The following is a 144,179-nucleotide window of genomic DNA, read 5'->3' as shown; positions in this document are numbered from 1 at the left end:
AATTTAGGTGGCCGAGTGACACAATTCTTTCGATCGTTTTCAATCTGAGAGGCACGTAGAGAGCCGGAGCCCAGTGGACCGCAGAACCTGGACGGCTGGACCGTATGCCAGCTGTTAGTAATCAATAGCTACAGGACTGCACAACACTTAGCTTATTGAATCAGGCGGCAGCTTGCGCCACCTAGGAGGTGTAGTAGTAACCGCTAGATACACTAAAAAAATGCTCATTTACCAACTCCTGAAGCTCCTGAACTACGTACGTACTGGACCTATGACAACACATGCGTCAACACACACCAACCACGATACCGAACACTGTTACGGGCACATACATATCAACAGTACAACAAGGCACAAGCAACTGCAACACAACACCTCGGGGACTCTACTCTAACCACCCTACCGACCCGATTCGTATATAAGCCCTACCCGGTTCTGACAAGGATTAGGCAAGTGACTGCCGCTATCTAGTTGATGAATACGAAGAGTATCTGCAAGTATTATTAGTATACAGTTGTTCTGAGTATTTAGATTGGCCGGCTAGACATCTCTCTTAATTTAACGCTTTGAAAAGCAACATGATATGAAAGTAATCGGCTAAAGTAACACGACATGGCATGCTCCCGATCAGTTTCGGTTGAGATTCACGCAGTGATAAGCTTACTAATGCCATGTTGCCCCATGCTCGTTCCGCGCGTGTAATAGCAACAAAGGTTACAATAATATCTGCATTCCTAGTCAGTAATTGGCTAAAAGTAACACAATTATTAGTCTTGTGTTGTTAAATACCCCACAAAGCCCAGCGTATCATATTTGGTACGTGGAGTTTGATAACTCAAAAAGTGACAATAAATTGCGTGAAGCTGAGACCATAGAGTTACTAATGTAATAACTCTATGGCTAAGACCAAAGCCCGCAGTATCGGTTTTGATACGCTGACAGAGTTTTTCGATTTGGGTAGTTCCGCAAGGCCCCGCCAGGCTGCCGCTGGCAGCTAGAGCAAGATGGCCGCACGCTGCAGCTCGCTCGATGGCATACCGTCGGCGTCATTTTACTCAAAAAACAGTAAGCCGACCTATATTCGGCACTTTTTTTTTTTGCTCAGAAAGTGTTGCGCAACCACATTGTTCCGTTCGCTGTTGTTTTTGAGTCCCGTCCGCTTAGTAATATTGCTTCATATTTCTGCGTATCATTTTCGATACAGTAGGTCGTAATTGATGGCAGAATTTTTGTACCAATTCTGATACGTTTTCTTGGTAAAGCTTTGAATGGTACACGTTTTAACCGTTTTTTTTATTGACTTTTTCTTCTAATTTTAGGTTCTTAAGTTAGGAACATATTGAACGACATCGTCGCCGGCGAAGATGTCAGCGATTTTAGTGATCTGTCAGAAAGTGACGAAAATTAGTCCCCCCGCCGCGGCTGAGCCCTCTGAGACAAGTGATGATGAAGAAACCGTAGAAAATTCCTTCGGATCATCTGTAGCTTCGTCTTCTCGTCTATACAACAAATGGCGAAAGTAACTGCTCCAAAACAGTCATGCTGAATTTTCCAAAGATTCTCTGAGCCGGATGCCATAGATTCACCATTCTTCCTTTTCCGCCAGTTTCTAAGTACTGATATGCTCACTATGCTAGAGGAGCAAACAAATCTGTACAGTACGCAGAAATACGGCAGCTCCGTGACACAACTCTGCAAGAGCTGGAGCAATATTTTAGAATATATCTGAAAATGGGGCTTACAAAATGCCGAACGTCATGTGCTACTGGGAGAATGGAACGGTATTCTCCTATCGCTGACAAGAGGTCGAGAAATCGTTTCACGAAGCTGATGCAATGCAGGCATGTTGTAAACAACATGGAAACCACCGAAGAAGCGAAGGAGGACAAGTTGTTGAAGATTTGTTCTTGAATTTCATTATTCCAGCACAACCTCTAGAGCATTGAACAAGAAGAGTTCAATGCGGTGGATGAGATAATGGTGTTATTTACAGGAAGGAGCTCGCTAAAACAGTACGTCCCAAACCAACCGACGCCGTGGGGTTTCAAGCTTTGGGGACGGGCAGGCACAACCGGTGTCCTTTACCAGTTCGACGTATTCCAAGGCCACTCCAAAGAAAACTATATTTTTGGACTTGGGGGGTTATACTGTCCTGAGCATCTGCTCTGAAATACCTTCAAATGAAGACTTCAAAGTTGCAGCTGACAATTTTTTTAGCTCTTTGAACCTTGTTGAAGAGTTAACGAGAGGAGTACAGTACGTTGGAACTCTGAGGCCAAATCGGCTGAGAGACTGCAAACTCCAGGATGAGAAGACTCTGAGAAAAGTTGACCAAGGCTCACATGATTACAGAGTTGACAATGACAAAGGAATTGTGGTAGTTCGCTGGTTTGACAGGAAAGCTGTCACCCTAGTGTCAAACTTCGTCTCTCTTGAGTCAATTCAGCAAGTCAAACGGTATGACCGGAAGGCCGAACTCCACATTGACATCACACACCCGGTAATTGTTGATATGTACAACAGTTTTAGGGGGGGGGGGGATCGACCAGCATAATTATCAGGTGTCGCTGTACAAATACACCATTCGGTCGAGGCGCTGGTACACGTACCTCATATATCATGCTATCTTCATCTGCGTCGTGAATGCGTGGAATATTCACAGGCGCCAAAGCCATCAGCTGAAGGAGCGGCCACTCAAGCTGAGAACCTTCATTGCCAGTTTATCAGAAAGCCCGATCTCTACTGGAAAAGCGCCAAGAGGAAGGCCGGTCAGTCTGTCTTCGCCTCCGATGAAGAAGAGGAAGTTGACGCCAAGTCATCCTCAAGATGACGCTCGAAAAGACGGGGTTGGGCATCTTCCAACTGTGGCGAGCAACCGACTTCGATGCAGGAACTGTGTGCCCAGTGTGAACACAGTTAGCACAGTTGTGTGCGCGAAATGCAATGTAAATCCGAGTCTGAGCAAGCGACGCAACTGTTTCTTTGAATACCACAAGCCACGATACTGCAGCTGGCAAGGACGTAGCAGAAAAGCCCAGTGTATCATATTAAATACGTTCAATAATTTTTTACTGGTTTGAAATTTCATTGTTCTTTTTGTATGAATGTACTCACCTTAGCCATAAATAAAGGCCTACAAGTTTCTACGATTTTAATTTGGCTAAAAATATGTTTGAGCTTAAATTTCTCAAGCACTTAAATTTAGTGCTTGAGAATAGGTGACAATTGTAGCGGGCAAACGCTGGCGGCACGCTTTCCCGTGTTGATCGAGTGACCGATGAGTCACTCTACTCGCTCCACTTTAGAATCCCCTAAATTATACTCATGTGAAAAAAAGTGAAAGCCGTTTACAACTCCCTGTAACACCGAATTAGAGCGCAGCTCTTGAGGAGGAGGAGGGAAGGGTACTGGGGGGGTGAAGTGACCTGGGGGGGTCACGTGACCGGTCACGTGACGATGCCGATGATGTCATCAGTGATGTCACTGATGACGTCATCAGTGACGATGACGATGCGGACTCCGATGACGTCATCAGCGATGATGACGATGACGATGCGGATGTCGGTGACGTCATCAGTGACGTCACTGATGACGTCATCTGTGATGATGACGATGCGGATGCCCCCCGAAGTCACGTGACACCCCCAGGTCACGTGACCACCCCCAGGGTCACGTGACCCCCGCCGAGGTCACGTGACCTCCCCGATGACGTCATCGTCACTGATGACGTCACCGGCATCCGCATCGTCATCGTAATAATCACTGATGACGTCATCAGTGACGTCACTGATGACCTCACCGGCATCCGCATCGTCATCGTCACCATCACTGATGACGTCATCAGTGACGTCACCGATGACGTCACCGGCATCCGCATCGTCATCGTCATCATCACTGATGTCATCAGTGGCGTCACTGATGCCCTCACCGTCATCCGCATCGTCATCGTCATCATCACTGATGACGTCATCAGTGACGTCACTGATGACGTCATCAGTGATGATGACGATGCGGATCCGATGACGTAGTCAGTGACGATGACGTCATCGGGGTCACGTGACCTCGGCGGGGTCACGTGACCCTGGGGGTGGTCACGTGACCTGGGGGTGTCACGTGACTTTGGGCAACGGGTCACGTGACCTTGGGGGGTCACGTGACTTCAGGGGGTCACGTGACTTTGAGTGTCACGTGACCTTGGGGGTCACGTGACCCTGGGGGAGGTGTCACGTGACCTTGGGGTGACCTTAGGGGTCACGTGACCTTGGGATGACTTTGGGGGGCCACGTGACCTTGGGTTGACCTTGGTTACGCCGACGCCGACGCCGACGGCGACGCGGACGCCACTCAAGCCGGGAACGGGCCCCTAAGAGCTGCGCTCTAAAAAAAAGGATTGGGGTACCTGTAAAAGAAACAAAAACAACTAGCATAACCGAGGTTTCTTCTTGTTTTAGGTGTGTGTGTGCTGCATTCGGAGAACATGTACACCGATATCAAATTATTTTAAATCTTCCAGTTTTCTGTTGACAAAAAAAGGTTGGCACTTTTCAAGCATGGGGACACCTGATATAAGCAGTGTATCAAGCTCAAAACATTAGGGCATTACAACCAAAACTACTGTGTATATATACATAAAGTGGCTATAATGAAGACGAAGTGCTCAGGTGGCAGTTGTTTGTATTCTTGTATTTTCCAAACCTGATTATACAATTTTATATTGAAAATATTTTCCTCTAAAAAATAAATAAAACTCCTAAAACAGCCTTGTAGGTACTTTTGACACATTGTGGAAATGGTAATCTGAAAAGGAGTCTTTTCCACCACCGGACTATTGAACTATAATAGTTGTAGTAATGATACTTTCAAAAGCCAGAAACAACCCTTCGAATATGAAACAAACCAGAAAACTTACAAGGAAACAGGGAACGTTTAACCAAAAAACAATGTTATGTATGCATTACAAACATATTAAATACGGTAATCAAATTATGCAACGTCACGACCGATTCAACATTCTAAAAAAGATACCTCAAAATATGTATAACACAAAAAGGGATATGATTTACACCAAGCAAGATACTGGGCCATAAAACCAAAGTTTCAACAATAAAAAAAAGTATGAGTGGGTACCCAAAAATAAGCGAAATGAATTTCAGGAGGCCGGGCATTTGTAGTACCAGCATCCACCTCTTGCAGCACCCTTCCCAAGTTAGTTTGCCGACCGGCGTCGTCTGCTAAGGATTTAGCGGCATGTTGTGAATTTTTTCCCCAAGCGCTTCAAAATCATTCCTTGTTTTTTGCAATGTCTGACTTGAAGGACCTTCCACATCCATGAAATGATTTCCTTTCAAGACTTTTCATACAGGTGAACAGAAAAAAGTCACACGGGGTGAGGTCCTGAGAATACGGGAGGTTGAAAAGCGGTGTCATGCCAGGACAGTGTCTGCTGGGGCATTGTTGTGATGGAACTATCATTCCCCCTTTCCGTCATATCGGGGCATTTCTGCCTTACTGAGTTTTGCAAGTGTCGCAAAATTCCCCGGTAAAACACTTGATTAACAGACTCACCAAGAGGAACAAACTCGGAGTGATCAATGCCCAAATTTTTTTGTGTTATTCTTCGGTTGAGGAGGTTAAAGGTCGCCCAGAACGAGGTTGGTCATCGATCAAGAATTCACCAGTCTTAAAGCGAGAAAACCACTTGAAATTTCTTATTAGCATCTTCCTTGTAAGCTCTCTACAAAAACATTTTGAAGTGCTTGGAAAAAATATTTATAGCAGACAATGCCAGTCGGCAAACTCGCTCGGAAAGGGTGCTGCAAAGCGCTGCTAGCGGCGGAAGCTGGTACTACAAACAGCCCGCCTTTCAGAAATTCCTTCCGGTTACTTTTGCATTCAACCTGGAACAAATCACTGCACCAAAAACTTTCGATATATGCCATGTTTAAAAAAAAAGAAAAAAAAAGATGGAAACCAGTCAAAGAGGCTCAATAGATCTTATGAAAAATTGTTTGGTGATCTGACAACACTGAGAGCGTCGCCATTTTAATGTTGGCAAGCGTCGTCGGTACCAAAGCACGCTGGAGGCATCAGAGAGAGCCGTACGGGCAGTGTACGATAGCGCAGCAGCTGTTTTCCGCCTTCTGACCATGAAATGTGGACAAACAGTTTAAACAACCTACCGCAACTGTCTGATGAAGCTCTAGGAGGCCTGTGCACGCTGGCAACAACCTGGTCGAAGCAGCGGAGCAAGTCCTACGCCTTTGCTGTACAAGCTGACACACTGCGGGTTGTCGCCAGCGTGTGCACAGGCCTCCGAAAGTTTCATCAGACAGTTGCGGTAGGTTGTTTAAATTGTTCGTCCCCGTTCCATGGTCAGAAAGCGGAAAACACAGCTGCCGCGTCATCACACACTGCCCTCCACCGTGCTTCAGTACCGACAACGCTTGCTAACATTAAAACAGTGACGCTCTCAGTGTTGTCAGACTACCAAGCAATTTTGCATAAGGTTAATTGAGATGAGGCAATTTTCTCTGTACAATCAAGCAACACCGGCCACAGTGTGTGCCCAAATAATGGGAGACTTCGATAATTGGTGCTGCAGCTACCATACTCCGTTCACCTCTAAGCTGAGACTGTGGTGGAAGCTACGTCCTTCTTAGACCAGTCATACGCCTCTCTTTTGCCACATCATCACGCTCCCCGCCATACCCACCCGCAAAGTGTTGGATCAGGTGATAAAAGCAGTGATGTGGTTGGTCATAGCCATTTTGGAGCAGCGGTTTGAGCAGCCAAAAGTTCATTTTGGAGAAGCAAAAAGAGCTTTTGGAGCACAACCGCACACTTGATTTTCATTTATATCACTGCAAATGTGAGGAGAGATGGCAAATATTAGGAGAACAAACACCAGCTGTTTAGTTGCTTGTGGAAGCACCAGACACGGCAACAAGAAGACGACTGATGATGAACAGCGCAAACTGCTGTGGATGTTTATTTTAGGTACGAAATCCCACAGAAAAAATGTTAAAATACAATCATTTTGAGCACCTAGATTTTGTGTGTCCTTCAAGTTCTAAGGGTGGTGGTAACAAAACTGCAACTCCTAATTCAGACAAAAAAAAACAAAGCATAAAAAATAAACCTACAAGTCTCGCTCTGGAGGAGTACCTTTACACTTAGTAAGTGGGTGTGCTGTGGCGAAGCAAGACACGCAACATAGCGACGCCTAATTTGCAATTGTTGCTTCACTGCATTACACCATTTTGCGGTGAGAAGCGCACTCAACAAAGCTAACTAACCCACCAGAACAGACCACGAACACGAGACTTGTTGCGAAACTTCCGAGTACTGTCAGTGCTTGGTGCGAAATCAAATCGAATAGTATGTTATTTGAGACGATTATCGAAAGTCCTGGAAACCCGCACGAGCCTACACTAACGATTCGCCCCGACAGCGAGGCCTGCAGCGGTTATATTTTCAGTATTATTTAATTGAACTTAAGTTCTGGTGCAATGTTGGTGCAAATTCTTCACATTTTGATCAAATGTAGCAAGTGTAGCAGAATAAGCACTTAGGCGCAGTTTGGCACAATTGGCGCAGCAATCACATCACTGGGTGATAAGAGGGAGGCGGCTGATTGGTCTGGCAGGGTGAACGTAGTATAGCTGGTGCACACTTTTGAAAAAAGTCTATTCAAGGGTAGCTGACAAGCTGTTGGTGGCTGCAATACAAATAGCAGAAGCGCATACAGCAATGCTCACTCGTCTCCTACGATTTTTATATAGCCTTTGTTCTTTTCATGGGTAACACTGGATCCCACCGCTGCCGGCATGTCGTGGTCGTGACAGGTTAACGACGACAACTGATTCATTGCATACAATACGTGGTCCTGTGGGTTGTCGGGCTGGTGGCATCTATTACATGGTGGGCCTTGTCTGCTAACCCTCTTTCGCATCTTTTTGCTGGTGCTTGCCACATGAGGTGCTGTGTTTGGCGGTAGGCACTGGTGTTTCCCACAACAGTTCTAAATCATTATAGAAAAACAAAACAAAAAAAACAGGGTGACAAGCCTGTAACAATGTAGCAAACAGAGATGTTTGCTACAAAATCTTTTTCAACATTTTGACGTTTCAAGACAAACGGAATTCTGGAAGTTTCACGATCTAAACCAACAAGCACGCCCCCGAAGGATTGAGGATCCATTCCACCGCCTGGCCATGGTCTGACGAGCAGCTGAAATCTCGTTACATCTTGAAGTCGCAATAGCTGCAATTCCAGTCTCCTGGGTTCACGAGCAGCAACCGCTGAAATAGCAACGTGCTATTTCTGGTATGATCACTATCCAAAAATACAATTAGTTTATGCTGTATAGGCCCAAACTTTCGGAGTGATCACTTGCAACTATGCCTATGTCTTTTGCTGATGCACCTAGAACCATAAATTACAATACTAGAAAAAAATAAAGCAATCAAATTTTGTTGTCAATTAACCTTCTGACCCTGCAGTGATAATAAAATTAAACTACAAGCATATACAGATTCATTAAAAAAATATGTTTAATATCTATCTTGAGTGAATCGCTATATTTTTATTGTAAATGTCCCATTTTTGCAAGCACATCTAATGCAGTCATTGAAATGTGACAGAGACAGCTTGGGACATTTGGGATACGAGTCCCCTTACCACGGCCATTGCTAGCCTGGCTGCAAGCATGCCAGTTGACAGTGTCACCAAATACTTTACCAGGAAAAATACATTTCTCTCCATTCATTTACGCCAGCGCACCCACACTGCCAAATGTTGCTCTCCTAACGGTGTAGACACCACGCATCTGAGAGAATGCATGAGGATCACACGGTCCACACTGTACAGCAGTCATGCCGCACCAAGGGAGAGGGCTGCCATGGGCACGCCGAGATACCGGGTTTGCCGAGACAGCAGAGGCAGCTGTCTCGACTAGTGCTCCAGGTGTCCACAACCATAGACGGGAACAGTCATCTATTGTTGCCATATCAACTGTCCCAATAGGCAGATCTCACTAAGCGTTCCACGCATGCGTGATGCCGCCATAACTTTAGTTCACAGGAGGCAGTGCACGAGACGGCTCGTGTCGTCTCGTCACGTGCAAAGCTCCAGCGGGGTTCTCCCACATGCAGAAAGACTTAAGTTTCTTTGATGCATTGTGGCAGCGGCGGCTTAATGAAACTGGCTGGTGAGATTGGTCTATTCAAAGGCAAAAACCCTGAGGCTGCTGCACATCCAGTCGTTCCAAACATGCAAAGCCTCTTTGTGTCCAGGCCATTGGATTCTCATGGGGTGAGATATTTTCATAGTAAAGTATCTGGTGTCGTCATGACACACCCTGGTGGTTTTCAACACCCATGGGCTATATAATTCCTCTTCACCTTCAAAGAATTCTGTTACATCAGAAAGATGAGAGGTTGAAAACAGGGATGGAGAAGAACGTCAGAGGAAAGGAGTGGTGAAGCAGAGCGACTGACCGAATCGTCCTAGGCGAGCCAACGCAGGACACCTGTTTGTGCAGGGCGTGGGCTGGGGTGGTGTGTTGCCTAACCTGGGGGGCCTTTGAAGGAAACCTAGCCCGGGCTTGGCTCAACTGCCAAGACCCCAGTTTCATCAGACACGGGGGCACCTAGCACAGCCAGGCTTGCAGGGGGTCTGAACCCATGCTGGGCTCGGGGCTCATGGTGATTGGTGACACCACTCACCAAACACCCACAAGCGCACAAGTCTCCTGTGGCAACGCAACCATGCAAAGAGGCATTCAGTACATGAAGTAGATACTAATCAAGCCAAGCGAAAGATTCACTTCAACTGAAAAAAAAATGAAGGCTCAGCTCAGACATATAATAGATGCCCAAGCGCGGTTGTCTGTCAAAACCAATGTATTTTGCATGCTCCAAGTGAACTAATAGTTATCATAGATAAACTCGAAGCTACAAAGCAAAATGTACCCAAAATACTGAAAGCTGAGCTAAAGTATGCACAGCTTTCTTAACCGAAATACCTAAGAATGCTTTTCTTTCACTTGTCTTTCCAATTAAGTGACACCTCTTTTTCAGCTACAAATGGAATGTGCTCATGTGAAACCTATAACTTCATGCTAAATCTGGGTCATTCCTCCTCTGCAGTGTGCTGACTTGCTCAAAATAAAATCAGGTGGCCTTATCTTGGTCTCAACAAAAAACAATTTTCAAGGCTAGTGCTGCCTTAGCGAAGCTTTTTCTTGAGGCTTCCTTAGATAGACCGACTGAGTTACTTTCGAACAAACCAGACAATAAGTAGATTATGGACAAACAGAATCAAGATTACACATTCCTCTGAAACGAGCAGCCAAGTGAAATCACCAATTAGCTGAATGCTCAGGCGGTTGTAACCTGCCAACTCAGTAGCCTTCAACAAAAACTCTTTTCATTGCATCAGTTGGCAAAGTAGATGTGAAACACGTGCACGACATAGACAGGCATTGTATGATGGTTCCCACATGAATCGTAGCTGGCGTCCTATGACACTGTGACATGGCACGTCCCGATGTCGCATTGTGGGGAGCTGGCCGACGCAAGAAGAAATTGCAACCGCATATTTTGGTCATTTCACTGCAGTGTCAGGTGTATGCAGTTTGAATGTTTTCGTGTTCTGCGAAGCTACTGCAAGCACCATGAGTGACAAGGAAGGTGTTGTGATATCACCATCTCAACTACAAACAAACAAAGCATTGCAACAACGACAATGATGCCGAGAAGCGGTGCTAAAATGCTGAAAGGTAGTGCATGCTTTGGTTTTGCTGCATAATTGGTTTTGTTTTAAAGTTCAGAAGGTGAAGAGGAATTGCAACAGCCAGGGTCTTCTGGGGTAACAACCGCTACGAAGTCACATAAGCACTGTGGAAAGTGTTAGCTGTGCCAGGGCTCACGTTTCGTAATGACGCACTGTGCCTGTTGTCAGGCGCCCGTCACTATATACCTCGAGCAGTGCGAGAAAGATGTGCGTAGGTAAACAGTAACAGCCAGTCAAGCAGCACCAAAACAGGACCTGGAAGGGTACATGGGCTCATCCAGCTTTGACACGAGAGAGGCATGAGCCAAACTGGGCTTTGAGTGGAACCTCAGCAGAATCCACGAAGGAGGACCAGACAAACCTTCCTTCATGTATGTCACAAAAAAGGTGCCTACCACACACTATTAAGTATATAGGAGGTCGAATTTGGGACGCAGTCTTCCCTCAAAATAAGCTTTAGTCACTTTCCATGATCCCGGGTGTTGCCTGGGGTCTCGTGAAATGACAGCCCCGGCAAGTTCTTGCCCACAGGTACCACGAAAAATGCCAAAGCAGCACCAAGAATACAAGAACGCACGAGAGGCTTATTTTCATTCACATTTTCTGCCTTGTATAGGGAGGCGACACACCCTTGTAGTGATAGCTGGCAACTGGCAATTGAGCAGGCGTTATCAGTATACAGGAGGCTATGCTCCATGACGCCTATCCTGGGGCCCTATGTTGCGCTTTCTGGACTCCCATGGCGACTAGGGAGAAGGAAGTGACGTCAAACACGCAGGAAACGCAGATTGGATGTTGATTGGTGAGAGTTGCTGATGACGAATTTACGCAGAAGAAAACAAAGAAAAAGTGAGCTTTGTTTTCTTCTGCGGAAATTCGTCATCAGCAACTTTCACCAATCAACACTTAACCTGTGCTTGCTGCGTTGTTGACGTCACTTCCTTGTTCCTAGTCGCCGTGGAAGTCCACAAAGCGCGACATAGGGCCCCAGGCACGTCAGTTATGAAGAGCTTGGCACAAACCATCTTCTGGTACCCCGGTGTTGAGAAAAACATTTAAGACCATGTAAGAAGGTGCGAAACATGTGCCCAGTCCTGTTAAATGCCCCTGGTGCAGGTTCGGGTCAGCTGATTGGATACCAAGCAACGCTGAACATGGCTTATATTATGCCGTACAGCTGGCGAGTTACGTGATACTGATCGACACAAAGCAGATAGAAGCATCGGCCGAGACCACAGTGGAAGCCCAGTGCGACATCTTTGATCGATTTGGACAGCCAAGGACACTTGTGTTTGACGACAACGAACCCAGATTAATAGTACTGTTTTCAAACAGTTTTTACAACAGTCATGTACATCACCCCACCACCCTTTTGTATCACCCGCAGTTCATCAGCTTATCCGAGCATGTGATATGTGGAGACAAGGGGGAATTTATGAGGTTCAACCTCACAGTCTAGGAACCAGGCTTGCAAGCACTTCCCCGCTGTTGTTGAAGTTCCACTGCTGCAGAACCTCAGCAAAAGATAGGAAGTATTCTTCTTAACTGTTATTTGGCTACCACATCAGATCCCCGATTGATTTTTGTCTATATGCATTTGGACTCGTCCCCGCACATGGGAGGCAACCATCCTTTTGGTGTGGGACAGACTGTCTGGGCACGCAGTATAGGCCTATGGTGGATTCCTGAAAATTTCTGCTCACTTGATGGTATACGAATGACAACAGTAGGCACCTCAAGAGGACAGCACCAACACCAGGCAGATCAGCTCTGGACACAGCTTCCAAAACAAGTGGGCCAGCCTACCTGTAGTAGTTTTTTGACGGAGAGGCAAGAATGTTGGAGGTTCGGTGGTTCAATCATCAGGCTGCTCCTTGGCAGCAGGAGACATCCAAAAAGCGCTGGTAGAGCGGCCAGCTTATGGAGTACCCTGATCGGAGACGAGTAGTGGCGGGGTTCACAGTCAGCGCAAACCCTGCCGGCGACAAAGCAGAGGTGACTGACTTTTAGGTTTAGATTTCATTAATTATAAAGCAGAACATCAGAACTGAAGAACAAGAATTGCAAAGAGGTGCAAGCTCGGACTCGAACTTGCACTCATAATAGTGCAAATAGTGTCTGTGACGATGTAACAAACTAGTAAAAGCCAATTATTAGATTCTCCTTTCTTTATATTTTTTTAAACAAAACCCCAAGACATTAAGGGGGTACAGAATCAAAACTTGGAATATTGCCGGAGCACTTCGAAATAAGTGAAATATGATCCGCGATATCCGTAAATGATAATGGCACGCTTGTATTTTCAGCAGATGGCTATATTTTTTGTTCCAACCGACAATTTCTGGCGAGCGCTTCAAAAACAGCCATCGAGTCGGCACGTAAATCTCGGGATATTAGCGAGTTTTAGTAGACCGTGTTTTCCGCTCCGCTAAGCCCCTCCGCTACCCGGAACTCTACAGCCAAGGCCATCGGCGCGCAGGCGCAGGGGCGGTTTCTTCGTAGCGGAGGGCTAGCGGAGCGGGAAACACGGTCTACTAAAACTCCCTATTTACCCGTGCTGTTACGCTCGCAACGTCACGGGCCCATACGAGGCCAAGGGTATAGTAATTACGATCGCCGTCACTAGGTGGCGCCAGCTTTATCGTCAGCGCGTTACAATTCTGACAAGTCAGAATGCCCGAGGTACGGTGTACTAGACCTGAGACGTGCGCCAAGCGTCGCTCGCTCCCGCACGCCTCCATCGGACACGCCACACCTTGGCGTAGCTCCTGATGGGCCCGTGACGTGAGACATTCCAACAAAGCTCAGACCTCAACTACCAGGTGGTATTAGGACATTTTTTTATTCGTTTTAACATTGCTTTTCTTGCATTTATAGACGAAAGGCTGCTGTTTGTGAGCTGCTGTCATGAAGCAGACCATGTCTACACAAAGAAGGCGGCGCTAAAATGTTGCTTCCATACCCCATCAAAGCAGAACAAAAAACTACTGCTCTCCCATTTTTAAATTTTTTTAACAGTAGCTATAGGGAGACTACAATAATAAAAATACCAGAACACAACACTCATCTTCTAATACACACAAGTGGTCAATGAGAAATCATATTGGAAAAACTTCATATCTGAGGAAAGTTTGTCATATTTGAGATAGTCGCAATCAGAGGAAAATGTTGACTTAATGGCGGCTGTTGTGGTCACAGGAATTTATGATAAAAACGTTTTTTTAGAAGAGAAATCGAATGAGAAAAAATTAATTTCACAGCACTGCGATTCACCGAAAGCACCCGTCTAGAACGGAGGAGATGCTAGCTCGTCCGCGTACGGCAGCCGTCGATAAAGCTTCCTGTCGCATGCTGGTGCACGCTGGTTCTTCAGCATATGATTTCGAGCGAGGAGGCCAATGAAGACAGTGGCAGTCTTGTAAACACCAACTTCTTGGGAGGCCGGAGCTGGGTGGCCATCCTGCGCGCTGACTATATTCCATTCATCCCTAAGCTGAAACTGCGGTGAAAGCTGCGTCCTCAATGAACCAGTCATACATCCCTCTTTCGCCACGTGATCACGCTCCCGCTCATATCCACAGACCGAGGACTGGGTCAGGTGATGAAAGGGAGGTGGCTGATTAGTTCGGCGGGCAAGTAGTTCCCACTGCAGTCTCAGCTCAGAGCCGTGCTTAGAAAGTGATTGGTCAGTGCTAGGCGCAGGCAGAGCCTGGGCGTGCACCAGAACCAGAAAGTGGCAGCGAGAAACTGTTTTAATCATAGGTATATGTTGGTGTATGGTTTTAATAAGCACGTGAGTGTGAAGTGTAGTGACCCTTCATGGTTTAAAATAGGGTGCACAGGATGTTACAATCATGATCATGCAGAAAGATGTAAGAAACAAATGTGCCACTCAACTCTGTTTTGCTCGGGGAGAGTGTGACCAAACGGTAGATTCCCGGCCTTCGGCGCACGGATTATGTCGATCGTTCCGCCAGTCGCACTCTTTCACCATAATTTCGGATGACCGTGATTGAAACATCACATGCACCACATTTTCAGTCACCGAGAGTTACTCTGACGCACTTATAAATTTTGTTTCTCGCAACTACCGCCAGGGTATTATTTCCGGCTTCTGATTGGCCACATTCGAATTTGTGAAGACACCCTGGAACACGCCCAGCCTGCTTTCGGCCAATGGCACTTCCTCATTTGTCTCCTATACTTCCCAAAGAATTGCCAAACTTTCTACATATATGGCTCTGTCTCAGCTTAGGGGTGAACGGAGTATAGGGCAGCATGTCTCAACTGAATGAAATTTCGTAAAGTCCAAAACCGGTACAGCAGAGCGACCAGCCAAGGGGAAAAGATCAGAAGGTTTGAAAGGCCACGTCCTGCAAGGCAGACTGGTAAACTGAACAATCACGAGCGTTGGAACACTGTGAAGAACATCAGGGGCTTATTTACTGTCCTAAAAGAACTGAAGGAACACAAGTGTTGGAACACTGCAAAGAACCTCGGAAGCTTATATACTGCCCTAAAAAAACAAAAAAACTGAACGAGCACGAGCGCAAGAACGTTATAAAAAACCGCGGGGGCTCTTTTTGTGCCCAGAAAAGAGTTAAACAGTCGAAAAAACGGGAAGGGCCGACAGGCTCGGCCGACGCCCCAAAATATAGCGGTAGCTGACGCACCGAAATATAGTGGTAGCTGACGCACCAAAATGTAGTGATCCTCTGGTGGAGAGGCGACGATGATGGTGGTTCGACGATCCGGCTGCTACTTGGCAGCAGGAGACATCCAGGAGGGGCCGGTAGAGCGGCAGCGCTAGGGGGTGTCCTGATGGGTGACGAGGCAGAGGCGATTGACCTTTAGATTTAGGTTTAATAAATTATAGAGCAGAACATCAAACCAGAAGAACGCAAACGGTGAAAGAGGCGCAAGTTCGGGCTCAAGCTTGCGCTTGTAAAAGCACAAATAGCGTTCGTGACGACACAACAATCTAGTAAAAGCCAATTACTACGCTGCCACTGAATTTCAACCTGCTACTGAATTGGAAAGTTCCTGAACTACGTACGTACAGCCAGGAGATCACAACCACGACGGGTGCAGCTCAGAAATTCAACCAGTCCGGGATTGATGAAAACAGTACGGGCGACACAGTCACATACCTCTGAGCATGTTTACCCTGCCGATCCTCGGTCGCAGTGTTCAATGGTTCAACACGATCAGATATACAAGTAATCATTTTTTTTAATATTCTTTGCAATAAAATAGGGCAGAAAGATATCCTCACCTCATTTCGGCAAACACCCACGCCGTTTGTTGTTGTTATGATGCCACAGCTACACCCCACCACGGTCCACGGCTGTCGAGACCAGTGTTGCTGCTCGCGCTGACAAAATGTTTATTCCACCAATTTACGCGAATGGCACAACATATGTGATCTTGGCGGATCTTAAAAGATCATGAAAGCTAAGGAAGCATATCATTTATAGTCTTCCAGTAGTTATCCAAGTTACTAATATCGTTTACGACTGCCTGCACGTGAATATCGGATTCGAAAGTGACCACACCCCGGTCGTCACCTGCAGAAAGGTGGACATTCCACAGCGGTATAGGGTCGTCACTTTGCCCAAAGGCTAGTAACTCGCCTTTCGTAGTAGTCAAAGCTCCAAAGCGCCATTTGACTACCCAGGGTAGTCATTTTTTCTTATAGTGTAAGAGTAAATGCAGGCGACGCCAGCTCTACGAACTGCGTTTTCAACCAGCTGCAAGTCCTCACCACACACTTCACACACACACGTTTCGGCGACGGCACAGGACAGAAGGTCTATGTCAATCAGTGCATAACCGCAGCCACTAACACTTGCCTTGAGCTCCTCCATGCTTCCAGCCGAGTGAGACAGCTTCGACGAAGACGCACACGTGGTGGCCACTGCGTCCGACATCGGAATGCGTTGCGGGGACTCGGCGGCATGAGGAATTGACTTATGCCGATTACCCCGGAAGCGAAACTTTTGAAATGACTTCTTCGTCTTCGTCATCTGATTAACATTCAAAATCCAGTCTCAAAGAAAACGATAAATTACCTTGGCTGTGGAAGCACGCCGAAGCAGAAGAAAACGAATTCCCGCAGCGAGTGATACCGGCAGTGTCTGAGGATTTACTGGGCTAAAAACGAAAAAGCTAGCCAGCTTCTGCCGTTGCCGGCCGAGAAATAAGCATTCCTCTAAACCTATACATAAAGTGCTTTTTTTTTTTTACATTATAAGACAGGTACAGTTAATTCATATGTGTAAAACGGTGTGTGGTCGGCTTCCATCTAGGTTTCGGAAAGGGTCATTTTTCAGGTCGATAAATCGCGCACGCGTAAATAACGCATTCGCCATTGTTCAGGAAAGACGGAGTATTCCAAATCTTCAAAAAACAAAAAAAACAAATTTTTTTTCAAAATTTTGTTTTACTTTGTTTAAGCGCTTTCGAGGGAAATTCGCCAAGTGTTCACGAGAAAAACGAACACATAGAAAACGAACGCAGCAGTCACTTCTCGAAGAAAACTACTGATTCAGCTTTGCTCACGGCCACGCGAAGAAACATCAAACAATGGGATTTCATCTCACATTCTCACCTGGAGCCCAAAGAAAAGGAATTGATCTTATAAAAAAGTAAAACGTGAAAGAACTTCCTTGTCAAGCACATGTGATAATGAAATTCTCCTTTGCTGACGCAAGGAAAGAGATTGTCACGATACATTCCTTCCCATCCAGACCGTCAGATTAACACGTCAAATACACGGTGCAGCTTTGGTATATTTACTCTCGCACAGGCCAAAACATAAAGTACATACTAAATTTGTGAAATAAAAAGAAATTTCAACCGTTGGCACGCATGAAAATGGACATTTCCTATCCGCCATATTTACTAGAGCTTTTCACGCGTTTTCTGAATAACTACCGGCAAGTAAGTATACGATTTCTTAAAATACTGAAATGAAACACCAAGGTAATTGGTCGGCGTTGGCAAAAATGTTTTATCTTGATAGACGTCTAGTTTCCTGGCCCATGTTCGATCATAAAAGCCGCATCACTTTTACCAGTTAGCTGCCAGTTCACAATAAGACTTGACTTCACTTACCACTGCTTCATTACTGTTTTTGTCTTTGCAAATTAAAAGCCATATTTTTACGCGCGTTGTCGAGCGCGCGCGTGCGTGGCCGAATGGTTACCGTGCTTGACTGTTGAGTCGAGGCTCCAGGCTGCTCTTACGTCGCCATCGACGCCTGCGACGCTAGCCTCCTACTGTTTTGTTTCGGGCACAAGTTCGCCCCATCAAACGTTTAGTTTCCTTCAGTTATCCGTCGCCTCATTAATTGTCTCTCAACAATAGCGTAAGGACGACGGAAGGAAGAACGAGAAGATAGGAAATGGCGTTAGCATTAATTGTCATTAGTGATATTTTGATGAAAGTGCTGGGTACCGCATTCTATGCCCGCGAAGCGTACCCCTCTGAAGACATCCCGGCCAAGTGAGGTGTTCAGTTCCGGAGAGCTACCCTTGCCAGAAGACGCTGACGCCCGAACAAGCCGCCGTACTAAAGGAAGGCCAACTCCTGGAATTCGAACCCCTGCCTTAGAAGCCAAAGAGAAGACCGCGCCGATGACTATCCTACCCGTCGTAATCGATCCTATCACAACTTTGCACTCCAACGCCCTTTCACGGCGAGGCCCTCGAGGATGTAGAGAACTGACTGCTGCATTAGGAACGTGTTGCCCGAGGCAATGGATGGACGGCTCAGCAGCGCTTTCAAAACCTCTACATCTCGCATGAAGGCACCGCCGGGCACTGGTTTGAGAACCACGAAACCTCCTTTACTTCGTGGGAGTCATGCGCCGCCGAATTGAAGCGGATGTTTCTGAACCACCACCGTTGGCAGCGAGCGAAGGAGCTTCTTGAAACAAGGGTGCAGGGACCCAACGAAAACGTGACAAGCTTTGTCGATGTCCTGCGCCTAAGTGCCCGAGCCGATGTGGCGGTCTCCAAGGAGAAGAAACTTTCGCCCTCATGCCTGGCGTGAAAAGTTACATTTTCGGGGGCCTGGTACGCAATCCCTGGACGACTGTCGATGGTTTTCTAACCGAAGCCATCAATATCGAGCGTGCACTGACGGCCCAAGCAAGCCACTGCCACCGAGTCGCCGGCGAGCCTACTGCTCCAACCGTCGCAGCTTTCCCGCTGGACCTGAATACCAGCGGTGTCGACAGCCTTCGGTAGCTCGTCCGGGATGTCGTCCGGGAAGACCTCCGCAAGATCGTACCTGCTGCAGATCACCCATTCTCACTCTCACTCGCCAAGGTCGTCCGAGAAGTGGTGCACCGCGCCTTCAAACCTGGAAACTCCCGTCACCGTAGCAGCACAGAAGGAGCCTGTTCTAAGCTACGACGCAATGGTCCGACAAGCACCACCAGCCCCCGCGTCCATACATGCCGCCCCCCCTCCCCCCCCTCCCCCCTCCGACGTGAACCGTCAGCGCCGCAGTATTCCCGACGCCAAGAAGATCCGGCGCAGGTTCGCCCAGAACAAGCTGCGGCAAGAAAGACCGACCTATGGTAGCACAGCGGCCGACAGGCGACCACTGTGCTACCACTGCGGTGAGGTTGACCGCGTCTACCGGAGGTGCCCATACCGCCAAACGGGCCTACGAGAGTTTTCGCAGTACGACCCTCGCCCAAGGTACGACGAACGCCCTCGCGACATCGAGTAATACCCGTCGCCCCTCGTCACTAGCGCTGACAAGTGGGAACACAACAAGGTTCCCGTTCTCCAACTCCCCGACGTTCCGCATCGCCTTTCCGTCGGTAGCGCTGTGAAAGTCTGTCTCCCATTTCCCGACAGGAAATGGGAGACATTTCGAGTGTATGCTTCAGGGCATGCTAAAGAAAGAGTTGTGCATTAACCAATCCGGCATATGGTTTATACAATCCAGCAAACAGTTTTTGAATATGAGTAAAAATGACGGTCTTCTGTACGACACGTTTATGTTATTAAGCTTGTGTAGCATCTGGAAGTCGCGCATGGCTGTTTTTCATGCCGACCCTAATCCGAAGGAAGTACAGTGTTATTTTTTCAGCTTCGTTTAGCAGGTGGAAAGTGTTTTTGTAACCCGAATCACAAACCCAAATAGCTGGATTTCGGCAAGCCACTTAATTATATAGGAGGCTTTTAATGGGCTCTGCAGAAGACTTGGAGAGTGTTTTGATGTGTTTTCACTGATTACGCTTTCATTGTTGCAATAAAAGAAAAAAAAAAAAACCTTGTGGCGCTGAGCAAAAAAGAAAAAAGAAGGACCACGGATCTTTAGTTTCAGGGTTCGATTCTCTCTGAGCCCCTTGGTGAATCTCGCTTGTTGCTATTAATTGTGATTAGTTATATTCGGTGATAAATTTTTGTGGCTACGTATGTCTTTTATATGCTCTCGATGCTCGTGTATTGCCTGCTGTGGGCTCTACATGTGTTATGTTGCTGTTGCTTTGGTCTGCGTGTAGCGCTTTTTCGTTGAACACGAGCTTTACATTCTTTGTACAAAATCGAGCCTATAAACACGTACTTTTATTTAATATTATCGTAGATGTACGGAGTTCCGGTCATTTTCGAACTTTCTACGAGTTTCCGGACTAGAGTCAACATCTTCGAGCAAAAACCATTGTTCTTGAAAGTCATGTTCACTTTCATCGTTGCACAATGCAAGTAAACAAAAACTTGAATATCGCATGTACAGAATTGTTGACAGAATAATACGCTTTGTTATAGGAAAGGAAATTCTTAAAATAGCTGGATCGAAAGGCACCCCGTAATCTTTCCGCGACATTTAGAAAGGTCCGTATTTTGCAAACGCTATATCGCCATAGTTATGGCCAAAAATCTGGAATCACCGCCACTTAATATACCCTATAACAAATTTTATTTCACCAACAAAACCTTATTTGAACACTTAATAATATGACGCTTTCTTTACACTTCAGATCTGGTCCCCGCTAGAACTAAAACAATGGAGGTAGGAAGAGGAGAAGGCAACGTACAAGTAGAGGGCGCAGTTGGTGGGAACGCCACCAAAGGTGACCAAAAAAGCTGTTGGCGCCAAATCCACTCTCCTTTCCATCCAATAGTGTCTCCTAGTTTCGTTCTTGGTCACCGTTGGGGGCGTGCCCCTCCAAACGGGAAGTCTCCTCCGGCGTCACCTTTGGTGGCATCATGTAGCGTTAAGAAGCTTCGTACGTCCATGACTAAAACTATATATGAAACTCGCCCTTGTGTCAGCCGTTTTCTTCAAACAAAATTCTGGATTGGTGTGGAACATAAAAATTAAATTAAAGAAGTACGCTTTTTTAATACGAAATGAACGTTCACACTTCAATTCTTTTAATTATGTTGAAGCACTCTTTTGTCTCACCAGAGCTCAAGCATCCGAACTGAAGTTCATCAGCCTGAGAGTCTATTCGAACAAGAAAGAATTCGGTTCAACACCCTGTGGTCCGACATCGGCCAAATGAGATCGAGAGCGTTCTCTGCTGCTAATTGCACGTGGCACCACAGCTTGTGCAAAATGAACTAATGAGGCATTTTTTACCTGTTAACGAGCTCACAATCGGACAATAATTGGTGAAAACGTCCCACCAGCATGAAAAATTGCAAGAGAGGTGTCGCGGCCGCTTTTGTGCTCGTCCTTAGCGCTCTTTCATTTACAGGTCGATGTCAGCTTGTGTACAACAGATCACCTTGAGATCTGCGAACGAAGCGCGCGTTGTCAATGGCTTTCAAAGTAAACTTGCAGGCCATCAAATTTCAGCCTTCTTTCGATCTCACTCCTCAGCGGCGCTCAGTTCGTAGCACACGATCAACTTTTTTCCGATCAGTTAAATGACATATATATATATTTATCTCGCAAGCAAGCGGTTTCTCTGAGGACTCCATACGCACGACGTCGTATGCTCCCGCCTGAAGCTGCTATACGCTCGACGCGGAGAGCTCATGCCGGACAGAGCGTGTATCACTGGGGGCTGTGTTAAGCCACCCCCCCCCCCCCCGCCTGCGCTCACGCCGCTTCGCAACGACAGTGTGTGGCTGCTAATTACAAAACTATTAACCCACTTGCCTACCCCCCCCCCCCCCCCCCCCCATTACAAGCCGCTTCGCGGCGTTCAGCCGGCAACCCAAGCCCCGCTGTCCCCCATGGCCCTCCGGAAAGGTTGTCCCATACCATTTAGTTAAGCAAAGCTTTACCAAAACCATTTTTTTTTATCGTAAAAAGAAATTAGAAAATTTAAATATCGCCAAATGTCTCATCAAAACAAAATATTCGAGAAAAAAAAAAAGTAGTCCCACACTGGGGATCGAACCGGGTATTTCAGGATTTTGTACGGGTGTTTTACGATGCGGTGATAAAGGCGGACTTATTTCTTTACGTTGCTGTCAACCTTCCAGTAGTGCTCGAACCGCTCAACATACGAGTTGGAGTCCTCGTCACCGCCTTACACATAGGTGTTGAATTCCCAAAATTTCGACATATCCCCGAAGCTTTGTAGCTTTGTCGACCTTTCACTGTCGATGGCAGCTATCTGTTTGCCTCCATCTTTGTCACCAAATGCAGTGCTATGAGATATGCAGTCAGCCAAGTGCCAGGGAACGGAATGTGTTTACTCTCCGAGTGCCGCACGTACATAGGTTTTCCAGAGGCGTACGACAGCGGCACGTGCGATAGCGGCGCGTTGCGGCAGCATGACGTACCTTCTGTTATGTTGTTAATCTTTTTTTTTAACGTACAACACCTTTTTATAAATTATTACACAAGCTAAGATATTTATTATTTTTCTCAACTTTTTCCAGTTTGCTACCTATAAGCCATCATTGAGCTGGAAATCCTGGTAAAACACCTTACGCTTTGGGGACGAAAATATCCAAGGCAGAAATCTTTCTAAAAATCAGTGTTCATTTGTAGCTAAATTGGAAAATTATGTTTCAAAAAGACATTACTTTGTCGTCGCTATTATTTTTGGCTGATTTGAAATTGACAAAAAGACCAACATTCATTTGATCTGCCGCTCTGAGATGTCACTGGTCAAATAAATTAGAATCATTAAAATATTTCATGTTTGTTGTCTGATAGGGTAATGCAAACATAATTAAATAACTTTCCTTTTATTTTACCTGACATCGAATGTATTACAAATGAATATATTTGACAAAATAAAATGGTCTATCAATGTTGCCTATATTGGAGAAAACTGATAACTCAATAGCTACATGGGAGAATATGGTTTGTGATTAGTTCACACTATTGGAAATGCTGGAATATATTTGATTAATATTATTGCACTAAAATGGCACATCATTGGATACCAATATAAAAATCGTTGAATAATATTGGAAACCGTCGCATAATATTGAATACCAATATGGAAAATCCTGGCGTAATAATTGTTACCTATCTTGGTACTTATTTGGATATATCGAAATGCAAATATTGGAATAATATTGCAAGGAACCCTGGATCGTCATTGGCACAATATCGAAAATATCGTTGGTCGAGATTTGAAGCGGATCGCGCTCCAATATTGGGTTGAATATTATAATCTAATCAATTCAATATTGTGCCAACGTTGAGTCAACATTGGTGTGCTGCCTGGAATTACTTTAATAAAATATATTATCTCACATGTACGCAGCTTTTGTCGCCCTCGACCTTTCTACAAAGTTGCGAACAAGGGTTTACATCCTCGAGCAAGTGCCACTGCTTTTGAAATTGTTGTTTGCTTGCATCAGGCTGCACACACGTACACAATAACTGATAGAACAATACGCTGTTTAAAGCGCAGCTCTTAGGCGCTCGTTTCCGGCTTGAGCGGCGTCGGCGTCGGTGTCTGCGTCGGCGTAACCAAGGTCACGTGACCCCCCAAGGTCACCCAAGGTCACGTGACCCCCCAGGTCATGTGACCCCCAAGATCACGTGACCCCTCCCAAGGTCACCCCAAGGTCACGTGACCCCCAAGGTGACCCCACGTGACCCCCACGGTCACGTGACCCCCCTCCCCCGAGGTCAGGTGACCCCCCCTGGAGCATATTAAAGAATGAGGGGAGGAGGAGGAGGAGGAGGGGTCTACCCCCCCCAGTACCCTTCCCTCCTCCTCCTCAAGAGCTGCGCTCCAATTCGGCGTTACAGGGAGTTATAAACGGCTTTTTAATCGTCACATAGTCGCTTAAATAACTGAATCAAAAGGACACACGTAAACTTTCGGTTACATCTAGAAAAAAACGCATTTTGCACACGTTATGTCTTAATGCCGATGACGACGAAGCTGGCGTTCCGTCACTTGATGTACCATATGACGCACTTTATATTAAAAACGCAACCTAATTTGAACAGTTAGTATGACGCTTTCTTCACAGTTACAGTTCTGATCACCACTAAAACTAAATCTAAAACTCAGCCTTCTGGCAGCAGTTTTTTTAATAAATTACTTCCTTGGTGTAAAAATGCAAATTAAATTAAATAAACATGGCGTTATCCACTACGAAGAAAATATTTAAACTTCAGTTGTTTTAATTAATTTGAGCCACTATCGTCTCTCACCAGAGCTGAACCAACAGCCTGAAACCCTATCCGAACAAATGGAAATTCGGTTCTACGCCCTGGAGTCTGATCTAAGTCAAGCTGGAAGCGAGAACGTTCTCGGCAACTGATTTGACCTGGCGCCACATCTTGCGCGTAATCAACCAATTCGAGTTTTTTTTTCATGTTAACGAGTTCACAATTGGACAATATTTTGGAGAAAACGTTTCACCAACACACAGATTGCGAGAAACGTAGCGCGGCCTCCGCTGTCGTTGTCTGCAGTACTTCTTCGTTGACCGGTCGACGTCAGCTTGTGTACATCAACAGATCAACTGAGATCATAAAACATAGCGCGGGTTGTCATTGGCTTTTAATATCAACTTGCAGACGATTACAATGTCAGGCTCGTTCCGATCTCACTTACCGCCGCGGTCGGTTTGTAGCAGACTATCAACTTTTACTTCCGGTCTGTTAACCGACGATGTACGGCGTTTTCTTGTTTCATTTCTGTCAGCGAACGTCACTCAGTAGCAGACGAACCTTCTAGAAACGCTATTGGCGTTCACTCCGTTCGAGTAAATTAGATTTCGCTCTCACTCTCGTGGGGACCAAAATTGAAACCCCGGCTGCAAAGTAACTAATCAGGCGAGCTAAACCATACGTCCTAACCAGCCATCCCTCCACGTCTTTACTAAGAACTGTACCAGCAGTTACCAAATAGTATGGAGCAAATTACCAACAAGAACATAAAAAACGCTTCGAATCGAATTGTCGCATTTATGAGATTGCACAAACGTATTATTACATACTTACGTATTACATATTACGTATTATTATATAGAGACACGTGCCTGCCTGTTTGTCGACAATGTAGTCACAAGTAGCAATATGCGGAGCGCACGTTCATCTGCATTTTGCAGGCGTTGAGATGATGTCAGAACTTCGAGCTCTTAATTGAAAAATTTGGTGGATAGACCTTAAGGCGTCTAGCATTCAGGTCTACCCACTATACTTTCAATCAAAGCCAATCAAACCTCGGCGTCGTTCTAATGCCACTGCAAATACTGTGCTACAAACAGACGGCTTTCTCTCCGCATAGACGTAGATATTGAGAAAAAAAAGTGAAGTTTGGAAGCTAGATACGCGGAGCGCGTTGTTGAAAATACACAAAGAAAGAGTAAGGCATTTAAGCAGGACTAACACGGACATTCAGCACTATTTCAAAGATCAACGACATTTACTGATATCATTACACAGAAAATTCACGTAGAGCAACGGATTCACCTGTAGCCAGCTGGGACACCAAATTACTGAAACTTACATAATCGATAAGTCTCTCAACAATGCGCCTATGCCTTCACTTTCGATTTCCATGACACAGTACTGTTAAAACATTGTTTAAATACCGTACCCATCCCAGCTAACCCTTGTTCCTACCAACAATAATTCCTCAGTACGGGACATGTTGTGGAAACAAAGGCAGCATGCTTGTGTCCTTTACACCACTATGATAGTACAAGTGCTGTTTGCTGCTAGCTAAGAGAGGTGTGCCATTATGTTCAAAAACACCACGCACTCTGATGGAAACGAGGAAAATACATATGTATTTTTATATTCGACTGCACACTCACCTTTTTGTACAACGTGTCCCCTTAAATATGATTTTTGTTACTGCGAAAATACACTATGCATTGCCGAACGCTCAATCTGCACCCAAATTTAGCACAAGCAGTCTATACCAAATGAAAAAAGTTTCAGGGTTTGTCGTTTTTCATTTCAAACCTTTTAAGTGATATTTGGAATGTTTTTATTGTAGAGAAAGGGCTGCCCACCAATACTGGGAGATAAATGGCATGAGCTTAAAGGAACGGGCCTTACTTCTCCCCTGAAACATTTTGCAAATCACTCATAAGTTATACGCGATTTTATTTATGAAAATATTGTTATTAGTGATTTTATAACTGAAAAGCATGTTAGAGCTTAACATCTTATTAGAATGTTGAAAGTTATAGCATTCTAATAAAGTGGGAAGTTCTGGAACATTGGCATTTTGTCCCGACTGCTAGCCCTAAATTTGACTGAAGACTGCGTTTACCAATGCATAGATTTTTTTAGCTTTTGCAGTGAAAAAAAACATTGTAACGGTTTTTATGGGACTCGCTGTATTATTGGACAAATTTCGCAAGTTCACTTCTGCAAATGTGCCATTTCATGACGGCATTTGAATGCTTCTGCTGTGTCACACATATATGCACACATATCTGGTGAAGCCTAAGTTCCTCATGGTGCGGACGCCATATCTTTTTCGCAAGGAACTTCGATGGTTACCTGGAATATGAGCACATACCAAGAGGAAATGTTATTCTAAACTTATAAATACTAGACGAAATGTGAAATATACATTCTTGGGTCATGGTTGTATTAAACCATGGCAGTGAACACATTTTGAAGACAAGCCAATTGCTTATTGTCTCAAACTTCTTCACATGTAGTACCAATATGAACAGTACCACCTGACTAGATAGAATGATTTGTTATCCACTTACAGCTTACCTTCGAAAATAGACTGGGAAAAAAATCAATCATAATTATTGAACAAAAAAGGCGTCTTGGCTGTGGGGATAAGTAGTGTTGATAAAAAAGTGGAATAGATAAATTACCGAAAATCTAAATTCTACTCTTTCACAGGCTAATAAAGCGGCTCAAAGCTCTCTGCTCACCATGATCAGTAGTATGTCCCTTTCCACTTGTCTCCTCTCCAGAGTTCGCTCCGGTTAATTGGAAATAGTGGAGGGCTTTCGAGAAGGAGCTCTTCCCGCGTTTCTTGTGTTGCAACAAACTATTGTGCTAAACTCTCCTGCCACTTCTTAAAATTCAAAAGTTCTTAAAGATGGGTTTAGTTACAGAAAAACGCATAAACTCTTAACTTTCTCGTCATTATCCAGTGGAACACTAGCTAAAGACGTTTATCTGAATAAACCTAAAGTTTTTATTTTTACTTATTTTTTATTTATTTATTTCGTACTTGTCCAAGTATTGCAAACATATTCTTTTGTATTAGTCTCTTACATGCTCTGATAATGAATCCCCTGTATCCCCCGATGTCCCCCGACAGTGAATCCCCCGACATCAAAAACCACGAAAATTCCAGCATCTCTTTAATATCATTTTATTTATTCGATTTATTTTCCTTGATGACCCGTTGCCGGGTTCTGCGCTGTTTAGACGACACTGTTTAAACACAAAAGTGAAAGTCACAAGATGACAAGAAAAAGAAATAAAAACATGGTACACATGTAAAATGGCGATAACAAGTTAACAAATAACTGTAAATTTTTATAATTCGTTTATTTGATCTAACAAAACGCTGAGAAGTTCACAAAACTTAGAGGTGTTAATTTCTAGTACAATGTCGTTGGGTAATGAATTCAAACCGTCAAAAGCAAAAGGTAGCATTAAATTTGCGAAAAACTAGTGTGAAGTGTGGATGAATTTGATTTTACACACATTGTCAACCCTAGCGGAAATTCGATCTGGGGAGCAGAGAAAGGCCATTTTTATCGGCGGATTGTTATAATATATTTTATGAGGAAGGGCAAGTCGGAAAATCCTTCGACGAAAAGAAAGTGTTTATATACCAGCCCGATTACGAAGTGAACTGACTCTGGTATATGTAGAGTAGTCGGAGTGAATGTTTCTTGGTGCTCTGTTTTTAATTTTTTGTAGTTCGTCAATGAAATAATTTAGAAATGGTGACCAAATCGATCATGCGCATTTTACTTGGGACTGAACCAGGGTTGTCTAAGCTAGCCTTCAGATTTCGGGCGCACAGAGTCTGAGGTTACGTTTAAAGTATCAAAGTGTGCAGTTAGCTTCTAAGACAACTTCCTTAACGTGGTTGTTCATGCAAGATTGCTGGTGAGGCGAAGTCCTAGGTACTTGTATATTGTGCAGTGACCAATGTTGTAAGATTTAGGTACTGTTGTAACGTTGGTAAGAAAAATTAGACAAGGTGGTACGACGCGTGAATGTTAGTAACTCACACTTTTCCATGTTTAAGCTCATCTGTCAATTGTTACACCATGGTTCAGATATAGCGAGGTCATCTCGAAGTGTTTCATGGTCATCTGGTATTTTTATCGCTCTGTAAATGACGTAGTCGCCTACGAAGAGACGCACAGAGGATGACAGAAGTTTTGTTAAGTCGTTGATCTATGTTAAGAATATTAATGGGCCTAGAACGGTTCCCTGTGCGACACCTGAGGTGGCAAAGGACCTGCATGATATTTTGCTATTGGTGACTGTATAATGCGTGCAATTCCTGAGGAACTCTCAGATCCTCTCTGTTATGTACGGAGAAAGTTTAAGGGAAGGTAGATTTTTATTAAGGCATTGATGAGGTACCTTATCAAATGCTTTTGAGAATTCGATGAATATGGTGTCAGTTTGGAGTTTGTTATCTAGGTCAGAAAAAAGGTCAGGAGTAAAATGTAACAACTGGGTTTCACAAAAAAAAAGTAAGAAACGTTTCGCGGAACTTATGCTGGTTCGAGCATAGCAAGTTATTATATTCCGAGTAGTAAATTACGTTTGAATATATGATATGCTCGAAAAGCTTGTAAGGAACAGTGGTGATTGATATAGGGCGATAGTTTGCTATTTGGTTTTGGTCTCCTGTTTTTTGAATGGGCCGTATTTTTTTCTATTTAACGGTCGTCCGGTAGCCTTCCCGAATTTAATGATTGTTTAAAGAAATTGGGCAAGTAATGCGCTACTCTATGTTCTGTATTTTCAGAATCTTTGAGTTTACCAAACCCGTCACAAGCGCTAGATTTTTTGTTTTCAATTGCTTTCACTATGCCGGGATATAAAATATCGATCGGGTTTATTGGCGCATGGTCTAACGTGTTCAGGTCACGGATTTTGAAGTAGGCCATTGTCAATCGTCTTGAAGTAGGTTAATGCCAATGAGTAGGGACATAGAATATATATTGTGACCACTATACCTCAGAACTCAAACACCACTCTAAGTCAGACCGAGTCCATACCATAAACTGAACTAGTTCGAGCTTTTACTACGGTAACGTTTTTCGTGGAAGTTGTAGTCAACCTCACGAATCCGCGTAATCATGTTTAAGATATAATTTTTTCAAGCTTAAAATCTTCCCTTTCTGGTGGCCTTGATCAATATTTTGTGGTAAAGTTTTTAGTGGTACGATTGGATTGAATCGTTTTAAAGCACCTTTAGTCAAAACCAGAAGTTCCTTTTGGAGCAGTAAAAAATGCATTTGTAGCGCAAGCTTATATTTAATTCTAACCCGTTTGCACTGCATAAACTAGGGTAAGAGTAACTATTCTGCTAAAAGGTTAAAAGTCAATACCTTTCTAGCTTTTCCACTCCTCTGAAATCTTTCATTAGTTTTCATTGCATGTCAGAGTATAAATGCCCCAAAAAGTCAACTTGTCGTTAAGTCATGCTTCAAGGCGCAAGCACAACAAGAAGAATGTTGTAATAAGCAACATTTTACTCGCCACGTTTCGTTGTCTTTTTTTGTTTTGCTCTAGAGCGTGCTAAAGAGCATCTCGGAGCACGACCTTTCGGCATAGACAGCGGACGTCATTTCGTTTTTAGCTTTTCCCGCTCAAAATTATCCAAATAACTTTTATCATCCGAGCGCCCCTGAAGTTAACCAGCTATACTGCCATTTAATTTATGTAGTCATCTATTTAACCCGAGCACAAATTAATTTAATCAAAGTTGTTACCAATATTATCACAACGCCATCCATTTTAATCGAAGAGCCACTGATTTTTATTCGTTTATATCTGTGAATGAACAGTCTGCTGCTCATATGTCAGAACTGTTTTAAGGGCCTGAGATGCTTGCGAGATACGAATGAATTTTGAATATATATGCTGGTTTCATGACTTCTTTCTTATATTCTAAAACAACGCCTTCGCGACACGCTTTCGCCGCGCCGCGGTTTCATCACTGGGCGTTGACTGCTCCTTTAAATCGTCTCCAAGAACTTGGCGGCATGCTCGCACCGTGGCATGGTTGCCAACGTCGCATGTTGACTAATTAATATTACGATGAAACGTCATTCGACGACACGACATTGCACAAGGACGGCTTCGAAAGACGAGGCATATGCAAAAAAGCTAGTCGGGTTGTTCTCAGGCTGCACTGATGATGTCTCCCGTTTAGGAGAAGAAACGTCTACTTATAAATTGTTGGTATTGTTATACAAGTCGGAGGTATTTTTTTTAAGCAAAAAGGTTTTCGTGTGAAGATACCGCTAGGCCAGAGCTCACGGAATTCTAGCCAGGGCGGATTCACGCGCGCCACGTCATCAGCATGGTCGCATGCTACAATAATCCAAAGGGCACACCACCAGTGAGGTCAACGCGTTTTAGAACCTGAGGCGACAGGACGCGCAGATCCCCGGCCTTCCTGCACTTTCGTCAAACAAGTTCAAACTGCCAAGCTTTGATCATTGCGACCTGAACAACAAACGACCAGACTCAGTAGTTATCTCAACAGGCTTATCAAGCATCCAGAACGTTCTGTTCTGGATGCTTGGATGCTTCACACAAAGAAAAGGATCTGGATGATGTGCCAGGTGTCATATCTGAGATACCCTTTTTGTGTGGCCTTTGCTATATCGGCCAAACTAAGCGTTGTAGAAATGAACGGTTGACGGAACATAAGCACTGTATAAAGATAAAGGACCCGCAACCTAACGTTTCAAAACATCTGGCCGAATGTAACAATTGTATGCTGTTGTGGAATTCGACATCGCTAGAAGAACGGGAGAAAGATGACCACAAACGTTTGATAAAGGAATCACTCACAATACTAAGTCACGGAAACGCTGTCAATAAGCCTTCGTATGGTTTGGACCACGAACTTCGGTGGTTTCTTGGCAGAACGTAAGGGCGCAAGTGAGCTGGTGTATTTCAAACATTTTAGTAAAAAAACCCGAGACTGAGGTATTGACAGACGACGACAAGGAAGAGAAGGGGAACGTCTCAAACACAGCTCGGTGGGCAGAAGATATCTTAGGCTTTGAAAAGTTGTGCCCTTGAAGTTTCTACAACTTTACGAAAGGTGAAGCTTTTTTTTTTTGGGGGGGGGGGGGGGGGGGGTGTGGGGGACATTGTTTAAAAATAAGAAAGGAGGAAGATGTCGCGGAGGCCGTCATTGTCCGATTAACTGGTTGGATTGTACATTTGTGGAAAGAGGTGTTCTTGGGTTCTTTTTCCCCTTTTCGTGCGTTTTTTCCCTATTTAACCAGGTTCTGGAAAATAATATTTCAGCTTTGTTTGAGACCTTTGACTGTTACCTCCAGTCTGGGGGTTTTTGAATCATGTTTATTATACGCGAGCTCGTTGGCACCCTGACGCTTATTGGACTGGTTTTCACTGATTCTGAACACTGAAAAACTTAATATTTTCCCAAACGACTTTAGCACCCTTTGTACTGAAACAACATTGAGTGCGCAAGCTAGCTGGTGGACGTTGATCATGATGTAGAATACCAGAGACTGTGGTAAAAGATGTCTTTTTCTTCGACTTAGTTTTCCAGATTTTACCCCATTCTCGGGTATTCTACGTCATGACCCTTTGTACGTTGACTGTTGTGTGACGATACGTGGATAGGTGCAGAAACAACATACTTACCATTCACAATTGAGGGAAACCAAGAAGGTGACTCTTGCAACAACTTTAGTTAATGTTCTGATGTCAAAATATAAACAATATAATCTTTTCTACGTGCACCTGCTCTCACAATATTTTTAAGAAGTGCTAGAACCTAATAACATGCTTTAGATGAATAACACAGGCTGAATAGCTATCATACCTCGGTGAAGTCCAGCTTATCTTGTTAGTCTGTAAGCGCATTATCGAGAAGTTCCGTATCCATGCGTAAATATTTTTATTGTACTTCAGTTGTCGTACGTCGTTCACACAAAATATTACAGATGTCGCGCGAGTTAATGGCTGGTGCGGCTAAAGGCGGGCAGAATATATTGTATAATCTTAGCTGCGGTGCCCACCAGTACAATCTTTTTTGGTTTAATACATGACAATTGATGTAATAAAAAAACGAACAGAGCACACGCTCAGCATTTTTCTTCGTTTTTCCAGTGAAGCGACTTTTTTTTTTCGAAAAGCTGAGAATAAATTTGATCAAGCTGTGTATTTACTGAATGTTGTACCTTATATAATTATATTTAGGAAATGCAAGGATAGACGTGACGATTCTTCAGGTCCCGATAATCCTCAGGAGCCCCCTTTACGTGAGTGAACCATTTATTCTTTACATAATGCTTTACGAGTCCATTAAAATATGTACTTCTACATAAGATACCTTTGCCACCATTTATGTCTAGTTGATACAATGCACCTTCCGCAAATTATGGAAGATTTATATTCGTTTGCTTAAGTACCTTTTATGTTGGAGTTATGATAACTTCTCTTTTGTTCAATTATCATTTTGTGGTTTCCCGTGTGTTTCTGAAAGTGTTACACGTATTCTATTCCCTGTTTTCTGCACAAGTCGTCGCCCTTTCTAACGCACAACGCGAGAAACCGGCGCTATACGTTTTCAATAGGAACACGGGCCTTGGAGTCGTCAAACACAAAGTTGGGGCCGAAGTTTACGGAGCGCGCTGATTGGATTCTGTCAGGATCACGCAGTGCTTTCATCGCCGAAGTCCATTCAGCGCGCTGCACTAACTTTCAATTCCAATGTAATGTTTGACGAGTCTAAAGCCTCAGGAGGGTAACTGAGGCGTCGGATTGTACCGACTTGAATAGTCAGTTTTGACTTAGCATCATCATGAAACTGATAAAATAATATTGCGATCTGAGACAAGCTGAAGAACAGAAATAAACACGTATTTGGTTCTGTGAACCTATATTGTATATATGTGTTTCTATCTCAATAAAAGGACGGTTTTGAAGTATGTGTTTCCATCTGCCGCACAAGTGCACGGCCCCCGTCTCACTGTACACTCTAAAAAATTCCTGCGTGTCTACTTATACTCAAAGCATTCGAAGAGCCAATCTCTGCAATCTACGAAATCAGCTCAGCGAATGATGAGGTCTCTCAAAATTACGTCTGCGCTGTGGCATTACGCTATGCAAGCATGACGCTTTGCACTGCGTTATGCCACAGCGCAGACTTCATTTTGAGGTATAAACCGATGTTCCGCCTCATCATTCGCTGAGCTGATTTCGTAGATCACAGAGAGTGGCTCTTCGAGCGTTTCGCGGGAAAGTAGACGCGCAAACGTTCCTTGAAGTGTAAACGCACAGAATGATTGTGATCATTTGACCAGCCCAACGAAGCAAACAATTTTTTTCGAAGGGGACGGCCGCCCGGCCATCAACTTCGTCAACACGGGAACGGCTGTACGAAGCTTCCCGACGGAGCCCAGCTTCGCCTACTCAACAGTGGCCTTAGCCGTCAATATCTCGGGCCCGTGTACCGTCCTTATTCGTATACACTAGTACGACGTACTGCCGCGGCGCAGCGCTGCTCTCAAGGGCTCAATGAGGACAGGGCACTCCAACCAAGCTTCTGGTTTATTCGTTAGGCGAAATTTGTAAATCGTTTAATTCCTTTAAAAATATCTTTTTCCGTATTTTCCAGCCAACAACAGGTGTTTTCGAGACCTTTGAATTCGATAGGTCCTATTTAGGTAAATAAATAGGCGCTTTAATTTCGTTTTCGCGCCGCTTTAACAACCTATCTGAGAGAACAGCTTAAGAAATGTAGGGCCTGGCAACTCCAGAAAAACTTATTCCAGATGTTCAGCCAATCATATTCCGACATTAACCAATGAGAACGCCGAAGAACCAATCACCAAGCAAGGAACGTAAACATAATCGCCACACCGAGTTTTTTTTTTTTTTTTTATCAGGTTATTTTGAATTTGTAATTAACATAACAATAAACAAAATTAAAACTTTCCGTTTTTTGAGCCCATTTTGTTGTTTTAGCTGATTTTTATTGTTTGCTCCCTACGTTAGACGTATCTGTTAATTTTTTTTACGCCGTGGTTTAGCCCGTGCTAGTAAGAGCAGTCCTCGCGAAAGCCTTCTTTCCATATTCTGATAAGGCTTAACTATTTCAGCCCAACCACCCGCAACCCCGAGTTATCCTGAAGTGCCAGTCCCGCCACCAGAACCGCCCACTGACCCCGAACAGCCAGAAGTTCCCCCACCAGCACCGCCCACACCTGGACCTCAGCCTCCACCAGGACCTCCACCTCCAGTTGGACCTCCGTCTCCACCAGAAACTCCGGCGACAACAACTACGGAGGCTCCAGTTCCCGATTACTGCTAGAAACGAGCCTCATAATAACCCGGTGCATTTTAATGGCACGAGTCTTTGTTGCACGAGGTTCGTACGCCCGTGATACGCTTTAAACTTGTTTTTAATAAATACATTTTTACTGCAAGCTCGAACTTCCTGTATTTTTTCTGATGTCCGATATGAAATGTTAGTAACCTATTTTTAACCATTCAGTAACACTAACGAGACAGTCCAGATACATTATTTCTCCTAATTAGCGACAATACTCCTTTTCAGCTCAAGAACCGTGGTAACAAAAGTGGGGCTCAACGCGGAGCGTTACTAATTTTCCCCTTTATGTTCAGAATTAAAATATTGTCACGAATGACGGGTGATGAGGCGATAATAACTGAAGAAACTAAACATTTAATGGGGCGAACTTGTGCCCAAAAATAAGAAGGGAACAGAAGAAAGTAGAGCTTCGCGGGCGTCGAGTCAGCGTGACAGCAGAGTCGAACGCTGGGGCGAAACTGAAGGCAGATCGCCAAGCGGAGCCCCTTATGTACACCTGTGGGGTTCTGGAATAATCGGCGTAGAAGGTGCGGCGTGTAGAACATTCTGACCTCGAACAAGCAACATGGTTTTTGAACTTACCAAAACATTACTTTACCGACTCAACAAAAATGCGCCTCCGCGGCCAGGAATCGAACTCTGGCTTTCAGCGTGGAAAGCACGCGCGATAACCGTTAGACCACGAGCGCGCTGCCTTCTTGGTCAGCTGCGCTCGCGGCAATATATGCAGGTGCATTTTAGATTCCGGTCGATTTGTCTACTGCGATTTTTCTTGCTCTAACGCTGATTGGAGCGTTTTTTGTGTCTACGCGCCGAATCGCGAAGGTGAACGTATTTTTTTTTTTTTTTATAGTCTGAGGTTGCATTTTAATTGCGAGCGATTCATTTTTTTTTGTGCTTTTAACTGCGTTTGTAGGCCACAGGATCGAGCGCGTCATGCTCCTGTTTGAGACTCAGGTTCCTTTTATTTGAATAACCTTGTTTCGGGGCATTTCTTAGAGGACGTCGCGGCCTGTATGAATCAGGGAAATGTACAGTTTACGCATTTTCAAGGCCGGAGTCACGCGAGACTGGATACAATACAATACAATTTATTTTTCTATTTTGAATACATTTCGCTCTGTACCCACGTAAGTCAAGAAGGCTTGTGTGTGGGACGCGCACGTGACTAACAACCATAATTTTTACAGTTTTAACTCATTCTATGAGTTTAAACAAACCAAACAAATTATAAGAAAAGAAGCGGCTCATATATACACGTGCACTATAACCGGTGGAACAGGCCTCTATTAGGCGCATATTGCTATCTAGTAATATATCTCAAAGCATTGTTTTAATAGTCAATATAATTCATACAGTGGTTACAGTCGTATGTTGGCACTTTTTATTAATTCGCACTTTGTTTAATTTTTCTGTTCATTGATTCATATTCTTGCCATTTTTTTCATTGCTTGTGGATTTTTGCACCCAACCAGCTCCTCAGGTAGTTCGTTAAAAAGTTTAGGCACATATTTTCTGGTAGACCCTCCATACTTTGTCTTCATTAATGTGTGTTTGTGTGTGTGTTCTCATAGGTATACGAGGGAGTCAACTTACACTCTACATTTCACCCTCATTTTTCTTTTAAAACATTTTGGGTTACGGCCCTGTGTACAAATTTGGTATATAAGTGCGTGTGCGTGTGTTTTTTTTTCAGATCCTGGGTGGCGGGCTGGCAGGCGCACTCGCGTACGGGTGTTAACCTTTCTACACAGCCGTGCACGCCACTCAGGATCAGATTTTTGTATGCACATAAATATTATTATTATTATTATTATTATTATTTCCTGTTTGGTCGTAATGTTCTTTCTTTAACAATTTCTCTTGTTGTGGTTGTTGATTAAAAAGAATTTTGTGATTATGTCATATTTCAATTGATCACTAAAATAAAATGCGCCTATTTCTTTAGGTATGTCATCTATTAAATCGCTTCTCTTTTTGATTTGGCAACCGATTCTTTTGAATATCCGTTTTTGGAGAGTTTCAACTTTTCTTTGTAGGTATTTGGCACAGTGCCCATAAACAGTTATTCCATATTGAACTACAGATTTTCCTAACCAGTTATAAATCATTTTAAGTACAGAATGGGGGACCATATCTTGAATGTGAAGCATATAGGCCATCAGTGTCCTTAATTTTTTGCAAACTTGCTCTATGTGTGAGTCCCATTTAAGATGTTGGTCTATATACATTCCAAGGTATTTTACATTTTTTACATACTCAATTGGTAGGCATGAACGGTTATTGCAGTTTTTATTGTGCATTTTAATGGGTAATTCAGTTAATAGTATTTTGGGGGGATCTCTAAAGCACATTACTTGAGTTTTTGAAGTATTTACGATAATCTGATTTCTACATCCCCACCAGGGTATATGTCTCGCTTGATCTTTTACCTCTTTGTAGCGATTATTCTGTTAAGCACGTGTCTTTCAGTGATCATGCGTTAGTCATGTTTACTCTTGGTAATAAGGAAAAATCACCAAAATGGGACTGGGCACTATGGAAACTCAACAGTAGTATTCTTAATCATGAGCCTTTTAGAGCAAATGTGAGAAAACTTTCAGACATTTTATACGGTAACGATCATACACTGTGGGCTGTGCGTTGGAATCTTTTTAAGGAAGAAGTAAAAATGGCTGCAATCGAGAGAAGCAACACCCTTAGCTATCAGAAAAAGAAAGAAGATGTTTCACGGCGTCAGTCATATGGTTTTTAACCCTAGAAAGCGTGAATCCCGGTGAATTCATGCGCCACAAGGATTGTAAAAGTAAACTGGAGCTGATCGATGTGGAGAAAGACAGAGGAGCAATAGTAAGGGCTCGAAGCGACAAGCTGTGGATGGGTGAAGCTACGACGAAGCGCACGCTAAGCGACGAAAAAAGTTATGCGCAACGTAACGATATCAAGGAAATCTGTTACGGAACTACGGTGACGCGTGACGAGGCGGTTATGGAAAGGGCTTTTGTGGACCATTATCGAAATCTGTTTGGGCGTATCGCGTCAGTAGATGATGGGTTCAAGGAGGAATTTTGGTTTCTGATGCCCCAGCTAGAACAGCAGGTGTGCGATAGCCTAGAGTTTCCTATCACCGTGCGGGAAGTCGAAGCGGCTATCGATGAGCTGACGAGTGGAAAGACGCCAGGACCGGACGGCCTTGGTGCTGATTTTATAAATCTTCTAAGAATTAGGTGGCGCCTGTGCTGTATGAGTGACTGACCGAGGCCTATGAGAAGCAGATGTTTCCCCTATCTTTTCTTAGGACGCACACAGTGCTTATCCTTAAGTACAATGATTCGGTAAAACTCTTGTCTGTGGGATATTGTCACGGGTGGTGGCCAATAAACAATAAATGAACAGAAAGAAATAAACGTTTAATGTGGCGAACTTGTGCCAAGAAACAAAAGGGTACAAACGATAATAACGAAGCGTCGCGGGCGTCGAAATCGGCGTAGCAGCAGAGTCGAACGCTGGGCGAAAACTGACTGCAGATCAGCACGCGGAGTCCCTTATGTACGCGCGTTGGGTTCTGGAACAAACCGCCCAGATTGTTCGGCGACTGGAACATTCAGAACTCGATCTGACGAGAATGTTCTCGAACTCACGAGAACGCAATGAAAGAACAAATAAAAGAGCATTCCACTGACTGGAATCGAACCCAGACTCTTTGCACGACAGTCAAGCACGGTAAACACCCGGCCACGCGCGCGGTCGCTCGCTGACGAGCGTGGCATTACTCCCCCCTTTAAAAAGGCATCGTCTCGATGCCACGTAAAAGGCAACAAAACAGAGCGAAACAAACAAAAAAAAATGGGAACCTACGGAGGCTCGCAAAACACAATCCTATCAAGCGGTGCACAAGATCACAGTTCGCAGTCTTATCGCGCGTAGTACGGCTTGAGGCGCACGACGTGGACGACTTCCGGTCGTGGAGCGCGGCGTGATGAAGTCCGTGTTCCGTCGGGCATCACCTCGTAGTTCAGATCCCCGAGTCGACGAAGTACTTTGTAGGGTCCGAAGTAGCGCTTTAGGAGTTTCTCACTGAGACCACGGCGGCGGATCGGTGTCCACACCCACACCCTGTCTCCGGGCTGGAAGTGGACGTCCCGACGACGAAGGTTGTAGCGGCCAGTGTCGACACGTTGTTGGGCTTGAATACGGTGTCTGGCGAGCTGGCGGACTTCTTCTGCCCGTTGGGCAACCACCTGGGCGTCGTCGCTTCCGTCGAGAGCCGGTTCGTGGGGTAACATCGCGTCCAGCATTGTCGTTACTTTACGACCATGAACCAGTTGGAAGGGTGTCACCCCGGTGGTCTCTTGCACGGCCGTGTTGTATGCAAATGTGACGTACGGCAACACCTCGTCCCATGTCTTGTGCTCCACGTCGACGTACATGGAGATCATGTCGGCGATGGTCTTGTTGAGTCTCTCCGTCAGCCCGTTGGTCTGCGGGTGGTACGCCGTTGTGCGCCGATGGCTGGTGTGGCTGAGATGAAGGATTTCTTGCGTCAGCTGAGCCATGAACAATGATCCACGGTCAGAGATCATAACTTCGGGAGCGCCGTGCCGGAGGACGATGGATTCGATAAAGAACTTGGCGACTTCCACAACAGTCCCTACAGGAAGGGCTTTCGTTTCGGCATACCGTGTGAGATAATCTGTGGCGACAATAATCCATCTGTTTCCTTGCGTCGATGGTGGAAAAGGACCAAGTAGATCCATTCCGATCTGCTGGAACGGTACGGTCGGGGGAGCGATCGGATGCAGGAGACCTGCCGGCTTCGTCGGCGGTTTCTTGCGTCGCTGGCACTCGTGGCAGGACCGTGTGTAGAAGTGAACGGTCTTTGGCAGCTTGGGCCAGTACTACCTTTCACGAATTCGGGCCAGCGTACGGCTGTAACCAAGGTGTCCGGACGTCGGGTCGTCGTGACAGGCTTGGAAGATCTCCGCTCTAAGGTCGGTGGGGATTACCAGCAGCCATGGTGTGCTGTTGTCTCCGAAGTTCTCCTTGTAAAGTACACCTTGTCGGAGGACGAAAGTCGGCAGGGCTCTCGAGGAGACACGGGGGACAGTACCCCCTTGTCCTTCGAGGTGCTCGATTAGCGCGCGCAACTCAGGATCGTCTCTTTGACGTCGTGACATGTCGTCGGTGTTCAGTGCACCTAGGAAGCACTCGTCGTCTTCGTCGTTGCTGCTGCCCGAAGGTGTTTCGATGGGGGCTCTGGACAGGCAGTCGGCGTCGCTGTGCTTGCGGCCTGACTTGTAGACCACAGTCATGTTGAACTGTTGTAGTCGTAGACTCCATCGAGCGAGGCGTCCTGACGGGTCCTTGAGGTTCGCAAGCCAGCAGAGCGAGTGGTGGTCCGTGACTACACGGAACGGGCTCCCGTACAAATACGGACGAAACTTCGTGATTGCCCAGACGACAGCAAGGCATTCTTTCTCAGTCGTGGAGTAATTTTTCTCTGCCTTGGACAGTGTCCGACTTGCGTAGGCGATAACTCGCTCGGTGCCGTCTTGCACTTGCTCCTGGATCACCTCCCTTTCTTTAACGGAGACTCTGTACGGCGATCGATGCACAGGGCGCGCGTCGTCCTCGGTAACGATGCGGTGTTTCGCAATGGTGGTTTGGCACACCCTCGACGACGTCGCGAAGCAGTCACTGTATTCGGCGAGAAGGTCACTTAGCTGCCGTCGTTTCGGGCCTGGAAGCTTGCGGTCAATGTCGAGCTGTGCTGGCGCCGTAATGTGTAGCTGAGGTGGGAATGATTCTTCAGCAATCGCGGCGATTTCGGCGGAGTTCCGAATTTCCTCGACGTTGCCTACAGCGGCACCTTTCGTGAGGTGTTGCACTTCTTGTCGAAAGTTTGTCACAAAGACCACGGTGCGCCCATCCTGAAGTTCAGCCACTCCTCTTGCGACGCCTATTCCTCGTTCTAGGAGTAATTGAAGGTTGCCTTCAAGAACAACTTCGCCGCAGGTAGCTTCATCGGCCACTACGGGTACGACAACACTTGATCGCGGCGGCAGGTTCACGTGGTCGGCAGCGACTCGGACGGCGGCTGACGCTGTTTGAGGTTTCTCTGAAGACGGAACGGGCTTGCGCAGCGTCAATCTGTTCTCACCAAGGTCGATGACGGCGCCGTATTCACACAGAAAGTCCATGCCGAGAATAACGTCTCTGGAACAGTCTTGTAGAACGATGAACTTCACAGGGCACGTTTCACCGCGGATCTCGACGCGAGCAGTGCATCTCCCGATGGGTGTGATGAGGTGCCCTCCGGCGGTTCGTATTTGAGGTCCATCCCACGGCGTCGTGACTTTTCGAAGGCGGCGGGAGAGCCTCCCACTCAAGACAGAGTAGTCTGCTCCGGTGTCCACGAGTGCAGATGCGTCGTGGCCGTCGATGATGACGTTTAGGCTATTGGACCCCACTGCAGCGGCGTCGTTTTGGTCTCTGGTAGCGTTCGAGTGGGGACCTCCCGACGTTCGTGGAGGATCTTGGCGTCGGTCGTCTTCGGCAACTCCACCTCCAGGGGTTGCCGCGCCTAGTTTCCCCGGCGAGGAGCGAGGGGGGACAGGCTTTCCCGTCGTGGTTGGTGCATCGGCGAAGCTGGACGTCGCGGTGACGGCGACCGGAACTCTCGGCGGAACGCAGGCTCGGGGGACTGAGGTCGTCGCAGGTACTCGTCTATCTCGACAGGGCGTTCACCATGACGGGGGCGCGGGTCGTTCGGGTGGAACCCGCGTAGCCCGAGTCGTCGGTATGGGCATCGGCGGTAGGTGTGGTCCGCTTCCCCGCAATGGAAGCACAGAGGGCGTCGGTCGGGCGTTCGCCACACGTCGGTCTTGCGGGGTGCGCGAGGCTCCGGGCAGGCGTACTGGACCTGGTCGTCGTGGCGTCGGTCGTGCTGCGGTGCAGGAGACTGACGTCGGGGCGGCGTGACATAGTTGCGACGAGGAGGCGGTGGCCGTCGGGCCACTGCGGCGTAACTCAACGTCGGTGGTTCCGGAGCGGTGCTGACGAGAACCTCAGGCTGCAGCGCTTGCTGGACTTCTTCCCCGACAATCTCGGCGATTGAGGGCGAAGCTGGGCTTGCGGCGGCAGGTAGAAGTCTCTTGATCTCTTCCCGGACGACGTCTCGGATCATCTCGCGGATGTCCGTGGTGTTGCAGCCGGAAGGCGAAAAGGAACCGACGCCGGGAACTCGGTGATAGTGAATGGCTCGTGCTTGAAGGGCACATTCGATGTTGGTGGCCTCCGTCATGAAGCCTTCGACGGTGGTAGGCGGGCTCCGCACAAGACCACCGAAAATGTTTTCCTTGACGCCACGCATCAAGACTCTGAGCTTCTTTGCTTCGGATGCTTCGGGATCGGCGCGGTTGCTCAGTCGCAGGACATCTTCCACGAAGCTAACGACGCTCTCGTTAGGGCCTTGAATCCTCGCTTGAAGAAGCTCTTCCGCGCGTTCTCTTCGTTGTAGGTTCGTGAACGTTCTTAGCAACTCAGCCTTGAGTTGCTCCCATGAAGTGATCGAAGCTTCGTGGTACTCGAACCAGTTCCGGGCGGTGGCTTCCAAGGCGAAGTAAGCGTTTTGCAGACACTGTTCCGGTGTCCACCCGTTATGACGGGCCACTCGTTCGTACTGTTGGACACAGTCGTCGATGTCTTCGTGGCTTTCGCCGTGGAAGGAAGCCGGTGTCCGGGGAGCGACGGGTAGGTAGACGACGGCAGGAGCGGCGGGGGCCTGCGACTGGTTGTCCATCGTCGTCTTCTTCGGCTTGGGTTTGTCCAGGAGCAAACCGTACTCCGGATCCTCTCCCTTGGTGCGACGGCTGGTCCGAGTTTCAGGTTCCGCGCTGAGTGGTCTTCTCAGCGAACTTGGAGTCGGGCTTGCACTGCGGGTCCTGGGAGGGGAACGCTGCACGGGCATGCGGTACCCCGCACCTCCACCAAAATGTCACGGGTGGTGGCCAATAAACAATAAATGAACAGAAAGAAATAAACGTTTAATGTGGCGAACTTGTGCCCAAAAACAAAAGGGTACAAACGATAATAACGAAGCGTCGCGGGCGTCGAAATCGGCGTAGCAGCAGAGTCGAACGCTGGGCGAAAACTGACTGCAGATCAGCACGCGGAGTCCCTTATGTACGCGCGTTGGGTTCTGGAACAATCCGCCTAGATTGTTCGGCGACTGGAACATTCAGAACTCGATCTGACGAGAATGTTCTCGAACTCACGAGAACGCAATGAAAGAACAAATAAAAGAGCATTCCACTGACTGGAATCGAACCCAGACTCTTTGCACGACAGTCAAGCACGGTAAACACTCGGCCACGCGCGCGGTCGCTCGCTGACGAGCGTGGCAATATTACAGGCCGATTACTTTAACAAACGTTGATTATAAAATTTACATGATTTTAGCAAAAAGCTACAAAGGGTTATTAAAGTAGTCGTAGGACCGCATCAGACGTGCGGCATAAAAGGCCGTACGATTTGCACTAATATACATGTAGCTAAAAGCTTTTTAAAATGCTGCGACGCCTTTCAAGGCCGAGTTGCAATGTTGGAACTCGACTTTGAGAAAACGTACGATCGTGTTTCGCACCGAGTACTTTTTCGTATATTGGAACAAGCCAATGTAGGGTCCATTCTTTTATAAGGTTTTAATATTGGCTTATAAAAATTGCATTACGAGTTTAGTTACAAATAAGAGTGTTACAGAAAGCATTGAGATACGTTGTTCAGTTAGGCAAGGTTGCCCACTTTCGCCTTTGCTTTTTTTCTATGTCTTTTTTTAGAACCGTTTTGTTTGAGACTTTTTCGGAACGATAACATACGTGGTTTTAAGCTAAACACGAGTGAAATAAAAGTCCCGTCATATGCGGACGATCTGGTGGTTTTTTGCGCGGATCAAGACAGTATTCGCGAAATTGTCAATGTTGGCTCTTCCTTTTGCGCGAAAACCGGGAGTGTCATTATTGGGACAAAACGGTAGGGTTTTGGCACGGTGATTGGCATAGTAAACCAAATGTTTTTATGAATGTTAGGTGGGAGAGTTTACCCTCCAAGTATCTAGGTGTGCGGTTAGTGCATTATCGCGACAGTACTTCATACTGGAATGAAGAGACTGAGAACGTTAGAACAAAGGCGGAAGGGTGGAGGGAAAAGAATTTGTCTATTCTCGCGTGTTCCGCTGTGTGTAACTTTTTTTTTTTATATCGAAGGTTTGGTTTGTCTTACAGGTGCTCTATTTGTCTTGTGCCAATGTGCAGACGTTCCACAGAGTTGTTGCTGTTTTCATATGGAACTCGAATTGCAAGCGCTGTGCCCGCACACATTTTTTTTCGTCCAGGGCGAAGTGGCGGACCAGGGCTACCTCATTTATTTACAAGGCAAATTGCTTCTAGATTTACGTTTCTTGGCAATAAAAACGACCTTTTTTTTTACGCACTGTAATTTAAGTTCGCCTGCAAAGTTTTCTGCCTCAATTTGTTGCGTCATCCGGTGTTGTAATAGGCGCAGGTACATGAGAGAAGTTTTATTGTCTTTCCGCATGTTCTAAGTTCGTTTTTCTATGGAATATTTGGCTACAGTTTCAAAGAAAAAATTGTATAAAGATTTAATCAATATTTTGTTTTCTATACCATTGTATTGATCGTTTAGACGTACTAAAAAGAGTGAAAAGAACGCCGGTCAAACCAAGTGTTAAAAACCTTTTTCTTTCAATTGTGGCTCTCTTCCGGTGAAAACTTGGCTGGAGGAAAAAAAAGTCTTTTCGTCCCTTGGTCCACAATTTTTTTATTATGTAAAGGAGCCGAAACTGTAGAACACGAGTTTATCGAATGTTGGGACGCTGTATTCCATTGGGACATCCTCCAGTGTACCCCCAAAACAGATCCCAATCGTACTTAGAAAGCGGCATAGAAATGACAACGACGTCACAATACCAGCGAATTACCCGAGCGCCGAGCTGCTGCCGCTATGACCTCGGATTTGTTTGGCACGGAGCGGGGGCCAGAACTCCTTCAAATTTTCAAGGAGCGTGCTGGGACCGAGCGCCCTGCACTTACCTCAATGTTTTGCTAGGCTGTTAGGGCGTAAACAAACCAGATTGGTCGGGAATCGCCGCCAACGTAGGCAGCTTCCCACAGGAATCTGCGTGAACGGTGAATTATCGCTAGAGTGATATTCCGTAACATTTTTGTGTTTGCGAAGCTTTCGTACCTGCCACAGGTCATACATTGTACGCGAGTAAATGTTATCTTCTCCCTCCAGCGTGTATTTCGTCTCTCGCATTTGTTTAAAAAGCGGCCGGTTTCACATCTCTTTTTTTTTTCTGCGAGACCAAGAGCATCCTTTCAATAGAGCAGCAGTGACACTTCATCAGCCAACGTCCTTTTAAGAACGGCGAGTTGGGCTAGTTGGTTGTACATGCTTGAAGTGAGGCGCCAAAACAACGAGGACACAAGGAGCCTCGTCCTGTCTGCTTCTCTCCTTGTGTCCTCGTTGTTTTGGCGCCTCACTTCAAGCATGTCCTTTTAAGATTTCGTCCCATGGCGGCAAACGAAAACAAATATATTAGTAGGACATCGTAAGGATGCGGTTGACGTAGTTTTGTTTTTATCTGCCCATTTTTCTTTTGAATATAGTATGTTCTCAGCAAGAAACGCTTAAATGCGATTTGTTGCGTGATTAGTTTATTTCCAATATTCCCTTCCATGTATAAAAGTGTAGCTTCTAGCGATGTCGAGGACGTACTCAAGCGAATAAAAAGTATGTGTATACCCCATGGAGTAAGATTTTTTTTTCTTTTAATTGAATTAGAGTACGTTCCTTGTTAAAGTGTGGCTTTAAACCAAGAGTATTTATGTGCCATGAAAATCTAGACTGTTTAACATGTATTTATATTTTGCTGGATTACATTATTCTGGGGGGTATGCTTTAGGGCATTCTAATGAAAGAGTTGTGCATTATCCAATCGGGCATGCGGTTTAACCAATCCGGCAAGCCGTTTTTACATATGAGTAATAATGACGGTGTTCTGTACGACACGTTTATGTTATTAAGCTTGTGTAGCATCTGGAAGCCGGGCATGGCTGTTCGTCATGCTGACCCTAATCCGAAGGAAGTACGGCATTTTTTTTTTCAGCCTCGTTAAACAGGTGGAACGTATTTTTTTTTAACCGGAATTACAAACCCAATTGGCTCAACTTTTGCAAACCACTTAAATATTTATTTATTTATTTATTTATTTATTCATATTACCCCTAAAGGCCCTCGTGAGAGGGTATTACATAGGGGGGGGGGTACATAAATCGTTCCAATAGGAACTAGTGCACATTGAACAACATATGAGAATACTAGAAAACAATCAATGCACTTAATAATAAAAAGAAAATAAAGGATACACTCAAAAACGAATAAAAAACATACACTCACTCATCACACTGCAATAAAGCTGAGTAAAGGTAAAAACAAAATAGTACACATTTGCTCTGCACGTTCCGGAAAAGAGGAAACAACAATGTAAAACAGCGAAAGTTAGATGGCATCAGTATTTTGAATTTGTTCTTGAAACTTCGTGGTGTCTTTTTTCTGAGGCAATGTACGATGGTAGTTTATTCCAATCGATTGTGGTACGTGGAATGAATGACCGGAAAAAAGCAGATGACTTACAGGTTACGCGTTTAACTTTGTAGGGGTGATCGCGGCGTGGAAAAATAACGGCAGGTGGCTCGAAGAAATCACCGTGAAGTGACGCGTGGTGGTAAAGTTTATGGAAAAGGGGTAGGCGTGAAAGTTTGCGACGATGGAGTAGTTCGGGTAGCTCTGCTCGGCGTTTATATAGGAGACTTTTAATGTGCTTTGCAAAAAAAAAAAAACTTGGAGGGTTGTTTTGATGTGTTTTCACTGATTACGGCTCCATTATTGCAATAAAAGAAAAAATATCTCCTTGTGGCGCTGAGCAAAAAACAAAAAAAAAAAAGGACCATGCATCTCATGATTCAGGGGTTCGATTCTCGCTGAGCCCCTTGGTGAATCTCGCTGGTTGCTATTAATTGTGATTAGTTATATTTGGTGATAAATTATTGTGACTACGTATGTCTTTCGTATGCTCTAGATGCTCTACATGTCTTATGTTTCTTTGGTCTGCGTTTTTCGTTAAACTCCAGCTTCACACTTTCCGTACAAAATCCAGCCCATAAACACACACTTTTATTTAATATTATCTTAGATGTACGCAGTTCCGGTCACTTTCGACCTTTCTACGAGCTTGCATACTAGAGTAAACATCTTCGAGCAAATACCATCGCTCTTGAAATTCATGTTCACTCCCATCGTTGCACAGTGCAAGTAAACAACAACTTGATCATCGCGTGTACAGAATCATTGACAGGATAATACGCTTTGTTAACGGCAAGGAAATGTTTAAAACAGCTGGATCGAAAGAACACCGCGTAATCTTTCCGCGACATTTAGGAAGATCCGCGTTTTGCAAACGCTATATCGCCATAGTAATGGCCAAAAATCTGGCATACCACCACTTAATATACGATATAACACATTTTATTTCACCAACGAAACCTTATTTGAACACTTAATATTATGACGCTTGCTTTACACTTCGGATCTGGTCCCCACTAAAACTGAAATAATCGAAGTAGGAAGAAGAGGAGGCAAAGTACCTTCTCAAGTTAGTCAAGCGAGCAAACCCCAAGTGAAGCAAGTAGAGGGCGCAGTCTGTGTGAACGCCCCCAAAGGTGACCAACAAATCTGTTGGCGCCAAATCAGCTCTCCTTTCCGTGCAATAGCGTCTTTTGGTTTTGTCCTTGTTCATCGTTGGGGGGCTTGCCCCTCCAAACTGCTAGTCTCTCCCGCCTTCACCCTCCGGTGGAATTATGGAGTGTCCAGAACCTTCCTGCGTCCACGACTAAAACTATATCTGAAGCTCGCCCTTGTGTCAGCCGTTTTATTTAAAAAAATGTTTTGATTTCTGTGAAACATAAACATTCTATTAAGTAAGCACGTTTTCTTTAGCACGAAATAAAGGTTCACACTTCAGTTTTTTTAATCGAGTTGAACAACTCTTTCCCCTCACCAGAGCTTAAACATCTGAACTGAAGTCCATTAGCCTGAGAGCCTATCCGAACAAATAAAAATTCGGTTCGACACCCTGTGGCCCAACATCGCTCAAGATGAGATCGAGAGCGTTATCTGCTGATAATTGCACTTGGCACCACCCATTGTGCGAAATGAACCAATAAGGCATTTTTCACCTGTTAACGAGCTCACAATCGGGCAATAATTGGTGATAACGTCTCACCAACCTAAAATTGCGAGAGAGGTGTCGTGGCCCTTGTTGTGCTCGTCATTAGCGCACTTTAATCTACAGGTCAATGTCAGCTAGTGTACAGTCACAGATCACGCTGAGACCAGCGAACGAAGCGTGCGTTGTCAATGGCTTTCAAAGTAAGCTTGCAGGCCATCACAATTTCAGTCTGCTTTCGATCTCGCTGGTCAGCGACGCTCAGTTCGTAGCATACGATCAGCTTTTTTTCCTTTCAGTTAACATACGACCTTGTTTTGTTTGTATGCTTGATTTTTTTTTTGTCGGTCAACGGCGCTTTGCAGCGGACGAACAGTCTACGAACGATGTCTGGTCTCGTTTCGTGCGGCAAATTAGACTTCGTTCTGGCTCTCACGGTGACCAAAATTGGACCTCCATGCTGTAAAGCCACTAAACAATCAAGCTAAACAATACGTTCTCTCCAGCCATTACCTCTCCGTCTCCAAAAAAAAAAAAAAACTGTACTATATTCCGTTTCACGGTAGTTTGGCGAACTGTGGAGGCTGTGGCCCCCGCGACCCAATAAGATCGTCGGAGCAAGGCACGTGACACCACTCCATGGTCGAATCCACGCAGGCCTCGTTACCGCCGAACCTACAGCGCCGTCCGCGTCAAAAAATAGTTAGGGTTCTTTTTCTTTTAGTAGTGTGGCGGTCAGACTCTTCTGACTGCAGCACTACACGACATGGAAAAAAGACGAAGACATATTACTTTTAAACGCTGTTCTGAGAAAAACATGACTTTTAAATGATGTTTGAACGATCGCAGCCATGCAATCGACCGCTTCCGCTCAGAAGATCGCCCTCGCAATAGTACCCACAACAGATTCAAGGGTAAATTGGGCGTATGGTTGTCTCACGAACTGTTTTCGAAGAGCTCGCTACTCTAGTGGACGGCAGTGCTGCGGTGGTCAAAGTTCATCCGATGTTGGTCGGTTTCGCAGCAGACGACAGCCGATTCGTCCGGGCCTTGCATTGGGCGCGGTAACACGAACGCCCTCGTGACGTGCTGTCAGACGCCTCGCTCCGACGCTCTTATTAGGTCGCGGAAGGCGTAATTTCCACAGTTCGTCAAGGTATTGTGAAATGGAGAATAGCAGTTACCAAATATCATAGCCGAAATACCAACAAGAACAAATAATGAACACGATTAAACTGTAATTTTCTAATTCTGGGATCGCGCAATTTATTTTATGTGGTTAATTACTCTTGGAGACTAAGATACACATGTCTGCTTGTCTGCCGACAATGTTGTCGCAATTACCAATATACACGTAGATATTAAAAGCACAACACAGCGAATATCTGGAATGTGCACGCTAGTAGTATTACTAAGTTATATATGCCTCCATTTTTGTTATTTGTATAGCGTGTATGTTTTATATCTCATGAGTCTTGATTTTGTTTGCTTTACATGTTTTAATAACCTCCGTACTTTTTACGTGCACCGTCTTAAAGGGGTACTACGGCGATTTTTTTTTTTTTTTAGCTTCCCCACACTCTTAAAACAAAGGCTGCCAAAAAGGTACTAAAAGGGTGGATCAACCAAAATTTTAAACTCTCAATCTGGGTCGCTAAACTCGTCAACAAAAATATTTTTTGTGTTATGACACAGTGGGGGGAGGAGCCGAAAGATTGCTACGAAGTTTTATTTTCTCACAAACCCGCAGATCCGTCTGTCTTCGTGACGTTTTTCGTTGAGGGGACGAAAAATCCCTACGCCTCCCTAGGCACCGAACAAGAGCTGCACTAGAGAGCGCGCAGAGACGACCGTGCCTCATACGTGTGACGTCACAACAAAGATTATCAGCTGCGATTGTCATGTTTGATGGTCTCTAAAAAGCACGATGGATGCTTGGGAATTGCATTTTAAAATCAACACCGTCGAAGTTGATAGTCTGGTATCGTTCTTATTTCCGCCGATAAAGCAGAATTTACTAAAAAGCGTCCCTGCCGTTCTTTTGATTTATCTCGGCCTTTCGAATCTGGCCAAAGTGTAGCCCGACGTGGCTAGGTCACAACCAGCCGACTACCGTTGTCCACTTTCGGGCGAATTTCGCCTCCGGGCAGTTGTCCCTTCATCGGCGGGATAAAATCATTTTATGGTATACATTCGAAGGTCAGTCAGTTTGGGATTAAGTATGTTGTTTATCAACGGAAATAAGGAAATAAAAGTAATGTCAGGTTGCCAATATTGGCGGTGATGCTTTAAGAACGCAAGGACACTAAACTTGACATCATCGATTTGAACACGCACCATCAAATTTGTCGTTCACAACTGATAATCCTGATTCCATCGTCAAAGGTATCAACTATAAAATGACGTCACTGAACGCGCCCGCACGCTATCTACGTGCCCTGGCACGAGTCTTTCGCATGAAAGTCTGTCATGGCCACTCTTGAGCTCATGGAACGCGAGCCGTTTTAATTCCAGAATCTCTTGAACCGTTATTTCGAAAATTGCAGGCTGTGCTGTTCCTCGTCATTGCTCATTCGAACTCCTCTAAGCAGGGTCGTCGAAAAAGGAGTATGGGGAGGGGGGGAATTTAGTCCCCCCCTTCCCCAGTTGCGTCGAAAGAGGGGGCAAGGGGCATAATGGTGGAAGAGGGGGGGGGGGGGGGGGGGGGTATCGCCCCAGCCCCGAACCACCATAGCATTTCAGAGAGTTATAATAAAATATTAGGGGAAGGGAATATCCCCCTTCTTCACCACCCATCACCTCCTCTCTCTCTCTCTCTCTCCCGAACAATTTCTACGGCCCTTCTTGAGACTCATATTTGTTTGTGTGCGTGTGTGTGTGTGTGCGTGTGCGTGTGCGTGTGTTGGTCGTATCTTAATTCTTTCTTTAGAGCGCAGCTCTTCGGCGCCCGTTTCCGTTTTTCGCGGCGCGGGTGTCGCTGTCGGCGTAACCGGTCCGCTAAATTTAGCGCGAAATTGACGTCACATGACCTCGACACCAATTCAATTCCCAGCTACGTGACTTCAACGCCAATTCACTTCTCCGCTAGATTGTCATGTGATGTCCTTTTCCCTGCTAAATTTAGCGGAGAAACTGAATGGAAGGAGGAGGGGAGGAGAGGAAGAGGGGAGGAGTAGGGGCATACCCTCCTCTCCGTACCTTCCCTTATTCCTCCTCAAGAGTTGAGCTCTAATTTCGCATTACAAAAATTTGTAACCGTCTTTAATTTTTTTTATTTCCCTTTCTTCAGCTTTTTTTTTTTTTCTTTTTTTTTGTTATCCCCCGTTTCCCCTCATCTCAGACATTACCGACGTCTCTACACAAACCGCCTGTGGGTGACCCCGGTGGCGTTGTTGACAGTGGCGGAAGATGAGCTCTCTAAAGCCGCCCCCGTACACCGCGCACGGCTCCACAACATCACAAAGTTCAATCTTCGCCTCGATTTCGAAGCGAAGATTTTGGCCTCAAATAACTCCTTCCCAAAGTTGTGAAACGTCACTTTGTCGTCACCAATAACTTACATAAACGACGATCTTGCGACGAGAAAGTTCAGAGTATTTACCGGCCGCCTAGGTACAATCTACGCATCATTGACTCTAACGCGGCGTAGGGATGTAGGGACACCCGGGCGAGACGTCATCAGTGCAGCCGTTCTATCGGCTGGCACCACGGTGTTGCTCGCACGCGCTTCGATGGAGCTCGCTACGACTTTGTGTTTTACATTCTCGCTGGAATTTCAGCACCGGCCGAGAGAGCTTGGATGATTGACACCTCGCTCGGCTTGACGTCAGCGTCGTGAGAGTCCAATTAGCGCGTTCCGCAACTTTCGGACTCAAAGTTGTGCTCGACGAGTTTAGCTACCCTGGTGAGGAAGGAAGTGCCTTCCTTTTACTTCCTCGAGGGAGACAGATACTAGTGCTTCCTATTTGAATTGCGTTTTTAGGAGGTAAAGTTAGCCTCCCCTTCACTTTCGTCGTTCTCATTCGGACTTGGACGGAACGCTGGCACTTCTCGGTTTTAAAGAGCATGTTTTCGCGTAAAAACAAACTGCAAAAGTTCTGTATGAGCTTTAGGGACAAGCAAGTTACACCCGAAAAGAACAACTGCAACCTTTCTATTTAAGAGTGGAACTAACTATATTACGAAATCGCCGTTCCTTACTCTTTCAAGTATGCTGTTTTGTATCGCGAAAATCAAAATAGGTATTGTGAACCTAAAACGCCGGAACCTAACCCTAAAGCGTGTTTCACATGCAACGGTTTTGGCCCTAGAGCGCCGCGATTTCTGCCGTCGCGGCGCTCTGGCCAGCACTAGCGGTTGAGCGGCACGTGCGCCGCGACGGCAGAAATCGCGTCGCTCTAGGGCCAAAATCGCTGCATGTGAAACACGCTTAACACCTAAACACCGGAGGACAAAAAAAGAACACGAAAACGAGGACCACACAAACAACGTCTCGTAGTATGCGCCGTCCTTTCTTTCGTGTCCTTCTTTTTCCTTTTTCAGGTATCTCGTGTTTGGTGATGTCTGCAATTCACCAGCTTGCCTGTGATTTTACTCTTCTCTCTGTTATTTTGAAATCGGCATATCGAAATGACGCCAAAACCACTTTTGGAATATCCCCGCGCTTTTAAATGGCGTGACGTAAGGGAAAGGCAGGCTTGCGGTTTGACCGGGCAGTCTAGAAAAGGACTATGTTGAGCATTTGTTTCGTGCTCCTTGCCAAGGAGCTGGAGCGAGCTTCCAAGCACTCCGTTGACACCATAATATTTTTGTAATAAATGGGTAACAATGTCTACAGCTGAAAAGAGTGAACCCCTGCCTTCCCTATGACGTCATTTTTGTATTGTTGCCAGTAGAGCCTTTCACTTTGAGAAACACGGTGAAAACCAAAATTGTAAATTCAATAACTTCGCGAAAAAAATTATTTTGACCAAATATTTAGTTTTCTATATCCCATATGTTTTCTCCTGTGATTAGTAAATTTTCGGGCAAATTGACAACTACGAAAAGATGCCGGAGTACCCCTTTAAGGCCTTTACAATACAAATAAACAATCAACCAAATAAATATTTTATCAACAGAGCTGGGTATTCTTAAACTGTGTAGAAAATGACGTTAGTATCTCTCGTAAAATCCATCTTGAAACAAAACCGAAAATGTTTTTAAATTAGCAAAAACAATCAAAGAAATCAAGGAGAATATGCGAAGCCAATTTGCGTAAGAGAGATTATTGGTGTGGGTAAATATCACAAATGTATAAATTCGAGAACTGACTTGAAATACAAGATGTGGTGTGTGAACACGGCTATTAAGTTTAAATAACGCCGATTGTTTGAGGAGCGTTCCAAGACGAAATATTAAACTATTTTTAATGATAATAACTGAACACGGTTTTTTAAACGATAGCATTTCTTTGAGACCCGTTCCAATAGCAGTGGCTGTGACATACGTCAAAGTGCTCTAGCGCGAGCCGTGCGCCGAGAGGACCAACGTCCCCAGAAACATTACCGTCTGTGCTAGGATTACTGAAGATACGCGAGTTGGGAAGTATCTCTTAGAAATTGTAACAGTTTCAAGGGTGGCAATCGCAGAATCGCGCCCACTGTGTAACAAATACCCGTCCAAAAAGGAGCACTTATAAAATCGCGGAAAGTCCTTATCCATCCACTTTTTGACATTTCCAGTTACATCTCTTCCTCATGTTGGTTTCAGTTCACACATTATATGTCAAACACTTTTGTAGAGGTGGTCATCCACAAAGCTTCGGCCAGCGGGTTCACCGCAGCCAGCTAAGGCTGGTGTTCGTTCCGATCACGTGGCAATGCCGGTCTGTCGGAGGTGAGAATTGAATCGTGTAAACGAAGTTCGTTTAAATGATCTTAGGTATGTTTTTAATACACTGCTGTTTGTGCCTGGTATTTCTCATTTTTAAAGAATCTTTGTATTTGCTTCAATATACGTATGTTTGTCAAATGGTTTACGCGCGGAAAGTTGGTTAAATATCTTTATATTATTCCTTATCGGAGAAATCTTAAACAGGCTTCAATATATAGCAAAACACTAACAGATATATAGGTTGTTGAGAGAGGCGTGTAAATTTACCTCTTGTGGAGATTGTGCAAAACCAGAACTAATTAAAACGAAAAATCCTTTATACCTAAATATCAGAATTATACTTCCTTTTCATTTCTACGCTCATAAATAAGTAATTTTAAAAACAAATATTGCCTCGAATTTTTTTCTGGATGAAATTTTTGTGTATTGAATTCGAACACTTTATAAATTAATTTTATAGTTTGGACAATGCATCTTTAAGAAATTATTCTTAGTTAGAACATTCGATAGTGTGTTTACTTATTTTCCTTGCATTTTGATTATGCTTGGCTTGGGAGTTGCGGAGTTCTTTTAATGTTTAGACCTGCACAATCTTCATCAAAAGAAGCTCTGCCCACATTCTGACTTCGATAAATCTGGTTCATCCCACTCTATAAGGAGTATTCATTGGAGGTAGCGCTGGGCGTCGATTAAAAAGTTTAACTCGATTAATCGACACCCTTTAATCAATCGATTAATTGGACTCATTAATTTCCATGCATAACATTTTTTTAAAGTCAAAGTTAATATTTTTTGTTTATGCATTTGCTGAACATAAGGTAACCTAAAGGGCGGAATGTACTATTTTTATTATGGACTAACCTTGATGTGTAGTTAAGAACAGTTCAAAGGCACTCCCACACAGAGATTATTACACTTCAGCTGCATCGAGGCAAAGAACTTTGTTGATATAATCTGGCAAGAGCGACCTCCTTTGATTGCTCACACTAGTCTCTGCTGTGATAAACAGACACTCGAGCGGCGTTGAAGTACACGTGTAACCTTCTGCATTTCTCGGGAGTTACAAATCTTGCCCCTACAGTTTACTTTAGGCTAAATGTTGACTTAAGGTTTGCTCATCATTCAGGTGTTCCCGTCCACATCTGCACGGTGAAACCGCTTTGTTTTTACTATTTTGGTTCGTTAAAAATTTACCGATTAATCAGTTAAAACAATTAATCGCAATTATTCCAATAATTGATTAATTGGTTGGTTAATCGATCAATGGTCCAGCACTAATTGGAAGCCCTAGCTGTGTGCGCTGCTACTGAGGGTGTGCTGACGGCAAACTTTCGCAGTTTTTTTGCAACATGCATTCCGCACCATCAAGATTGCTGGTCTTAGCAGGCTATTAATCTGAGCCCTTTCTGAGCATGGCTCTAAACATTGCCCTCAAATATGGCGCCCAGTGTAAAGGAGTATTCTAATACCTTTTCTTTCTCCGAAAAATTAGCTTTCACAGCCGACGAAAAATTCAACTAAATAGATTGGTGAAGGGATATGCGCCTGAGTTCAGTATACATAATGTCAATGTCTATGAAAGGTACAGCCCACAGCTGTCAGCTCACAGCCCAGCACGTGCATGTTCGTCGCTTCAGAAGTCGAGCAGAGCACGCGCAACATGCACGAGCCCTGAAAATGGCACCAACCAGAACCGCTTTTCTGGAATTGACCGTAGACGTTTTTCTAAATTATCCACACACGAAGAAGCACGCTGCAAGTATAATTACATGTGCTGGCGTTTGCGACTTTACCTTTTCTCAACCAAATATAAAACAAATGGCGCGTGCACTCAGGTAGGGCGAGCGTGACCAACTGTACCGCATTCCAGCCACTCTCCTTGATGTCTGGGTAATTTGACGAAACGTGTATTACGAGACTCTTTGACCTTTCTTTGCAGCTTTATTGCTTGCGTGTGCAGGGAGGAGAATGTAAATGGACAGCTATTCTTACAGGACTAGCCAGCTGTGACCGGATGTACCAAGTTGCGCGAACGGTTTCCTCAAAAACAAGTTGCTTCTGTTTGTTGTTATAGTTCAGTACGTTGGCAAAGGTCAAAATCTGTACAAATACAAATTTTTGACTTAAGATCACACGAACGCTCCTGTTTTGTGGTTGTAAAACGCGAGCGATACCTTAGTGCCAGCCGTGCACCATGCTTACCGCCGGTGACATCACGTTTTGATATGGTGGAGAAAGGGGGAAAAACCAAAAAATACGAAGTTTCGACTTTGGCATCGAACTGAATATTACAACGCTGAATCTGGGCAACCGTAAGAGCATTTCGGGATCAGAAAGTCACCAACATGCAGAGAGCGTGCTTGGATTAAGTATAACTTAAGCAAGTTCCTGTTTCGCGATTTGCCAATGACAGCCAGGGTAGGCTATTCCTATGTCGAAATGTCTTCAGCAACGAGAAGAACCAATCGAAAAGCTGGGCATGGTTTCAATCACCACAAACGCCGGCAGCGGCCCTTTCGGTAACACTTGTTTTGTGATCGCGTCCATGCAGTCAGATGTAACCCAGACGAGCTAGAATGTTCTGCCTCATCGAGTCTGAGATAACCGCCTTTCTCTAGTGCTGCAAAACCGATCACTACAAAATCAACAAATCTAACATATTTGCGCAAAGTAACGGGTCGCACTCAAAATCTTAATGTGGTGCGCGCATTAAAAAAAAGATGCCGCCGCGTCGTTGCCATAACATAATTTATAAACGAGTTAAATATTCTCCAAAACCTCCATGTGCAATTACATTTCTGACCATCAAACGGTTTTGGGACTCATGTCACTTTAGTATGTTTTGTAACCTCTCTCCCTCGCCTTATATTTAAAAGTCGATTACATCGCTTTTCAACAAATTCGTTTGCCACCGATGTGCGACAATTTATTGAATCATCGACGCACAAGGCAGTTTTGTGTACTAAAAATGTATTGTCTAGAAGTGTTGAGACCAGTTTTTTTCTGTCATTACAAGTTCGTAAATTAATCGATGTACGCCCATTTTCAATACTTTTCCATCCTCCGAAACATTTTTTTATCCCTACCGACGAAAACTTCAGCTACATACACTGGTGAAGGGATATGCACCCGAGTTCAATTACTGCTTTTTGAAACTCGCTCATGTTCTGGCAATCCTGTCCTTACCTAACGCCGATGTGATAAAGAGCTAAGGTTTGTAAATCCTGTCCATATATTTTTGCAAACTCGGGATTAGTGTTTGATGTAATTGGTTATTTATCTTTGGTTCTGTTATTTCTTTTTTGTCCGGTAGAAGGCTCGTTTAAAGATAACACCTTTCCTGTAACAAAGTAGTTTAAAGCTGCGATGGAGACACCAGTGATGACGATATGACTCTTGTGACAAATAACAAATGGCAGCGAGATTTCGCGCATGCCGGGCCCTGCAACAATTTCTACGCGTATTTTAAAAATAAATTTGCTGTATGCCTTATTATGTCTAATTCTAGTGATGTATTGGCAATTGTATAAAACCAAAGTCGTAGAAAACTTCTAACTCAATTTTTTAGGGTTCAGTTCTTCTTAAAGCGGTTTTCCAAAGCGCGCGAGATCCTTTGGTAGCATGAAAGACGTCAGATTAGCTAAATACGTCGGGGAAACAGAATGACGCGATTCGTAATACTCATAATGCATACATATGTACATATTTGTTTGCCAAGGAAACAGTGCACAATATATTGCTGGTCAACGAAAGTAACATTTTTCTTGCACGTGTTTAGCGAAAAGGTCAAAAAAGCTTAGCGTAAAATATAACCATTACAAAATTCCAACATCCGCGTGAATTGAATGGGAGCCGGAACTAAAGAGGATGGAAACTTTTCGCGATACAATATGTTTGTGGCAGTCACTATGCATTGTCCAGCAAAGCAGTTTCCAAATGTCATCATGGCGTCACAAATAAAGCGCAATAAAAAGGCGGGACCATTTTCCTCTCATAAGCAAAATAATTTATCGCCGCCAATATTTCTCAAAAAAAAGCACAAAACACGTAGTCTTTTTTTTTATATCCAACTCCTTCGTCCTGACGAGGGATTAGATTTCGAGCTACAACAGGTTTCCGATGAATACACTACGTGGGACAATATGCCTCTGGCTCTGCTTGATGTATGCTGGTGTGGAATGTTGGCCCAAAGTTCGTCTAAGTTCAAGACAGGAAAAGGACGAAGGTATGTCGTTTCTTTTTTCTTTCTTTTTTTTTTATAAGTGCTATAGAAACATGTTGTTTTATCAGCTCCTTGAGAACATAACCACTCTTCCTCCATTGAACATAACGCAACAAAACTTTATTTATTCATTTATATATTTTATCTTTCTAAAGTTACCCGTAAACAACGCGGCGCCTCCTTAGTGATGCACTTACCAATGTCAGACCGTATTATTGCTCGGGCACAATAAAAAATTAAAAGTTAAGATAAAACAATGGTAGCAACATACTTTCTAAGTTTACAGTCTTTGTCGAAAATTTATAGAATAACATTCCCACCATAACCTTCTAAATGATTATACGTCAATTGAAGGCATGTCATGGGTGCTGCGTGATATAAATCGGGAGGATAATACAAAGAGTAAAGTCAACTAAACCTACGAGGAACGCCCCAGTAGACGCGAGTTAGTAGAGCTGGTGAATCAATTATACCATTTGCAAACTTATAAAAAAACCTCAATCCTCAGATTGTTCTCTTGTTGAGCAACTTGTCCTATTTCACGAGGTCACAAATCATTTTGTAACTGTAGAAATAATGCGGTTGAAAATAACTATCAAACAGTACACGAATAAGTTCATGTTGAACATGCTCAACTACACTTGAATTAGTCACTCCGATAGAGTTTCATACACTTGAGGGATATTCGACGCTATTACGCATTCTTGAAGAAAACACACGTAAAAACAAAACAGTTTAGAAAAACTGCGTTTTTCTTTTTTAGGTGTAAGGTCTTTCTGTCGAACCAAGTCTAGGCGTGATACTGGAAAAACTGAGAAGAAAGCCGTTTTAAGGTCCATGGTCTAACCAAGGGAGCATTTATTGCTTTCGTGGGCCAGATGTTTTGTACGAATTAAAAAAAAAAAAAAAAAAAAAAAAAACATTATTTTATAATGCAAATATTAATTAATAATATTAATATTTTTTTCTCTGTGCACGTGATGTGACTCCGTACGCGTATCCAGTCTGCTACATCAAATACTGTGTCTTATCCCACAAGCCTCCGACGATTTGTCCAGACCAAAATGTATTATTATTATTTATTATTATTCTTAATTAGTATTATTAATAATAAATATTAATCTTATTATTAATTATTAATAATAATTATATAAATATTATTAATGGGCCGGGCGGCCGGAACCGCTCCATTGACGTGGCCGAGTATGCGACTTTCATGAAGTAGCTGCCTGAGATCTCGCTATGCTCTTGCCCGATCATCCTGAAGTGCCACCTGCAGCCGCGCAGCGTGCTGGCCAAGTAGAGTTGGGATATCGTTCGAGTCCTGGCCGCCATTGTTGGTGGACAAGTCGGCTGTAGTAGACTCGGAAGACAAAGAAGGCATAGGCCTAGCAACAGGAATGGCGGGGACGCGTCTGCCACACTGGTAGAATAGGGATCTATCCTCGCTAAAAAAAAACTCTGTTGCCTTGGTGTGCTGGTCAGCCTCCAACCGACGACTGTCCCGTTCTCCAGGGAGCCCGCCTTATATAGGCCCTGGCCCCCTGTGGCGGCCCCACTCGTCCCGCCTGGCGCAGCAGCTTCTAGTCCCTCGCGTCCTTTCCCACTTTTTGCTTGAAAGTGAGCGTTTTATTCTGCCAAGCGCTTGTATGAAATATGGAAAAATGCACCGCTCGTTAATGTCCCAGAAATATTTAATGGCTTGCCTGGCGCGTTTAACGATATAAGTGCAAAAAGACAGCTGAAAAAGCTTCTAAAACATTTTGTTGAGGCAAGATTACCTAGTGTTATTTCATTTTACTTGTTTTGTATCTTGTTTCCAGTCTTTTAAACTGGGCGCACATCTTGTTATAAATTGTTTCGGGACCAGCTACCTGCGACGTTGAGTTGCGGATTTTGGGTGTTTTTTGTAACATCTATACGTAACTGTTGCCGCAACGCGTGAATATTTTTCTTCCTATAAATATTTTTTCCTTCCAATATTTTTTTTTTTTTTTGGGGGGGGGGGGGGGTAGCATATGATCTTTTTGCTTTTCTAATCTCTTCACTTTTTGCTTTGTGTAGATATGCTTCTACCGAAAGTATATCTTTTATCGCCGATGTTACTTTTTCACTCCGTGTATGTAGTTTTTGAATATTCTAGGTTATACCGCTGTCGGGCCCAGTCCCACACGCTGTTTTTTGGCTTTCGACGGGCCCGCGTTCTTATGTACTGATATGAAACATGTGCAATAAAAATGTTATTATTATTATTATTATTAGTAGTAGTAGTAGTAGTAGTAGTAGTAGTAGTAGTAGTAGTAGTAGTAGTAGTAGTAGTAGTAGTAGTAGTAGTAGTAGTAGTAGTAGTAGTAGTAGTAGTAGAAGTAGTAGTAGTATGACTTACTTACGCCGGCAGTTCAATGCCTGCAGGAAAGTCAAGACAATTCAATAACCTATTGACGATCTTTTGTTGAAGTATGACTGTATTTTGTAAAGCAACCGAAAAATAAAAAAAACACCAAAGCACTGCAGGTCTGGTTGTCCTAGGTGTACAAGGTTAAGGGCGCGCAGCGCCATGCCCGTCATTGGGAGTCTTGACAGCATGTCTGCGACTATGTCATCATCGGTTTAGACACACCTTATGTCAAAGACATACCCTCACAAGATGATCGCCCATCGTTGCATTCTTGCAGCAACCGTGCCTGGGATTTCCTTACTGGGATTGAAAATAGATAACAAAAGTTTGTGGTCCGTCCGCAGTGTTAAGTGACGCGAAAACAAATACTGGTGAGATTCCACTACGCCTTCAACCAGAATCAGTGCTTCTTTATCTATCTGAGAGCAGTTTCGCTCACCTCTGGAGAGCGGTCTTGACATGAAGGCAATCGGCCTCCGTTGCTTGTTGGGTAGTACGCGTTGAAGTATAGCACGGATTTCATGGCTCGATGCATCACAGTGCAGTTCCAGAGAAAGTGCAGGGTCATAGTACAGTAGAAGAATTTGCTTGGTGAGTTTCTTCTTCGCTTCGTTGAGGGTTCTCTGGCATGATCTCGACCATTTCCACCTTGTACCTTTTAGCAGCAGCTCGTGTGGCGGACGTGGGATGTCGGCTGTGTTGCTGATTCATTTTCCGTAGTGGTTTAGTAGTCCCAGAAATGCTCCAAGTCCTTTTTTTTTTTTTGTATTTTGGCGTCTTCGCTTTTAGGATCGAATCCGCCTTCTCGGCATTTGGATGGATCACTTCCTTGTCTACGACATGTCCTGAATACTCGATGGAGTCCAGCATGAAGTAGCATTTCTTGTTTTCCAGGCGAGGGCCACATCTCTTAAGTTTCTGCAGTACCATGTCCAGGTTCCGCAAGTGATGTTCATCGTTCTTTCCAGTTACTACAATATCATCCTGAAATGTACCTGTCTAAGGCAATTTTCCAACGAGTTTTTCGACGACACGTCAGAAGATAGCTGATGCCGGGTTTATTCCAAACGGCACTCTGTTCACCTATAGAGTCCCTTGAGTTTGTTGATTACAGCTACATTTCTTGATTCTTCGCGAAAAAGATTCGGAACGGGACTTTCCTATGAAAAAGCCGTCTATGTGGCCTCATGAATTTCCAAAATGTTTTACTACCGTTTAAGAATGTTTGAGGGGTGTGAAATATTTGGCAGATTTCTCCAATGGAACTGACGTGCTCGTCAATAAATCCTAAAAGGGTGTAAGAGTACTTAAAATTGAAAGACTAAAACACGGAGGACAAGCACAGGACGACCACGTTCTTTCATTTAGCAACTTGTGTTTATTATCGGCAGGAAAAATTGCACCCTGAACGAGATTCCAACTAAGATAGGGTGATATGGGGGAAAGATAACTGGGGGACGGAAGGGGGGAGGAAGAAACCACGAGGCACGGGCACACCTACAGTGATGGCGTGATTTTTACGGGGAGTTGCGATATTCTTGAAGTTCAGGCCTGTTGAGTTCTCTTCCCGTCTTGACAAGGCTACTGAGGCCCATGAAACGTTGATTTCTGCGTTCTGGATGAGGAAGAATTCGATGAACTCACGTCCGTAGCAATTGTAGTGTTCTCCCTTTGTCTTAGTTCCAGCGAAGTCAGGCGCGCATCCAATGCATTCGTTCGCGTGAACCGCGATCGGATGAATGGGGTTATCTGGTCCTGAAGTGGCTTCATTTTTGTATTCACGCAAGCGGTCATTTATACATCCGCCGGTTTGTCTTATATACTCGCTCCGCGTTTGAGGGGGATGGAGTACACCTTTTCTGTGCAGCAAGCCTGGAAAAGCGTGGCGTGCTTTCTTCGCAAGCTGGAATGGCTTCCTCTTTTGGGTTGATCATGTTGCCCATGCTTGCCAATTTGAATCTACTGGAGAAGACAACTTTCGTGTCATAGCGTGAAGCAATGAATCGAATACGATGGAAAGCATTATAAATGTATGACATGCTGGCTATCCTTCGACTGAAAGGCGCTTTAGTAGTTACTTTGGGGTTAATATGCTGGGGGAAAATGGACACAAGGCGTTCCACCAGATATTCGGAACTCGGGAGTCGTCGAGTTTGGCTCTTTATGCTATCCGTTGCCGAATGTTGACTGGATTTCGTTTTAGCTGATGTGATTAACGTCTTGATGATACCTATGTTAACTGACTTTGAATAAGCACTCTAATAACTGACTTTGAATAAGCACTCTCAAAAGGGAGCACTGGCTTTTCTGAACGCTGCCAAAGCGCACAACAAACGCCTCCGTTTCTTTTTTTTTTTTTTTCTTTTTGTTTTTTAGTTGCAGGTTTAGAAATTGTAGCTCTTCCGGGATAGATCCTCCTTTCTTGAATATCAGTTTGCCTCCTGCGCTTCCGAACGAAGCCACAATCACCTGGACTTATTTGGCTAGAAGGGGAATAATGAAGTAGTAAGTGAAAAAAACGTGGCTGTCCTGTGCTTGTTCTCCGTGTTTTATTCTTTCAATTTTAAGTATTCATGTTAAGCTCTCTCGCTTTTACCAGTCCAGGGTGTAAGAGACACGTCATAACACCACCCTTTTTATCCACACACTCTCTCTTCCTCATGAGCGATGAGTTTGCGTCCTTGAGCCCGTGAAAGACGTATACAGATCACGCAGACACAGCGATGGGGCCCCGTTGGCCAAAACCGCGGCCTGATAGGGACGGGGGAACGTCGTATTTTCCAAGACTTGTTGAGGTTGTCCAATAAAAAATGTTTAAGTGGCTTCCCCGACGCATATATCGTGAAGGATCACGTGATCTCTCCCACACATCCGTTTAACCAATGTTGATGGGTGTTGTGATTTCACGGAAAGAATAGGGAAAGAACCCACAGGCCTCTAAAAACTATGATGTGTCTCTTACACCCTGGACTGGTAAAAGCGAGAGAGTTTAACATGAATACTTAAAATTGAAAGAATGAAACACGAAGGACAAGCACAGGACAGCCACGTTTTTCTCATTTACTACTTCATTATTCCCCTTCTAGCCAATAAAGTCGAGGTGATTGTGGCCTCGTTCGGAAGCGCAGGAGGCAAACTAGAATTTAAAAAAAAGGAGGATCTATCCCCGGAAGAGCTACAATTTCTAAACCTGCGACTGAATGGATAAAAAGGGTGGTGTTACGAGAAGCGTCTTCTCTGGTCTGCGACCGCGCCTAGTCTGTCGCTTCCAGGTGTCCCGTGCTTCTCCGTGGCCCGCTGCCCGGCTCACTCCTCCCAGTAGGGAGTTGTAGTAGACCGTTCCCGCAGCCCGCTAAGCACCCGGATAGCGCTCCGTAATCCGCCACAAGACCTTGAACTATGCAGACAAGGCTGGCGGCACGCATGCGCAGCTGCGGCGTTTTCTTCGGGGATACAGTAGCGGAGGAGAAAAACGATCTACTACAACTCCCTAGTGTCTCGGGTTGCATGCGCCGTTGTTTGGGCTCAATGGGTTCGCTATACACGGCGAACACGCACGTAATACACGGCATTTTTATCACGATGTCTGGCAATGAACTACTGCTACTACTACTACTACTTCTACCGATACCGCTACCACTTCTACTACAACTGCTACTGCTACTACTACAACTACCACTACTACTATTGCTACCACTACCAGTGGTACTGCTACTCCTACTAACTACGGCTACCACTACTACTGCTATTACTACCGCTACCGCCACTACTACCACTACTACTACTACCGCTACCACAGCTACTACTACTACCACTGCTATTGCTACTACTACTACAGCTACAACAACTACTACTACAGCTACCACTACTACTACCGCTACCACTACTACTTCTACTATCGCTACCACCCCTACTATTACTACTACTACGACTACTACTACTATACTGCTGCTACGACCGCTACCGCGACTACTACCGCTACTACTACTGCTACTACCACCAGAACTACTGCCGCTATCAGTACTACTACTACTACCAGTACTACTACTACTACAACTACTACTACTATTACTACTACTAGTACCACTGCTACTACCACTACTACTCCCGCTACCACTACTACTACTACTACTACTGCCGCTACTACTATTACTGCTACTACTAATACTACCACTACTACTACTTCTTCTACTGCTACTACTACTAATAATAATTAGTAGTAGTAGTGGTAGTAATAGTGGCAGTAGTAGTCGTCTAATGTGTAATTATTATTGCTATTTTCGTTGTTAGATTATAGAATGAATATAAATACATTTGGTCCTATAGAATGAATATACCAAAGCTTAGTATAACTATACTTTAGTATATTATTGCATTTAAATGCCTTCATATATTTTCTTGAACTTATTTGCCAAGAGCGATGATTTAATACTCCACATTTAGGTAACTGCCATACTTTAAATATTTCAGGAACTCCTACTATTACTATAGATTTTTATATAGATGAATCTCTCAATGTGACTGAAAACAAGATAAAGACATATTTGCAAACTGTCACTTGGCAGGTAAGTATATATTTTAACCATACGAACTGCATTTTCCCTACTTCATACCCCTCACTTTTCTAAGTAAGTTGTTTTGAGATGGTCAATACGAGAAAGATATACCCTCTATTTTTCGATCGTATGCGCGAAAATTGTTTGGAAAATTAAATACTGATCGCAATTCTTATGTTTTTTTTAGCAAACTCACTTTTCGTGCACTTTCAAAAAGGCTATTGTGTGCTAACCTCTATGAAGCGTGCAATGTTTCTCGCGATGGCTCGACCACATTTTGTATAAAAACTCAATCGTTAAACATTTAAAACTTTATTTCGTGCAACCTAAATCAGTAAAGTGTTCCCTTGTTTCACAATGCAACATCTGGACAAAATTTCCTCATTTCTGTCACCGGAACATGGAAGGGACTATGACCGCTTGAGCGACTGAATGGTTTCAGAGTTCCTTTTTATAAATAGATTATCAGTTAGCCAGCTGCGCGAAAGCGACTAGTTTCTTCAATATCACGTAAAATTCTTGACCCGCGAATTATTCATTCATTCATTTATTGTACCCTTCAAAGCAAACGGGTTTTCTGTGTACCCTTTAGAACACACACGTTTTTATCAGCTGCAGTGCTAATGTTTTACAAAAATAAGAAAGCAAAAAGAAATGCAATAACAGATTGGTGTAAACCTAAAACTTTTAAAGTAATATATTAGTACTAGTTGAAACGTAGAGCACATTAAAACAAGACAATATATATGAACAAGCTCATCAAAATGCAGCTTACGACATGGCACTTAGATATGTCATGCTCTTGTGACAACCAAGCATGTTACGCATACGAAGTGATTCATTGATTCGAACTTCGCGCCATAATAGTGATAGGTAGCAAAACCATGCTCGGCGATCGTCAGGCGCCTAAACTTTCAAACTTGCTGGAGGCTGGCTAATTCTGAAGTGACACGGATTTGAAACAATAGTTGCTAGGCTGTGTCCCTTCGCCAATGTCAAACAGTAGTGCGGTGGTGAGCTAGAGAGCTGGAGAGCACCGCATAATGTAAGATTAGTAGATTAATATTGGCCACAAAGATTAACAAATATCGCTACGTGCAACAAGGCCTAAAATGAGTACAAGTAATTTATACAAATAAATTAGACTAAAATGCTACGACTTCATAGCACATGTATAGGACTACACGTGTATAGTATTTAGTAAACAACCTCTGCGATTAAGTTTAAGGTTCAAGTCTAAAAAATATGTCACCAAATTGTCAAAAGTACGATGTTTGGGTTTGTTTTATTTTTTTATCTAATGTGGCAACATAGTTTATTCTCGACAAATAAGAGTATACTGCTAAGGTTACGGGGATATAAACGAGCAACATGAACGACGTATACGACGAGAACACAATAAAGATGTTTTGTCCTGTTATCCTTTTTTCCGTATACTGCGCGGCCAAATAAATTAGCCTTGCAGTATACATTTTTAAAATATGATTGGAAGCGTTTTCGTTTTTATGTATTCATAAAAACAGACAGAACCAATCAAGCAGCCAAAACGTTCTATTTCGCCGTCCTCCACGTATATACTTTGTAGAAATAAACATTTTCTCTTTTTTTAAAGCCGTTTTGTTCATTACGGAGGGGGGGGGGGGGGGCGTTTGATATATTTATATGAGGCATATATTTTATGAGCCAGAACACGACACACGTGTTCGGTTTGAAAAGGAACACCCTACTTGAACTGCCACTCTCAAAAATGTTTATATTATTCACTCATTATACAAGACAATTCACTGGTAGATTATTGAATGCCTTATTTCCCATACTGTAGTATGAGGACAACGAGAGAATGCGCACGTGAACGCGGGCGCGTGCACACCAACAAAGTCAGTGTCCTATAAACGGCCTTACGAACCAGACGACATCTCGCGCCAGTCTCCACAGTCCCAAAATTTTGGTACCGAAACCCTTCGAGGCCATCAAGATTGACCGCCTTTGCAGGACCCCAGCCGTTACCCGCGCCACGGTGACCCGAAACGCTCACAAGCATAGACGTTTTTCTCCACTACGTGGGCACCCCAGAGCTGGAGTTTCGGCTTCCGTTGGGCTTCCTCATCCAGAAAAAACCACGTCTGGTCGTTCCCTACCACGAACTCTTAGCACTAACCATCAACGACGACGTGGACAACGAACTGAAAGACGAACTGGAAGGATCGGAGGATTATCCTGTAGGAATTTGCCACAGCATCAATACACGGGACAGTTTCATTACTCCTTGCCCGGTACTCAGTACTGAGTACATCAATATATCACTTCTCAGCACTCAGTTTTCAGCCACAGTATCAGTGCAGCAGTTCAATATTCCCTGCAGTCTTGAGGCAACCTACCGCAACTCTTGAACATTGTCATGGCCGCGACGAAATCTCGTCTCAACAACCTCCAGGCCTGCAACCTTCTTTCTACAATGACAATAACGAGGAACGCTCCTCCAACACCTGCCCCAAAACGTATTCGAGCAGTCGTCCTCCCCACTCTCCAGATGCCAACTTTTGCAGGTAACGTTCGCTTTCGGGATTTTTTAAACTTAACCATTTACGTAAATTCTGATCTCCCGCGAATCGAGACGTTTAAATACCTTATTACGTACCTTGCATCTGACGCCAAACGAGCTGTGGAGGGAATCCTACTGTCTCAATTGAACTATAATCTTGGAGTACGGGCAGTTCCTGTCCAATTTAGACAACGTCACATCTTAATCGAATGGCAACCTTCTAAGTCTAACGATGATCAACAGCGCGAGCAACGCAGTACAGCTGCACAAACTATACGACGCATTGCGTTTCCAAGTCACGTTCCGAGAAGTGTTGAATATCCCACCTACCAACTTTGCTGTCGTTCTGCATCTCATCCTCATGCGCTGCCTTCCCCGTGAGCTGGCCATCCTATACCGCCAAAAGTTAAAAGAGGCTGCAGCGGCATCCTCAGCAGATACGCCTACCTTGCGACGAGAAAAGCAGGCTGCCGTCATCATGGCGTTTCTCGGATAGAAATATAAATTTGTAAGGATGGCTACATTGATCATGCAAGCAACACTCTACGACGTGGATTACCGCCGATGAGACTTCAAGAAGTCTCCCCAGCAACCAACCTTTCAACACTTGCACTGTCAACTATGTCAGCATGACACCGGCCAACAGTGTGCCCCTTTTGTGACGCCATCCAACACATGATACAGAACTGGCTAGCTAACCTTTCTACTCAAAAGAAACGAGCCAAGTTTTTACGAGCGGGTTTTTTGCTTTAAATGCGGCGAGCAAAACCACATTACACGTGTTTGCCGTTCATGCAAGATATTGACCAGTGATAGGTGCTAAGTCACCACTTGATGATTCTTTATCACTTATCTCATTTCCACTCTGCCACGTCGGAAATGATGCATCCTTGAAGATTGCGGACCTTAGGCGGTACAAGCTGCAGACAAGCTGGACCTTAGGGATACGACCAAAGAGCCTTACGTGAGAACAATTATGGGCAGTAGCAGTCAGCGTTCATCTATAAAACATAATGCTTCTAAAAAAACTTGGATGAAGAAAGAATAAAAGATGTGGTTGTGTTGTCCCTGTTTTAATTGTTTATTCTTTCTTTATCCTTGACTTAAACCAACACGCTCTTCTACCAAGAAAAAAACTTGGTTGTGAAGTCGTTGGCAAAGAGGATCTAATCATCTTAACGCTTGGAAACATTGCTTCCAAGCACCAATTTCGACGCGTAATCGTCCCCACTCGGAGCCAAGAGAGCAATCAGAAGCTATCATTTGAATATCTGAAAATCCCTGACCTGCGCGCGATCTCATACCTGCAACTTGATGACAATCTGTTAGGGTATGTTTTTCCTGCTGAAACCGGAACAGGCGATATTGGTGTCCTAATATCTTCAGGCGTCTACTTGCAGGTCGCAATGGGATGAAATCAATGCTTGAGAGAAGAGCTCAAAGTCATAGAAATCATTTTTGGCTTGATGGTTTAAGGAACTTAGTATGATGGTACCCGTATTGTCTGCACACTCACTCAAAAGCAAGATGATCGATTCGTGTCACAGATCGTCTCGTCCTTCAGAAACCTCTCTCTAGGAGGACGTGAGATCCGACATTTGCAAGCTGCCATATTACATCCAGCAGCGCCTTAACTGCACTAAAACATTGTGAGCAATGATTTTCGATCCCAGAGTGTGCAGTACAAACGCATGCACTGGAAGAGCCAAGTTCACTCATCGACAAACAAGACATTCAAACAGATGAAGTCTAGGAAAGAGTTCAAGAAGCACAAGAAGAACGGATATATATATTTATATATTAATATATATAAGTCAAAGTTGCGTACTGTCGGAGTTACTAATACAAAGTATATTACGACGTTTTGAGCGGGGACCGCTCTTCATCAGGTAACGAGTGTACAGCCCGTGAATACACTCGTTAGCTGATGAAGAGCGGTCCCTGCTCGAAACGTCGTCAGAAACTTCGTATTAGTAACTCCGACAGTACGCAGCTTTGACTTATTAACTTTTACCGGTTCATTCTTTTATATTTACCTTACTTCACACATATATATATATATATATATATATCGTAAAAAGGAGGTAAATGCTTTAAAACGTATTTATTGGACGACGTTCCGAGCGGGGACCGCTCTTCATCAGGTCCTAATGTTGCAGTGAAAGCTGGAAACCCGCCACATTGGCACGACGGCAAAAAACAAAACAAAAAGAAAACACATTGAAAGGCGAAAAAACAACTTCTCAGGACCGACCATGGGTAGACGAAGGCCGCGGCCAGGGAAGGGGCCCCGCATGCATCCCCAAACAACCTCCCGCTAGGCGCCGTTGGGGCTCGGCAGTGACCAGAACGAAACAAGGGAATAAAACAAAATCAAGTGGGCCCAAAAGCGCGCCCGGGTGGCCGAGAAGAGCCAGCAGAGACACAGGAGCAGCTCGGGCGCGAACCGAGACGCTCGATAGTTCAAGTTACGCACCCAAACACCCCTCTCCACCCCCCCCCCCCACACACACACACACCCACACACTCACGTGCAAGCATGCCCCCCCCCTTTTCTTTTCTTCCATTTTCCTTATTTTTATTTTTCTCACCGCCCGCCTCCCCATCTCGCACCCGAGAGCGAAGATATATATATATACAGGGATGGGCAAAATACCTGCAAATATGTATCGAAATACAAATACAAAATGCTTCGTCAAAAATGTATTTAATTACAAATCTAATTACATTTTAAAAAAAGCATTTAAGTACAAGATACAAATACAACCAAATGTATTTGGTCTCCTCCAAATACTTTTCCAAATGCATTCCTGAAAATTTGCGTTAGCGACTTCAGGGCACCTGCAACGAGTTTCTGGGTATCTCATTTTAATTTTCCATCGCACACTCGGGAGTTAGTGTGCGAGGCTCTAGTAACGTAATAGAAATATAATCACAAAAAAATGTAATCAGCTTGGACGTAATAGGTGAAAAAAGTACAGAGCTTCAAGCAGCTTTTTTTGTCGATTACATTTTGGTATAGACCAACAAAGAACCGAGATGACCAACACGCGCAACACTAGCCAGGGAATTTTTATTGTTGCAACTCGCACCAGTTACAAAAATCTGGACGACCCGTGCATTTAGAATGTTCCAGGCAAAAATATGAATGGAAATCAGGCTGGAAAGCATCACAAGTTGTCACAGGCACTTATTCAGCCAGTCTTCCTGCGAACGTCGATTTCGTCACTATTCTTGCCCTGGACTAGCACCGTAATCACAAAGTCACTAAACGCTTGTGCTTGATTGAGAGACACTGCATTTGGTGCAGAACGTAGTTTTCTTCCTGCTCTGGACACGTCTTAGGTCGAGCAAAACGAGTCGTGACAATAAATTTGAGGGATATATTTTCGCCCACAAAATTGTATTTCATTACAATTGTATTTGAAATACCCATGTTTTAGTATTTAAATACACACGTCAAATACATTACCCAATTTGTAATTAAGTACAAATGCAAAATACACAAAGTATTTGAAATACGTATTTCAAATACTTGTATTTGAAATACTGCCCACCCATGTAATATATATATATATATATATATATATATATATATATATATATACCCTTCGTGCCTTCAAAGAACGTTGCCACGATACCAACTAGGGGATGTTCTTGTAAAAGACGACTCGCCGGGCGGCTGCTGACATGAAAACTAGCAAAAGTCACCGCCATATTTTTCAACATAAAATGCGTCCTGCGAGTTTTCATAATATCCCTTCCAGACGGGAGGGAAACAAACAAGACTGTGCAGCGGCTTTCCTTTCTTGAAGCAGCAACTACATCACTGTCAGCCCGGTAGGATGCAGGAGGAAAACGATGACGAGAGAATGCGCACGTGCACGCGCGTGCGTGCACACCGACAGATTCCGTGTTTTATTCACCACATTCGGTGGGAGTTGATACCACGAGGGCGCCACAGTATTTGGTGCCCCAGTACACTTCCGGTAATATATTTATTTATTCTTCAGCAACGCACAGCTGTCGGGTAAGAAGAGTTTCCTTCAGAAAAGTTTTTGTAGTAGGTTTGTAAGAACATCAGTGCATTGTACAAAGTAGTGCAAATAACAAAAGGATGAGAGACAAATGGAAAAGAAGAGGAAAACCGGAAGCGCGCAGGGGTCCGCCGATAGGGGTGGTAGTGAGCTTGTTTGCAAACAAACATCGGTGAATAAACGGCCCAACGGGGGGATCGGTGGCCGAGTGGTCTAGCGCACACCAGCTCGGGGCACGTGGAGCGAAAGCTCGCGCTGCAGAACCCAGGGATCCTGGGCTCGAGCCCCACCCCTGCCCGTTTCGATCTGGATGAGCATCGTACCGGCGTGCGGTCGTGTATCACTACTGCGTGATGCACGTTAAAGACCCCAGGCTAGCGGCTGTACCGCACTGGCTAAATTGCTCATCTACAGCTGGGAGACTCGTCGCCCCTGTGAGGCAGACCAAGTTCTAGGCTGTATAAACACACACACAAACCCGATTTTTTTTAAACGGCCCAATGAACCAGACGAAGTCTAGGAGTCTATTTATGCATCTAAAACACGGGCTACGGACTTCAGCGGGTGATTAGTCTACAAACAAAAGTTGGCTAACTGTTTTTTGAGGCAATCCCCACTTCCTTAATAGGTCACTCTAGGTTGTGACCTCATACATGCTTCATTTTTATTAAAAATGGTCAATACATTCATCTCCTCTTTATAAAATATTTCGCACTGACTAGTAAAAAAATCCAAATGCACCTTCGTATTTCAATGTATATGCAGGGTGTTTCACGAAAGGTGGACAAAATCGATATTGCGAAAACCACGCATTGCACCAAAAACAGGATTGTGTCGTTTTGGTTCGAGGACATGGGCCTATTTAGGAAAATTGTTAAAGTTCGAATAATTCATTTGTTAATTATTTTCACGTAACTAGTTTTTTCTTTTGATATTGAGTTTAAGGGCATGGTTTCCATTAGAATATTACTGTGCATTATCGAAAAACACAAACTCAACAAATTGCATATCGATAGAAGGCACGCGGGATATTCGCACAAGTTTGACGTGTTCTTTTAGTTTCGGTTTGTAATCGGAGCGCTTCTAGGCACCGACGACACCGCACCTCGTGGAGAAAAAGTGCAACCAACCTCTGCTGCGCTGTCCTCGCGCAACGCAGCAGAGGCTGCTTGTACTATAGACGCTTTCAGGCAGCTGTGCATGGGCGCCGCCATAACTGACCTTCAGTTTTTGGTCCCTATTATTCCGTTCGCCCCACTTCCTCATTACCACAGTAGGACCGGTTATTACCATTTCAAATGTTACTGTGTCCTTCTCCCCAGCATAGGCCCTTGTGGAGGCTCGTCAACGCCCGCTTTAGTGACTCGGCATCTCGGTAAGACAAGAGAAGGTCGGCAATGGCGGCTCAATCTGGCGCGCGCTGAAAGCGTCTATATCTCATGGGATAGGGTGCCGTCGGTGCCGAAAAGTGCTCTGATTGCAAATCGAAACTTAAAAACCCGTCGAAGTTGTGCGGTTCTTCAGAAAGCCGTAAAATTCCGCGTGTGTCTTTTATCGTTATGCAATTTGTTGAGTTAGTGTTTTTCGATGATGCTCAGCAAGATTTTAATTGAAACCATGCCCATAAACATAACATTAAGAAAAAATTATTGCGCGAAGATAATTAACAAATTAATTATCCCGAACTTTAATCATTTTCCTAAATAGACCCGTGGCCTAGGACCAATATGACACAAGCCTTTTTCGGTGCGATAAATAGTTTTCGCAATATCGAATTTGTCCACCTTTCGTGAAACACCCTGTATATAGATATGTCTATATAAAAAGTGTGAACGTCCTTTATTTCACAAGCATTGATAAAACGACTTCTAATACTCCACATTAACATAGTTTGCTGTAGTAGTATTTTTACAACAGCAGGCAGTGGGTGTTTGTTCCATCAAGGCAGCTTGATCCACATTGTCCATTTGGCAGCAACTGCGCTGATGGTTTGAGATTTTATGCCGACGTTAGACAGCGGTAGATAACGTATTAGAAGACGTAAGCTTCACAATCGCATTGGTTTTTTTGGATGATTACGAACATTGGAATTAAACTCCACACCCGTAGATATTCCTCCCTATATAAAATATGACCTTTAAAAAATCATAGTCCGCTAATTATATCCACGGGAATGCTACACTAGCAATGTAGCGTAATATCTAATTTTATATCTTCATAAATTGCATTCTTAATCAATCATTAGTTTATTATTTCATTTGTTTATTGTTTGTGTTCATAAACAGCAAATGCCTTTGTAATGATGCACGAAATGTGAGATTGCAAACTTGTCAAAAACAATTTCAATGCTAAAAACATGTATTCCGTCATAACACACCAGTTTAAGCGTTGGCAGTATATCAGTTATAATGTTGGTATGTATTTGCCGGGGTATATTGATTATTTATTTAGTTTTGCGTAGTGTTCCTTGTTGTTGCGCCGCAGCACCAGAGTGCATCGTTATTATACAATACGAAATCACTTCTGCGTGCACATAGGTGTTCAACATCATTTGTTATATTTATCTGCCAAGCTATGTACTTCTGTTATCCTGAGAAAGAGATATATAGCTAAAGATGCTCGAGTCCTCAGAAAGTTATGCCGATTTACTTATAATATTCTTTTATAACTATGTAGCGTCTAACATGCCTACTGCCAAAACCTCAATATATAAGTTTGGTTCTAGAAAATATATAAATATTATCATTAGCGGTATTTTCTTGTATCGTGCACTAATCAAGGTATTACATAAAAAAGTATACCATTTTTTTGTAACGTTCACTTGATGGCATACTTTTTCCAGGCAAGAGATGACCTCAGAAGTTATTTTCTTGTCGATGGGATCAATATTCAATATCGAATAAAAGACCTGGTAAGGCATTTTATTGTTAGCTAACCCTTAATTACTCAGATATGTAAATAGGCAGCTCAAGTTATTTTATCTTCAAAAATATCAACCTTTCTTATCCGAATAAACATGTTATAAATTGCACCATTATTATACATGTAATCAAGTTCATAACAATATTACCCTTAGTTTAGGATCCTATTTCGCGATCGGAAAGCCCGGAAACGTTTTGAAACCTGGTGGATCCTTTATCAGCCGGCTAAAAAACTGCATAACTCGTCCCTAAAAGTGTACTTAGATATTTGGCCAAGAGCTAATGTTATTTATCCTGCAAGAAAATAAAATAATGCATAATTCGCTGTACATACTGTACTTAACGTTGAATGCTTTGAGTGTGCCGGACATGATTAGAGTGACACTAAAAGTGTATTTTTAATTCTACGTTTAGAAACGCAGTAATGAGCTTTCAGCGACAAGGACATTAAGAACTCACCTTGTTAGCTCAAAGTCAATTGAAATGTTAAACAGAGAATGTAACCTTTGACTTGCATAACCAAAATTATGATATTGCCTTCTAATAATCTTCAGCAAAGAGGAAATTTGTTCGACGTCATATGAAACGCGAGCCGCTGACTACTTTTTGAACTGCAGTAACAAGCACCTCCCCCACCCTTTTATGGGAATATATGGCACTTCGACGGCACAACACTAATTGCTTAGCTGCCATAAACCTAAGAGAAAAAAGGAGAGCAAACAAAAACGAAGGCGCTTCGTGCACTACGGCGGTAGTGGTCATTGTCTGAAGTCCATTTCGCCGTCGCGTATAGTCTTCGAACGAAGTTATATGTAGTGTGAAAAGTGACCACCGCCATGGCCTGGCGTTTATCCCTGAGAGGTCTAAGATATGTTAATTTTCTTCTTCACAATCTGCTGATCTTATTTGCTCATTTGCAAGGCTTGTCCAGTATACAGCATGCCCTATCACACAAGGAAAGTGGAAAGATTCGCTTTTACATTAACGCCCACTATTTTAGATGAAGGTCAATCATATTTCGCAGAAGAGAGTTTTGTTTGTTCACACAGAAATACCAGAACATTGGATGCCTGCCTTTAATGACGGTTTTTTACGAACAACCCTTAGGATAAGGAGCCTAATCTGAAGGCTGCATTGAACCTTGATAAAACTTATCCCTATAAATACATGGATGGAGCAATTGATGCACTATTGTCGTATTTCGAGGAAAAGAACAATCCTGACATTAACATCCTTCTAACAGGGTAAGTGAAAGGGACTGCACACTATTTTATGTCTACAAGATGCGTGAGCCTCACATTTGCTATTTTTCCAGCATTGAATTGTACAATGGAGATGATATACGAAAGGGTTTGGGTGAGCGCATCTTTATTCACTTATTGTATAGACGAGGATTTAAGCATTTCTTATTATTTCTTAAAATTGCATGGCTTTTTTTATGGAAAAGGAGTACGTGTCCCGCTTACCGCTAACTATTTTGCTGGACTATTTATTTTTCTGTTTTGTAAATTCTCTAAATAATTATGGAATATAATATTTTTTCTTGTTTACAGTAATACGTACCTATGTAAAATAGTGCTCTATATTTAACTAACTAAACACTTTGAAAATAAATTAATTTTGAATTTGATAGTTTGTGATAAACACATTTGGTTGTTCAAAATGGAAGCAAAGAGTTAATATATCTTATTGAAAACAATATTAATTAGTACAACTCATTGTATAAGGAATTGTCTTGAAATTGAATCAGTAGCTTAAAGTGCAAATTAGAAACAATTACATTTATTCGTGCCGCTACTGGTTAGAATTATTGGTAGAAAATGCGGTACAACACTAGCAAGAAATCGATGATTTTTCGTATTTTACTTCGTCAGTGTATTATTGAGCACCAAACTTTACTGCTTAGCGTAGTACCACAAAAGTAGCACTTTCCATTAAACTCACCTTGTTAGATCCTTACTCTGAGCGTCTCTGGAGATAAAAGCATCGTGTCGCCTGAAGTATCATTTCCACTGCGCGAGAACGCGTAATTAAAAACACGTTAAAAGCACGCTTCCCTGCTAATACTTCGCTTCACATTAACATGTTCTAACCAGAAAGGCTAAAAGCGGTAGAGATTAAGGACCATACACACATTTGCTTTTGAGCGCGATGCGTTTTGTTGCGAAGGCGGCGGCTAAACAATGCAGAGAACCTCTTGCTTAAAGCTTGAACACACCGTTGCGATGAAACGCAGTTCAACGCTGTTAATAGGGAGTTTTCGTAGATGGTTTTCGCCATCCCGCAACACCCTCCGCCACCCGCTACGATATCCGGAACTCGCAGTCAAAGCCATCAGCGCGCAGGCGCAGTAGCGGCTTCTTCGTTGCGGAGGGCTTAGTGGAGGAGGAAACGCGGTCTACGAAAGCTCCCTAATAGCGAATAAAAACGCGTTATCGTCGCCTGCTGCTCACCATTTGTTAGCGATATCAAAGGTAGGGACCGGCGACACCATCGACGTGGCCGATTTCTTCAGGCGATCCCACCGGCTTTTGCGACTTCTGTCGAATTTGAACCATCAGAGGCTAGTAATAACCATCTCCCCTAGTCTCCCCCACTCCCCAACAGGCAAAAGCAAAATCCGTCTCCAAACGGAGAACCGGATTCACCTTGCTGACAAGCCCGGCCGAGCACGTGACATTCTCTTCTTTTTTTTTTTTATCGACTTCTGATCGGTTTTTTGAACACTCGGTAAACGAAGCCACTTCGTAAGTTGAACGGCGTTCTACTCTCTTGCAACGCGTTAGTGCGTGATGCTTGTCGGCGTAAGTCGTACCGCAAGCAACCGCTCCCTTCCCCAAGGGCGCCGTTCCGCACTCAAACGCGTGAAAACGCTAATGTATGTATGGGCCTTTAGACTCATCATCCCGCTGTATCAGCGCTTGTGGAGCCAAGGTACCGTCGAACGCAAAGAGCTTGCGCTTCCTGCCTTATTTTGCTGTTGATCCTTACTTAGATAAGACGATATAGAATGGCTTGTGCTTAACCTGCACTTAGGTTGATGTACGACAAACGACATTTGAATATGGCCTTTTTCACCAAAGAGAAATAAGGAAAAAAAAAACAGTAGATTTTTCTTCGCGTGAATTGTGCAGTCCAGGCGGTAACGCATTTGAAGCAACATCGTTGCCAGTAAGTTTACTTTTTTTTTAAAAGGTAACGAAAACGTATAAACATTTTCGTTACCTTTTCAAAACAATAGTTACCTTTTCAAAACAATATCGCGATTAAATTTAGGAATACCGATACCCGTCTTCTTTCGAAACAAATGTCAAATAATCATTTTAGAAAAAATATTATTGTATAGTATTGCCTTGCATGAACAAAATATTCGTGCGTATTATTAAGGCTTGTGTGATAAACTTCCTACGAATTTAATCATTTTAGGGTATTCCAAGTACCAGACGCTGTGCCAAAGTGTGGTAGCTATGTTGTTAGCATACGCTCCCTACACGCCTTATAGCGCAGGCAGAATGTTGGCTGAACTGGTCAGAGACAGGTGCGTATAAACCAAAATAACCAATAAGGCATGCTTTTTGTCGATAATAATTTGGATTAAATTGCCTTGCGATATTTATAAAAACAAAAAAACGCGTAAAAACCTTTTAGCCAATATTTATGTCAATGTCTTGTTTTTATTTGAGCTAACAATGAGTAAAACATTACCTAGCAGTGATAATAAGATATCAAAGAGGAACACATTATGTTTATCTGTGGTAAAGTTGTAACAGATGTCAGGTCGCTTCACTTTTATACGTTTGTAACTTACTTTGATTCTTTGCGTCCACTTGAGAGACACATACTTAACTTCTCCGATTGTTTGGCGTTTTTAGGCTTTTAGGTGTGCAATAATCTCTTACCTTTTAGCAATACGAGGCCTTTCATGTGAGTTAGTTTTTTCTTTAATTTGGGTGGCTTTTCGACGCATTTCAAAGGGTAATGCGCGTACATTCTGTGTATCGAATCTTTATGCGAATAATCACGGTAATTTTCAAATATGATTATGGGACTGTGATGTCACGTGATATTATGTGGCGTAGTCACGTAACTCTGGTAGATCACGTAACACCTACAGTGGTCACTTAACTGATCACGTATATAGGTTGGGCGGTCGCATGACCGCCCAACCTATATACGTGATCAGTTAAGTGACCACTGTCGCTTAACTTGGGCTTCTCGCTGGCCGATTTTGAAGCGAGAGGCAGAGAGCCCGTGGAGAGTTCATTTCGTTTCCGCACTCCTTTAAGCTTCGACTTTAAGAGTGGAATGCGATAACGTTATTGGGCCCCGTTCGCAAAGCTTTCACATATCAACCCGCGCTCGTTCCCAAGCCATGGAAGCGTGTGCGTGTGGCTGTGACGTCATGACACTATCGACCAATCAGGATTTTCCGGTCCCACCAAAGTTGACGCCGACGGCGGAGTTTCTGCAACACGAGAACCTTAAAGCTATCGCATTAAAACTTACCTGAGACCAGGTAGCCTAGGTCTTTTTAAAGCGGTATCTTTACAGACCCAACCACTCTCAAGGTCACGTAATCAAGGTGACGTAGCGCCTGTGGCTAAAGTGCCGGGTCACGTAATCAAGGTCACTTAAATCCTGCACATGCAGCGATCGGGGCCGAAGGGTTGGTCACGTCAGCTCGTAAGCGCCTGTATTTGAAGCTGACGTGATCTGATGTCCTTGACATCCCCCTCGACGTCGCCCTAGAAGTCGTCCTGTAAGACGACCTCTCAGACGAGCTAGCCCGCGTTCCTGGCCATAAGCCAGGAACGCGGGCGTAACGTGGACGTATATTTCTAGCGCGAGTGCTCGTTCTGCGTAAGAAAACTTCAATGATACCATTTCGAGCTTTCCGGCTTGGGGCATTGGCTGCAGTCGTAGCTAAGGTTGAACGGAGTATAGATATCGTCCTAAACGTCGTTCCTGACGTCGTCCTCTAGGACTTTATCCTCAACGTCGTCCTAGAGGCTGTCCTTGACGTCGCCCCCGACGTCGTCCTTGAGGTCGACGTCTGGGACGGCGACGACGATCCCACTATTTTTGATTAATTATTGACAAGCAAACTAGAATCTCCAAGCCTTACCTATAAACGATTATCTACAATCAACTGACTACAATTTGTTGATGCGTTACCACAAATTAAATTATTCTGTGCGCTGAAGACGGCGTTCTTGAGACAGCATTTTTAATACTATAAATAAAACACCTTACTTTCTTTGAGTATTTTCAACTGAAAATTAGCAACTGAAGAAAAAATATATCACCACTGCGTCAGGGCTTGTTCAGTGAAACTAGAAAAAAGAACTGAGGTTAACAAGTATACATGCTATTACCTTTCCAGCGTGAACCCAGATAATGTACCCTATGTGCACACCAGACGATATAATTTTACAGCAAGAATGGAGGATTACCTAAGGTATGTAGATAAAGAAAAAGTGGCATAAAACTATGAAACAAATTTGCCTTCGATATGTAGAAATGAACAGATACAATTTCATGTCTTATGTATTGTGGATAAACTAGTAATAAAATTAAACAATACTCGCAAACAATTTCAGAAAGGGAAGTGTACCGCACCAGCCCACAGTGATGTCCAGTTCTCCTTTTGTCTTTGTCTTCCGAGCGATACCATTTTATTTATTTATTTATTTAATATACTTCAAAAAGCCTTGATAGGGCATTGTATGACAGGAGATACAAATATTATTGAAAAAAAGGAACACTTGATGCACACAACGTGATATATATATATATATATATATATATATATATATATATATATATATATATATATATATATATATATATATATATATATATATATATATATATATATATATATATATATATATATATATATATATATATATATATATATATATTGTGGGGAACAATGAGCCTCACGGCACGCGGAAGGGCGGCGCCGAGAGCGGGGAAGAAGAAGAAAGGAGAGGCTCGTGGTCGGTGCGAGGCTGAGGTTCGAAGGACGGTGGGCCAACAGGACAGACGGTGCTGAGGAGCCTACAAAGAGCCGGACTTCACGAGCCAAGCAAGCACCCGGACCTCAGCGAGCCCAGGAAAGACCCGGACAACACCGAGCACATGAGTATCAATTAAACCTTGCTTAATGATAGCGCTCTCTCGTGTGACTTCCTTGGGGCGAATGGAACTCGGCCTGATCGGGCGATATTGATAGGCGACCCACATAAATGGCGCTTCCAACATGGGGCCCGATCAGTCTGCCGTTGTTTCTTTTCGTTCCCAGGGAGTCCCACGAATCGCGATTTCTAAATTTAGGTTTGTTGTGTTTCCCCATTTGAATTTTCGTTACTCCGCTGGACATCAGTGTTTAACGTTCTGCCGCCATGTCCAGGTTACGGAATAAGGCCGCCCATCCCGAGGCCTCAACTCAGTCAGTGGCGGATATTGACTCGGACGTGGGAGAAGGCACGAGTGGGGAAGCGAGCGTTGCGGCAGCGCTAGAACCCCCAATTCCGGCGGTGAACACGGGAGACGTCAGCGAACTAATGCACGCCATGACGGCGATGTTTGCGACGTTTTCTAGACAGATGGGTTTGGCCCCAGGGGTGGTGAATCCCGCGCCTACGCCCGTGCCTCGCCCGCGGTTGAGCGTGCCGACGCCGACCTATTCGGGCTACTCCGACGCAGCATCGGTTCACGATTTCTTGCAGGACCTAGACGCGTACATTGCCGCGTTGGGCGCGTCGGATGAAACGGCCCTGATACAGATCGTCCCAATCGCGTTGACGGATGACGCAGCGCGTTGGAGGCGAATGCAGAGGCCGTTCCTTTCGATGGCAGAATTCCGGACACGATTCAGAGAGGAATTTCTGCCTCCCGACTATGAGATGCGGATCAGAGATGAGCTAGCCAGCCGTACTCAGCATCCGGACGAGAGCCTCGTAGAATACGTCCGCGCTCTCCAGGATCTCTACTCCAGAGCCGACCCTACAGCGTCAGACGCGGAGAGGGTAGCTAGGGCGATCCGCCAGTGTCACCCTAGATTTAAACCCTACTTGCGCGGACGTGATTCCGCTGATCTGGAAGCAGTTGCCAGAGAGGCGCGCATCGTTCAGGCGAGCTTGCTCGCCGAGTTGACGTATCGCCCCCCTCCACGCGCAGAGGAATCTCTGGAGCCGGGTTGCGCCTGGACAGGACGAGGCGCGGGAGCTTGCGACGACTCACGTACGCCGTACGTGGCCGTTACAGGACATAGGAGTGGCGCAACTGCTGTGCCCCGCGCCTTAGATCCCTTCGCTTTTGAACAGAGGCGCAGAGCAGCTAACGCGGGCTCTTCCAGGGCGCATCCCCGTAGGGGAGGCGGCGCAGCCGACCACCGCGGAGTCGCGAATCATTACGAGGGTCGCGGGAACTACAATGACCCCCGGCGCGACACTGCTTCGCGTGATGGTAGCGGCGGACGCTCAGCACACAATGGCAGGAGACAGGTCAGGTGCTATAAATGCAATCAGCTTGGGCATATCAAGCGTCAGTGCACATGGACGGCAGCTCCCCCCCATGGGTCTCAGGGAAACGGGAGAGGCCGGCGCCACTAATTGGACTTCCCGACTCGCGGTTGCCGGCCGCTGCCGAGGCCCCTCATCAGTCTGCCAACGGGGCTGGAGTTGCGGTCAGCGACAGGTCGGCGTTTGCCCCGTCGGCATGTCGGACTCAGGGTTTGACATCTGAGAAGGGGCCGTACGTGCGCGTCGAGATTGGTGGTAACATTTACTACGCACTAATTCGGCGTCGGTGCTTTGTTATTGCAAGAACATGACGGACACCTGCGCCCGGTGGCATTCGCCAGCCGAACCCTTACACCGCCAGAACGCAATTACAGCGTGACGGAGAAGGAGGGGCTGGCCGTCATGTTTGCTCTAAAGAAATTCGACCTGTATTTAGACGGGACCACCTTCGTCATTCAGACAGACCACGCCGCTCTCACCTGGATTCAAAGGTTGAAAGAGCCGGCGGGGAGGTTAGCTCGGTGGGCACTCACTTTGCAGCGATACTCCTATACTGTCGAGTACCGAAAGGGCTCCACCAACAAGGTTGCAGACGCACTTTCTCGGGCGCCCCATGATAGTGGTTGGAAGGAGGAGACGCAACCAGGGGATTGCGAGAGACGAGCTTCCCGCGCGGCCGCTCATAAGCGAGACAGCGGGAAGGGATCGATGCAACAGGAGCTCGTCGCAGTGTTAGGAGGCCGCACGAGGGAACAGAGGATCGTGGCTTGGGGTGAAGTGGTGAGCAAGGAAGAGCTTGTTAAAGCCCAAAAGGCAGATGGTTTTTGTCAGCGGGTGTTGGGGAAAATTGCGGAAATGGCAAGCAACACCGGGAACGCTGGCGGTCAATGCAACGAACATATTGATTCATACCTGCTGGGTCAGGACGGCTTATTGCTCCGCTACATTCCAACAATCGACGACGAGGAGGGGAACGACTCTCCGTTCAGGGTGGTGATTCCTAGGAGGCTACGGAGGCGGTTTATCGGATACTTCCACGACTCGGCTTTGGCTGGTCATGGCAGCGGCAGCAAGACTTTTCAAAAGTTATGTCGCGTCGCGACCTGGCCGGGGATGAGACAGGACACACTCCGATACGCCCGTAGCTGCCCAGCCTGCCAGAAAGCGAAGCCGCGAGGGGGAAAGCCCCCAGGCCTGATGCAGCCTGTAGTGAGTCACTACCCGTGGGAGATGGTTGCTTGCGACATCATCGGCCCACTTCCAAAAAGTCCCCGTGGGAACCAGTATTTATTGGTAATAACCGATCATTTCTCAAAATGGGTGGAGTTACACCCGCTGTGGAAGCTGGTCTCGGAGCGCATCTGGGAGAAGTTGTTGGAAACTTTCATGCGCTTCGGTACACCCACGTGTCTCATCAGCGATAATGCTAGCTATTTTACCAGCAGAGTGTTCACTGACTCCTGCTTGGCGCTAAACATAAAGCACAAAAGGACGACACCATACCACCCTCGGACTAATATCACTGAGAGAGTGACCCGAAACTTGAAGAGCATGCTGATCACACTAACGGAGAGACACAGGGACTGGGACGAACGCATTGTCGAGATGGGTTTTGCAATCCGGACGACCGCGAACAGTGCGCGAACCCGTCGGTGAGAGATCTGATAGGGGCTCTGCGCGGCGCTATCATCTGCGGCCTAGAACTTGATCTAATCTCTGCAAGATGTTAATAGAGCTTGTTCTGTCCAGAAATGCCCCCCCGGAGGAACCAGAATGGGCGGCGCCATCCAGGAGGGCGACCTTCCACTTCCCGGGGTACCGGCGGAACCAGCCAGACCAGCCGACCGGGTGGCCAACCCGCTCGGCAGGAGACCGGCCACACCAGCCGACAGGGTGGTCAACCCCGTTGGCGGGAGGACGGCCAGACCAACCGACAGGGTGGTCAACCCGGTTGGCGAAGAACAAGGGGGACCAACCAACAGGGTGCTCAACCCGGTTGGCAGAGGCGGGGTGATCAACCCTGGCCTCGATCACATCAACAGAGGCAGGGCGGCGGAGATGCGGAGCACCGGAGAGCCTCGAGTGACCAGGCGGGCAGACGAGACTCCACCCCACGAGGAGAAGCGGTTTCGACGGCGGCTGGAGAACCAGCTCGGCGGAAGCCACCTCGCCACACCATGGCCACCTGGACGGCCCAGGACGGCCAAGAGGCCGTCCACTTCGTGTCCAGGGTGCGATGGAGGAACCAGCCCCGTCCAAACCCTTCCCAGCTGCCCGCCCAGATCCAGCAGCCCTTCCGAGGGCATACGCTGCCCAGTTTTTCGCTACCCGACGACCACCCAGACGCCTGCTGGCTGTGCCAAGTCCCGGTGGTCCACCAGGACACACACGAGGCCAGCCGCCGACACACTGACCTCCTGAAAAACATGGGCCGCCCCGCCGGCGTCGCAGCAGCAGTACAACTGCTTCGCCGGGATCGGCCAGACCTTCTAGCTCCGGCGGCTCTCGGCTTCAGCCAAGCTACTGGAAGCCGGAGTCCTGCCCCCGACCAACTGCTCGTTGACGGGTTCGTCGCCGAAAACCCGGCGCTCGGCCCCTTCCCCAAGCACACACCGGCCCCACCAGTGCCGGCCCCCCGTTCGACAACTGCGGCCCCATCCGCGTCCACCAACACCAGCGACGCGGAGATGAATGAGCTGGAGGAGTACTTGGCCAACAATCCAGCGACCCCTTATGCTACCGACGGGCCAGATTCTTTCGTCGACGGAGCCGCCGCCGAAGACCCGGCACTTGGCCTCTTCCTCGAACACGCACCAGTCCCACCGGTGCCGGCACCCCGTTCAACGGCTGCGGCACCATCCGCGTCCACCACCACCAGCGACGCGGAGATGGGCGAGCTGGAAGAGTGCTTGGCGGACGATCCATCGACTTAGGATGCTTCGGAACCCCCGGAGTTGGAGGCTTGAGGGGAGGGGAGTGTGGGGAACAATGAGCCTCACGGCACGCGGAAGGGCGGCGCCGAGAGCGGGGAAGAAGAAGAAAGGAGAGGCTCGTGGTCGGTGCGAGGCTGAGGTTCGAAGGACGGTGGGCCAACAGGACAGACGGTGCTGAGGAGCCTACAAAGAGCCGGACTTCACGAGCCAAGCAAGCACCCGGACCTCAGCGAGCCCAGGAAAGACCCGGACAACACCGAGCACATGAGTATCAATTAAACCTTGCTTAATGATAGCGCTCTCTCGTGTGACTTCCTTGGGGCGAATGGAACTCGGCCTGATCGGGCGATATTGATAGGCGACCCACATAAATGGCGCTTCCAACATGGGGCCCGATCAGTCTGCCGTTGTTTCTTTTCGTTCCCAGGGAGTCCCACGAATCGCGATTTCTAAATTTAGGTTTGTTGTGTTTCCCCATTTGAATTTTCGTTACTCCGCTGGACATCAGTGTTTAACGTTCTGCCGCCATGTCCAGGTTACGGAATAAGGCCGCCCATCCCGAGGCCTCAACTCAGTCAGTGGCGGATATTGACTCGGACGTGGGAGAAGGCACGAGTGGGGAAGCGAGCGTTGCGGCAGCGCTAGAACCCCCAATTCCGGCGGTGAACACGGGAGACGTCAGCGAACTAATGCACGCCATGACGGCGATGTTTGCGACGTTTTCTAGACAGATGGGTTTGGCCCCAGGGGTGGTGAATCCCGCGCCTACGCCCGTGCCTCGCCCGCGGTTGAGCGTGCCGACGCCGACCTATTCGGGCTACTCCGACGCAGCATCGGTTCACGATTTCTTGCAGGACCTAGACGCGTACATTGCCGCGTTGGGCGCGTCGGATGAAACGGCCCTGATACAGATCGTCCCAATCGCGTTGACGGATGACGCAGCGCGTTGGAGGCGAATGCAGAGGCCGTTCCTTTCGATGGCAGAATTCCGGACACGATTCAGAGAGGAATTTCTGCCTCCCGACTATGAGATGCGGATCAGAGATGAGCTAGCCAGCCGTACTCAGCATCCGGACGAGAGCCTCGTAGAATACGTCCGCGCTCTCCAGGATCTCTACTCCAGAGCCGACCCTACAGCGTCAGACGCGGAGAGGGTAGCTAGGGCGATCCGCCAGTGTCACCCTAGATTTAAACCCTACTTGCGCGGACGTGATTCCGCTGATCTGGAAGCAGTTGCCAGAGAGGCGCGCATCGTTCAGGCGAGCTTGCTCGCCGAGTTGACGTATCGCCCCCCTCCACGCGCAGAGGAATCTCTGGAGCCGGGTTACGCCTGGACAGGACGAGGCGCGGGAGCTTGCGACGACTCACGTACGCCGTACGTGGCCGTTACAGGACATAGGAGTGGCGCAACTGCTGTGCCCCGCGCCTTAGATCCCTTCGCTTTTGAACAGAGGCGCAGAGCAGCTAACGCGGGCTCTTCCAGGGCGCATCCCCGTAGGGGAGGCGGCGCAGCCGACCACCGCGGAGTCGCGAATCATTACGAGGGTCGCGGGAACTACAATGACCCCCGGCGCGACACTGCTTCGCGTGATGGTAGCGGCGGACGCTCAGCACACAATGGCAGGAGACAGGTCAGGTGCTATAAATGCAATCAGCTTGGGCATATCAAGCGTCAGTGCACATGGACGGCAGCTCCCCCCCATGGGTCTCAGGGAAACGGGAGAGGCCGGCGCCACTAATTGGACTTCCCGACTCGCGGTTGCCGGCCGCTGCCGAGGCCCCTCATCAGTCTGCCAACGGGGCTGGAGTTGCGGTCAGCGACAGGTCGGCGTTTGCCCCGTCGGCATGTCGGACTCAGGGTTTGACATCTGAGAAGGGGCCGTACGTGCGCGTCGAGATTGGTGGTAACATTTACTACGCACTAATTCGGCGTCGGTGCTTTGTTATTGCAAGAACATGACGGACACCTGCGCCCGGTGGCATTCGCCAGCCGAACCCTTACACCGCCAGAACGCAATTACAGCGTGACGGAGAAGGAGGGGCTGGCCGTCATGTTTGCTCTAAAGAAATTCGACCTGTATTTAGACGGGACCACCTTCGTCATTCAGACAGACCACGCCGCTCTCACCTGGATTCAAAGGTTGAAAGAGCCGGCGGGGAGGTTAGCTCGGTGGGCACTCACTTTGCAGCGATACTCCTATACTGTCGAGTACCGAAAGGGCTCCACCAACAAGGTTGCAGACGCACTTTCTCGGGCGCCCCATGATAGTGGTTGGAAGGAGGAGACGCAACCAGGGGATTGCGAGAGACGAGCTTCCCGCGCGGCCGCTCATAAGCGAGACAGCGGGAAGGGATCGATGCAACAGGAGCTCGTCGCAGTGTTAGGAGGCCGCACGAGGGAACAGAGGATCGTGGCTTGGGGTGAAGTGGTGAGCAAGGAAGAGCTTGTTAAAGCCCAAAAGGCAGATGGTTTTTGTCAGCGGGTGTTGGGGAAAATTGCGGAAATGGCAAGCAACACCGGGAACGCTGGCGGTCAATGCAACGAACATATTGATTCATACCTGCTGGGTCAGGACGGCTTATTGCTCCGCTACATTCCAACAATCGACGACGAGGAGGGGAACGACTCTCCGTTCAGGGTGGTGATTCCTAGGAGGCTACGGAGGCGGTTTATCGGATACTTCCACGACTCGGCTTTGGCTGGTCATGGCAGCGGCAGCAAGACTTTTCAAAAGTTATGTCGCGTCGCGACCTGGCCGGGGATGAGACAGGACACACTCCGATACGCCCGTAGCTGCCCAGCCTGCCAGAAAGCGAAGCCGCGAGGGGGAAAGCCCCCAGGCCTGATGCAGCCTGTAGTGAGTCACTACCCGTGGGAGATGGTTGCTTGCGACATCATCGGCCCACTTCCAAAAAGTCCCCGTGGGAACCAGTATTTATTGGTAATAACCGATCATTTCTCAAAATGGGTGGAGTTACACCCGCTGTGGAAGCTGGTCTCGGAGCGCATCTGGGAGAAGTTGTTGGAAACTTTCATGCGCTTCGGTACACCCACGTGTCTCATCAGCGATAATGCTAGCTATTTTACCAGCAGAGTGTTCACTGACTCCTGCTTGGCGCTAAACATAAAGCACAAAAGGACGACACCATACCACCCTCGGACTAATATCACTGAGAGAGTGACCCGAAACTTGAAGAGCATGCTGATCACACTAACGGAGAGACACAGGGACTGGGACGAACGCATTGTCGAGATGGGTTTTGCAATCCGGACGACCGCGAACAGTGCGCGAACCCGTCGGTGAGAGATCTGATAGGGGCTCTGCGCGGCGCTATCATCTGCGGCCTAGAACTTGATCTAATCTCTGCAAGATGTTAATAGAGCTTGTTCTGTCCAGAAATGCCCCCCCGGAGGAACCAGAATGGGCGGCGCCATCCAGGAGGGCGACCTTCCACTTCCCGGGGTACCGGCGGAACCAGCCAGACCAGCCGACCGGGTGGCCAACCCGCTCGGCAGGAGACCGGCCACACCAGCCGACAGGGTGGTCAACCCCGTTGGCGGGAGGACGGCCAGACCAACCGACAGGGTGGTCAACCCGGTTGGCGAAGAACAAGGGGGACCAACCAACAGGGTGCTCAACCCGGTTGGCAGAGGCGGGGTGATCAACCCTGGCCTCGATCACATCAACAGAGGCAGGGCGGCGGAGATGCGGAGCACCGGAGAGCCTCGAGTGACCAGGCGGGCAGACGAGACTCCACCCCACGAGGAGAAGCGGTTTCGACGGCGGCTGGAGAACCAGCTCGGCGGAAGCCACCTCGCCACACCATGGCCACCTGGACGGCCCAGGACGGCCAAGAGGCCGTCCACTTCGTGTCCAGGGTGCGATGGAGGAACCAGCCCCGTCCAAACCCTTCCCAGCTGCCCGCCCAGATCCAGCAGCCCTTCCGAGGGCATACGCTGCCCAGTTTTTCGCTACCCGACGACCACCCAGACGCCTGCTGGCTGTGCCAAGTCCCGGTGGTCCACCAGGACACACACGAGGCCAGCCGCCGACACACTGACCTCCTGAAAAACATGGGCCGCCCCGCCGGCGTCGCAGCAGCAGTACAACTGCTTCGCCGGGATCGGCCAGACCTTCTAGCTCCGGCGGCTCTCGGCTTCAGCCAAGCTACTGGAAGCCGGAGTCCTGCCCCCGACCAACTGCTCGTTGACGGGTTCGTCGCCGAAAACCCGGCGCTCGGCCCCTTCCCCAAGCACACACCGGCCCCACCAGTGCCGGCCCCCCGTTCGACAACTGCGGCCCCATCCGCGTCCACCAACACCAGCGACGCGGAGATGAATGAGCTGGAGGAGTACTTGGCCAACAATCCAGCGACCCCTTATGCTACCGACGGGCCAGATTCTTTCGTCGACGGAGCCGCCGCCGAAGACCCGGCACTTGGCCTCTTCCTCGAACACGCACCAGTCCCACCGGTGCCGGCACCCCGTTCAACGGCTGCGGCACCATCCGCGTCCACCACCACCAGCGACGCGGAGATGGGCGAGCTGGAAGAGTGCTTGGCGGACGATCCATCGACTTAGGATGCTTCGGAACCCCCGGAGTTGGAGGCTTGAGGGGAGGGGAGTGTGGGGAACAATGAGCCTCACGGCACGCGGAAGGGCGGCGCCGAGAGCGGGGAAGAAGAAGAAAGGAGAGGCTCGTGGTCGGTGCGAGGCTGAGGTTCGAAGGACGGTGGGCCAACAGGACAGACGGTGCTGAGGAGCCTACAAAGAGCCGGACTTCACGAGCCAAGCAAGCACCCGGACCTCAGCGAGCCCAGGAAAGACCCGGACAACACCGAGCACATGAGTATCAATTAAACCTTGCTTAATGATAGCGCTCTCTCGTGTGACTTCCTTGGGGCGAATGGAACTCGGCCTGATCGGGCGATATTGATAGGCGACCCACAATATATATATAAAAGCAAAACTCTCAAAGTTGTATTATCTAACTAGTAAATTACACTTGGTGACCGCTACCCAGAACAGGAGGAGCTTAAGAATTAAAATCAGGAGATAGGTGGATAAAACACAAATAAAAAAAAGACCTACAAAGTTTACGCGAAACGGAGTATATATAAGCAGAATGATTAGCATGCATTAACCACGCCATTTTAACACATTTGTTAAAACACAACCTATTGATAAAGATTTTGAACCACACCAAAGAAATTTATCCTCACGGAATAGCACTCGGCGACTTCAGAACATCGCACTTGACACACAGAGAGTGAGCAAGTTAAAAGTTAATACCAATGTTTGAATCCTAACATGAGGTTAAAAACTGCTGTATCTCTCGCCCCGCGCCGAGTCTACGTTCCTTGTAAACTTAATTGAGAAATGATGTATGATACCTTATTTGCATATCAGTGCTTAGAAAAAAAAAAATAGGGAGTAGTGCTCCGAGCTTCGAGCCACTGAACACTTTTACCCAGTTACGCCAGAGCTTCATCGTTCTTACAGAATTCGAAAAGGAAAGATCTGAAAACTAAAAAATAGGCTCACAGCTATTTTAGCCTTATAAGTTTTTAAGCTTACAATGTTTTTGAAGGCCTCATATATGCATACCTAATTTATTACATTGTGTTATGTCCCCCCTTAAAGGAATTTAAATAGCTGTTTTAATTACCTCTTTGGCAAATATTACTTGTAGTGCACGGTCACAGGGGACACAGACGTTCCTCCTACCAATATTTGAGTCCATGCACCTAACAGGAAGCCTTATGGCCGTTTTAGGGCACCTGAAAATAAAGAACGTCATTATATTATCACAATATTACGACTTGGAAATTACATTTATTTTTGCCATTTATTCCTTCTTGCCTTCAGAGCCCATGAACAAAAGACAAGACAAGGGCGATATGCATGCGTGGTCCATTATAATATAAACTGCAAGTGACACTTGCCCAGCTAAGCTTCCGAGGCCTAGAAGGCAGAGTAGAAAAATCGTTACTCACAGAGTATCTGTTCACTCAATAATAATGTTGAGATTTGGGGTGATCAATTTCGATCGATAATAGTACTACAGGCAGGAAGAGCTTAACAAACATAAGGCGTGACAAGTGTCGAACATCTGATGACCACTCCGCTGCCAATGCATTTCTGTCATGACGCAATAAGAACGTCTGAACACGAATGACCTAACAAGAAGCTTAAAAATAATAACCTACACGCCCCGCTTTCCTCAAGCTGTCCTCGATTATAAGCATGGTACATTTCAACTTCGTTTAATTGTGTAATGCTAGCTTATTTTCACAGTACTTTTAGATGAGAATCAGAAGGCGGTAGATCGGCTGTTTTATGATAATGCTCTCGCTAACAATAATTACACATGGTGAAAGGTAGCCGATAGAAATACGCACGGCGTCCCGGGTGAAAGCTGCAGAGTATCTGTAGGATGAGCAGAGACATAGGATGTCTTGAAAGATCCACTGAAAAAAATGGCGGGGTGCGCCGTTGCACAGCGTGGGTCCAGTGGATTAGCTCACGTTATATAAACTACAAAAATCAACTTATCATCCTACCGCAGTGTAATTTAACGTGAACATAAACCAAGGTGGTGAATTTCCCTGACAAATCTATTAGGAAAACACTTCCTTCAATCAAAAGTGAACAATATAACTCTTTTTTTTTTTATGGTGCAGAGCAAGCCAATGCAGAGGAAACCTTTTTTAGATGAAGACTAAAAAGGCGTTTCGGATGAAAGGGGCATTTTATTGCGCAAAGCAGAACACAATAGTAGAGAAAAAATTCGCTGAATGCATGGGTCACTGTTTGAAGTGGCATGCAAAGTCAAAATTAGTTTCTTCACGTTATGTTTAGTTTTGTAAAATTAAACGTGTCAAAAGGCCCACAGCAACTTCTTTTACATTAGCACAAAACTTGCGTACCTCCATGTCGGTTCGTGGACAAAATATGTATTTTTATATTTAACTTTTTATTTAGGCTAGTTTCTTTTTCGATATCTTTAAAAAACGTATCCATCGCCTTGCTGCATATTAATGAAATTATAATGTCAGAATAAACGAAATTTATTTTTTTAAGTTTATGTAAAGCACTCAGTATCATCTGACCCTCATTGTGCTTAAAATGTTGTGCATTGTGTGCTTTTAATAAGTCAGGATCCGATGAAAGTAAGTGCTAAAAACAAAGGCTAGCATCGCCAAAATATTAGGATCTAGAGGGAAAGCGGACGCCACGAGAAAATTGTGGTTGGCTTACACTCCCGTAGCGCAGTTCCTCCAGGGCAGCAAAAATGTATCGCCCGAGATTTATTCCGCCGGTATTTGTTAAACATTATCATCTCTTTCGAGAATGCATGTGTACAATATAGTGACCATGATCACATGTATGAATACTACTACGTTTTGCATGAACCTTACGGCATTCCCCGTTCATTGTGTTTTTGAATTTTGTGCCTGTGCATAGCTGAATCGTTTAAGGGCGCTAGGGAGCTCTCTGTTGACAGCTTCAATACATGCCACCGCATGTATAGATGTTGATTGCTTTAATTGTACAGATTCTAACTTTTGTATGTTATGTTCAACAACTATAGTACTTGTAACAACGGTACGATGCCTCCTGGCGGTGAGGAACCGGTAACACGTGAGTATGCGCATCCCTCTTACAATATGCAAGATAGGTTGACAAAAATATGCACCTGTGTATAAACATCGTCCAACAAAAATCCCGGTCTAGTCTTTGATAAAGCGCTTTCTTCGACCGAATATTCCTGCGCCTTTATTAGCTTCAATACTTTTAAAAACAATATCTCCCACGACTTGCGACGTCGGGAGCACCGTTAACTTAAATTGAACAAAAAATATATAATCTCTCGCCAAAATACAGATTATGTTCTTGCAGTTGCATGTCGCTAGTTAATACACATTATATAACATCAGTGAAAAGAAACAAGCATTTTGATTTAGATAAAGCAACTTAATGTCTAACGCTGCATATTGCAAAGCAATGCAAATTATGTTTTATTTTGTACAATACAGACATAACTTTATATTTAAATCGTGCAAGGTAACGTATGCGTGCTTTAATTGAACTGCCCTTTCGAAAAAAAAAAACGTGAGTTAAACGACAGGATGTAACAGTAAGAAAGCACAAAACAAACAGAGGGACAAAAACAGACATGTCCCTCTGTTTGTTTTGTGCTTTCTTACTGTTACATCTGTCCCAACACGCTCGTCAAAGTCTTCAAACGACAGGATGTTTCCAAAAATATTCAAGCTATGTTCCATAGGCCCTACTCAATTGGTAACAGTACAGTGATAATAAAGCAAACGCACCCTTTCTATCGAGGGCCTTTGTTTGATTTGTTGGGATTTTAGTGCTCTTAGGCAATGCCACCTAGACGACGAAGTGTGCGCATTACGTCATCGTTAGTGGATCCCCGAAGCGCACCCAAGCGGCACACACAGCGAAACTCGACGAGAGTAGCCGCAAAATGGCGTCACTGTAGTGTCAAGTTTGCTGTGAGACCCTGCAAGCCGCGCTGACTGCGACGCTGGCGTGAACTATAATCACTGACAGAGTGAGAGCGGCAAGGCGTGTCTTTCGAACGCCCGGCCTCCGACGCGCGTTCCATGTCATCCGCCGTGCTTTGTCTGCGCGGCACGCTCGAGGGGCACGAGACGCGGAAGCGTTGTCGAAGGTTACAAGCTCGCTCTGGAGGCGGGGCAACTAGATGAAGCTTCTCTCTGCCGTTTTCACCTTGTCAATGAGTATAGGCGGCGCTGCGTGGATCCAGAGGTGATGATGTTTCGGAAGATATGAAGCAGGTCTTGTTTTATGGACGGTTTCAGGCGCCCATAAAATGCATTGGCGCCGCCATAGCCGACATTGAGTTTTTGTTACCTCTTATTCTGTTCGCTTCACTTTGCCATTACAACAGCTGGACAGGTTATAGCCTCTTTAGGTGCTGCTGTGTTCTTCACCCTAGCATAAGCCTTCGTGGAGGCTTGTCAATGCCCGCTTCAGTGGGTTAGCATCTCGGTAATACAAGGCAAAGTCGGCAATGGTGGCTCAATCTAGTGCGTGATTAAAGTGTCTATATGTAATATTGGCTGCGGGCAAGCATTACAAAAGGGAAAGGCTATGAAAACACAGACCAGCACGTTAGTTATTATTTATCGTTGCTTTTTTATGCAGCCGTTTACTTAAGTACCAAACAGCGCTGTGTTTTACAAAGCAGTGAATGTCGACCTCTTTTATTTTATTTTTTATTTAGCGGCTTTTGGCGTGTTTTTGATACAAATAAATACTCATCGTCTAACAGCCCCTCAAGAAAAACCCACCGACAGTCCAGACCATACAGAAGGTCCGCTACCGCCTGTTACGGCAGCGCCACCCGAAGAAACTCCCACCCCAGGACCACCTGCACCGGAAACACCTACACCACAACCACCTGCACCTACACCACCTACACCACAACCAACTGCACCGGAACCACCTTCTGTATCACCATCAGAACCAGGAGAGAAGCCCACTCCACCGCCAGAGCCAAGTACAACTACCGGGGTGCCAGATTACTGCTAAAAGGAGTCGAGCGCTAGCCTTGTGCTCTTCAGAGGCGCGAAATTTAATAAAGCGGAGTTGGGATGGCCGCGTTTGGTTTTATAATAAATGCGTGTTTACTTTATTCTGGAGCTATTTTATTCACACCTGATATTTGAATAAGTCTCACTGTTTGTCGACGTTTAGCGCACTAAAAAAACTGTCATTCAAGCATTCACACACCCAAAGAACACTCCTTTCACACAGCGCTCACTAACAACTTTGTATTTCGTCTTTTACTTCGGCTTCTACTTCTTCAGATTTTTGATGATTTGCAAATAGAAAAAGACCACATAAGAGTAAAAATTCCTGCCTAACGCTTCGGCTAATTCGCGGCTAAATAATTAATCTCTTTTTGTGATAATGTTATCGACGGCGTACTAACACATTTGTCCTCTAGTCGTATGATATTGTTGGCTTCGATGATTTCCCTTCTTAATTGGTTAACACTTTTGCCCAACACGGTGCTGTTGTTGAAGTGCGCGACACACCCACAATCCCGACAGTGTATCCCCAAGTGGCCAGAGTTAGCGTTTACAATGTCGTTGGAGTGTTCTCGAAGGCGGTCATTTAAACATCGCCCAGTTTGTCCAACGTATTGTCTTCCACAGGAAAGAGGGAATGAATAAACAACCCCCTCGACGCAAGGCACAAAGTTGGTCCTATGCTTCTTGGAGCAGCAGATTGCGGGATTTGAGGGTGTGGTGACGTTCTTGCAAAGGCTGGACAGTTTGGTGGGTGCTGAAAACACGATGTCAACATTGACTCTGTTCGGTGTTTTCTTGAGGCCGTGGGAAAAATTGTGGATGTAAGGGACGATGACTGGTCTTCTTGTCCTGTCTCTGTGTGTTTGTTTGACACAGGTCGTTTGCTTCATTTCTTTAAGAAGAGTTTCGACCACTGACACCAATAAGAACACAGGGTACCCTGCTGCCTTCAGTCTTGCAATTTGCCCGTCGAAACTCTTTTGTATGGAATGCGAGCACGACTTTGCGATTGAGCTCTTAAGGCATGACCGCACTATGCCTCTTTTCACGAGTTTTGAGTGCGCGGAGTTGAAAGGGAGTAGTGGTTTTTTTACCCCTGAATCTGAAGAAGTAGAAGCCGAAGTAAAAGACGAAATACAAAGTTGTTAGTGAGCGCTGTGTGAAAAAAAAAATTGGGTTGTGTGTGTGTTTATACAGCCTAGAACTTGGTCTGCCTCACAGGGGCGACGAGTCTCCCAGCTGTAGATGAGCAATTTAGCCAGTGCGGTACAGCCGCTAGCCTGGGGGCTTTAACGTGCACCACGCAGTAGTGGTACACGACCGCACGCCGGTACGATGCTCATCCAGATCGAAACGGGCAGGGGTGGGGCTCGAACCCAGGATCCCTGGGTTCTGCAGCGCGAGCTTTCGCTCCACGTGCTCCGAGCTGGTGTGCGCTAGACCACTCGGCCACCGATCCCCCCCTGTGTGAAAGGAGTGTTCTTTGGGTGTATGAATGCTTGAATGACAGTTTTTTTAGTGCGCTAAACGTCGACAAACATGAACAACCAACTCGCCCAATCTCAAGTTCTTACAAGTCTCACTGATTTTCAAAATGATACAAACGTGCCAGTGCAGGCGTTTTCTCCCCTAATGTCGGATCAGTTGTAGACAAAAAAAATATTATCAAATTAGGCAAGACTGGAATGCACATACAGTTAAGAGTGACGCAGTCATTCTCTTTGAACTCCTAAAGTTTTATTGTATTTTCCATAAACATTTGACTATAAAAAATACTTCCAAATGATCGTTCGTACAAGAGCTTCTATTCTAATGATTTTTTCTTCGCTTTGTCTGTCCCTCTGTACAGATATGTTTCATAGCCTGGTAGTTTGATAAGAAATTTGGTGCAATACAAATTTCACTCAGCCTAGTCTGTATTACAATAATTTTGTGCACAGTTTTGGACAACGTTGGCATTACGGGTGAAGGCAACTGTACATAGCCGTCAATTAAGTTTTATCCATTAAACATAAAAGGTTGAAAGCATGAACAGGGACACAATGAAGATAGGACTGCGCTATCGCGCAAGTCCTTTCTAAGCCTTTTTTTCTTGTTTTATATGCTTAATCAGCTAGCCCACCTTGATATTTTAGTAGATTTCCTTTCTTTCCTCTTGAAGCTTAACTGCTTTTGAAGGATAAGGCCTCTCTAGGCTCAACCGCCTAATCATTTTTGTTTATGGGTGATGTAAATATCGATTTGTGTAAAAACGAAAAAAAAAACAGCCAGATGGATTAAAAAAGGTCTTGGCTACTGATGCATGTGTTAATACACTAACGCTGCCAACCAGAGTGGCGTCAGATACGGCTAGTTGTCTTGACGTATGCATAACCAACTTAAACACTCACGATACTTCTTCTGGTATTTTTACATATGACATAAGCGACCATTTACCTATCTTAGAGAGCATGCAGCTCTTAGACGCCCGCTTCCGTGTTGAGTGGCGTTGGTGTCGGCGTACTTTCGCGTTGCAATGTGGGACGTCTCTACGCTATAGTTAGAGGGGAAATTTTCCCGCTAGGTTTGGCCTGAGAATTTTCCCTTTAGGTTTAACGTGAAATTTTTCCCGCTAGGTTTAGCGTGGAATTTTTCCCGCTAAATTTACGGGAAAATTTCCCCACTAACTTTAGAGGATTATGCTTCTCCACTAAATTTAGCGGTGAAATTTAGCAAACGTTTCCCGCTAAATGGGATGAGAGCAGGAGAGGAGGACGGGAGGGGGAGGAGGTGCACACCCTCCACTCCTCCTCAGGAGCTTCGCTCTAGTTCGGCATTAAGGCTAGCCCACATGGCGCGCTTTTCTCCGCGTCTGCCTCAGCCCTCGAGTCTCCGGTTGCGCTTTTTGTCACTTTCGGCGCCCGGACGAAACGCAGCGTTTTTTGGCGCATTCCGAAGTATCTGGAGGAGCCAGATATTTTGCTTCCAGGCGTTGCGTCTCCCGCTGCGTCCATCAGGCAACAACCAATGAACGGCCGCGTTCACTAGTTGCAAGGAGCGTTTGAATGTTCTCCACTGTTTTCGCCACTACAGGACAGTATTTTTCGTCACGGACCTTGCGACAATGGCGATAATTATTATAATAATATTTTTTATTTGCACAGATTGTGATGCCCACTTGGCAGCGTGCAAGGCTAGGCAGAAAGGTTGAGACCCTTACGCAGGTGCGCCTGCTAGCCCGTTGCCAAGTGGGGAAATGGATACGGGTGAGGAAAATAAATACAAACACTCAAAACAGAAAGATACACACATAAAAAACGGGTAGCAAACCTGTGCCATTCCAAGGCAGAGCGCGTGCGCGCACGCACGCACGCACGCACGCACGCACGCACGCACGCACGCACGCACACACACACACACACACACACACACTCACAAGCCGAAACACCCGCGCGCGCGGAGTTTACAAACTTTGCACGCCCGCGGCCTTCAATAAAAACGCACCGCCAATGCTCACAGCAGGGCGAACATAGGTAGTTACGCCCCCCCCCCCCCCCCCCCCCCCCCTGCGGACATCAGCTTACCGCACAAGCCCAGGGACTCCTTCCTGCTCCTGGGGAGAAGCTGACGCTCCTTCAGCCGAACAGAGAGGAGTTAGCGAAGTACAAAACCGTCGTGCACCCTGGCAGGCGAAATGTAAAGAACACAAGGACACCGAGAGACAAAGCTACGAACTTAATACTAAAGGCAACAGCCGCAACAATGCAACCCCTGTAGCGGCCAGGGGCCCTAAACTCGTCAAACACAAAGTTCGGGCCGAAGTTGACGGAGCGCACCGATTGGACAACCACGACGATGACTTCGCGTTTTTGTCGCCGACGTCCAACCAGCACGCTCCGCGAACTTTCGGCTCCAACTTTGTGTTTGACGAGTTTAGGGCTCCAGCTGTGAATGTTCTGGAGCTGGAGATGGGGATGCCGATGGCATACCGAAAGGTGGATGAGGCGTACACACTTAAAAGGATGAAAATTAGTGAAACTGGGCTTCATTGCAATTGCTGTAATAAAAATACGTGCTTACTATGAATGAACTTAAATATTACGGCATGTAGCCATCATTTAACGAGCGATTTCTATTTAAGACTTGCTCTTGTTCTTTAAGCGCGTCTGGCTACGTTGGGCAGACGCTTGGCAAACGCAGACTCGCCGCTGCCCGGTGCGCTGCGTGTGGTTTGACTGGGCACACGCGTCTGGCTTAGCGCGCGCGCCAAGCCGAGACGCGCGTCTAGACGCCGGGAAAAACGCGCCATGTGGGCTAGCCTATACAGAGAATCGTAAACCTCTTCCATTTTATGACATCATTCTGCAAAAAGAAAGGATGCCACAACTTAACGTAACAATTTTAGCTGCAAAAGAATATTCACTGATAAAGTGTCGGGACCTCTAAATATAGGGTGGCTCAAGTCACCAGGCTCGATCTAAAATGGACCGTAAAAATCGACGCGTGCACGTAGCAATCTAAACTTTTTGTCAAGGGTGTATTTCACAGGTCGGGTTTTTCTTGTAAAATTACAAAGCGTAGTTCTCTTTCTGTAAAAAATAAGGCCAAGAAACTTGCCTGGGTCAACGGCGGGCAGCAACGCAGACGACAGGGGTCCAGTAGTGGGGTGTGTTTGGCGTTCGTATTGATAGATGGCGCTACCTCCTAATCGCGACGGCTCGCGACCACCGTGGTTTATTAAAATGAATATAATCTTCTTTTGAAATATACCTTCGGTTAAAAAATGAATGCGAATAATAAAAGCAAAACTTAAAGTAAAAAACGCGTCTGCATAACGGCGGCGCTTTTGCTGCCAACGGATTTCGTCTGCGTGTCGTCTGCTATCTTTGGCTGGTCGGCTGCACCTTCAGACGCTGCTCCCGACGCCATCTACCAATACGAACGGCAAACACAGCTCGCTACTGGACTTGGTCGTCTGGGTCACCGCCCGCCGTAGACCCTGGCAAGTTTCGTGGCCCTATTTTTTTACTAAAAGAGAACTACGCTCTGTAATTTTACAAGAAAAAAACGACCTGTGAAATACACCTTTGACGAAAAGTTTAAACGGCTACGTGCAGCCGTCGATTTTTACGGTCCATTTTAGATCGAGCCTGGTGACTTGAGCCACCCTATATATCAGCTTGAACATTAAAATTAAACTAGAACACGAAGAAAGAAAGGACAGGATACGACACACAGCTGACTACCAACGACGTTTTAGTGTTCATCGTGTTCTTTAGTTTCTTCGTGTTCTAATTTAATTCTCAATTTTCGCTTTTCTTGTACAGCCATCGCACATTACACAATCCCAAAAAACATCGTCATCTTCTGTTTGGTTTTGTCAAAACATGGCGTACGGCTCGTTCCTCGCGGCGGAGTTCTATCAAATTTCGTGCCGAAAACCCGGGACGACAACGATATAATCACGACGGAATGACGACGGAGCATCCACCCGCAACGAAACCAGCCAAGGGACGCCGCAAGAGAACGAGCCCTAACGACGCTACCGACATTATCACTCAACGAGGCCTAGTGACGACGCAACGAAACGCGCCAAGGAAACGTGCCAAGGGACGCTGGAAGAGAACGAGCTCCAACGACGCTACCGACGTTATCACTCAACGAGCCAAGGGACGCTGCAAGAGAGCGAGCTCTAGCGACGTTACCTACAGGGTGAAACAAGGAGACGGCAGGCTTTTAAATCGACCGGAAAATTCGGTTTCTTAACCTATCGCGCTACGACTTTCTGCAGCGTTGCCCACAGATGGTGCATTTTTTTTTTTTTTTTTTGTAAAATTTGCAAAGAGCGAACTTACCTGAGGAAAAAGTAAAGAAAGAAAAAGGCTTTTCCGCCGTTTCGCACGGGAGACAAGAGATGGCGCAAGCGGTCGCGACGCCAACTGCTGCCAACGAACGAGCAGACGACGCCGAGAGCCGGCCCTTTTGCAGACAAGGAACTGCAGTTCCTTGCTGTTACCGCGCCTGTATTTTTGTTTCTGCGACTGTCGCCGCTTGCGGAACGCGCGCCGTTTTTGAGTCGAAAAGATTGTCTGCTAAAGACGCTGGCTCTCGGCGCCGTATGCTCGTTCGTTGGCGGCGTTCGTTGTGCCATCTCTTGTCTCTCGTGCGAAACGTCGCCGTGTTGTTTAAAGACCGGTGGCGTCGCTGCGTTTCCATAGGAGCTAAGCCTTTTTTTTCTTTACTTTTTCCTCAGGTAAGTTCGCTCTTTACAAATTTTACAAAAAAAAATGCACCATCTGTGGGCAACGCTGCACAAAGTCGTAGCGCGATAAGTTAAGAAACCGAATTTTCCGGTCAATTTAAAGAGCCTCGCGTCTCCTTGTTTTACCCTGTACATTATCACTCAACGAGGCCTAGTGACGCCGCAACGAAACTAGCCAAGGGGCGCCGCAAGAGAGCGAGCTCCAACGACGCTACCGACGTTATCGCTCAACGAGGCCTATATTGACGTAGCAACGCCGCGAGACCATGAGACGCCTAGGAACGACTAAAGCAGAAGCGGACGGCTCTGAGGTCTCAAGTAACGAGACTGATCTCCGACATCGACGCAACTATCGCAAACCACTCCGACGAGCGAAGCCTCAACGTATTATCGGTGAGGCTCGGTGAGTTGCGAATACAGCTGAGCAACGTGAACGCATCCATTGAACCACTGGTACCTAACGGAGACGTTGAGCAAAACTACGCCCGCACGATTGAATATGACGACAAGATCATCACGTACAGTGCACCTTAAACTTAACGCCGCCACGGCATTTGCCGTTTCTGACAGTCCCTGCGGCGGCCGATTGAAATATCTGAAGAATGTTTGGGTTTCCGATTTCTATCCCATCCTGAGAAGGCATCCCGAACGTTTTGGTGACAAAGTTTAGAGTAAGTAGCGGATACGAGCTCAATGTTTGGGAACCCAGTGGCGGCGTTAAGTTTGGGGTGCACTGTACATCGCCACCATCGCACAGGAGGTAGAGGAACTCCGACGAGCGAGGCCCCAAGCCGGTACAACGCGGATTCACAACGACGGCGGTGCAGCTACCGATTGGCAACCCTTCTGGGAACAATACAAACAAGCCATACATGACAACGACAGCCTTTCTAACGCTGAGAAGTTCTTGTATACCTGCGGTGGGCGCTTACGGGAAAGGCAGCATCGGCGATAGCCGGCGTTCAAGCACCGAGAAAAAACTACGATACGGTCGTTGAGCTTCTCAGGAAGCACTTCGGTCGGACTGACGTTCTCATGCAAGAATACCTCTCCCAACTACTTGATTTTCCAGCAGTACGACACTCGAGCGAGGTGAGCGGACTGCGACGTCTCTATGACCACTTGCAACGTAATATGGCCACTCTCACCGCGCTCGGGGTTAAGAGCGACACTTGCGAACCTATGCTCTTCTCTGCGCTACTGAGAATGCTGCCAGGAGAGTTCGTCATTGACTACCACAAGTGTCGGCGTCCTGCGGACAAGGAAAACGACGGTATCAAAATTGAGAGCCTACAACTCTTCCTGAAGCTCGAAGTGGAGAGCCGGGAAGAGGCTCAACATGTTCAGCGAGAAGCCAAGAGTATGAGCCATACCAAGATAACAGAAGGCGGAAAGGCTTCTCTCAAGGAATCAGCCGCTTCTCTTTCCTCAACTAGTCGCTCCAAGCAGACTGAACCGTGCGCATTCTGTGCCACGAAAAACCACGCTACACGAGATTGTCAGACATCAATTTCTCTGTAGGAGAGGAAGAAGAGATTTCGAGAAGCAGGACGATGTTTCCGGTGTTCGATAAAGGGACACACCTCCAAAGAATGTCGCAACAAAAGAATCATGTGTGAAACATGCGGGCGAAGGCACATAACTCAAATGTGTGACCTATCCTGGAAGAAAACTAAAAACACCGCAGCAGAGTTACACTCTTCGACTGGCAGGAAGAGCGATAAAACACCTGCTGTACTACTTCAAACAGCTCAGGTCTGGGCAGAAGGGAAACAGCAAAGAGCTCTCACGCGTATCCTTTTTGATGGAGGAAGCCAACGGACCTTTGTAAGGGAAGGATTTGCACGTAATCTGCGGCTCGAGATTGCTGGCGAGGAAGACATTACTATCTACCCTTTTAGATGAACACGAAACATCATCAAGGAAAAACGCAGAAGGGTACGAGTCTGGCTAAGGAGCCAGTACAGCCAAAAGAAGCACTGCCTAGAAGCTCTGGAGATACCAGAGATTTACTCCGATCATCTTCTTCAGCCTGAGAGTGTAGTGCAAGGAGTCCAAGTACAGATAGGTGAGCTGGCAGACGTGACCTTGCCACCAGCCCAGTTAAGAAGACATGGCATCGACATTCTTATCGCTGCTGACTACTATTGAACTCTTGTCTCTGGTGAGGTCCAATAAGTGCAAGGCGCTCTGGTCGCTGTCAAAACAGACTTTGGATGGACACTTCAAGGACCGATTCCACACAGCGGTTTGACTGCCTCCTGTTCTACTGTGGCAGTTCTGAAGGCCAATGTGGGTGGAAGCGCATGTTAATTGTCTACCGAGCTCCGGTCATTTTGGGAGCTGGAAAACATGGGCATCACCTATCCTAATCTCCCACAAAAGGAAGAGGATAACAAAGTTGTCAGATGGTTTACATCATCCATCAAGCTAACTAACGGACGGTACGAGGTGGCCTCACCTTGGAAGCCAATGAACATTCAGCTGGCAGGCAATGATGGAGTTGCAAGGAAGCGTCTGGTGAGCCTCACAAAGAAGTCGCTTAAGGACGATGTGATGCTGACTGAGTATGATAAGACAATTTGCCAGTATCTCCGGCAAGGATTTGCAGAAAAATTTTCACCGAGTGCAGACAAGGCAGAGAACCGAGTGTACTACATGCCTCACCGTGCTGTGTTACGACCTGACAGCCTCTCGACCAGGATGTAAGATAGACAGGTGGGGAAACGAGAGCCAAATGAGCGACCGGATTGTGTCCCCCACGGGTTTCTCTTTTTCTGTGGCGCCATCTATGTGTAGCACCGCGAACTCTCACTCCGGGTGGGCGACCGGTGGCGAGCGGCTAAATTGACGGAGATGGTTTCTCCTGGATTTTCAATGGAGGACTGTCGTGCTGTCGGTTTATTTTGCGCACTCTCCCAGAGGGTTCCACGCAAATCCGATTCCGATTTTTTTCCTCTCGCCGCAGCGCCATCTGTCGCAAATCGGGGGTACCCGCAAGCAGGCGAGTACACAATCCGGTCACGGCGCTGCGGTAGGCTTCTATGGGCCGTTTTCCCACCTATCTATCTTGCACCCCGCTCTCGACCAAGGTCAGAGTCGTGTTCTATGCTATATCAAGAGAACCAGGGTGTCTGTCTTTGAATGACGCCCTAGAGCCAGGACCAAACCTGAATTCAGAGCTCCTGAAAGTGTTACTGAACTTTCAGATTCATCGTATCGGCCTCGGTGCAGACATTGAGAAGGCATTTCTACAGATATTACTGAGACTGGAAGATCGTGACACTCTACGATTTTTCTGGTATAGACGAATGCCAACGAAGCAAGATCCGAACCGTCCTGTAGAAGTTTGGGGGATGACAAGGGTTCCTTTCGGAGCGACCGGTAGCCCGTTCCTTCTCGCAGCCACGCTACGTCACACCTTGTCGATAAAAAGGACTATCCGGAAACAACGAAATCAGTAGCAGGAAGACCCTGAAAATCATCGACCTACGTCGATGATTTTATCAATGGAGCGAACACCGAGGAAGAGGCAGAACAGTTCTATCGAAAAACATTACATGTCATGAAGCTAGCCGGAAGGACAATGCGGAAGTGGAACACAAATTCTACAGAGCTACAGCAGCTATTCAACGAGGGAGGAACCGGGTGTGTTCTAGATCAAGTGGAGTGTACCACTCCTAGCGCCTCTCGAGTGTTAGGACTTGTCTAGGACAAAGACAGCGACTGCCTGGCGTTCTCCGTGGGGCCTGTTTTGGAATTCCTAGACCGGAACTGCAACACGAAACGATTCATTCTTTAGGCATCATCTCGCATTTATGACCCATTAGGATTCCTTTCCCCAGTCACCGTGACAGCCAAGCAGATATTCCAGACCCTCTGGGAACTGGGTTAACGAAAGTAATAGTACCCCGACGGCGCCTTGAACTTCCTGAGGATGACCGAAACGAAGTCCACATCTTCACATGCCAGTCCCAAGGCTTATGGGGTTGTGGCGTACCTGCGCACGCGGACTGCACCAACGAGGGTGACTTTGGTTTGGTCCTAGACCCGGGTGGCGCCGCTAAATAAACTTTCTCTTCCAAGACTTGAAATGATGTGAATGGTGATAGGGGCACGGCTAAAGAACTACCTTGCTAAGTCGTTGAACCTACAAGTAGCCAGGTGGTACCTCTGGACAGACTCAAAAATCGGACTACATTGGGTGCGAGATTCTGTTCAACAGTGGAAACCCTTTGTGGCCAATCGAGTATTGGATATCCAACAGCTGACTGATCCAGAGCTTTGGAACCATTGCCCTTGACTAGAAAATCCGGCTGAACTGCTCCCAAGAGGGGTGACAACCGAAGCACTGAAGTCGAGCGCGGCGTGGTGGAACGGACCGCCATGGCGTACAGAGCCACCTGCTGCCTGGCCAACGCATGACGCAGGTGTTGATGTGACCGCGGCAGGTGAAGAGAAGAAACAAGTTCGAGTCCATAACGTAACACTAAAAGAACAGGTTTTGCCTATGCAGCGCCACAGTTCCCTTTCGAAGCTTGTTCGAGTTATTGCCTGGATACGACGATTTATACATAGCTCTAGACATCCCAGCCAAAAACACGAGGGTTTTTTGACGACCGGAAAAGTAGCATAAGCTCAAACGTGTCTGATCCTGCAGGTTGAACAGGAGGCGTTACAAAGAGCTTCAGTGCGTTTGACGCTCAGCACGTATAGAAAGCAACTCGCCGTTACGCAACTTAAACGTATACCTGGACAAGGACGGGGCGCTGAAGGTCGGGGATGCCTCAGTAATGCTGACATGTGCGACAATGCAAAGCATCCCATCATTCTTCCGTCAAATCATCATTTTACCGAGCTTTTGACCAATGCCACGCATCGACGACTTCTCTACGCTGGTCCCCTTGAGACTCTGACAGAACTGCGGGAACAGTTCTGGGTCGTTCGGGGAAGACAGATGGTAAAAAAGGTGCAGAAGAAATGTGTGATCTGGTGACCGTGTCATCAGCCGAGGGGCCACCGAGCCAGTTGCTCCACTCCCTCGAGAGAGTCACCAAAGCCGCCCCCTTTGAGGTGACTGGTGTGGACTTCGCGGGACCGCTCAGCACAAGGGATAAAGGCAACAACAAGAAATCTTACATCCTCATTTTCACCTGTGCGGTTACCCGTGCCATTTACCTCGAACTAGTGTCAAGAAGAGGAGTGTGCCGAGTCATCTTTTCTGAAAATGCAAAAACGTTTTAGCGTGCTTCAAGGGACCTGAAGAGACTGTGGACAACGTTGCGTGGAGAGGAGATACAAGCCTACTTCGCTGATCGGCAGATACAGTGGAAGTTTATAATCGAGAGAGCTGCCTGGTGGGGTGAGTTCTGGGAGAGCATGGTCCAGTCGGTAAAGTCCTCGCTCAAGAGAGTTTTGGGTAACAGCTACTGCAACTTCGAAGAACTGACAACCGTCGTAACTGAAATTCAAGCTGTAATCAACTCTAGGCCTCTGACATACGTCTACACCGAAGCCACCGAAAAAGAGCCACTCACCCCTTCCCATTATCTGGTGGGAAAGCTTTTAACTGCACTCCCGACCCGCTCCAGCGCGCAGCCTGTGCCTTCCCCTGAATGACAATACAACAGGCGGTGGCATTACCGTCACAAGGTGGCAGATAGCTTTTGGTGTAGATGGAAGAGGGAATACTTGACGTCTACGATTTCACGGTGCCGACTTCCTCCAGTGCCCTGAATAAAGGAACTCTAATGTTGGTCCACCAACATCTCCAACCGCGACAACTTTAGAAGACGGGAGAACTCGTGGAAGCATTTACTGGACGAGACGGGCACATACCAGCCGATATGGTGCGTCTTCCTAATGGTACCATCATTAGGATACCCGTTCAACTTTTATACCCCATGGAATCTATTTACTAATGACTTGACGTCATTGTGGGGGAGTGTGAAGAAACTCAATTTTCGGTTTTCTTGTACAGCCATCGCACGTTACGCAATCCCAGTAAAGATCGTCATCTTCTGTTTGGTTTTGTCAAAACATGGCGTACGGCTCGTTCCTCGCGGCGGAGTTCTATCAGGAACGGAGAAGAGGGTATGCCCATCCCCTTCATGCGTACCCTCCTTTCGTGCTCCCCTCCCATTTAGCGGAAAATTTTCGCTAAATTTCCCGCTAAATTTAGCGGAAAGATTCCCCGCTAATTGTAGCGGTAACATTTTTCCGCTAAACTTGGTGGCGAATTTTTTTCCGCGGAAGTTAGCGGGGAAATTTTTCCGTTAAATTTAGCGGAGAATTTTTTCCGCTAAATTTAGAGGAATTTTTTTTCGCTAAGTTTAGCAGGAGAGTTTTTCACTACATTTAGTGGGTAAGTTTTTCGCCAAAATTTAACAGGAAATTTTGTTCCGCTAAATTTTGCGGGGAATTTTTCCGCTAAATTTAGCGGAGAAATTTTCCTGCTAAATTTAGCAGGAAATTTTCTCTGCTGAATTTAACGAGACATTTTTTTCCATTAAATTTAGCAGGGAATGGTTTTCCGCTGAATTTAGCGGGGAAATTTTTCCGCTATATTTAGCGGGGAATTTTTTTCCGTTAAGTTTAGAAGAACTTTCTTTCGCTTAAATTAGCGGGGAAATTTTTTTGCGTTGAATTTAGCGGTAAATTTAGTAGGGAATTTTTTTCAAATAAATTTAGCGGAGAATTTTTCCGCTAAAGTTAGTAGGAAATTTTTTTCCGCTAAATTTAGCGGGGAAATTTCTCCACTTAATTGACGGTGAATTTTTTCCGCTAAATATAGCAGGGAATTTTTTCTGCTGAATTTAGCGGGGAACTTTTTTCATTAATTTAGTGGGAATTTTTTCCACTAAATATTGCCGCGCGCGCAGCTGGCCAAGTAGGCAGCGCGCGCGTGGCCTAACCGTTATCGCGCCTGCCTCCCACGCGAAAAGCCAGGGTTCGATTCCTGGGAGCGACGCATCTTTTGTTATTCCTGCAATTTAGTTTTCTGGTAAATTCGAGAACCCTGTTGGCTTGTTCGAGGTCCGAATGTCCTACGCGTCGAACATTCTACGCCGACTATTCCAGAAGCTCACTCGTGTACGTAAGGGGCTTCGCATAGCGAGCCAGAGTCAGTTTCGCCCCAGCGTTCGACTCTGCTGTTACGCCGACTTCGACGCCCGCGACGCTCTGTTATTATATTTTGTACCCGTTTATTTTTGGCACAAGTTCGCCACATTAAACGTTTATTTATTTCTGTTTATTTATTGTTCTTTTGGTCAACACCCGTGACATTTTGGTGGAGGTGCGGGGTACGCATGTCCGTTCAGCGCACCCCTACGAGGGCCCGCAGTGCAAGTCCGATCCCGAGCCCCCGAGGACCCAACGAAGAGAGGACCGAGACCCGATCAAGTCGCCGCAACCTCGGCCTACCCCCGGAACTTGGACCACTGCCGGACAGGACAAAGAAGCTACCGAGGCCGATGATGAGCACCACGTCGCAGCCAGACGGAACGCCACCGACGTTCATCGTCTACGTGGAGGCCCCACCAAGGACGCCGCCGAATTTCAGTGGCAATTTTCATGAAGATGTGGACGACTGGTTGGGCCAGTATGAACGCGTCGCACGGTTCAACGGATGGGGCCCTGAGCAGAGCCTGCAAAATGTCTACTTCGCTCTGGAAGGCACTGCACGCACCTGATTCGAGAAATACGAAGCGTCAATTTCGTCGTGGCAAGACTTCCAGGTGGAGCTTCGACGTACTTTTGCCAGCCGGCAGCGACGTCAGCGGGCCGAAGAACTTCAAGCAAGAAGCCAAGGGCCAAACGAGAGCGTCACAAGTTTCGTCGAGGACGTTCTCCACCTCATTAACCGCGCCGACCCAAACGCTTCTGACGAGAAGAAGATGCGGTTCCTGATGTGAGGGGTGAAAGAGACCATCTTCGAGGCCTTGTGCGGAACCTGCCTATCACCGTCCAAGACTTCATCACGGAGGCAAGAAACATCGAACGTGCCCTTCAAGCACGGGCCTCTCATTACCAGCGACTTCCCGGCGTTGCTGCAATCTCGACTTCCAGCTGCAACAACCCGGACCTCCGCGAGATTATCCGGGACGTCGTGCGGGAGGAAATCAGGAAGCTGCTACCTGCTGCCACAAGCCCGGTTACGCCCTCAGTCGCCGAGATTGTCTGGGAACAACTTCAGCAGGCGCTGCAGCCACAAGTTCTCACCAGCGCCGCTCCTGAACCACCGAAGCTCAGCTACGCCGCAGCTACCCGACGACCACCGCCCCCTGCTCACCCGAATACGGCGCCACCTCGACGTGACTTACCAGAGCCGCAGACTTTCCGACGTCGGGAAGGGCAACCCCAGCTCGTCCGCACTGAACAACCGGCGCCTAGGAAGACAGATGTCTGGCGCACGGCCGATCGACGACCGCTGTGTTATCACTGCGGCGAGGCCGATGTGGTGCCCGTACCGACAAATGGGCCTGCGAGGCTTCGCGCCGAGCGACCCGGGACCTCGCCTTGGGGAGCGACCAAAAGACATCGAGGAGTACCTCCGACGACCCCTGTCTCCGGTGCCGACTCCACCCCGAGGTTCCCGTTCGCCTTCGCCTCGACGTGCGCTTTCGCCCTTCCGTCCCTCTCGTCGGGACAGCCTGTCCCCCCACCCCCCTATCTCGTCGGGAAAACTAAGTGTGGCCACGCCTGGAGGTGGTGTTGCCGAAGACGACTAAAGTAAAGAGCCTCCAAGAACGCCGGAGCTCTCCCACTCTCCCGACGCCACGCATCGCAACGAAGCTCCTGCAACGGTGTCCAACAACCTAAATGTTGTTATCGACGGCTACGACGCAACGGCACTCGTGGACACCGGAGCAGCCTACTCAGTCATGAGTGGGAGGCTCTCTCGCCACCTGCGAAAAGTTACGACGCCCTGGGGAGGACCACAAATTCGAACCGCCGGAGGACACCTTATCGCGCCTGTCGGAAGTTGCACTGCTCGCGTCGAAATTCACGGCGAAACGTGCCCTGTGATATTCGTCGTTCTACAAGACTGTTCCAGAGATGTCATTCTCGGCATGGACTTTCTGTGCGAATACGGCGCCGTCATCGGCCTGGGTGGGAACAGATTGACGCTGCGGAAGCCTGTTCCGCCTTCAGAGAAACCCCGATTAGCGTCACCCGCTGTCCGCGTCGCCGCCGACCACGTGAACCTGCCTCCGCGATCAAGTGTTGTCGTACCCGTCGCGGCCGATACACCTACCTGCGGCGAAGTTGTCCTGGAAGGAAACCTTCAATTGCTCTTCGGAAGAGGAATAGGCGTCGCAAGAGGAGTAGCTGAACTTCAGGATGGGCGGACTGTGGTCCTCGTGACGAACTTCCGAAATGAAACTCAACACCTCACGAAAGGTGCAGCCGTGGGCCACGTCGAGGAACTTCAAAACACCGCCGAGATCGCCGTGATTACTGACGAAATCTTGCCACCTCAGCAAGACAGTACGTCGCCAGCGCAGCTCGACATTGACCCTAAGCTTCCGGGCCCGAAACGACGGCAGCTGCTTAACCTCCTCGCTGAATAACTCGACTGCTTTGCGACGTCTTCGAAGGTACGCCAAATCGCCGTTTCGAAGCATCGTTACCGAGGACGACGCGCGCTCTGTGAATCGATCGCCGAACCGAGTCTCCGTTAATGAAAGGGAGGTAATCCAGGAGCAAGTTCAAGAGGTGCTGAGAGACGACATAATCTAACCTTCAAATAGTCCGTGGGCCTCTTTAGTCGTGCTGGTTAAGAAGAAGGACGGAACGCTTAGGTTCTGCGTGAACTACCAGCAGCTGGACGCGGTGACGAAGAAAGACGTCTACCCACTTCCCCGCATCGACGACACTCTAGACCGGCTGCGCCACTCTCGATATTTCTCATCGACGGACCTGAAGAGCGGCTACTGACAGATCGAAGTCGACGAACGGGACCGAGAAAAGACAGCCTTTGTCACGCCGGATAGACTGTACGAGTTCAAAGTGATGCCCTTCGGACTGCACGGCGCCAGCAACTTTCCAGCGTGTCATGGACACCGTACTGGCAGCACTGAAGTGGCAGAGCTGTCTCGTCTACCTTGACGACGTCGTCGTGTTTTCAAGCGACTTCGACGAGCACTTGCGACGACTCCGAGCAGTTCTCCACGCCATACGGACCGCCGGGCTCACCCTGAAGCCGTCAAAGTGTCGGTTCGCCTATGACGAACTGAAGTTCCTAGGCCACGTGTTTAGTAACGAAGGCGTCCGCCCAGACCCCGAGAAGACTCGCGCCGTCGCAGCATTCCCAGCGCCGAAACACAAGAAGGCCGAGTGAAGATTCTTTGGACTTTGTGCCTACATCAACGCTTCGTTCGGGATTCTGCAAGGATTTTCGCACCGCTCACAAACCTCACGAAGGACGCCGAGAAGTTCAAATGGGCCGAGAAGCAGCAGCAGGCATTCGACGAGCTGAAGCGAAGACTCCAGACTCCTCCTGTCCTAGGACACTTTGATCAGGATGCGGAAACCGAGATTCACACGGACGCTAGTATGCAGGACTTGGAGTGGTACTGGTTCAAGTGCAGGAAGGCACCGAGCGAGTCATCGCTTACGCAAGTCGGACGCTGTCCAAATCTGAGAGAAATTACTCCACGACTGAAAAGGAGTGTCTTGCGGCCGTCTGGGCAATCACGAAGTTCCGCCCGTACTTGTACGGGAGCCCGTTTCGCGTGGTCACAGACCACCACTCGCTCTGCTGGCTTGCGAACCTCAAGGACCCTTCAGGACGCCTCGCTCGATGGAGTCTCCGACTACAGGAGTTCAACATGACTGTAGTCTATAAGTCAGGCCGCAACCACAGCGACGCCGACTGCTTGTCCAGGGCCCCTGTCGAAACACCTTCCGGCAGCAGCGACGACAATGACGACGAGTGCTTCCTAGGAGCGGTGACCAATGACGACCTGGCACGACGTCAACGAAACGATCCTGAGCTGCGCGCTTTAATTCAGCATCTGGAAGGGCGCGGGAGTACTGTGCCCCGTGTTTGCTCACGAACCCTGCCGACCTTCGCCATTCGACAAGGCATACTCTGCAAAGAGAACTTTGGGAAAGCTTGGTCTGCTGGGCAAGTTGGTAGTGGACATTCATATTAAAAAATAGCGCAAAAGAGACGGGACAAAAAGACAAAGAAGCACACAGGATAAGCGCTAGTTCATATTAAAAATAACGCAAAAGAGACGGGACAAAAAGACGAAGAAGCACACAGGACAAGCGCTATTCATATTAAAAATAGCGCAAAAGAGACGGGACAAAAAGACGAAGCAGCACACAGGACAAGCGCTTGTCCTGTGCGCTTCTTCGTCTTTTTGTCCTGTCTCTTTTGCGCTATTTTTAGTAGAAATAAAGAATTTGGGGGGGATGGGTGGCCGAGTGGGCTAAAGCGCACACCCAGCTCGACGCGCGTGGAGCGAAAGCTCGCGCTGCAGAACCCAGGGATCCTGGGTTCGAGCCCCACCCCTGCCCGTTTCGATCTGGATGAGCATCGTACCGGCGTGCGGTCGTGTATCACTACTGCGTGGTGCACGTTAAAGACCCCAGGCTAGCGGTTGTACCGCACTGGCTAAATTGCTCATCTACAGTGGGTAACAATGTCGCCATGTTCTGGCAGACTAAACTCCTGCTGTATAAACAACTAACGACTAATTTGTTTTTTTGTTTTTTTTTAAGAACTTTGGGGACAGCCACTCGCCGTGGCTGCTGGTAATCCCGGCCGACCTTCGAGAGGAGGTCTTTCAAGCATGTCACGACGACCCTACGTCCGGACATCTTGGTTACAGCCAGGCACTGGCCCGTATTCGCGAAAAGTATTACTGGCCCGATCTCCCTAAAACCGTCCACCTCTACACCCGATCCTGCCACGAGTGCCAGCGACGCAAGAAACCGCCAACGAAGCCGGCAGGTCTCCCCTGCAGCCCATTCCTCCGCCAGCTGCACCATTCCCGCAGATCGGAATGGATCTACTTGGTCCTTTTCCGCCGTCGACCTTGGGAAACCGGTGGATAATCGTCGCCACAGATTATCTCACGCGGTACGCAGAAACAAAAGCCCTTCCTTCAGCTACTGCTGTTGAAGTCGCCAAGCTTTTCAACGAGTCCATCGTCCTCCGGCACGGCGCTCCCGGAGTTCTGATTACAGATCGCGGATCATCGTTCATGGCACAGCTGACCTAAGAAATCCTTCGTCTCAGCCACACCAGCCATCGTCGCACCACGGCGTACCACCCGCAGACTAACGGGCTGACGGAAAGACTCAACAAGACCATCGCCGACATGATTTTCATTTACGTCGACGTAGAGCACAAGACATGGGACGAGGCGTTGCCGTACGTCACCTTTGCCTACAACACGGCCGTGCAAGATACCACCGCGGTTGCACCCTTTCAATTGGTTCATGGTCGCAAAGTGACGACGATGCTGGACGCGATGTTACCCCACGAACCGGCTATCGACGGAAGCGACGACGCCCAGGTGGTTGCCCAACGGGCAGAAGAAGTCCGTCAGCTCGCCAAACACCGGATTAAAGCCCAGCAATGTGTCGACATGGGCCGCTACAATCTTCGTCGTCGGGACGTCCACTTCCAGCCCGGAGACAAAGTATGGGTCTGGACACCGAGTCGCCGGCGTGGTCTCAGCGAGAAACTCCTGAAGCGGTATTTCGGAATTTACAAGGTACTTCGCCGACTTGGAGATCTGAACTACGAGGTGATGCCCGACGGAAGAACATCATCACGCCGCCCAACGCGACCTGAAGTCGTCCACGTCGTGCGCCTGAAGCCGTACTACGCTCGATAGGACTGTAGACCTTATGTGTTCCAGATGACCCTTTAGTTTACCGTTATTTTTATTTGCTTTGTTTTGTTTTGTGTTGCATCGGGACGATGCGCTTTTTAAAGGGGGGAGTAATGCCGCGCGCGCAGCTGGCCAAGTAGGCAGCGCGCGCGTGGCCTAACGGTTATCGCGCCTGCCTCCCACGCGAAAAGCCAGGGTCCGATTCCTGGGAGTGACGCATCTTTTGTTATTCCTGCAATTTAGTTTTCTGGTAAATTCGAGAACCGTGTTGGCTTTTTCGAGGTCCGAATGTTCTGCGTGTCGAACATTCTACGCCGACTATTCCAGAAGCTCACTCGTGTACGTAAGGGGCTTCGCATAGCGAGCCAGAGTCAGTTTCGCCCCAGCGTTCGACTCTGCTGTTACGCCGAATTCGACGCCCGCGACGCTCTGTTATTATCATTTGTACCCGTTTATTTTTGGCACAAGTTCGCCACATTAAACGTTTATTTCTTTCTGGTTATTTATTGTTCTTTTGGTCACCACCCGTGACAATATAGCAGGGATTTTTTTTCGCTAAATTTAGTTGGAAATTGTTTCACTAATCTTAGCGGAGAAATTTTCAAGATAAATTTAGCGGGGAAATTTCAAGATAAATTTAGCGGGAAACTTTTTCTGCTAAATTAGCGAGGAATTTAGCGGGGACATTTTTCCACTAAATTTAGTGGGGAAATTTACCCATAATTCAAAGCGCGGTGACGTCGCGAGTGACGTCACGAGTAACCCTTGTGACGTCACGTCTGACGTCATTATGGGAGACGTCCCATAATGCAACGCGTAGTTACGCCGACGCCGACGCCGTTCAAGCCGGAAACGAGCGCCTAAGAGCTGCGCTCTAAAATCAAGCTGTAATATGACGCTGCCTTCCCATGCAGGCAGATGAACAAACGAAGAAGCAAGATGTACAAACCTTGGATGACTGCTGACTAACACAAACGCATTGCAGGAAAAAATATAATGTTCCATGATTTTATCAGATGTAAGGATACCGCTACACAGGCAACATGCAAAGAGTATATAAACAAATTAACATCGGAGGTTGAAAAAAAGCAAGACACAAAAATCATCAAACCCTACACACCTTTATAAAAAAACGCTCATAGGCCGCCACCATATTACTTATGTTGATGCGGCTGGTGCGACTCTCGCGCCCTCTATCAGCTAGAAATTTTCTGACACTCTCTTGGAGTGTGAAGACCCTCTCAGCGCGGTTCTCCACCTAGGTTTCTGCGGTTTGACATCCGACGTTTTCTCACCCCTCTTGAAAGTTTCCACTTAATTTTTTTATGCGTGCTGCGTACCTTTTCTGTGTTATCTTCCATTGTGAGAAATAAGGCTGGTAAGTGCCTGGCGTTCAAGCTTTTCTTCTCGACATTCACGGAAACGAAGGAGGTGAAGGACGTCTAACGGCCCTCGACGCGATTTTGCGAACATTGTTCTCCCCCCTCCAAGACATAATCCACGTAGAAACCTCAGTCATCTCCAAAAATAGTTGTTCGGGTTAAGGTGGGAAGCGGGTCAGTCGCGTGCGTTCCTTTGCCTTGGTGCTGTTGTGAAGAAAGGAAGCTCTCCCTAAAACGTGCCCCAAAACGAAGTCCTCTTGGCCATCGTTAAACCAATGTTCCAGCCCTCATTGGCATCAACGTTGGGCCATCGTTCAACCAATGTTCCAGCTATCATTGGCACCAACGTTGGGCCATCGTTCAACCAATGTTCCAGCCATCATCGGCACCGACGTTTGGCCATCGCTCAAGAAATGTTCCAGCCATCATTGGCACCAATGTAAGGCCATCCCTTACCCAACTTTCCAACCGTCATTGGCACCTTTGTTGGGCCATCGTTAAACCAATATTTCAGCCATCGTTGGCATCCACACTAGGTCGTTGGCTATACCAATTTTCCAATTCAATGGCTATGCCATCATTGGCATAAAAGTTCATTCATTGAATAGGCCGTTATTGGCAGTCAAGCTAATTCATTGGCATGTCCGAATGTTAATGCCACATCTTTAATGCTGGCTATGCAATGATGGCACTGCGTTTAAATCCTGGTTATTCCAACAGTGGGTTATAAGAACCCCTGGCCTAGCTGTTTTGTATTAGTAGCCCACTGCAAAAAATCATTCTGGGCACAAATGGCAAGGTACTCCTATGCTTTGTCTGTGCCAGGGTCGGGCAGTATCGCGATACAAATGTATCGCGATAGTATTTCAGAAATACATTTCGTATCTGTATTTCTGTATCGCGATACATCTTTTTCACCAGTATCTGTATTCCTGTATCGAAATACTTTTTGAATGTTTCTTTGTATCGCGATACAATCAGGGTGAAAGGTATTTCGTTACATTTCTTGAGAAATACTCCCCCCTCCCCCCGAAAAAACAAACAAACCCGAACGCATTTCTTTTTTTCTTCTTCTTTTTTTACTTCTGAGGGCATTGGGGTCAAAGATATGCTGGGGCATTGTTATCATACTGACCATAGTACCTCCCGATTCTCCTATTTTTCTATGCGTCCTCTTCACTCTTCTCAGAAGTGTTGCGTAGTAGGGGACTCGAACCAGGTGGCGTGAGAGGAGTGGAGTCAGAGCATCTTGTGCCGCAGGTCCTTAGGTAGGGATTTCATGAGTCATCATTTGCTGGCAGTCAATGCCCACGGCTAACCATCTCTGTTGCCTTAGCGTACACAGTACACCCAGCCGGCAAAGTTGAGCCACAGTCCGCTGCAGCACGAGCCTGGCGGTGGGTGACTTGAAATAGTAGGATGACTCACGCAGTGAAGTTCAACACATATTCAAATCCGTCTACGGCTGCGCCCGTAATATTGCACGGCTCAAGGGTACGTCATCAGCCAACGTGAACGTGACCCGCTGCTCCGGTGATCCGAAACCCAGGAAGGAGGTCAGACGTGGCCTCGCTGTGCCGACCCAGACTTCGTACACCTGCGACTCGTCTCGAGCACGCTGTTTCTCGGAGAGCTCGCACCTTTCCCGGAAATATCAGGTTGCAGTCCACAAGGTCTTTCTTTGAAGTATGCAAGACGAAACTTGAAGACTGCAATCCATGCGTCGGTGGCGGAGAGTCAGCAGGAAGGACCTTCACAACAGGAATACCACCGTATCGTTTTTTCAACCATAACAGAAGATAAGACATGTGTTCCAGAATGCTTTAGGTGGTCCTTTATTCTCGAATATTCCAAATGACACCGCCTGCACGATCTTCAACGAGGTAACCTACAACGAAAGTATGTATTGTCCTTTTGTACAGCAGCGTGGTAAAGTTTCGTGTTCAAGGCCACACCTACAGATAAAGAATACCAGTTCAGTCCACCGTGACGTCATGTGATAAATGTTGACAGGGGCGTCCTTATTGGACAGGGACGTGGTGACGTTTTGATGAGATTGAGGATAACAGAACTTATTTAGAGGTCGAAGTCTTTTCGCATCCCTCGTCAGACAGACAGGATGTCAGGGAAGGGACCGCGGTCAATCTGTAATAAAACGTTTTTTTTTTGTTTTTTTAGCCTATTGAAGACTCTTTGTCGTCCGAAATCACTACCTTCAAGGCAAAGTGCCAAGCGTACGAGAAAGTAACTTCAGGATCAAAAACTTTCACTTCCAACCTCAGGCTTCATTTCCGTCTCAATCAAATTTGAAAAATGTATTGCAGTACCTGTATATCTGTATTTTTATTTCTGCCGTCTCTAAAATGTATTCCTGTATATGTATTTCCAAATACTTTTTGCCTATATTTGAAATGTATTTCCGATACGTATCGCCATGCACTTTTACAGATATATTTCAGTGTCAGTATTTTATCTTCTATTTTAATGTATCCCATAATTTGTATTTCCAAATACATTTTTGAGTATTTCTGCCCAACCCTGGTTTGTGCACTATTTTATCTGGCGAGCAAATGACTAATTCAAGATCAATTAATACCTTTTTCGGAACTTTTATTGAAATGGGCTAGGGAGGAGGCTCAGCTGGGAGCGCATGCTAGTCCTGGGTAGGGTCCTGGTGAGGGTCCTGGGGCGAGTCCTGGGGCTGGGGAGCCATTACGGCGTCCGAACGCCTCTTCCTGCCTCCTCCCCTGTAGCAATCCTGGCAGCCACTTCAGCACCATTTTTTAAGCTGCCCATTCTTCAGTTTTTAGCTTCGCACTCATGGCATCTGGGAAAAGATCCAAAGGTCGAAGATCAACGCTTTCAAACCCACATTGGTCTTAGTAAAGCACACTCCCAAGCAGCACGTTTTGAATGGGCCAAGGCTCCACATAAGTTCACTTGTTTCTGTAGCATCGCGATGTTCTGAAGAGCTTGGCTCACAATGGACTAAAAGTTCTTCCGCAACCTCCACCAAGTCGTCGTGAAGTTAAGGATGACTGGCCACCATTAGCTCTTTCTGAACTATGTAACTGAATGTATCACGCACAAGCAAATGAGCAGACGCGATCAAGCCACGAAAGGCAGTGCTGGCTCACTTGCTCCAGCAGAAGCCTAGCCGCGGCATCCCTCCGCTGACAAATGCTTGCTGAAATGAATCGCTCTCGAGCTAGCATCTGGCACCCATGCCAATTACTCGTTATCTCTGAATGGGTATCGTCTGGAAGGTTGGATATCTCAAACCTATTTAAACCGTCCCGAACTGAATGAACTTCTTCCAAAACCGACGCGCCCCATCGCGGCGAAATACCACGCAGTGCACTCTGGGAACTAGTTGGCCACTCAGTTTCGGTTTCGCCTGGGCAGCTCCATCTCATGCTATCGCTCCGCGACGAAACGCGCTGCTTGCGTTTTCGATTATCTGACTTTTCACGAACGTGCAATATACTCATTCTCGAGCGATACAAAACGAAGACCGGGCACTTTCCTTGCTTCCCGAAACACCGGATATTATGAGTGCGTATGCAAACGTAGTAAGACGTGGCTTAGTCACCTTACCTTCGAGTTCAATTTATATAATCCCGTCTAGTACCAGTGAACTACGACTGAAACTTGGTCACCTGGAGCCTTACACGTATTTCGTATGCCAAACGTTCGCTTCTTGTTACTTCAATGGGCGAAAAGCAAGCCGCATCCTCACAGTACTATCAAAGTTGAGCCCAGCGTTGACGTATGAGCTTTTAAGGAAACGCAATAAATTCGACCTCACTATGCACCAAAGTTACTATGATGTCTTCCTCGTGTCATCATATATCTCCCACTCAGATTTTATGCTGATAGAAGATTAAGTTTTCGCAAACGCTGAGATAGGCTAGCTACGACGGAGGCCCTAACAAGCGTCCCCTACTCCTCGCTAAGCCTTTTTGGACGAGCTTTTACTGACGCCCAAGATCTGTGCCTGAACGGTGTGTCTGAAATTATCTCATCATACTCAGGCAGGAAGAGAGCAAGCACATAACAAATATTATGGCCATTAGCAACCGTCAAATGCACTTTGAATAATTTCGTTCGTTTGGCGCACCGCATAGGGGTTCATGCCCGTCCGGCGCACTTCCGGCGAACGTTGCGACATTCTTCACACAAGTGCTCGACTTTTGCTTTCTTAAAACAATCTGTATGTGCGAACTTGCCTATGTGATTGCAGGATAACTTTATGCGCGTACGCGATGTTGAATATTAGTGGAATGCAAGCGGGGGGGGGGGGGGGGGGGGGGGGCTTCACTTCGTGCAGTGCTGCGGGTCAGTACAAATAAGAGATAAGAAGTGTGTTATAATTCAGCTTTTCAATGGCGCCTCCTAGTTTTACCTCGCGTACTCAGGCGTATTAAGAAAACAGTAGTTGCAAAAAGTAATATTTCGTCTATGGACGCAGGAAACAAACAAACTTCCTGGCCAACAACACTAATATAAAGGTGCGAGCTCGATGTATGCATGATTATGGGTTGCTACAGCTTGTTGATTCGTAGGTAAGCAAGATCCCGGAGCTTCGCAGCGTCGACATTCACAGCACTGGCTTGTCCACATACCTCGAAACGCTAACAGCCATGCTCAAGTACAAAAATACAACAAGCATGTGTTAAGCCATACGTCTTGGGCTTGTGCTAAAGCTTCGAGGTCTGGCCATTCAGGTTAGTTTAGAGACCACAAATGACGCTCTCGGGACCAGAAAACATGAAATAACGGCCGTTAATAGTCCACGCTCTGTGCGTAATCTTTTGTCGATGTGTCGATCGAAACCGAAACCATGCCACTCTCCTCCCTGGCCAACTAGTTCCTAGACTGCAACGCGCGCCGTGTCGCATGCAGGGCTTTATGGAAGTAGTCTATTAACCTATTTAATACATGAAGGAAACGCGTAAAGAAAAAGTACTCGCTCATGAGTTTGTAAACAGGCAGCAAAACAGACACAAAATATTCTCTTCAAATCCCCTAGAAGTTTATTACACACAGCATGTTCCGTATAGAAGTACAAACGTGCAAGCGATCTGCAAAATGTAAAGATGTACTGCTAAGCTTTTATACTGCTGAAAAGAGTGCAAAGCAAACAGAACCCAGGTAATTCTAGGCCATATTGTCTGTTCTCCCGGTAGCTGGAAAATTATTTTCCCCAAAATTCTCCTGACATACGCCTCTCATTGGCGGAGGCAATCAGTTCATCGAATGACGTTTCATTGACAGATCGTTTTATTGACACGCTGTTTCATCAGCAGATTGTTTTACAAAATAATATGACCAGCTTTTTTTTTCTCTTTTTTCTGGTCACAAGTTACCCCAAATTGTCGCCGAAAATGGCATGTAGAAGGGGTTGCGTGGTTAACATTCTTGTAATGAGCCGTCGCAGAACGTCGCCGCGAAGCTGCATGGACGGGTCTGCCGGCTGGTGACATACGCGCGAAAAAGGGAAGTGAATATTCTTCCGCCGGCACAATAGCCCGGGGAAACAAATGCCGGCAGTTGTCCCCTATTGGGTCTCGTATAAAACGAATTGTGAAAACAAGTGTTTGAAGCTGGAGAGTAACTCCCTGGTAAGGTGTCCGTCTCTTATACGGCGGGGCCCTGGTTTAATCGTCAGTGTGGGATTACTTTTATTTTTTTCTAGGCATATGGCGATACCTACGGGATTTCTTTTTTACGGTTAACACTGAAAAAAAATATTAATGTTGTCAATGAAACTTCGCTGAATTAAATGGTATGAGACTCCCTTTCCGGGGGTGAATGGAGGACAGCGAGGTTTGGGCCGTTGGCGGGCCGCTGGGAAGCGGCGTGTGCAGGTGGGACAATTGGGTTAATATTTTTCTACTGAGCAGCCGCAGACTGCGATACACGCGCCGTCCGTGTGATACACGCGCCGTCACAAACTGGCGGAATTTGTTTTCTCCGGGCGATGTCCTCCATTAACCCCTGGAAGGGCGCAGTCCCATACCATTTGATTAAGCGAAGTTTCGTCCACAATATTCGTTTTTTTCAGTGTTGATCATAAAAAAAAAAACCTGTAAGTATCGTCAAATCCTTAAACAAATGCTCGAGAAAAAATATAAGCCCACACTAATTGATTGAATCAGGGTCCCGCTGTGTATGAGACAGACACCTTATCAGTGAACTACTCTACAGCTTCCAATAGCCCCAATAGGGGACAACTGCCGGCATTCTTTTCCCGGGCTGCCGGCAGAATATCCACTTCCGCGAAAAAATTTCCCCGCAGCGTGCGATTCGCGTAGCGAGTGTCGCTGACATGTTAGTCTCGACGAAACGTGTCCAAGAAACGTGTGTCTACGAAAATTTGTCTATGAAACGTGTTTCCACGAACAGCCGGGAGAACAAGAAAGTCAGCACTCTACCGGAAGTTGCATGATTTCAGGCGGCTAATGGGAGGCGACTCTCGGTAGAACTTCGGAAAAAGTTATTGTCCCGGCTCCCAGGAGAATAGACACTGCCTAATTCTATAGATAATCTGGAAGAGTACCCGTAGAACAGCGGCCACTCGTTGCCAACAAGCAGGTTGCCGTGCACTTACCAAAAAATTAGCGGACTCGAAAGATGTATTCCGAGATATTTGTCGATATGGCCACTGGAGAACAACCACGTACACACACAAACGAGATGGTAGGGCCCAGTGAAGATTCAACACGATGCGGTACAAGCTGTCATTTGAAGAACCGAACCACATCACGAGAATTTCTGTGACTTCTTCGAAGAAATCTTTTCAAACACTGAGCCACACAGGCCGCAGCTGAGAGTTCAGTCAGGGTCAGGGAAAGGAATGCTGGTAGGGGGAAGCAGATGGGTTGCTGGAGGGGTGAGGAGGAAACATTCCCCTCCCCCCCTCTAGCATTCGCCTAAACCAACGTTACTAAAACACTCAGTTGGGAAACTTGCCGTCGAAACCTGGGCCGCTGGCGTCCACCGAGACCGAGCTAAATGCGACAACAGCGCCACTCTTTTTCGTTTGTCTGTACTATGGTCACCTCGAGCTTTTTGAAAGCCTGTTTTTGTGTAAAAACAAACGGAAAATACTCTTTTTGTATGAAATTTATTGGAGTTTAGTACCAAATGATGGGCGCGTGGTGTTTTTATCATCTTTAGTTTGCAAGGTTTTGCGGAACAATTAATATTGTTTTTATACAACCATGCCTCAGCGGGCCTTTCAGGTAGCGCGTCCTGACCTAGGTGCATTTTAACTTCGGTAACTGAACGCGGCACGTCCGCCGGGGCGACGGGGGTGGCACCCCTGTAACCTCTACAGTTGTATCTGTCCTTAAAGCCAAAATAGAAGTCAAGTGCAGTTCCTCGAGTGGTCGCTGCGGGAGAAATGGTGGCGTTGTGCTCGTCATTAGCTCGGTGCTCGGAGACAGATTGGGTCCACTTTTTCAAAGCTGTCTCTATGGGAGTTTCCCAACTGAGTGTTTTAGTAACGTTGGCCTAAACCTATAAAAAACATGCGTTTTTTCTGTTTTTTTTTTTCTTAAATTATAAGGCAGGTACAGTTAATTCATGTGTGCAAAATGGGGTGTGGTCGGCTTCCATCTTGGTTTCGGAAAAGGTCATTTTTCAGGTCGATAAATCGCGCACGCGTAAATCACGCAATCACGATTGTTCAGGAAAGACGGAGTGTTCCAAATCTTCAAAAAACAAAAACAAATTTTTTTCTAAATTTTGTTTTCCTTTGTTTAAGCGCTTTCGAGTGAAATCTGCCAAATGTTCAAGAGAAAAACGAACACATAAAAAACGAAAGCAGCAGTCACTTCTCGAAGAAAACTACTGATTCTGCTTTGCTCACGGCCGCGCGAAGAAACATCAAACAATCGGATTTCATCGGAAATTCTCGCTTGCAGCCGGAAGAAAAGGAATTGGTCTTATAAAAAAGTAAAACGTGAAAGAACTTCCTTGCCAAGCACATGTGATAATGAAATTCTCCTTTGCTGACGCAACGAAAGAGATTGTCGCGATACAGTCCTTCTCATCCAGACCGCCAGATGAACACGGCGAATACACGGTGCAGCTTTTGTATATTTACTCTCGCACAGGCCAAAACATGAGGTACATACCGAATTTGTGAAATAAAAAAAATTACAAACGTCGGCACGCAGAAAAATGGACATTTCTCATTCGCCATATTTACTAGCTTTTCACGCGTTTTCTTAATAACTGCCGGCAAGTAAGTATACGATTTCTTAAAATACTGTAACGGAACACCAAGGTAATTGGTCGGCGTTGGCAAACATGTTTTATCTTGATAGACGTCTAGTTTCGTGGCCCATGTTCCATCATAAAAGCCGCATCACTTTTGCCAGTCAACTGCCAGTTCACAATAAGACTTGACTTCATTTATCACTGCTTCATTACTGCTTTTGTCTTTGCAAATTATAAGCCATATTTCCACGCGCGTCGTCGAGCGCGCGCGTGCGTGGCCGAGTGGTTATCGTGCCTGGCTGTTGAGTCGAGGCTCCAAACTGGATTCAAGGAAACGGACTATTTCTTTATTTATTGCAACAATGTGACTTTTTTTTATTTATTCTTTTAACTTGGCGTTCTCTTAAGTTTGAGAAACTTGTCGTCTGATCGAGTTACCAATGCTCAACGCACCGAACGTTTCCACGCCGAATGTGACAGAAACCCACGTGGGTACAAAAAATGCTCCGCCTGCCGAGCTGGAGTCCGTCTCGTCCCAGCGCTCGATCCTGCTGTTACACCGCCATCGACGCCTGCGACACTAGCCTCCTACTATATTGTTTCGGGCAGAAGTTCGCCCCATCAAACGTTTAGTTTCCTTCAGTTATCCGTCGCCTCATTAATTGTCACTCAACAATAGCGCAAGGACGACGGAAGGAAGAACGAGAAGCTAGGAAATAACGTAAGCATTAATTGTCATTAGTGATATTTTGATGAAAGTGCTGGGTACCGCATTCTATGTCTGCAAAGCGTACCCCTCTGAAGACATCCGGGCCAAGTGAGGTGTTCAGTTCCGGAAAGCTACCCTTGCCAGAAGACGCCGACGCCCGAACAAGCCGCCGTACTAAAGGAAGGCCAACTCCTGGAATTCGGACCCCCGCCTTGGAAGCCAAAGAGAGGACCGCGCCGATGACTACCCTACCCGTCGTAATCCTTCCTATCACAACTTTGCACTCCAACGCCCTTTCACGGCGAGGCTCTCGAGGATGTAGAGAACTGACTGTTGCATTAGGAACGTGTTGCCCGAGGCAATGGATGAACGGCTCAGCAGCGCTTCCAAAACCTCTACATCCCGCATGAAGGCACCGCCGGGCACTGGTTTGAGAACCACGAAGCCTCCTTTACTTCGTGGGAGTCATGCGCTGCCGAATTGAAGCGGATTTTTATCAACCAGCACCGTTGGCAGCGAGCGAAGGAGCTTCTTGAAACAAGGGTGCAGGGACCCAACGAAAACGTGACAAGCTTTGTCGATGCCCTGCGCATAAGTGCCCGAGCCGATCCGGCGGTGTCCAAGGAGAAGAAACTTTCGCCCTCATGCCTGGCGTTAAAAGTTACATTTTCGGGGGCCTGGTTCGGAATCCCTCGACGACTGTCGATGGTTTTCTAACCGAAGCCATCAATATCGAGCGTGCACTGACGGCCCAAGCTAGCCACTGCCACCAACTCGCCGGCGCGCCTACTGCTCCAACCGTCGCAGCTTCCCCGCTGGACCTGAATACCAGCGGTGTCGACAGCCTTCGGTAGCTCGTCCGGGATGTCGTCCGGGAAGACCTCCGCAAGATCGTACCTGCTGCAGAACACTCATTCTCACTTTCCCTCGCCAAGGTCGTCCGAGACGTGGTGCACCGCGCCTTCCAACCTGGAAACTCCCGTCACCGTAGCAGCACAGAAGGAGCCTGTTCTAAGCTACGACGCAATGGTCCGACAAACACCACCAGCCCCCGCGTCAATACATGCCGCCCCCCCCCCCCCCCCCCTCCGACGTGAACCGTCAGCGCCGCAGTATTCCCGACGCCAAGAAGATCGGGCGCAGGTTCGCCCAGAACAAGCTGCGGCAAGAAAGACCGACCTGTGGCGGACGGCCGACAGGCGACCGCTGTGCTACCACTGCGGTGAGGTTGACCACGTCTACCGGAGGTGCCCATACCGCCAAAGGGGCCTACGAGAGTTTTCGCAGTACGACCCTCGCCCAAGGTACGACGAACGCCCTCGCGACATCGAGTAATACCCGTCGCCCCTCGTCACTAGCGCTGACAAGTGGGAACACAACAAGGTTCCCGTTCTCCAACTCCCCGACGTTCCGCATCGCCTTTCCGTCGGTAGCGCCGTGAAAATCTGTCTCCCATTTCCCGCCAGGAAATGGGAGACATTTTGGGTGTATGCTTCAGGGCATGCTAAAGAAAGAGTTGTGCATTAACCAATCCGGCGTGTGGTTTAAGCAATCCGCCAAGCAGTTTTTGAATATGAGTAAAAATGACGGTCTTTTCTAGGACACGTTTATGTTATTAAGCTTGTGTAGCATCTGGAAGTCGCGCATGGCTGTTTTTCATGCCGACCCTAATCCGAAGGAAGTACAGTGTTATTTTTTCAGCCTCGTTTAGCAGGTGGAAAGATTTTTTATAACCCGAACCACAAACCCGAACGGCTCGATTTCGTCAAGCCACTCAATTATATAGGAGGCTTTTAATGTGCTCTGCAAAAGACTTGGAGAGTGCTTTGATGTGTTTTCACTGATTACGCTTTCATTGTTGCAATAAAAGAAAAAAAAAAAACTTGTGGCGCTGAGCAAAAAAGAAAAAAGAAGGACCACGGATCTTTAGTTTCAGGGTTCGATTCTCTCTGAGCCCGTTGATGAATATCACTTGTTGCTATTAATTGTGATTAGTTATATTTGGTGATAAATTATAATGGCTACGTATGTCTTTTATATGCTCTCGATGCTCGTGTATTGCCTGCTGTGGGTTCTACATGTGTTATGTTGCTGTTGCTTTGGTCTGCGTGTAACGCTTTTTCGTTAAACACGAGCTTTACATTCTTCGTACAAAATCCAGCCCATAAACACGTACTTTTATTTAATATTATCGTAGATGTACGCAGTTCCGGTCATTTTCGACCTTTCTACGAGGTTCCGGACTAGAGTCAACATCTTCGAGCAAAAACCATTGTTCTTGAAAGTCATGTTCACTTTCATCGTTGCACAATGCAAGTAAACAAAAACTTGAACATCGCTTGTACAGAAATTTTGACAGAATAATACGCTTTGTTTAAAATAGCTGAATCGAAAGACACCCCGTAATCTTTCCGCGACATTTAGAAAGGTCCGTATTTTGCAAACGCTATATCGCCATAGTTATGGCCGAAAATCTGGCATACCGTTACTTAATATACCCTATAACAAACTTTATTTCACCAACAAAACCTTATTTGAACACTTAATAATATGACGCTTTCATTACACTTCAGATCTAATACCCACTAGAACTGAAGCAATGAAGGTAGGAAGAAGAGAAGGCAACGTACAAGTAGAGGGCGCAGTTGGTGGGAACGCCACCAAAGGTGACCAAGAAAGCTGTTGGCGCCAAATCCACTCTCCTTTCCATCCAATAGTGTCTCCTAGTTTCGTTCTTGGTCACCGTTGGGGGCTAGCCCCTCCAAACGGGATGTCTCCTCCGGCGTCACCTTTGGTGGCATCAAGTAGCGTTAAGAAGCTTCCTACGTCCATGACTAAAACTATATATGAAACTCGCCCTTGTGTCAGCCGCTTTATTCAAACAAAATTCTGGATTGGCGTGGAACATAAAAATTCAATTAAATAAGCACGTTTTGTCTAGCACGAAATAAATGTTCACACTTCAATTCTTTTAATCGAGTTAAACAACTCTTTCCCCTCACCAGAGCTTAAACATCCGAACTGAAGTTCATTAGCCTGAGAGCCTATCCGAACAAATAAGAATTTGGTTCAACACCCTGTGGTCCGACATCGGTCAAGATGAGATCGAGAGCGTTGCACGTGCTAATTGCACGTGGCACGACATCTTCTGCGAAATGGACCAATGAGGCATTTTTTACTTGTTAACGAGCTCACAATCTTACAATAATTAATGAAAACGTCTCACCAACATGAAAAATTACAAGAGAGGTGTAGCGGCCGCTTTTGTGCTCGTCCTTAGCACTCTTTCATTTACAGGTCGATGTCAGCTTGTGTACAGCAACAAATCACCTTGAGATCAGCGAACGAAGCGCGCGTTGTCAATGGCTTTCAAAGTAAACTTGCAGGCCATCACAATTTCAGTCTTCTTTCGATCTCACTCCTCAGCGGCGCTCAGTTCGTAGCACACGATCGAGCACACGATCGACTTTTTTTCGATCAGTTAAATGACATATATATATATTTATCTCGTAAGCAAGCGGTTTCTCTGAGGACTCCATACGCACGACGTCGTATGCTCCCGCCTGAAGCTGCTATACGCTCGACGCGGAGAGTTCATGCCGGACAGAGCGTGTATCACTGGGGGGCGTGTTAAGCCACCCCCCGCCCCCTGCCTGCGTTCACGCCGCTTCGCGGTGACAGTGTGTGGCTTCTAATTACCCCCCTTGCCCCCCCCCCCCCCCCCTTACAAGCCGCTTCGCGGCGTCGAGCCGGCAACCCAAGCCCCGTTGTCCCCCATGCACCTCCGGAAAGGGAGTCCCATACCATTTAGTTGAGCAAAGTTTTATCAAAACCATTTTTTTTTATAATCGTAAAAAAGAAATAAAAAATGTAAATATCGCCAAATGTCTCGTCAAAAGAAAATATTTGAGAAAAAACAAAAAGTATTCCCACACTGGGGATCGAACCCGGGTCCGCTGTCGCGTCTGTCGCGAGTTTTTGTCGAACCAGGTTTTTAAGTCGAACTTTCGGGGGTCGCCTGGGTCGAACCGCTTCGACCCTGCCTAGCCTTTGATCTTTTAACCAGATTTGACCGGTTCAACTTTGTGGACAGTGTGGCCAGACCTTGATGCAAGCATATCTAGGTTTAAAGAACTGTTTTTTTTTTATGCAAAGGGTTATTTTAATTTTATGAACATTTGCAATTAAAAGAAACTAATTCTAAACACTAAAGAAGGTAATAACGTAATTTTTTGTACTGTATTAACTGAAATGACCAATCAGTGCTGCCCTTAATTCATGCCTTAGCCATCGCTATCCAATCCGAAGCCAACTGACCAGCCTGTCGCGCATGCGCATAGCAGTCGAACCTGAGTTGAACCTTTGTCAAACTTTCCACACGAAGTTCGAAAACGTCGACCCGACAAGTTTAACAGGATTTTTTTTTCAGGAAAACATGTTTAACAAGTGTCTCTTCCCCAAAATCCAAAATTACTTCGCAGCTAGCTGGCCCGCTGGCAAAAAGGAACTCTAGTGGTAGGACTTCTTTTTTTTTTCACCCCATATGATGCGTGCGACGCCGCATTATACGGGGTGAAAAAAAAAAAGTCCTACCATTAGAGTTTGTCGCACACGCACCGTGACTTTGTGGACTCGTGCAGTTGCAGCTAGTCCCCCGCCGTAATAAAAAAAAAAAAAAAAAAAAAGTGCCCGTAGCGAAGAATTTGAGCACGATGGGGTGTGCGCGGTTGCGTCTCATTGGTCGCGTGAGGTCGCTGGCCAAGACGCCGGAGATGTACATGATGCCATCGCGGCGAAACCGAAAACAACGTTGAAGACCCTCTTCGTCGAAAACGTCGACAGCGTGTAAGTGGTCGCGGAAAACGCGGTCCCGCGACCGCATCCACCTGGCAAAGATGTCTTGGACTCGACCTGTCGTAGTCACGTCCGATACCTTGTTTGGTCTGAGACCGCCAGTGAGCGTTCTCCGTGATTGTCTCGTGGTTTTAGACTCGAATTGAGGTAGAACCTTGGTTTTTGGTCTCACGGCTAGTCTCAGTTTCGTTTCGAACAAGTGACCAACCTCTGAGACAGCCGCTCGGCTGAGACTGTCCAAGTTTGGGTCTCAGTAAGGGGTATCCACACGAAGGAGAAAACCAATCACATACGACTTGTCCTCTGCACCGTGACTTTACAGGTTCCACTCTATCCCAAAAGAAGCGGACACTCCCAACGTTTCCAAGTGAAAAGGTTCTAGCAGAAGACATGCCTCACAAAGACTTCAAGCAACTCTTTTGTGTCCTCACAATAAACAGGACAACAGACCACAACAACATCCCACTCAAAACTGGTCACCTCCACAATTATAGAAAACCCCACTGACAATACACACCAAAGAAGCCTTCCATGCAAATAGGGAACCGCTGCAAGCAATTTTTACAGTTTTAAGTGTTTTTTTTTTTTAGTCATCCTGAAAGGCTTCTTTGGTGTGATTATAATGCAATTGAATGCAATTGAATGGAGAGGTCCCGGGTTCGGTACCCGGACCAGGCGGATTTTTTCAGTCGCTCACCAGTCACCTAGCTGTGTTTGGAGATTTATGTTTGTCCTTTGTCCCTCTTGTTCCCCTTCTCCAGGGTTTACATTCGTCATTCTTTGGTGTGTATTGTCTGTGGGGTTTTCTATAATTGTGGAGGTGACCAGTTTTGAGTGGGATGTGGTTGTGGGCTGTTGTCCTGTTTATTGTGAGGACACAAAAGAGTTACTTGAAGTCTTTGTGAGGCATATCTTCTGCTAGAACCTTTTCACTTGGAAACGTTGGGAGTGTCCGCTTCTTTTGTGATAGAGAGAGTGGAACCTGTAAAGTCACGGTGCAGAGGACAAGTCGTATGTGATTGGTTGATGACGACGAGAACGGACTATATAAGAGGAGGTTGTTGAAATAAACTTGTAACTGAGTTTGAGACCCGTCTGTTTTTTCTGTTACTTCTGCTCTTAAAAAAAAAACAGTCTCAGGGTAAACGACGAAATAATAATCCAATCAATTCAATATTGTGCAACGTTGAGCCAACATCCGTGTGCTGCCGGGGATTACTAAATAAAATATATTATCTCACATGTACGCAGCTTTTGTCGCCCTCGACCTTTCTACAAAGTTGCGCACAAGGGTTCGCATCCCCGAGCAAATGCCAATGCTTTTGAAAGTGTTGTTTGCTTGCATCAGGTTTCACACATGTACACAATAACTGATAGAACAATACGCTTTGTGAATTGTCAGAGAGTTGCGTAAATAACTGAATCAAAAGTACACACGTAAACTTTCGGTTACATCTAGAAAAAAACGCATTTTGCGCACGTTATAGGCTCCTTGCACAGGACGTCATTTCCGTAGCCCTCCAGAGAAGAGGGGAAGAAGGAGCTCCCCTCTTATCAGGACCCTCCTTTGTACCTCCCGGATTTGTACAGGCGTCGCTATTCTCCTCCCAGAAGATTATAGAAGATTAACCTGTCACTCAAAATTCTTACAAAAGCAGCTTCCCTCTCCTCCTCTTAGTTGGTGTTCAAAAGTGTGCGATGTGACGTCAGTGCAAGGAGCCTATATCTTAATGCTGATGACGACGAAGCTGGCGTTCCGTCACTTGATGTACCATATGACGCACTTTATATTAACAACGTAACCTGATCTGAACAGTTAGTATGACGCTTTCTTCACATTTACAGTTCTGATTACCACTAAAACTAAATCTAAAACTCAGCCTTCTGGCCAACAGTTTTCTTTTAAATAAATTACTTCCTTGGTGTAAAAATGCAAATTAAATTAAATAAACCTGGCGTTATTCACTACGAAGAAAATATTTAAACTCCAGCTGTCTCCAAGTCAAGCTGGAAGCGAGACCGTTCTCGGCAGCTGATTTGACCTGCCGCCACATCATGCGCGTAATCAACAAATTCGAGTTTTTTTTTTTATGTTAACGAGTTCACAATTGGACAATGATTTGGAGAAAAAGTTTCACCAACACACTGATTGCGAGAAACATTTCGCGGCCTCCGCTGTCGTTGTCTGCAGTACTTCTTCATTGACCGGTCGACATCAGCTTGTGTACATCAGTAGATCAACCTGAGATCATAAAAGATAGCGCGGGTTGTCATTAGCTTCTATTATCAACTTGCAGACGATCACAATTTCAGGCTCGTTCCGATCTCACTCCGCTGCCGCGGTCGGTTTGCAGCAGACAATCAACTTGTACCTCCGGTCTGTTAACCGACGATGTACGGCGTTTTCTTGTTTTATTTTCGTCGTCGAGCATTGCTTAGTAGCAGACGAACCTTCTAGGAACGCTATTGGCTTTCACTCCGTTCAAGTAAATTAGATTTCGCTCTCACTCTCGTGGTGACCAAAATTGAAACCCAGGCTGCAAAGTAACTAATCAGGCGAGCTAAACCATACGTTCTTACCAGCCATCCGTCCACGTCTTCACTAAGAACTGTACCAGCAGTTACCAAATATTATGGAGCAAATTACCAACAAGAACATAAAAAACGCTTCAAATCTAATTCTCGCATTTCTGAGATAGCACAAACGTATTATTACATAGTTACGTATTACATATTACGTATTATTACATAGAGACACGTGCCTGCCTGCTTGACGACAATAAAATCACAAGTAGCAATATGCGGAGCGCACGTTCATCTGCAGTTTGCAGGCGGTGAGATGATTTCAGAGCGCCGAGCTCTTATTGGCTAATTGAAAAATTTGAAACTAAATTTGAAATATATCCGTCGTGTTTAAAAATAGGTTGAATATGATCCAGAACATCCGTAAATGACAATCGCACGTTTGTATTTTGAGCCTGGTGGCTGTATTTTTTTGTTATAAACGGCCCACTCGAGCAAGCGCTCGGAGAAGGCGCAGCTTAGAGCACGTGACATCCATCGGAATCGTGACGTAGTTCGTCTCGGTACGAGCAAAGCTACGGCGAGGCTGACGTCGAGGGGATGGCCTAGTCGTTCCAACCACCGAAGCGACTGCTTTTGTACGAATTTTGAGTGACGGTTTAATCTTTTATAATATTGTAGGGGGACAATAGCTACTTCTGGAACACACAAAAGGGATTCTCGGGAAGGCGGGAGTTTCTCCTTCCCCTCTTCTCTCGTCGTGGCCGGACGCGAGACACTCACCGTCACTAGCTGTCAAGGTTCCTAGACAGGCATTACAAACGAAGCGTTAGCGACATCCACCTGGTGCATGGCGTCGGTCTAATGCCACTGCAAATATTGTGCTAGAAACACACGGCCTTCTCTCCGTATAGACGTAGATATTGAAAAAAAAAAGTGAAGTTTGGAAGCTAGATACGCGGAGCGCGTTGTTGAAAATACACAAAGAAAGAGTAAGGCATTTAAGCAGGACTAACACGAACATTCGGCACTCTTTCAAAGATCAACGACATTTACTGATATCATTACACAGAAAATTCACGTAGAGCAACGAATTCACCTATAGCTAGCTGGGACACCAAATTACTGAAACTTACATAATCGAGAAGTTTCTCAACAATGTGCCTATGCCTTCACTTTCGATTTCCATGGCACACTGTTAAAATATCGTTTGAATACCGGACCCATCCCTGCTAACCCTTGTTCCTACAAACAATAATTCCTCAGTACGGGACATGCTGTGGAAACAAAGGCAACATGCATGTGTCCTTTACACCACTATGATAGTACAAGTGCTGTTTGCTGCTGGCTAAGAGAGGTGTGTCATTATGTTCAAAAACAGCACGTACTCTGTTGGAAAAGATGAAAATACATATCTATTTTTATATTTGACTGCACACCCACCATTTTGTACCCCCGCAGGGGGCACCTGTGAAAGCAGGTGTTTGGAGAATGGCGTCTCCACGGGCCCCGAGCCATGCGGGTTCGCCCGCCCACGTCTGGCTGTGCGTGGCTGTCCCGTGTCTGGGGAAAAGGGCATCCTGGTGGTTGAGCCGAGCCCGGGGTAGGTTTGGACCCTTCGGGGCCCCCCGGGTGAGGCAATACACCACTTCGGCCCCTGCTTCTCGTAGGCGGGAGTCCTGGTAAGGCCCGGCCAGGATGATTCAGTCTAGTCGCCACATCTTCTACTATCCCCACCCTTATTTTACACTTGTCTTCCCATTCTTTTTCACTCTTCTCATTTCTCTTCTTTCCTTCCTCAACTTTGGCGGCAAGGGCTAACCTTGGGTGGCGACAGACCCCTTGTCCAGAATCACACTTGGTTATAGTTCCTGGGCAGTACTAATAGCATAACGTCTCCAGCAAAGCCCTTTTGTTATGGTGCGTTATCTATTCCCATGTTGGGCTCCGTGGCGGGCGGTACACCACAGGTTCCGAACAAACATCGCCTCTTATGGCAAGCCCCCAAACCAAAAACCCCAGTTCTGGACGTGCCGCTAAGAGGCATCGTCCTGAACGAACAGTCATAGTAAAAGATAAAGAAGATGAAACTTTTTCAAGATTCATGGTGATCCACTCCGAGGTCCCTGACAAACCTCTCTCTAAGATGTCACCGTTTCTTGTAGCGAAGGTTCTCGACAGTCAGATTGGTGCTGATTACAAGGCAAAGAAACTGCATTCTGGTGATCTGCTTGTAGAAGTTGCCAAAAAATCCCAAAGCATTACGCTTCTAAAATTGACATCCCTAGGTGACATACAGGTAACAGTGAGCACACATAGAACCCTCAACACCATTCGAGGGGTGATTTCAGAAGATGATCTTCTTTCCAGTACTGAAGATGAGATCTTGGAAGGCCTGCGGGCATCTAGAGTAGTCGCGGTCAAACGCATTATGACGAGGTGTGACGGTGCAGAGGTGAAGACTAAACACCTTATCCTGACGTTTGAACGTCACACGCTTCCTGCACTTGTCAAAGCTGGCTACTTGAATTTTCGTCTCAGACCGTACGTCCCGAACCCACAGCGATGCTTCCGTTGCCAGCGTTTTGGTCACGGGTCGCGCAGCTGTGGGGGAGGGAGACGTGTGCAAAGTGTGGAAGCCACAACCATGTGGCCGACGTCTGTGAAGATTCAGTTGCCTGCGCGAACTGCTAGGGTCCTCACCCTGCTTACTCTCGGTCCTGCCCGCTGTGGCGACAAGAAAAGGAGATCCCTACCTTACGAGCCAAAGAGAACTTATCGTACCCTGAAGCAAAACAAAGGTTTTCCTTCATTTCAAAAGGTACCTACTCCGACGCGGTGCGCAGGGGCCCTGCACCACATATGGAGTCCAGGGCCACTCGGTTCTCTCTTGAGGACTCGGCAGGCCCCTCTCAGGCCCCGAAACAACCTGCGGGGAAGCAGAGTGCCCCAGGTAACGCTGGGAGCACACCGACTCCCCAGTCGATTCAGGCACGACCTCCGGCTGACCGGCAGCCTCGTGCCAGTGGCTCTTCTCACGATGGAGAGCGAGGCCGTCGTTCCAATCCCTCGGAGGCGGCCCGCCTTGTTACGGAACAACAGGGCCCACCTGCTGCTCCATCAATGTCAAAAGACGTTGAAAGCGCGAATGTGGGAGGGTCCCGGCCTGCTACATCGAAGACCTCTTCGGAGGGGTCTGGCCGTGGCCGGAAACTCGTGGTCCAGGTCTCCGACCACGTCGGAACTGGCAAACCTGCGTCCAAGGTTCAGGATGCAGTGGGAGCTGTTGACATTGCCGACTCTTCAGCTCCTTCCTCGGATCAGGAGGACATGGAATGGCAAACTGCTAAATCAAAACAAAAAGGAAAAAAGCCGTGGTTTCTCCTTAGTGTGTAGCACATGCAGAATTGCTTTAATTCATTTATGAAATCTTTTATCCTTTAAAATGGGCTCTGTAATTCTTCAGTGGAACTGCCGTGGCTTATTCACTAACCTTGCAGATGTTGAGTTCCTTTTAGAAGAGTATAAGGCATCTGCCTTATGCTTGCAGGAAACACATTTGAATACATCTCACACCAACTTTCTGAGACGCTACAGTGTGTTTCGCAAAGACCGCCCTAGCACGTCCATTTCTTGTCGCGGCGTTGCGGTGGTGCTTCCAAAACATATTCCGTGTGCAGAGGTCCCGCTTCAGACGCCACTCGAAGCTATCACTGTTCGTCTCTTGTTCCATAAAGCAATAACTGTATGTTCAGTGTATTTTCCACATCCTCTTTCTCTGAAGCGACAAGATCTCGACTCTCTTTTAAGCCAGCTTCCAGAGCCCTTTCTTTTACTCGGTGATTTTAACGCTCATAGTACCCTCTGGGGAAGTGATCATACAGATACACGTGGAAAGATAATCGAATCCATATTATTTTCACAGTCATCATGCATTTTTAATACTGGCCATCCTACATCTTTAATCCTTCATCCTTGTCATCTACATGCATCGATCTTTCTATTGGCAGTGCAAATCTGCTACCCGATTTTTCATGAACTGTTGATCAGAATCCCCATGAAAGTGACCACTTCCCCATTATTTTAAAATGTAACGACACTCCGCAGTCTTCACCAACGCGCCATCCACGCTGGAATTTTGAAAAAGCAGACTGGAGCCTTTTTAAGCAGTGGTCACTCCTGGTCTGTTCTCGCCTCGATCAGCTTTCGATTGATGAGCTCAGCCATCTTTTAACATCTCACATTCTCACTGCAGCGTCACTCTCAATCCCGCGGTCATCTGGACAGCTCCCTAGACGACCGAAGCCGTGGTGGAATGAAAACTGTAAAGAGAGTCGCAAACAGCAAAACAAAGCTTGGAGTGTTCTAAGACGTTATCCAACTCGGGATAACCTGATATCTTTCCGAAAAATGAAAGCTCGTGCTAGGTACATTCGTCGGAAGGCGAAACGCGAGAGCTGGCAAAAATATGCGTCCTCGATCAATAGTAGTACTTCTTCCAAAGAAGTATATGGGACAGGATTCATAAAGTAAATGGCTCATATCATGCTTTCACTATTCCACTTCTTTCCAGAAATGGAAAATGCCTAAGCAATCTTGAAGAGCAGGGCAACATCCTTGGCGAGCATTTTGAATTCATTTCCAGCTCGCAGCATTACTCGCCTGCTTTTCTGCAACATAAAAGGAAAGCTGAAAGTATGGTACTGAAAACATCCGTGGGTGAACGCGAAGCTTATAATGCCCCCTTTACCTTACACGAACTGAACACGGTGCTCCAAGTCATCGGCTTGTGGTCCAGATGGTATTCATTATTATATGCTTCAACATCTCGATCCTTCCACACTTGATATTGTTTTATACCTTTTTAATCGTATTTGGTTCGAGGGCTACTTTCCATTGGACTGGAGAATGGCAACAATCATACCCATACTCAAGCCCAATAAGGATCCATCCTGTGCGGGTAGTTATAGGCCTATCGCTTTGACTAGCTGCTTTGGAAAGACTTTTGAACGAATAATTAATAGAAGATTGATGTATTTCCTTGAACTAAATAAACATCTAGATGTGAATTAATGCGGCTATCGTTCGTCTCGGTCCACTCTTGATCATTTTAGTACGGCTGGAGACAGTCGTGCGTGAGGCCTTTGTTCATCGACAACATTGCCTATCTGTATTTTTCGACCTCGAAAAAGCCTACGATACAGCCTGGTGTTTTGGTACTCTGAGGGACTTGTATGATATGGGTATCCGTGGTGGAATGCTTCGTACCATTGAGAGCTACCTGAGCAGGCGCACCTTTCGTGTTCAGATAGGAACAGCTTTATCTAAAGTGTTTGTCCAGGAAAATGGCGTTCCTCAGGGAGGCGTTCTTAGTGTCACTGTGTTTATTGTAAAAATGAACTCCCTTGCATTGGCTATTCCGCCATCGGTGCAATATTCACTCTATGCAGACGACCTTCAGATCTCTGTGTCGTCTTGCACTCTGTCACCCTGTGAGCGACGAATTCAGCTAACCATCAATAAGCTATCGACCTGGGCCAATCAAAATAGGTTTAAGTTTTCCTGAGATAAAACAGTTTGTGTGTGCTTTTCTCGGAAACGTGGACTACTTCCAGAACCTGTTCTTGCACTAAACAATTCCACAGTGTCTCTGAAGCCTGACCACAAGTTTCTGGGTCTTACATTTGACAGCAAACTAACCTTTGGTGCCCATATTAAGAATCTAAGATTAAAAGCTCACAAATCCCTTAATATTCTTAAAGTCCTGTCCCACCGATCCTGGGGCTCTGACCGGACGTGCCTTTTGAGGATATATCGCTCGATAGTGCGATCACGACTGGACTATGGCAGTATTATTTACGGTTCAGCTAGGCCTTCCATTCTAAAAATGCTCGATCCTATCCATCATCTTGGGTTGCGACTGGCGACAGGTGCCTTTCGCACGTCTCCTGTGCTAAGTCTGTATGCAGAAGCCAACGAGCTGTCTCTTGAGAAGAGAAGATTTTTACTGGGCTTTATGTATTTCCTGAGAGCCAGGTCCATCTCTGATCACCCTGCGCGAATGGCTGTGGAAGACATGCGCTCTGAAAGGGTGTTTCAAAACAAAGCCACAATTGTGCCTCCCTTCTCTTTGAGATTGAAAAGCGCCAGTGAGAACATGGGACTCGATTCGAGGCCCCCGGTAGTGCAGTCTACTGTTGCGGGAGCACCTTGGGAGCACCCTGTCATTAAGTGTGACCTTTCACTCACGCGATACAAGAAAGCTGATACTCCTAATACTGTGTTTCTTCAGGAATTCTTAACACTGCAAAGTCTATATTCCGAATATGTAAGCTTCTACACAGATGGTACAAAGACGGAATCTGCTGCTGGGTGTTCCATGATTAGCCCAACAGTTCAACTTGTTAGGCGAATCAACTCCTCTGCTTCTATTTTTGCAGCAGAGCTCTATGGTCTGCTTCTTACCATAGGCTTCATACTTGATAAAAAGCTATCTCGCTCCATCGTATACACCGACTCCCTCAGTGCATTGCATGCACTGTCTTCACTATCACCCCTCAAGCACTTCCTGCTCCTTGAACTGCGAAATAAGGTTGTTGCTGCCTCAAGACAAGGATACGAAATTGTATTTTGCTGGATTCCCAGCCACGTGGGCATTCCGGGCAATGTGGCAGCAGATCGCGCAGCAAGTATTTGCGTAAAGCGAACAGTTGACCTCCACAGCATTCCTTATGCAGACTACAAAGGCCTTCTCAGGCGTCACGTTAGGTTCAAATGGCAGGCTGAATGGGACCAAGAAATCGGCAACAAGTTACACATGATCAAACCTCTTTTGAGCGAATGGCAGAGTGCACGCCACCAGGAACGCTTTTTTGAGGTTGTCCTTTGCCGGCTCAGGATTGGTCACACTCATCTGACTCATGGCTACCTCCTTCGTGGGGAAGTTGCCCCCATTTGTGAGCAGTGTGACAATGCCTTAAGCATTCTTCATATTCTAGTTGAATGTCCTGCTTATCATGAAGAACGGCTTTTGTATTTTTCACAACTCTATCAAGAACAAGTCCCACTACACCCAGCTCTGCTCTTAAGTGATGATTCTCTTGTGACACATACTAGTGTTTTCAAATTTTTAGATAGTATCGGCCTTCTACACCGATTGTAGCTTTCTTAACCTGCAGATCATGCCCATCACCCTTTTACCTTTTGGTACCCCATTACCATATTTTATCTAATCACTGGCTACTAAAGCCCCTTTTTTCTCTCTAAACCTTTTCCAGCAATAGTCTCGTTTTTGGCGCTCTATGGCCTTAGTAGCTTTTGCGCCATAAACACCAAATCAACCAACCAACCAACCATTTTGTACAAGGTGTGTTCTTAAATATAATTTTTTTTTACTGCGAAAATAAACTATGCATTGCCGGACGCTCAATCTGCACCCAAATTTATCACAAGCAGTTTATACCAAATGACAAAGTTTCAGGGATTGCCGTTTTTTATTTCAAACCTTTCAAGTGATATTCGGAATGTTTTTATTATATGGAAAGGGCTGCCCACGAATACGTGGAGATGAATGGCATGAGCTTAGAGGAACCGGCCTTATTTCTCCCCTGAAACATTTTGCACATCACTCATAAGTTATACGCGATTTTACTTCTGAAATTATTGTTATAAATGATTTTATAAGTGAAAAGCATGTTAGAGCTTAACATCTTATTAGAATGTTAAAAGTTATAACATTCTAATGAACTGACAAGCTCTGGAACATTGGCATTTTGTCCCGACTGCTAGCCCTAAATTTGAGTGAAGACTCTGCGTTTACCAATGCATAGTTTTTTTTAGCTTTTGCAGTGAAAAAAAAAAAAAACATTGTGACGGTTTTTATGGGACTCGCTGTATTATTGGACAAATTTTACAAGTTCACTTCTGAAAATGTGCCATTTCATGAAGACATTTGAATGCTTCTGCTGCGTCACACATATATGCACACACATCTGGTGAAGCCTAAGTTCCTCATGGTGCGGACCCCATATCTTTTTCGCAAGGAACTTCGATGGTTGCCTGGAATATGAGCACATACCAAGAGGAAATATTATTCTAAACTTATAAATATTAGAAGAAATGTGAAATATACATTCTTGGGTCATGGTGGTATTAAACCATGGCAGTGAATACATTTTGAAGATAAGCCAATCGCTTATTGTCTCAAACTTCTTCATATATAGTACTAATATGAATAGTACCACCTGACTGGATAGAATGATTTGTTATCAACTTACAGCTTACCTTCGAAAATAGACTGCGAAAAAAAATCAGTCATAATTATTGAACAGAAAAGGCGTCTTGGCTCAATACTAAAATTTGAATGTGGAGATAAGTAGTGTTGATAAAAAAGTTGAATAGATAAATTAACAAAAATCTAAATTCTAGTCTTTCGCTGGCTAATAAATGCGGCTCAAAGCTCTCTGCTCACCATGATTAGTAGTGTGTCCCTTTCCACTTGGATCCCCTCCAAAGTTTCCTCTGGTTAATTGGAAATAGTGGAGGGCTTTCGAGAAGGAGCACTTCCCGCGTTTCTTGTGTTGCAACAAACTATTGTGCTAAACTCTCCTGCCACTTTTTAAAATTCAAAAGTTCTTAAAGATGGGTTTAGTTACAGAAAAACGCCTAAACTCTTAACTTTCTCGTCATTATCCAGTGGAACACTAGCTACAGACGTTTATCTGGATAACCCTAAAGTTTTTATTTTTACTTATTTATTTGTTTATTTATTTATTTATTTCGTACATCTCCAAGTATTGCAAACATATTCTTTTGTATTAGTCTCTTACATGATCTGCCAATGAATCCCCTGTATCCCCCGATGTCCCCCGACAGTGAATCCCCCGATATCAAAAACCACGAAAATTCTGTCATCTCTTTAATATCATTTTATTTATTCCATTTATTTTCCTTGATGACCCGTTGCCGGGTTCTGCACTGTTTAGACGACACTGTTTAAACACAAAAGTGAAAGTCACAAGATAACAAGAAAAAGAAATAAAAACATGGTACAAATGTAAAATGGCGATAACAAGTTAAGAAATAACTGTAAATTTTTATAATTCGTTTATTTGATCTATCAAAACGCTGAGAAGTTCACAAAACTTAGAGGTGTTAATTTCTAGTACAATGTCGTTGGGTAATGAATTCAAACCGTCAATAGCAAAAGATAGCATTAAATTTGCGAAAAACTAGGGTGAAGTGTGAATGAATTTGATTTTACACACATTGTCAACCCTAGCAGAAATTCAATCTGGGGAGCAGAGAAAGGCCATTTTTATCTGCGGATTGTTATAATATATTTTATGAGCAAGGGCAAGTCGGTAAATCCTTCGACGAAAAGAAAGTGTTGAGATACCAGCCCAATTACGAAGTGAACTGATACTGGTATAGGAAGAGTAGTCGGAGTGAATGTTCCCTGGTGCTTTGTTTTTAATTTTTTGTAGTTCGATAATGAAATAATTTAGAAATGGTGACCAAATCGGACATGCGCATTCTACTTGGGACTGAACCAGGGTTGTGTAAGCTAGCCTTCAGATTTCGGGCGCACAGAGTCTGAGGTTACGTTTAAAGTATCCAAGTGTGCGGTTAGCTTCTAAGACAACTTTCTTAACGTGGTTGTTCCATGCGAGATTGCTGGTGAGGCGAAGTCCTAGGTACTTGTATATTGTGGAGTGACCAATGTTGTAAGATTTAGGTAAACTATTGTAACGTTGGTAAGAAAAATTAGACAAGGTGGTACGGCGCGTGAATGTTAGTAACTCACATTTTTCCATGTTTAAGCTCATCTGTCAATTGTTACACCACGGTTCAGATATAGTGAGGTCATCTCGAAGTGTTTCATGGTCATCTGGTGTTTTGATCACTCTGTAAATGACGTAGTCGCCTACGAAGAGACGCACAGGGGATGACAGAAGTTTTGTTAAGTCGTTGATCTATGTTAAGAATATTAATGGGCCTAGTACGGTTCCCTGTGGGACACCTGAGGTGGCAAAGGACCTGCATGATATTTTGCTATTGGTGACTGTATAATGCGTGCAATTTCTGAGGAACTCTTTGATCCTCTCTGTTATGTACGGAGAAAGTTTAAGGGAAGGTAGATTTTTATTAAGGCATTGATGAGGTACCTTATCAAATGCTTTTGAGAATTCGATGAATATGGTGTCAGTTTGGAGTATTTTTTTATCTAGGTTAGAAAAAAGGTCAGGAGTAAAATGTAACAACTGGGTTTCACAAAAAAAAAGTAAGAAACGTTTTGCGGAACTTATGCTGGTTCGAGCATAGCAAGATATTATATTCCGAGTAGTTAATTACGTTTGAATATATGATATGCTCGAAAAGCTTGCAAGGAACAGTGGTGATTGATATAGGGCGATAGTTTGCTATTTGGTTTTGGTCTCTTGTTTTTTTAATGGGCCGTATTTTTTTCTATTTAACGGTCGTCCGGTAGCCTTCCCGAATTTAATGATTGTTTAAAGAATTTGGGCAAGTAATGCGCTACTCTATGTTCTGTATTTTCAAAATCTTTGAGTTTACCAAACCCTCACAAGCGCTAGATTTTTTTTTATTTTCAATTGCTTTCACTATGCCGGGATATAAAATATCGATCGGGTTTATTGGCGCATGGTCTAACGTGTTCAGGTCAGGGATTTTGAAGTAGGCCATCGTCAATCGTCTTGAAGTAGGTTAATGTCAATGAGTAGGGACATAGAATATATATTGTGACCAATATACCTCAGAACTCAAACACCACTCTAAGTCAGATTGAGTCCATACCATAAACTGAACTAGTTCGAGCTTTTACTACGGTAACGTTTTTCGTGGAAGTTGTAGTCAACCTCACGAATCCGCGTAATGATGTTTAAGATATAATTTTTTCAAGCTTAAAATCCTCCCTTTCTGGTGGCCTTGATCAATATTTTGTGGTAAAGTTTTAGTGGTACGATTGGATGGAATCGTTTTAAAGAACCCTTTGTCGAAGCCAAAAGTTCCTTTTGGAGCAGTAAAAAATGCATTTGAAGCGCAAGCTTATATTTCATTCTAACCCGTTTGCACTGCATATACTAGGATAAGAGTAGCTATTCTGCTAAAAAGTTAAAAGGCAATACCTTTCTAGCTTTTCCACTCCTCTGAAATCTTTCATTGGGTTTCATTGCATGTCAGAGAGTATAAATGCGCCAAAAAGTCAACTTGTTAAGTCATGCTTCAAGGCACAAGCACAACAAGAAGAATGTTGTAATAAGCAACATTTTACTCGCCACGTTTCGTTGTCCTTTTTTTTGTTTTGCTCTAGAGCGTGCTAAAGAGCATCTCGGAGCACAACCTCTCGGCATAGACAGCGGTATGTCATTTCGTTTTTTAGGTTTTCCCGCTCAGAATTATCCAAATAACTTTTACCATCCAAGCGCCCCTAAAGTTAACCAGCTATACTTTCATTTAATTTATGTAGTCATCTATTTAACCCAAGCACAAATTAATTTAATCAAAGTTGTCACCAATATTATCACAACGCCATTCATTTTAATCGAAGAGCCACTCATTTTTATTCGTTTATATCTGTGAATTAACAGACTGCTGCTCATGTATCAGAACTGTTTTAAGGGCCTGAGATGCTTGCAAGACACGAATGAATTTTAAATATATATGCTGGTTTCATGACTTCTTTCTTATATTCTAAAACAATGCCTTCGCGGCACGCTTTCGCCGCGCCGCGGTTTCAACACTGGGCGTTGACTGCTCCTTTAAATCGTCTCCAAGGACTTGGCGGCATGCTCGCACCATGGCATGGTTACAAACGTCGCATGTTGACTAATTAATATTACGATGAAATGTCATTCGACGAGCTCATTACAACCGGAGCTGTCGCGCATTTGGGTCTACGCGAAGAGAGAGTCAATACATCCGGTGCGTAAGTTGAGCCGTGGGGTAAAAAGTGAAGGTGATTTGGTGCCGGTAGTTAAAGGGTTGTCCCTTGAGTTGAAGATTTTGATAGGCCAAAGAGAGGTTTGGACGTCTCCGAGAGGACCAAGGACCCTTGCCGAGTCCCACTAGGCAATGATGTAGCCTAATAAAAAACGTTATGTGGCTCAACCCCCCTCCCTCCCCCACCCCGTCCCCCGCGAAACATATCCTGCCGACCCTATAGGACTGTAGCTTTCAAGTTTAGAGCAGCACCCCTAGAGAGCGCAATATAATTTTTAGGTCGCGTTTCGTTTGCATGTTAATATGCTCCTCTAAGTTGCTCTCGAACGCTATAAAAACAGAAACAAAGCAGCTGATTGGAACCCTCTCTTAAGACCTGTTCCCACATAGAGCACAGCGCTCTGAGCACAACGCCGACCTTGCGCCTAGCGCGTGCTGACGGGAGCGTTCACCAGATCTATATCGCACAGTCAAAACGGTTGCTCATGGCAGACGATAAGTAGTTGACGACACGTGAACAGCGCTTTACCCGCTCATTCACACTGGAAGCAGATCCGCGTTCGCAAAGCGGTTGCGAACGCGGTTGTATAAAGATCCAGTGCAATTGCACGCGCACTCGATTACATCAAGGACGCGTGTAATTGTACTGGGTCTTTATACAACCGCGTTCGCAACCGCTTTGCGAACGCGGATCCGCTTCTAGTGTGAATGAGCGGGTAGAGCTCCACTCCACGTGGGAACTGGCATTCTAGACT

General features: G+C 46.1%; 1 protein-coding gene and 1 pseudogene across 1 annotated transcript; both read left to right on the top strand.

The window, feature by feature from the left end:
* Positions 1–58,058: 58,058 nt before the first annotated feature.
* On the top strand, positions 58,059–94,663 carry LOC115333149 (protein piccolo-like). The gene is made up of 9 exons (XM_029995753.2): positions 58,059–58,164; positions 65,030–65,124; positions 74,537–74,605; positions 75,723–75,859; positions 75,931–75,971; positions 78,042–78,153; positions 79,999–80,073; positions 92,673–92,722; positions 94,404–94,663. Exons 1-9 carry the CDS (start codon positions 58,059–58,061, stop codon positions 94,661–94,663), a joined length of 945 nt encoding a protein of 314 aa, XP_029851613.2.
* A 7,281-nt stretch (positions 94,664–101,944) lies between these two features.
* Positions 101,945–102,814, top strand: LOC121835067 (annotated as a pseudogene).
* The last annotated feature ends 41,365 nt before the right edge of the window (positions 102,815–144,179 follow it).

Source organism: Ixodes scapularis, unplaced genomic scaffold (assembly GCF_016920785.2).
Source record: "Ixodes scapularis isolate PalLabHiFi unplaced genomic scaffold, ASM1692078v2 PGA_scaffold11__112_contigs__length_91849675, whole genome shotgun sequence".
NCBI lineage: Eukaryota > Metazoa > Arthropoda > Arachnida > Ixodida > Ixodidae > Ixodes > Ixodes scapularis.
The sequence above is the reverse complement of the archived record's forward strand: the minus strand, read 5'-3'. Positions and strand labels throughout refer to the sequence as shown.

Excerpts from the sequence above, each read along its gene's own strand:
- LOC115333149 (XM_029995753.2), top strand. The coding sequence starts at position 58,059 with ATGAATACACTACGTGGGACAATATGCCTCTGGCTCTGCTTGATGTAT. Across the intron at positions 65,125-74,536 it reads TGCAAACTGTCACTTGGCAG|GCAAGAGATGACCTCAGAAG; the intron begins GTAAGTATATAT and ends TACTTTTTCCAG. Across the intron at positions 75,972-78,041 it reads TGATATACGAAAGGGTTTGG|GGTATTCCAAGTACCAGACG; the intron begins GTGAGCGCATCT and ends TAATCATTTTAG.